The following is a 144,179-nucleotide window of genomic DNA, read 5'->3' as shown; positions in this document are numbered from 1 at the left end:
AGGATACTATTAGATGTGTCTAAGTGTATACCATTACTTGACACTAAGTCCATTAATAAGATTATGCCCCTTCCGTTGGGGAAGATCACACGCTCTTAATTAACTTCCTATAGTCATCCAAAAATGGAAGTCTGTTCTAGTGATCCGCAAACAAGCTCATCCGTTATGGAGGAAGGCACTCAGAGCCAACGCGCAAGCTTGTTTGCATCACTTACAAACCAGTAATGGAGACCATGGGATTTATTTAAAAATCCCTCTCCCACTTAGTTATTTATAAATGAGGAATTTTAACTATGCTAGCCTACTTAAACTTGTAAACTAACATGCACACACAGCACAATATAAAAGCAATAAATAGAAAATTTAATTTTCAACTATTATGGCTTTTATCTCTAATTGTCCTCCGTGTGTTGTCATCCCAAGCTGCTGCCATATTTGGCCACCGCCACCGGGTCTAGCTATCGCATCCATCTTGCTCCTAGTTACGCTGCGCCTCTGGTTCTTAGAAGGTTCCACGCTTTGCAAGATTCGATCCGCGACATAAATAGAATTTTATATTTTTGATCCTATATTCCATAAAAGGAATGTACATGTATCTAGATCAAAAATAAAATCCTAATAAAACTAAATACAGCTCCTGCTGTATTTTAATACAATCATGCACACACATATAAATTGCCCTTGACATGTCCAAGGGTCCAATCACACACATAATTAACTAAAAGTCATAATAGTTGGATCCTGCATCCACAAAGTTAGCACATCCTACTATTATCCTGCCTAAATTATGTATGACATGTGCATAATTAAACTAAATACCAAATACACAGAGGCAAAACCCTAGCTCTGATACCAATTGTTGGTTGCTACTCGGAAAACCTAGAGGTTCCACTGTACAAAAAATTTGTACAAAGGTCTGAACCTTTTCCTAGCTACCATGTGTTCTTTTAAATTAAATTTTGGATCGCCTGCGGAACTTAACACGTTTGATCCAAAACTTAATCTATTTGTTCTTTTAGGTTTTAACTTGGATCTCCTGCGGAACTTAACACGTTCGACCCAAGTCTCCTTAAGTTATTAATTCCATTAAATACTAATTTCCATAAAAGGTTCCCAGTACTGACGTGGCGAGGCACATGGCCTTCTTGGATATGGGAGCAACCACCACCGACTAGACAAAACCTTTAATAGAAAGCTAATATTTAATTTCCTAAAATAACTTTAGGTTAACCAAAGAGAACAATCAAATCACAAGGAAAAGAAAGAAAACAAAAGAACACAACATCGAAAAACATATTCGAAATACTAGATCATAAGCCTCTTGTATTTGGTATTATTTCCATAAATAACTAGCATGATGCGGAAATAAAAATTACTAATTATACCTTGTAGAAAAACCTCTTGATCTTCTACCGTATTCCTCTTCTAACCTCGGACGTTGTGTGGGCAACGATCTACCAAGATGAGAAACCACCAACCACCTTCTTCTCCTCCAAGCAAGGTTCGGCCACAAAGGAAGAACTTTACCAAAGAAGAAAATCAAAATACTAACCAAGCTCCAAGAGATGCTAACTTTCTCTCCTTCTTCTTCTTCTTCTCCAAGTAGTATCCGGCCACCACAAGAACTCCAAGAGAGATGAAGTATTCGGCCACCACAAGAGGAAGAGAGGGAGAGGGTAATGGCCGGCCACAACACCAAGGAAAAAGGGAGAGAAAACAATAGAGGTTGTGTCCCATGAAGGCACCCTCACCCCTTCTTTTATATTCCTTGGCCTAAGCAAATTAGGAAATTTAATTACAATAAATTTTCCTTAATTTTCTTGACTTGATTTAATTGACAGAAATAAAATAAAATTTCCCAAATCAATTTCAAGTGGCCGGCCACATCATTGGAAAACAAAAGAGGACAAGTTTTAATCAACAATTAAAACTTCCTAATTTGTTTCCGGAAATTTTAAAAAATAAAATTTCTCTTTAAAATCTCTTCATGGTTAATAAAAGGAAATATCTATAATTTTAATTTTATTAACATGTGAATAATTTTAAAGAGAAAATAAAACATCTCTCCAATCTACAAATAAGGAAAGAGATCTAATCTCTTTCTTTAATCTTTTGTAAATCTTTTACAAGAGAGATATTTTAATTCTAATTCTCTTTAAATTATATCTTCCATATTATAATAAAAATTAAAATTAAATTTCTTTTTTAATTTATTTTGGCCGGCCCTACTAGCTTGGGTTCAAGCTAGTTGCTTAAGCCGGCCCTAGCTTGGTTCCCAAGCTAGCTTGGCCGGCCCCCTTTAGGTGGGTATAGAAGGTGGGTATATGTGGGTATAGTACTCTATAAATAAGAGGCTACGATAGGGACCGAGAGGAGGAATTGGTTTTGGTCTCTCGATAAAATTAAGCATCCCGTGTTCGCCCCGAACACACAACTTAATTTTATCAATGATAATTCATTCCACTAGTTATCTATCATTGAACTACCGCACGAATCCCAAATTACATTTTTTGGCTCCTTCTTATTATGAGTGTGTTAGTCTCCGTGTTTAAGATATCGAATGTCCACTAATTAAGTGAGTTCGACAACTCATTTAATTAATATCTAAGTCCAAGAGTAGTACCACTCAACCTTATTGTCATGTCGGACTAAGTCCACCTGCAGGGTTTAACATGACAATCTTTATGAGCTCCTCTTGAGGACATTATCAACATAGTATCTCTAGGACACAGTTTTCTTCTATAATCAACAACACACACTATAAGTAATACCATTTCCCAACTTATCGGGTTTGTTGATTCAACGAACTAAATCTCACCCATTGATAAATTAAAGAAATAAATATCAAATATATGTGCTTGTTATTATATTAGGATTAAGAGCACACACTTCCATAATAACTGAGGTCTTTGTTCCTTTATAAAGTCAGTATAAAAGAAACGACCTCAAATGGTCCTACTCAATACACTCTGAGTGTACTAGTGTAATTATATAGTCAAGATAAACTAATACCTAATTACACTACGACCTTCTAATGGTTTGTTCCTTTTCCATTTTGGTCGTGAGCTACTGTTTATAATTTATAAGGTACTGATAACATCATCTTCTGTATGTGACACCACATACTATGTTATCTACAATATAAATTAAATGAACAACTACAAACAAATGTAGACAATTAGACCAAATGTGATTCTTTATTCATAATAAATGTTTACAAAGCTTAGGCTTTCAGTATACATTCCAACATATATAACGAATTATGCAGAGGGATGTGAGTGATGTAGATGGGATCTATCCCTCCTATATGACGGGAGAGACATCGGTATTCTTGATAGAGTGAGACCACGAAGTGCATGACCATGCCCAAATGAGTCAATATGAGATATTGAGCTCATTTGATTTAGTGAGTCTACTTGGAGTTCAAGATTTAGATTGATTAGAGGATGACACGGTCTATGCCTCATATTGATCAATCTAGATGTCTAGGATAGAAGGACACTTGTCATATATTGTGAGGAGTCACAATTAGTAGTCACAAAGTGATGTTGGATCTCAACATTCTTGTAACTTGGGTAGTAATGATGTATTGCTAGATACCGCTCATTACTTATGTTTCTAAATGAGTTTAGGGGCATTACCAACGTTACAAGAACCTATTGGATCACACACAAAGAACAAGTGGATGGAGATTAGGTTCATATGATGAACCAAGAGGATTAGATTCATTTGATGAATCAAATTGGATTAAGAGTAATCCTAATTGGGCTAATTGAGTTGGACTCAAGTTGATTCATGTATTCAATGAGTCTAATTTAGATTATGACTCATTGAATCAATTTAATTAAATGAATTAGATTCATTATATTAAATTGACTTGAATTAAATGGTTGGATTAGATCAACCATGAGAGAGATTAAGTCAAGTTTGACTTGACTTGAGAGGAAGATGAAGAGTCAAGTTTGACTTGACTTTATGTCACCTCATTGGTGAGTTGGCATTAAGTAGACCAATGATGATGCTCCACACCATCATGGTTACTTAAGTGAAGTGCCACCTCATGGGAGTTACCAAGAGTTGTGACTCTTGGTATCCCATGGAGGTTACAAACCACTTAATTAGATGAAAAGAGTTTCATTTTGCAAGTGTAACTCTCATTCAAGTGATCTTCCTCCTCCTAAGCTCTCTTCTTGCTCCTTCTCTTCTCTTGGTCGTGGGTTTCAAGCAAGGGAGAAGAAAAGAAAGTGAATCTAATCCAAGAAGAAAGGTTAATGAAAGTCACATAGAGATTTTAGAGGAGTGTGTTCTCTTCTTTTCCTTTCTTCTTCTTCCAATCCTACCCGAGAGCCCTAGAGAGTACTAGCACACTTGTGGTGTTCTCTTCTCCATCCTTGTGTGTTAGAGAACACATCTTGTTCGTGTGGATACTTCTAGAGGATTGTCTACGTTGACAATCACGAGATCCGGCGTACCTTGGACGAGCGGGATTCGCGAAGGGCACGCATCGAAGGTATAAAATGTTTTTCCTTTGTAGATCTACTGTAGATCATAGTTTGAAACTCGTACTCGTATTTTCGAAAGTTTTCTTAGCACGGATCCAATGGCTAGGGGGTTTCGGGGTTTCCGCGACGCGAAAAAGCGGTTTTCGCGGTCCGAAAAATCCAACAGCCTTGATATGCATCATGCATGCAAATCAGCTTGCAGCCTGCCTTGAAGTCCACCATCTAATCGATGCGTGACAAAGGGTAGAAGTCCTTCGGGCAGACTTTGTTCAAATCTCAGAAGTCAATGTAGACCCGCTATTTGTTACCCAGCTTAGAGACCAATACCACATTAGCAAACTAGCTCGGGAATTGTACTTCTCGGATATGCCCCACCTCTAACAACTTTTTCACCTCTGCTCGGATAATCTGATTTTGTTTTGAGCTGAAATCTCTTTTCTTCTGCTTGAGTGGCTGAGCATCTGATCGGACATGCAATTCATGCTGCGCTATTGTTGGTGAGATACCCTGGGAGCTCATGAGTTGTCCATGTGAACACATCATGATTTTGCCTTAGACAGGTAACCAGTTCAACCTTCTTTTCTATGTTGAGATCAGCCGCAATAAAGGTAGTGGCTTCCGGTCAGCTGGGGTGCACTTGAACCTTCTCTTTTTCTTCATAGAACAGGGAGAGAGGCTCCTTCAGAATTGTATTGACCTCGAGCTGTTGGGCCTTTCGAGCAGCTCGCGACTCAGTTTTCACCATTTTCACATAGCAACGACGAGTTGCAAGTTGGTCGCCCTTAACTTTACCGACCAAGTTATCCACAGGAAACTTGATCTTTTGATAGAACATGGAGACGACCGCTCGGAACTCGTTCAACGTCGCGGCTCAATATGACATTATAAGCGGACGGAGTATCCACTATAATGAAATTCATCGTCCTTGTCCTCTTGAGCGACTCTTCCCCAAGTGATATTGCCAACCAAGCCTGACCGATTGACAACACCTCGTTACCCATGAAGTTATATAGTGGAGTTGTCATGAGTTGAAGTTCACTCCGATCGATCTAAAGCTGATCAAACGTCTTCTTGAATATAATATTCACCGAATTGCCTGTATTAACAAAAGTGCGGTGAATATTATAATTAAAAATTATCGCCCTGATGATCAACGTGTCATCGTGAGGGACTTTTACTCCATCCAAATCTTAGGAACTAAAGCTAATTTCTCGTACCTATGCTTTTTCTTTACTGCACTCGACTGCATGGATTTCTAACTACTTGGCATGTGATTTCTGAGCCCAATTGAAATCACTATCGGTCCGGTTGAGCTTCCTGCGATCATACCGATGTCGCCCCGAGTGGCATTGCTATGATTCTCTTCTTCCTTAGTTGACGGGTGTGACCGTTTGGCAGATACCCGGGCAGACCTTTGATAATCTCTTCCCTGGGGTTGTAGTTGGTGTTGTTCAATCACTGGCATGCCGTCTTCTTTTGTCCACCTGATCAACCATGATGGTGATCAGGAAATGGAGATCGACGGCGGAATCTTAGAGGAGTCAGTTGACATGGCTTTGGTTTGAGATGATAGCAATCTCTCGTATTGTGAGTTGTCAAGCGATGATAAGAGTAGAAAATCAGAGTCCATTATCCGGGCTCGATAAATTTCGGCCGCTCTGCCTCCATATGCTGGATTGTATGGGCTTGGGGCTCCATCCATTGTTGCATTACGCCCACTCGGGGCCCCAACCATTATTGCATTACGTTCACTTGGGGCCCCTTTAGCAGTTGGCGAGTGTGGGCCGCTTGGCCCTCCGATACAACCGCCAGCTCGAGAATCACTTCATTCTTTCGACTGGGTCTCCTCGACGTTGATGTACTTAGTAGTCCATCCGAGCAGATTATCGATGTCTCTCAGGGGCTTCCGGATGAGTGAGTGAAGAAGTCGTCATCTATAAGTCCTTGGGAAAAGGAACTTACCAAGATTTCCAGGCTGGTCGACAGGACGTCCATGATCACTTATTTGAATCTCTTAATGTAGGCCTGCATTACTTCTTTGGGTCCTTATTTGACCTCAAACAAGTTCATGTTTGTCTTTTGGTAGCGGTGGCTACTAGCGAAATGCTAAAGGCAAGCCGTTCGGAAGTCTTTGAAGTTGTAGATTGATCTGATCGACAGCCATTTGAACCACTTTTACGCTGATTCGGAGAGCATGGTAAGGATTACTCAGCACTTGATTCCGTCGATGTACTGATGAAGTACGACCATATTATCAAACTTGATTAGATGGTCTTCGGGTCAGTTGACACCCCGTATACTCTATGATCATCAGAGGCCTATAGTGAGGTGACAATTGATCGTCGAGGATTTCTTGGGAAAATTGTCTATTGATCCACTCGAGTGAGTTGTTGAGTCGGGGTGCTTTGTCTTTCCGTCCATCTCGAACGGGCGTGTTCTCGGAAGATGATCCCTGTGCCCTTTTAGCTCGGCCTTGCTCTTCCGAAGGTGTGCGGAATAACACCTGATGGTATAAGATCGGCACATTTGATGCTTCCTTGAAGGCGCCAATCGATCTATGGTTCAGCTAGATATAATGTACAAGTAATTATAACTAGATGTAATGTACAAATAATTATGAATTGAAATAACTTTAAATCTTAAAAAGATTTCATCCTAAATCCTAAGTTAAAAGCCTATACGATTCGGTAAAATTTTGTTTATTCAATGCCATATGTCATATGAAACAAACAAAAAAAAATTCCACCCCTAGTGATTATTAATTATGTGTTAACTTTTTATTTTTTAAATAATTAAATATTATTCTTATAGTTATAAGAATATTTATATGAAAATAATTTTCCAAATAGGGTCACCCTATTCTAAACAAGACACTTTTCTTTGTGCTAGACCAAACTACCTTTTCATTTTTCAAATAATTTAACTGGATCAAGGGGAAAAAAATGAAAGATCATTATAAAAAAAATGAACAGCAGAATAAAAAAAACAGCAGATCAGTTTTTTATTTGTGATTATATATCATGCGATTTATATTATATTTTCTGAATGGGGCATCCTTCATTTAATAGTAAGCTAGAGAATCAAAAAGACAAATATTAGATAAATTTATAATTTATTATAAGATTAAACAAGATTTCTTTGCCAAATTTGTAAAGATAGGACATGTTTAACTATTAGTCTTTGCTTAAAAGTATTAACTTAATTGTCTATTTTAATGTGCCTCACATGTTTAAGACTACAGTTAGAAAGGAAAATAATGTTCCGTGCAATAATGCAATAGGTAGATCATCCAACCAAGAACGACGGGATCTAAACTTTTAATCTTAGTTGTGATAGGTTGTAAAGATTTTTTCATCTAGTGAAAAACATGCCTAAGAATATTGACTCTATGTACTTCTTAATTTATTCCGATAATTAATAAAAAAAATTTATTAGATTGAATGATTATTTTAGAATTAGTTAATACAAAAAATTAAATATGTTAGCTGAGAAATAAAAAAAAATTGAATCATTAAATTAAATATGTATACTCCAGAATTTATCAAAACAGCACATGTTTTTTTTTTAATTCTCCTCCATCCAACTCATTTTTAGACTTATTATTAGGTATCATTACACTTTTAATATTTTTTTAAAAAAAATTGATATTTATTATTATTATTATTATTATTTTAATATCGTATATTTTAGTTAACATACGACTGTTGTATAGAGTAATTGATCCGATGTGTGCTAACATTTTCAAAGCATGTGTAAGTGTAACTGCGTGAGTAACACCCGGTATGTGATCCGATACCTCGAACGATATGTTTTGTCGGAGAACTCGGTGGCTGCCCATTCACTTCTCCGACACATCCTCAAACCATTCTTAGCCACGGTCACGCTCTCGTCCCCTATCTTCTTCCTCTCCGCCATCGATCTCTTTTCCGCCGCTCCGGTTGGATTCCGCCCTGCACCGGTACGGACCGATTTTCCCTTCTTCTACATCGTCTGTTAGTTTTCCTCTGGAAAAATGAAACTTGGAAAATGGGAATACCGTGTTTTATCGTGCAGCGTTTGGTTGGTTGTTTGCTAGATGATTAGTCTCTTGAACTAATCTCAGATGTTAACTGGGAAATTTGGCCAGGCAAGTCTAAGTTTTTCTTTTTAAAATTCTAAAATTCTTACCCTGGTTTTGCCTAACGAGACATGTTGTACGGATCTCTGATTCCTCAGTTTATTTTTTTTTAATTTTAAATTAGCTTCTGATGCTAAAAATTTTAATGTTTGCTCAATTTCACGCACAAGGACAGCGACCGCTAGATGTTGGATGAACACTTTTTCTTTTTGGTCTCTTTCCACTTCATATTTTAGTCTTATGCATAACTGAGTTGGAAATATGGTGCATAAAGAAAACTGTAACTTCTGGATAATCGTATCCTCCTTGATTAGTTTGCTTGATTAATCACTCATCCGCATACTCTCTACATGGCTATCCTCATGTAATCTAATGCGTTTGCTCTGGACCATTGGCAAAAGTATTGCTGGATGCCGAAAGTATCATATCAGTTGTGTTTTTATTATGCAAGTTAAGAATCCCATTCAAATTAGTCACTTCCTGCGATAACTTTCTAAGGCTGTGTAGACAAATTTCATGAAAAGAATTCTTGACCTCATTCACATCTCATCTCAGATGGATTTTATAAAGAAAATTTCAAGGGCAATTCTATTGGAAGAGGATCGATCATAAAATCATGTTAGGAAAATGACATTCAAATCATGTTATATGCCCCAAATTATTTTAGTTGATAAAATAAGAAAAGTTAATCTTTGAGGAAATCTATTTTATTATTTGCTTTGTCCTTGTTTACTTGCATATTTCCTTCTTGGAAATTTTGTGTCCATCATTGATCAATATGGCGTGTTGTATAATTTATAAATACTTTTTAGATTTTTTTATTGACTATTCAATCTTGTGATGATAATTTTTTTTTTTTTGGAGCATGAATCACATCCTACAGTGAGTCAACGTACATGCGAATCTGCCAAACTGCAATATCTAGGTTTGCATCAGTGTGGTTTTGACTCCATGATTTCCTGCCCTACTTCAGCTTATTTAATTAGAGTTTTCTATATAGTATATTACCATTACCCCTGCCAAAAGCTATTGTGGACTTAACTTTATGTTTAACAAATGTGAGATGGAAGGTATTTTTGGAAATTGAGATTTCTTTAATATTCTTGGTATTTTTCTACTATAGCTGTTGTAAACATGGGTGTAGTTTTATGCTTATGTGTTTTTCTAAGAAATAATTTAAAATTATTGGGCTAAGAATTTTGTGGCCCAGTTTTTGATTTAGCATCCATAGATCAATGAAGAATTTATTAGCTTTTTGTATTATGGTTAGGCTTGATGCTATGGTTTGTGCAATCTGCTACCTAAGAGGTAAAATATTGGAATGGAAGGTTGATAAAATTTTCTGTAGTCAAGTGGTAATTTAAGAGAAAGTCTAGAGATGATCTGAATGATTTTAGTATATATTCTTCACGAAGCTATTTGATTATTCCATTCACATATAGCCCAATTTAACCTTGTGCCAGCCATTTGTTTCATTTTTTTTTCTTTGGAAGACAGGAAATTGTGTCATATGATGCGATCCAAATACTTAAGCTAAAAGGTGATTTGACTCACTTGTTAAGGTATGAAATTGGGAAGTCTGAATGGACTGAAAGGTAAGCAGCTTTCACTCACTCTCATCATCGTCTTCACAACATTACTTATTTGGAAATGGGAGAGAATTCCACACCAAGATCCTTTTCACCAACAACAGGAGCAGGATTTCTTTCCTCAAGGTTGGTTATATTATTTCATTCGTATGATTTCTCCCACCTTTGTCACTGTTATATTCTTTAGTCTGATGATTTGAGGATGTGACTCATTCTTATTACAGTTGCTAAAGTGAAATATGTTCACGAGCATCCATTAGCAGAGGAAGACTTTCCAGATTCAGACACCTCTGTTCATCAGACTAGTGAAACAGTGGTTCAAGCTCTTAGTGATAATCCAGTAGGTTTGACAACATCAAGTAAAGAAACAGAAGAAAACAAGGGTTTTGAGTTGCAGACTGTAAAAATAAAAAGTAAGTGTTTTACTCTTTAAGATCCTTCATATTGTACTATTTCTCTCCTGTGTAATCCTGTTTCTGTTTTTTTTTGGATGAGTTTATTCTTCATATTGAAAGTTTACCTTCATCATGGAATATGGGATATTTTTTAGCATATGATGAATGATGCAATAGAATAGAAATTCATTTATCATGCTTGTCATGTTTGACTCACATTTGGAAATCATCTTCTAAAGTGCTATTATATATTGTTTCTCTAAGCATGCAACTTTGCCAAGGGAAAATGGGTGGCAGACGAGGGCAGACCTTTATATTCTGGATTTGAATGTAAGCAATGGCTCTCTGAAAGTTGGTCATGCAGATTAACCCAGCGTGAAGATTTCTCCTATGAGAAATTCAGATGGAAACCAGAAGGTTGTGATATGCCAGGGTTTGAGGGCTCCAGCTTCTTGAGGAGGTGCTATTTATTTATTTATTTTGTTATGATCAATTATCTTTGCTACTGATTGATTGTCATAGCTCTGGGCACTGGCTTATCTTATTATGTTGATACAGAGAAATCAACTCTTTTATCTTCTTACGGGTTGAATGTCCGCCCAGGATGCAGGACAAAACAATTGCACTTGTAGGAGATTCATTGGGAAGACAACAATTTCAGTCACTAATGTGTATGGTCACTGGTGGTAAAGAAAGACCAGATGTCGAAGATGTTGGGCTACAGTATGGTTTTACCATGAGCCCGGGTGATAAACGGCCTAATGGATGGGCTTACTGGTTCCCAAGCACTAACACAACCATCTTGTACTATTGGTCTGCGACGCTCTGTGATATTGAACCTCTAAATGTGTCAAACCCAGCTACTAGTTACGCGATGCACCTTGATCGGCCAACATTATTTTTAAGGCAAAATCTCCATAAATTTGACGTTCTGATACTGAACACCGGCCACCACTGGAACAGAGGGAAGCTTAGAGCTAATAGGTGGGAAATGTTTGTTAATGGATCACCTAACACTGATAGAAAACTTGCAGCCATGGGCAGTGCCAAAGACTTTGCTGTTCATAGTGTCATCAAGTGGTTAGATAGCCAGTTACAACACCTTCCAAGACTGAAAGCATTTTATAGATCAATTTCTCCCAGGCATTTTTTCAATGGAGAGTGGAATTCTGGTGGTACTTGTGATAATATTAGGCCTCTCGCTGGAGGGAGCACGGTATCGCAGAATGCTGCTAATAATGTTGCTGCCTTAAGCCCAGTCACCGGCACAAGGGTTGTGCTTTTGGATATCACTGGGTTATCCCAACTGAGGGATGAAAGCCATATATCCAAGTACAGTAGTAAAGGCACACCAGGTATTCAAGATTGTTTGCACTGGTGCCTGCCAGGTATACCTGATACATGGAATGAGGTCCTGGCTGCACAGCTTTAGGCTTTCTTTTATCGTCTGATGAAATTATTCATTTCATTCTTTCTCCTGCCCTTGAAGTTTTACATTGACATTGCGAAGGTAGAGAACTAGAGACAGAAAGAGGTGGGTTTTAAAGTACGACGTTTTGCTCCCATTTTAAATTTACCCTTGCCGGATGATGATCAACACGTAGATTTTCGATGAGGAGGATGTCATGTAAAGCTGGTTTCACTATCAAAACCGTGACTGTTGATTTGCATTTGATGTTATAGATTGTACGATGCCATTAAGATTGATGTATTAGTTCCTGCTGGTGAGCATTTATTCCCTATGTGTAAGCTTGGATTCATGATTAGTTGGTTATTCTAGCAAGCAAAAACACATCATGATTAAGATGTGAAAAAAAAATGTGAACTAATGTAATTTTGTTAGATCACATCAAAACTTTGCTAATGTAAACTTGAGCCAACCTACTTAAGTCAACCATCATCAAAATGACTAATTTTGTTGGAAATTTGTCATCGAACTCTTCTTAATCAGTAAACCATAAAACATGAAAAGATAACAAAATGAGAATACATCTTAACAGGAAAACTATAGAAGCAATCATATAACTTCTACACGTATGAACAAATATCTGTACACTGCATCATAATTTTTGTAACAATAAATTGACATGCTAACAGCAATGCCTTTGTATATTCTCTCCTATCGCTGCCAGGCTCACCAGCTTAAGTCGTAAATGAGCAGGAAAATCACTGACAGCGAATTATATAAAATATAAAATCAGGGACATTAAAAAAAAAACTCTAGAGAGATACTTCAACTATCCTTTGCCGGGTTATGTGATCCAGTAATGGAACTAAGATTGTTGTACATAGCCGAACACGAGTAAGAGAAATCTGACATAACTCGAAAGAGATCTGGTAGGTGTGTTTTTAGAGTCGCCAGAGACTTGTCCCTCACCATCTTGCATTGCTTTCTATAGGCTTCTTCTGCACCCTTCAGCTTGATATCTGCATTTTCTACAGCAAGCCTCCTCTCAGTGATATTATCCTGCTCATATGTGCCCTCTTTTCTGTCACCATTGCTTGCTCCAGTGGCCTCTGCCATCTTCTGCATGTACTTTAGATTCCATTCCTCAAATTCTCGTTTTCTTCGCTCATGATCCCGCCGGGCATCATCCCACTTCAACTTCAAGTTTAGCTCTTCAATTTGACACAGAACAACTGCATGCAACGATGCTGAGAAGCTACCTATGGCAATCTTAGCACGGTTCAGTGGAAGATTCTCTAACTGGTCTTGCCAATCATGTAGCAGGACCTTGATAGGGGGGTCAGGTTGCCTCCGTGGATAACTTGTCTCCTTCCCACTGTTCTCAAGTGGGATAATGTTCAAATTCAACCAACTGTTCAGGAATTTGATATAGTCTTTCTGATGATCGATGAGTTTTTGTAACTGTAAATCCCATTCTCCTACTATATTTCTAAGCTCAACAGTTCGTTTATGATGTTGTTGACTCGTCTCCCTCAGAGGAAGTTGAATGTCAATGGTTCTGATGTCCTTTATCAATTTAAGCTGGCTGCGATGATGCGAGCACATTTTCTCCCACATCCTAGCCATTCTGATCAAATGGAAACAAGGAAGGTCAGAAATAAGAAACTAATTTTAAGATGAACTCACATTAATGAAATTCATCAAGTTTTTGTATAAATCTGTCTGTGACTAGATTGCAATGCCTTTTACAAGTAGATAACTTCTCAGAACATGCTTTAAACCAACAACTATGAAATACTCAAATTAAGGTGCACGGAAATTATCAACATGAAGTTTGTTATTATGTTTGGATGCACAATGGCACTCAAAAATATTTTAACACACATGGTGTTACTTAGGAATCATCAAAATTGGTGAACTACATAACAGTTAACCAGATTTCGGGAATGCTAGCTAATAAAAAATTCAAGTTACAATTGAAACCATATCACTAGCAATTTTTTCTAATAGCACCATTTCTAGAACAAGAAGGATAGAAGACCAAGGCAATTTCTAAAAATCCAAAAACATGAGAATAACGAGGATTTGGAAGCCCTAATTATGATCAGTGTTTTCTGCAGATTGTTGACCTGCTGATTTTATGACAAATCATCATTTAGTCTATCTCAAGACTCAAGGTGCTGTTTGTCTTACAGTCTAATGCAAACTATTAGTCATCCATATATTTGCAGCAGCTGAAGACAATAAAATCACAAAAGAAGTAAGCATAGACTAGTGTAATTGAATGATATGGACTTTAAGTAGTCAACAGTTAGTTTGCAGGTAGGTAGCCCTCAAAATTACATGGCCAGGGCCTCAAAATCCCAACTTATTGTGTCAAGTGTACTCAACTAGTTGACAGCATGAATAAAATCGAATCTGGTAGCGAAGCATATAAAATTCAGCATGGATGGGTCATCATAGAGACGAAGTATATAAAAGCACATATCCCAAGGCAGACAAATCAAACATAAAAAGTAGAACACTCATTTCAGCATCATTCCTTGCTGTTATGGGTCATCCCACCATATCAGAAGTGAAAAAAAGGGACATGCATGCTTAAAGTATGTACGTGTAGTTACAGCTATCTACCAGTGAGACAATAAGTAACAACTTACCCATTAACAAGTTCCACTAGCTTGATATATAGGTGATCATCACGAAGATGATTAATTTCTGAAACTGTTGCATCCATTGACTGCATATCAACTATATATCTTGTTTGCAAATGGCTTACAGCTGACTTGGTTCTTCCCAATGTTGTTGAGTTAATGCCACGTTTCTCTAGCTTGTTCAGCATAACCAACTTTTTCTTATACTCAATTTTCATAAATTCACCAGCCTGTATAGAGACTAAAATGTATTATGATAGTTGACAATTGATGAAACTAAAAGGCAGTTCAACTATATATGTACATTGTATGAAAAAGTTTTCTTGTATCAGTTAGATATGTGAATAAGCAAGGATTTGCAGATCATTTCATAAAAGCAGATTAGCAAGCAAACAAAGTTCTACAAGCAGACAACTAAAACCTAGGAGAAGCTCTGTAGAGAATAAAAGCAAACATGTAATAAAAAACTTTAAAAAAAACTAAAATGCAGCAAAATGACAACTGGCCCAAAGATCATCTTAGATAGCCTGAAGACCAATGGAAATTATTCCCATACTGGATTTTAATTAGCAATACACCAACTGCACCTACCAACAAATGCATATCTAGCAATTAGCATAGATCAAAGTGTGGTCGTAAATCTTGTCTCGTGACGATGGGCATAGGTAGAAGGAACTAGACGACACTATGAAAATTACATGCTCCATTTGTATTGCTCAATACCAACCATGTATCGCCAGTATTATCCAATACAAGTTTGTCTCAACCTATCAAACAAAATCTACCTGAAAATGGGTGACAAGAGAGAATCAAACAAAGATCTACCTGAAAATGGGTGACAAGAGAGAATCAATCAAAGACATGGAATAGCAAACTGAGGATGGGTTCGTGACAAAGGGCCAACCATGGGATGCACACGGAGGTTTTGCATGAGCATTTTGATTACTACATGGACAATGGAGTTTGATTGTGCTATGGCAATCCACAATGGAAGCAAATAGAGGTGAAGCTAATAATAAGTCAGCTCAACCCAAATGCAAGCCAAATTGAAACTAAAACCCACTTCAATTCCACACATCCGGATATAATTAGTAAACAGATACAACTTTAATTGTATTTCCACTCGTTAAGACCCATAACTAGGTCTGCAAAGATCTGACATCGAGGCAGTACCTTCCTGAGTTGATATCGAACCCCACATCAAATAATTGAAGACTCCATAGGATATAAAGCTTTATTTCCAAGTCACCCAGAATAGAGGGTAAATGGCCAAAAACGATTATTTGAATGAAATAACCAGATATCCTCATGTGTGCCCACGTGACTAAGCTCTTTATCCATGACTTAGCTCTTTATTATGTTTCACCATGACTTGCTTACCATGTTTCACATCTTAATTCTTTTTTTACCCATTACAACAACAATTCAACATTTAGTATCCTATAAATTCAATAGTATCTTATTTTTTAATCATGCACAATGATGTTCTAAGTATAAACAAGCTAGAAGCACCCTCCATTACATAAATACAACTAATACAATCCACAAGGTTATTTCCAAACACAGAAAAAAAGAATATTAGCTTATTTTCCTTAGAAACCTAAGGGATGACACAAAAATTATATACCAAACATCAAAGATTGTCATATTAGAAGTTTCTTAAATAGTTTCGGGAGTATGAAATTGCATATTCACCAATGTCAACAAGAGACATGAAAAAATTCATTACAATAGGAACAAAAAACTTCAGCAACAAGTTTTACCAATTTATAATTTAAGAAATTAAAAAGGCCTAAACAAAGCATACTCTTTTAATATTTAGATCTAAACAATAAATGATCTTTCCATGTGCTTAAGAGTTAAGAGAGGTCTGTAATTAGCTTCAACAGAGAAATACTCGTGTGCAGCTAGCTATGCAGTTTGCCAGGCATTAGCAGCCAATAAACTCCAAATAAAAAATATAAATTTTAAGTTGGCATTAAAAATATGTAAGAAACTTACTCTAACTTCATCATAAAGCTTTTTCTCCCACGCAAGCATCTTGTCCAGAATGGTTGCATGTGTTTCCAATTCATCACTAACAAAGTCATCTTGTGCACTTTCTGCTTGAGAAATGCCCTTAAATGAACGGTTCCATGTAATAACTCGCATGAGTATTGCTGAATGATCGATGTGTCCTGAAAATAGCAGGAGTACAAATTCTCAATGTAATTATATTCATCATTCTTGCTTACTGTTAAAAGAAAAGTAAAGAATTGCATATCTTTTGAGCTGTATTAATTACAATACAGATATCTCTTCATATAGAGGTTATAAATAATTTCAAATAACCAGGGAATAAGTTTTATTATCTATATATATATAAGGAGCTCCCAACTTCTCATTTAATTTATTCTCAATTTTAATGAAATTCTTGGGAGTTCTCTTTCTGTGTGAGAGTTCTAAATGTTTTTGTTGGATAGTCATCTCTGACCTATATCAGGCTAATTTGCTAAGATGCGAAGCATAGTCATTCAAATGCATAGGGAAAAAGTTCCATCCTTTACTTTGATAGTAGAAGTATTGTCAATCACCAATCGTAGTAGGTCATTAAGCAGAATTCATTTGCCCCTAGAAAAAAAACAAGAGAAAACAGCATCTACCATACAGATTGCAACAATTAGAAATAGAAAATCTCAAATAATCTACGATTTGCTTACCTCTATTGTCAGCAAAATTAGAATGGTAATGCAGACGAGGTGTCTCAAGCATCTTTGTGACTTCATGAGCACTCTCGGACGCCCTCAGGAAATGGTCATCCAATTCAATCAAAATCTGAAGCAGATTTACACTAGTTGGCATGGTTCTGCTCTTCTTGGCTTCAGTTGCTCCAGCGGATGCAACAGGCTGTTGCTCCACAGCAGCGCTATGCTTAATGACCTTCTTGACCGATTTGGATGGTGACGGAGGTTGCTCGTTCACCAGTTTTGTGGGCGTGAGCGGTGTTTCCTGGTGATGAACTTCATCAGATCTAGGTGGCGGCGTCGTCTTAACCTTTACCGTTTTGTCCTGCTCCACCTTTCTTTTTTGGGGCCAAGTGGTCTCATCTTCAGGTTGGCTAAGGGTGGGCGACATCATATTCTCGTCCACACTGAAGAAAAAGTCCCACGTCCCGGAGGTCTCAGGAGGTGGGCGGGCTTCCTGAGACCGAGGATGGAATTGAGGATGAAGGCGAGGCGGCGGAGAAGGGGACGAGCTCCCGGTAGTTGAACGATCATCATCAGCGCGCTCGCCTTCGTCCTCTTCGTCAATCGCGGCATCCGTCGGAATTTTGCTATGCAGCTTCTTTTTGGATTTAGGTACCTTAACGTCGGCAGGCATACTGGCGGCTCTCTGCAGAGAGGCAGCGGCGACGGAGGAGTCAGCCGGAGGAGGAGGCGGGGGCGGAGGGAGGGTCTCCACGGGCGCCTTTATTCCGACGGCTGAGGCAGAGGATGAGTAGGCGGCGCCGGTGGCAAAATTGTGGGAGTGGGATGGAGCTACGTCGTTGAGCTCGCTCTTACCGAAATCGGAGAGAGCGGCCCCGGTGTTCTTGAGGGTGACGGTGTAGGCGGCTTGCGCAGCGGCGAAGGCGTTGCGGGAAGCGACCGCATCGCGCAGGTAGTGCTTGCGATTCTTGCATCGCATGACGGAATCCTCGTTCTCGATCGCCGATTGCGTGCAACCCATTGCCGGCGCTGCGACGCTGGGTCGACGCGGAGGGTAGACTAGGAAAGAGGTTTTCTTTTCTTGTTCTTCTTCGTTTTTGGTGGGTTATTAGGAGTAAATTGGATCAGAACAGAGATGATGACGATTATTTGTTTACCAAATCAAAAATTATTACGATTGCGGTAGTTTTTGGTCTTCGTGTTGGTTGGCTGTGGCCCACACCTGAAAGTAACGTTTAGGTTCGGATCCTCTGCATTTGTTATAACAGATTGGTGTATGCTCCATGCTTAGGAAGAGTGGGCCCGATTGTGTGGACGGCTGGATGTGAGAATTTAACAATCATTTTGGGATGCCCTATGCAGATGATCTCGACAAGGACCACGCGAGACTCGATCATATATAGAAAAAAATAATAAATTATCCACGTCGAACACGTGCAACGGAAAAGCAAACAATTGGGGATGCCCTAACTTCTTTTCTAAGGAATGATGCATGGCACGGCAGACTTTTCGATTACTAAACCTATTTGAGTCTATCAAGGCGTAATAGACGGAATTACTCTCTGAATATTCCATTCATGTATTCTTCAAATTGTATTAAAAGCATGAAGAATTGAGGTGGGCTAAATTCTTAGCAGAAGAGGAGAACGCAGACGACAGATTGTACACTGATTTAGAACACTCTGATACAGATTCTGGATTAGAGGATTTCGTCATCAAGAGCAGAGCTTCGAAATTTCCGAGCACGTTGGCACTTAGAGCAAGAGCAGCCTGAGCTTCTGGTCAAATTGGTGTTCCTTGCTGTTCAAAGGGAAAAGGAATATGTTAAGGAACTTGGTATTAGCTTGTATCTCCGTTTTTTTTTTCAATGGTACGTGTTTTTGTTTGAGACCACGATACGGTGACTCGGTGAGTCAATGAAAGAGCAACTGTCATGGAGAAGATTCTAACAACGTGACACAACAATGAGGGGATTGTACGGAGATCCTACATATACTCAATAAAATGAGTTAAAATAAATAATGAGGTTAGATTCGGCATGACCACTGACAGAGCTAACTCGAGTGATCTACTCGGGTTGTGGGCTACGCCGACGCCGTCACCCAAGCTGCTCTCTCCTTCTCTTGCATTTTCTTTCTTTCTCTCAAGATAAATTTAAGTTTTTTTTTTTTATTGACTGTCATTGGCTACTCGGGCTACAACCCAAGTAGCTTAGAACGTGGCTCCGCCCTTGGGCATGACTACTCTGACGTTCAAATAATTAGCCCAAGGATTAAAAAAAGATAAAAATAATGGAGTAGTCGTCAAAAGGTCCAAATTGTTGTATGTGCATATCTATATTTGTAGGAGCGGATGTCCTTTTATAGAGCTATAGTTATACATTCTTGTTCTTCACATGCTTCGAGATGAACACTTACGTTGTCACGTCTTCCGAATTAAATGACTACGTTACCCACATCTCCTAGGATAAGCAGTTACGTTGTCCATTTTCTTCGAGAGGTAACGACTATGTTATCTAGGTAGCAACTCAACGAGCCATGTAAAAAGTAAATCCTGAATAAGTTCAAGGAGTCGAGTGACTGAGCTGGAGAAGTCACGTGACCCAAGCCAAAGGAGTCCAGCAACTAAGTTGAAAGAGTCGAACGACTGAACTAGAGGAGTTGAGAGTTGAAGTCGAACTGCCGAGAGAATCATGTGACCGAGTTGAGGGAGTCCGGTGGACGGGCCCAAGGAGCTAGTCGGGTATATCAATTTGTCTAAGGTTAACCTTCTACTCCTTTTAACGTACAACTGAACAACTTTACTTGATTATTGACTATGAGCTTTGATTTTTTGTTTCATACAGTTATGTAAAGACTTCCACTATCCGTCATGTATCTAATTTTAGTGATTCTGGATTACTTTTTTTTCTTCCTATTGTGAAGATACCTTCTTAATTTTTTGATTGAGAAAAAACTGTAATGTTTTCTTATAATTTTTTTTTTGTGCATTCATTTTCATATGAAAAACTTGAACTTTATTCTTTTCTCAAAATGCTATTGAAGTACCAGGATATTGTCAAGCCTCAGGCTAGTTTATGTATAATGTATTACATCAATATAGTATTCATGTAATGGCGTTGGAGTTGGATACAATCTTAAAGTTAGAAGCATTTTTGTTTTTACTATTTAAACCTAAATTATGCATAACTATTGTAAAAGAAATGGTTTTTTTATAATAAAAAAATTATGTAAAATAAATACAGCATGAACAGTTTGGCTGGAGCATGGGGAAAAAAACAAACATAAACTGTTTTTGAATCAAGCTATCCTGGTTTGCGTGTAATACTGCAGGTAGGTAGTAACGGTGATGGCGATGACGAGGTATCTATCGCACATCGGCCCAGGCCCCCGGCAGGCCGGTACTGCGCCATGCTTGAGCAGCCGCAACCCGAAATCGACGAGGAAGAAAACCTCTAGCTATTGCCTTCGTGCCCGGCGTATCGTATCTGCTATCAGAAAATTCAGATTATGTAGGTCATCATTTGACCACAGTTTATGTTGCTTTTCAGTATCAGCGATCGCAAAAGCATGATTTCAGCACCAAAAAACTACTTGCCAAAGGCTCCAGTAAACATCGATCAGCAAGCAACTGGCACTAGCTGACCTGGTCTGCGATTTCAAGTTTTGTTGTCCGTTACATAGTTGGATTTGAGCCGACAACTATAGTAGTGGTTTAAAATGTAAATAACTGAAATCTTGATTGTAATATGCAATCTCTATGGGTGTAATTGTATAGTTACAATAAGGCTAATCCGCTAAATGCAAATGCTTGCTTGGTGATTACCTAGAGGCGAGTGCATCCCGCGGGCATTGAGCGTCTCTGCGAACGCATCGATTTCTTCTTTCGGCTTCCTGCGATTGCCTGCGCGAATCTTGTTGTTCCCAGCGCAATTTCGGCTTTTGCGGTGCCTTCTGTGCGACTCCGTCTTAATAAAAGCCAGCATTTGTTTACACGAGTGAATCAATATAAATCAAATGATATATTCTGAAACTCTCAATATTATTTATAATAAAATTTATTTTCTCTTTCACCTATTCTCCATTCATCTCTATCCAACAGCTTCATCGTCCGAATCCGAATGAGTGCCTACCTTCGCGGCAAGAACAGATTTTGGATTCTACAGGTTGTCCTTCTTTCTCTCGATTTCTGGTTGCTGCCAGATTCCCTTTACTGCCCATTTCTTTTTGTTTCCCTGCCGCTAGGTGTATCTCAACTTCATAACCTTGGTTCTTTAGTGCTTGGGTTTGCTTCCTTCGTGTTTCGTCTTCAAGCTACTGCATCTTGGTTTCAGTTTCTTCAGGCTGTTGATTTCGTTGATTTCTTATACGAATTTAAAATCTTTGTGATTGCATTGTTAGTTAGGGTTGCCTTTAAATCAATAACGATGTCACAATCATCGACGAAATCTTTCCACACATGAGAATAACTGTTTCACAATCATGAGAATATTCTCGCTATATTAGGACGGAATATTTCAGTGGAGTTCATAGTGCCATCAATCAGTTAGTTGATGGGTCAACAATGGTTGAATTTACATGCTGTACATCATTGAACATCAGTGACGAAATCCTTGTGTACACCATTCCACACAAAATAAGCATGAAATCTTTGAAGAGTTCTTTGATAATCTTCATAAAAGATGGCATGAATGCAGCAATTATGTTGCTTTGCAAGCAAGAATTCTCAGCCATCACATCTGCTTTTATTGTTTTTTATATGTCCAGGTCCTCTTTGAGGACCCTAATTTCTAATGTTGAGAAATTATATTGATAGAAAGGAAAGTACTTAACAAGGCAAGAAACTAACACACTGATCATGGTATGCCATCTTGATTAATTAATGTCAAAATTACGGTTAATGCAGCGATATAGGGAGGCCCAACTGTCACAGGGTCAATGGCCAAGATGGAGGTGTGGTCAACGCTAGAGTGTCAAAGGGCCGAATGGAGGACGATTGTAACGGTTGGTCGGGACAATTATTGCCCAATCGGCGGGATACATGTTCGAACGGGCCAACCATCTAACTCGGGTACTATAGTAAGACAGTCAGACGCTCAGTATGGAGCAACAGAATGCTAAGGAGACCGGAGAGTTTGTCCAAATGGGAGGGGTACGCTACTAGACTCAGTCACCGCAGGGAAGAACAGTTGAGGTTAGCAAAGCGGAAGTGTCCCGGCCAAGCGGCTATCCCGCTCGGCCAAGCGAGACCATGGTTGTATCCCTCGATATCCTTCTGGGAGATAATATTGCTGACACCATACATGGACAACAGATATATCGTACGGCTGAAGCTTCTACTATCTTGTCAGGGATATGCATGCCCTATTAAGATATGGTGTTAGAGGTACTTTTCTGACAGGTCCCTTCATAGGATATATTGGAGAATGTGCTCATGCCTCGAGGAGCGTGCACGTCGCCCACCAGGACTCTATATAAAGGGGGTCCATCATCGGCGGAGATACGCGTTATTCATTGTCTGCGCTAGGGTTACTGTTGTTCCACTTTCTTCCACTATTCTGGTGATTAACTTGAGCGTCGGAGCGCCAACACTGAGGATTCCTTCCTTAGCTTGGCACTGATGTTACTTGTTTTGCAGAGCGGAGCGAGGTCTATAGCCGTTAGCCAAGCCACCACATCCCAGCTTTCCACCTTCCCATTTTTGGACAGGATCATTTTGGCGCCGTCTGTGGGAACGTTGTTGGTTGCTACTCGGAAAACCTAATGGTTCCACTGTACAAAAAATTTGTACAAAGGTCTGAACCTTTTCATAACTACCATGTGTTCTTTTAAATTAAACTCGGATCGCCTGCGGAACTTAACACGTTTGATCCTAAGTTTAATTTATTTGTTCTTTTAGGTTTAGACTTGGATCTCTTGCGGAACTTAACGCTTTCGATCCAAATCACCTAGGTTATTAATTCTATTAAATATTAATTTCCAAAATTAGCTTCCAGTACTGACGTGGCGAGGTACATGACCTTCTTGGATATGGGAGCAACCACCACCGACTAGACAAAGCCTTTTAAGGAAAGCTAATATTTAATTTCCTTAAATAACTTTAGGTCAACCGAAAAGAACAATCAAATCACAAGGAAAAAGAAAAACAAAAGAACACAACATCGAAAATAAATTCGAAATACTAGAATCGCATGCCTCTTGTATTTGGTATTTTTACAAAGAAATAAAACTAGCATGATGCGGAAAAACATTACTAGTTATACCTTTCTTTTGAAGACAAAGACCTCTTGATCTTCTACCGTATTCCTCTTCTAACCTCGGACGTTGTGTGGGCAACGATCTTCCGAACGTTGTGTGGGCAACGATCTTCCGAGATGAGAACCACCTTTCCACCTTCCTTCTTTCTTCTAGATTTCGGCCACAATAAATTTCTTCAAGGATGAAGAATTTCGGCCACCACCAATGCTCCAAGGGATGCTAGAGACGAGGCTTGCTTTCTCTTCTTCTTCTCCTTCCTTGATCCGGCCATAAACAAGAGCTCCACCAAGAAGATAGGTTTCGGCCAACAAGAGGAGAGGAGAGAAATAGGGTCGGCCACCAAAACCAAAGAAGAGAGGGAGGAAAAGAATAGAGGTTGTTCACCCATGAAGGCTCCTCCACCTCCTCTTTTATAATATTTGGTCTTGGCAAATAAGGAAATTTTAATAAAAACTTCCTTAATTCTTTTGCCATGATAAGGAAAAATTTATTTAATTAAAAATAATTTTTCTTCTCATTATTATAATGGCCGGCCAAACCAAATCTCCAAGCAAATAAAAATTTTAAACACAAATTAAAACTTCCTTATTTGCTTCCGGAAATTTTATAAAAAATTTCTCCAATAATTTTTATCCCTTCATGATTGGTTAAAAGGAAATTAAATCTTTCTTTAAACATGTGGATAATTTCCGGAAAGTTATCTCTAAAAATTAAAATCTCCTTTCAATCTACAAATAAGGAAAGATATCAAATCTTTTCTTAATCTTTTGTAGAAACTAATAAAAGAGAATTATTAATTTTTTAAACTTTTAAATCATGAACATGGTTAAAAGGAAAGTTTTTACCAAAATTAAAATCAACCTTTTAATCTACAAATAAGGAAAGAGATTTAGCTCTTCTCTTAATCTTTTGTAGAATCTTATAAAAGGAAAGATTTAAATTTTTAAACTCTCTTTTAAATCATGTTATCCACATAAAAAAAATTAAAAATAAAAATCCTTTTATTTTAATTTGGGTCGGCCACACCAAACTTGAACCCAAGCTAGGGCCGGCCACCTTGAAGCACCCATGAAATTTTCCTGGATAGATGCTTACGAGATCAGTTTAGATAGCTGCACCTATCTTAGTATTACTTTCTAGTGTAGATGGATTTGTACTCTACACAGATGTATCGTATCTTAGAGTCATTGCAGTTTCGATGTAGCATGAGCAGAGTAGTCTCGTGCCAGTAGTTAGAATTCTCGTATAACGAGAATTAGATTCTTTATCTCTATGGGAGATTGGGTGTGTTTTCGAGTTACTTCTTATCCGGGAGGAGTTACTGCAGGAAACACCTTGATATGGATTTGTGATACATCTGGGTGGCACCCGATGTATAGAGATTGGAGCATTCTGATTGGCGGAATGACAGGAAGAAAGACATCGCGGATTTTGTAGCTTGATGTCTATTATGTCAGTAAATGGAGGCGGAACATCAGAGATTAGTAGGATTGCCTCCGTTGACTTGGATACTGGAGTGGAGTGGGAGCATGTTATGACGGATTTTGTTGTGGGATTATCCAGTACTTGGAGAGGATACTTTGGATTGGGTAATCATTATTGGGCGACGACTTGCTCCCTAGCTATCGATTTGTAGGACAGTTTCTTTTGGATTGAGTAGCAGGATTATACTCTAGAGGGATTTCCAGACTGTTGATGTATCTCTGAGTATTGTTTTGGATGGAGATCAGTGATTTCATGTCATGGTTTTGATTGTGGTTACAGCTGACTTTGGATTAGGAGTTTCACTTTAGAATAGATTTTCATCTCAGACTGATGGATAGTTTGAGTATCCTATACAGATGTTGGAGGATTTGATGAGAGTGGATTTTGGATTTCAGAGGTAGTTGATTTTTCCATAGTTGGGTAGATTGCAGAGTGGGTGTAGCAAAAGTAGGGTGAGCTCATAACCTACAGAGTCATTCTTTACGGTTGGAGAGTTATTCATATTACTTGGATGAGTGGTATATGAGTATATTGATTGGTGGTTACCTTAGATGAGGATCCCTGAGTTGACCAGTAAATTTGGGGACCAAATTTTTATTAGTGGGGGAGAATGTAAGATATCGCAAAATAAATAATAAATGTTATTGGACGAAAAATCTTATTGGATTTTTCAGGAATTTTTAGAGATTTTTTGGGATTTAAACGGAGTCTGTTTGACCCGTTTTGAGGGGATGAATTCGGGGTATAGTAAAAGCCTGTTTGAAACACCATTTAAGTAGGAGTTGATTAAGGATTTATAAGGTTTAATCAACTTAAACCTAGGTTTTTATTTTTCTTTATTTTCTCCCCCGATTCATTTCCTTCCCCGACAACTCCTCTGCCCGAAAATTTCCCTCTCCGGCGATTTCTCACCTCACCGACGTCGAGCTCGTGATCGCCGACCATCTTCCTTCTTCCTTCGAGTGAGGCTAGGGCAACGACTCCTTTGGCTGTGTGAGAGGAATTGACGCTCTCCATCTTGCGATCCTCTGGTCTTTCTCTCTCGCCCGCGGACCACCCAACGCCGATGGCTTCCCTAGCGATCTCGGCTTCGTCGTGACACCAGGGGGAAAGCGTCGCCAGGGTTAGTGATGTTCCAATGAGGTATTTCTATTGGATGCATTAGTATGTTGCTAAATTTGGTTTCTAAAGGATGGTAGGGTTTGTGCTTGCTTAGATTTATGAGTGGTGTGATATAGATTGGATGAATTATTGTGGTTGGATTAATTGAGGTGGAAGAACTATGTGGATTTAATTCATTTATGTATTTTGGAGATTAGGTTGCATTTTGATGATGAATTGGTTAATTTGTTGTGGTTGTGGTGATTGGTTGATGTAGATTGTTATGTGATCATTTTTAGGATCATTGGATGGATTAAGAGAGTGTGGATTATGTTGGAATCTAGATGGAGTGTGATTAAGGATTGTTTGGAAGATTAATCAGAGATCAGATTGGAGTGGAGTTATCCTGATTGGGTGGGGATTTTATTTAGCTATTTTAATTCATGTAAATTTAGCTAAATAAAATATATATATTGATTGATGCAGGACCTTGATATGGGACGATTATCACGACGTGAGATGTATTTTGGGCACGATCGACAGATAAAGGCGGGTATTTCTTCCTTTGCCTCTATGTATTTTCTTTGAGCTTAGTGCATGGTTGTTGTTTGACGGATTAGGTTGCTTTACCTTATATCGTGTTCGTTTGTTGCTTTCCTGCTTGATACCGATGCTTGACCCTTGTGATGCTCTATTTAATTCTTATACAGTCTACACTTTGGATTATCGATACTCTGGGGTATTTGTGTACATGTAGAGTATGTATGGTAGGGGTTACTTCGTTGGTGGTATTCATATGAGGCTTGTCCATTCATATGTCGTGTATACTTCTGTCTGGTGGGATGATTGGAGTTGTGTTGATTGTATGTCTATGGTTTATACCCATATTTGATGTGTTTTTACTGGAGGATACATGTTGATTGTACACGTGGGGTTGTGTAGGTGTGTCTGTTGGGGTTATTGGAGATTTTCGGTTGACTATGCATGTGTAGTGATATACATATGTTTGGTGGGATATATGGAGGTATCATGACGATTATACTCATGTTGGAGGTATTTATGAGGTTTGGGGTTGATGCATGGATGATGATTATATATATATATATACCATGTTCATCATTCATTGCATCTGATGACCATTGTCTCCCTTGTGGTGAGAGAGTCGTCAGTTGGTTTGGTTTAGCGCCGCACACTCAGCCACTCATGGGTAGTGGTAGCTGGAGTAGTTGCCGCTCGTCCTGTCGTGCCACCCGGTCATGAGGTTTAGTGAGATCCGGCGTTGTGAGCAGTCAGGGACCCTGATGCTATTTAGCTAGATAGCTATTAGCGGACTGTCCGCCTCGACCACTATATAGTGGGCTGGAGGGTAGTACAGTCGTCACAGACCCAAGCCTCTCGGTCGTGGTGTTCGGAGAGGTGGCGGGGGTGACCATGGAGCATGCATGCACTTTTGCATATGATGCATGGTGCATCTGTGGGTTATATTTGCATACATGCCTACTAGATACTAGTTGCATGTGTTTGTGGTATGTTGCATTTGTTTGCGATATGATTGTTGCATATGGTTGTCATACTGCATACATGTCATTTATCTTACATGTATATGCAGTCGTATTTATATTGCACAGGTGTCACGGGTATATCTGTTGCAGATTCGGTGAGTTTACTGATCATTGTACCATGTATCGATTCCAGATTGAGTATGTATATGTCATTATATTAGTTGTGGTTTGTACAGTTTATATGTCAGGTTATTATGTCAGATATGTTTAGGTGCATTGATTATGATAGTATGATCATGTTCTTTATTCCCTACTGAGACTGTATACTTGTGATCTCCATGTTTATGGACCATGCACTATCTTTTCTATTACCCGCTGAGTTACCTATACTCACCACCGCATGTATACATTTATGTTTTTAGGTAGCTTGTAGATGGTTGGTGTCGCTCGGAGTATCCTGTCTGTCGGGTCCTACGTCACATCCGAAGATTGTGTTGGTTTTCTTTGTATATTCTTTTCTTATTTTTGGCATTGTATTTGTGTATAGCCGTGTGGCTATCTTATGGTTTTGGCATTGTATTTGTGTTTAAGCCGTGTCGGCATGCATTGTATTTATTTGTGTTGTGTGGGCTTTCCTTCGTTTTTCCGCTGTGTTTTGGTACAGCCGTGTGGGCTGTTATATATATAACTGCGTGGTTGTGATTGTTTCATTCCAGCCGTGTGGGCTGTTATTATAACTGCGTGGTTGTGTATATAAATATTCCAGCCGCATGTGGCTGATGTATTTTGCTTGTAGTGATGCTTCAGATTGTCACCGGTACAGGGGAAATGCTGCCGGATTTTTGTCTGGCAGAGACTCCTTTGGGGGCGTGACATCTCACCCATTGATAAATTAAAGAAATAAATATCAAATATATGTGTTTGTTATTATATCAGGATTAAGAGCACACACTTCCATAATAACTGAGGTCTTTGTTCCTTTATAAAGTCAGTATAAAAGAAACGACCTCAAATGGTCCTACTCAATACACTCTAAGTGTACTAGTGTAATTATATAGTTAAGATAAACTAATACCTAATTACACTACGACCTTCCAATGGTTTGTTCCTTTCCATCTTGGTCGTGAGCTACTGTTTATAATTTATAAGGAACCGATAACATGATCTTCTGTGTGTGACACCACACACCATGTTATCTACAATATAAATTAATTGAACAATTACATTTATCATAAATGTAGACATTTGACCAATGTGATTCTTATTTCTAGATAAATGTTTATACCTAAAGCTAGGCTTTTAGTATACATCCTAACAATCTCCCACTTATACTAAAAGACTAAGCTGCTATATCTGCTACCATACATCTGATTCCCAACCCTACAACATGCCCATCAAAATCTCTTGCCTTAAGGGCCTTAGTGAAAAGATCTATAGGTCATCATCTGATGCAATCTAGGCAACAACAACTTCTCCTCGTTTATACGATTCCTCGTATTGGGTGGTACTTGCGCTCTATTGTGTTTACTTGCCTTATAGACTCATGGTTTCTTCGAGTTTGCTACTGCACCATTATTATTACAATAAATTGTAATAATCTTTGGACAAACCAGAAATCATATCTAAGTCTATCTTGAGGTTATTGAGTCAATCAGCTTTTATGACTACCTCAGAGGTTTGCCATATACTCATCTTCTATGGTGGAGTCCAGAAAAACACCTATGCTTATCATTCTTCCATAGTTATGACTTTACCTCCTAAAGTAAACACAAAACCCCGAAGTTGACTAACTATTGTCCCTATCCGATTGGAAGTCAAAATCCGTGCAACCTACAGGGTCCAAATTAACTGTCTTGTAAGCTAGCATATAATCTCTAGTGCCTCTAAGGTACTTCAATATATGCTTTATTGCAGTCCAATGTCCTTGTCCAGGGTTACTTTGATATCTGCTAACTATGCCCTTGGCAAAACAGATTTCTGATCTCGTGCATAACATACATTAGGCTTCCAACAGCCGAAGCATAAAGAACCGCCTTCATTTCCTCTATCTCCTTTGATGTCTACGGAGACATTTCTTTAGATAAAGTTACTCCATGCTAAAAAGGTAAGAAAACTTTTCTTGGAGTGTTGCATGCTTAAAACGAGCAAGGATTTTTCCGATATATGAAGCTTGAGATAAGTAAAATATTCTTTTCTTGCGATCCCTTATTACTTTGATCCCAAGAATATATACATTCTCCCAAGTTCTTCATATCGAATTGTTTGGACAACCATACCCTTACTTCTGACAACATTTTGATATTATTTCCAACTACCAAAAATGTTATCTACGTATAGTACAAGAAATACCACCACGTTTCCATCATACTTTTTGTATACACAAGACTTATCCGTTTACTAAATAAATCCATAGGTCTGGATTATTTTGATAAACTGGATGTTCCAAGACCTTGAAGCTTTGCCTCACTCCATAGACTAATTGAGCTTGTACACAAGATGCTCTTTGCCCTTTGCAATGAACTCTTCTGGTTACTTTATATGGATGTTTTCTTCAAGACTTCCATTAAGGAATGTTGCTTTGACATCCACTTGCCAAATAGATAAAAGAATCCAGATAGACTTAAGCATGGCTACCAGTGAAAAAGTTTCCTTTTTCATCAAGCCTTACTTTGAAAGTTTCTTCCTTCCTGTCTATCCATCTTTTCCTATTGTAGACCTATTTTTACCCAATGGCTTTTACACCATCTGGTGGTTCTACAAGCTTCCAGATTTTATTAGAATACATATATTATAATTCTGTATTCATTGCTCTTTGCCAAGATGCTGCATCTTTATCTTGGAGTGCTTCATCATATGTCCGGGATCAGACTCATGTTCATTTGGGATCAAGTCCAAAAACTCTCCCAAAACATGAATCTTTTAGATTTGCTTGACAACCCTCCCACTACGATGAGCCACTGTCTGTGTATCATTTATGATACGTGTTGCAGTTTCTTGTGATATTTCATCTTGTACAGTTGGTACTAGATTAGACATGTCTTTTATTATTTCCTTAAGAACAAATTTTCTTATGGGCACGTGGTTTATTACATAGTCCTTTTCTAAAAATCAATCATTGATGCTAACAATGACCTTCTGATTTTTAAGACTATAAACCTACTTTCATTTCTCTAGGATAACTTACAAACAAGTGAATTCCTGTCCAACTTATCATTATCTCTCTTCAGCATATGTGCTGGACTATCCGAATCCGAATATGCTTCAAAATAGGCTTATGCCTATTTAGCAATTCTATATGAGTAGAGAGTTCTGACTTTGGAAGGTACTATATTCACTTCCGTTTCCAGAGTATATCCTTAAAATGAATTTGGTAATTTTTCAAATAACTCATCATCAATCTACTTATTTCCATAAGAGTCCTATACCTTCCTTTTTCTACACCATTCTGTAGGGGTGTACCAGGTGCAGTTAGTTGGGATTGAATCCCTACTTTTGATAAGTGACTCCTAAATTCTCCCAAGAGGTACTTGCCACTACGATCTTACCATAGTGACTTGATACTTTTACTTTCACGTTTCTCCGCATCAGCCTTGTACTCTTTGAACTAATCAAAGCACTTAGTCTTGCGGCACATTAAGTAAATGTATTTGTATCTTGAATAGTTGTCTATAAAATAGATGAAATATTCAATACTACCTCTTGTCTGGATAGTCATAGAATCACACAAATCAGAATGAAACAATTCCAACATATCTTTGGCTCTATACCCCTTAGATTTAAAAGCTTCTTTGTTATGTTTTCTTCCAAGTAAGACTCGTAGGTTGGAAAGATTTCCTCTACTAATGAACCCAAAAGTTCATCAGCTACCAATGAATCCTACTTAAGTTAATATAACCTAGCCTTATATGCCAAAGATATAATTGGTTCATTTCTGAAGGTTGCTTTCTCTTAAAGTTAGAAGATGTGTTACTAATTTTCATTTGTTGCATCGTGGGAGTTATTGGATTTATAAATTGTCAACCAACGTACCAGAACAAATAACTTCCCTCTTTTTTCCTTAATAACAACTTTGTTATTAAAAGAGGCAGAATATCAAGTTCTCTGAATAGTTTAGAAACTGAAAACTAGTTCTTTCTAAACTTGGTACGTAAAGACAATTACTTAAAATCCATATTTTATTCTTATTAAAGGATAAACATCTCCCACTGCAACAGCTGCCATTTTTATAGCAGTGCCCATGTGGACGATGTTTTTATTTTCATTTAGTTGTCGGGTTTCCTGGAACCCTGCAATGAATTGCGGACATGATTAATGGCATCTGTATCTATACTCCAGGTTCTGGTAGATAACACCACTAAACATGTTTCAACTAATGAATTAAATACACCTATATTGTTCTTAGTTCTAAAAAGACAGACTACCTTAATGTCCAAGTCCTATTTCCAATCATTACAATTGGGACTACTAAGTCTTTTCTATAGTATAACAACTAGGGAATTGACAAATATTTTAAATCCTAAGAATCACAAAAATATTTGGTCAAGATCAATTCCTTAAAATCCCCATGAATTTTGTATGCCACGATAGTGTGGACGTATACAAAATCAAAGAAGAGATTTTATCCATTAATTTTATTATCTCGTCAACTTTACTTTATAACGAATAAAATTAATAGTTGATCTTTCTTTGATCAAATATTTGGTCAAAACTTTTGAATTTAATATAACATTGATTCCTCAAACAATATTATTTAAATACACCAACACCTCAAACACCGTGAATTTTGCATGCCACGATAGTGTGGACGTATACAAAATTAAACATTTATAAGAGAAGGGGTTTACCCATTAATTATCTTGTCAATAAATCTTTATGACAAATAAAATTACCTCAAACACCGTGAATTTTGTATGTCACGATAGTGTGGACGTATACAAAATCAAATATTTGTAAGAGGAGTTTTTAATTTTATTATCTTGTCAACCTATTTATTTGACAAATTAATAGTTGGTTTTCTTCGGTCACACAAATAATAGCAGTGACTCCGATGGGGAGGATACTATTAGATGTGCCTAAGTGTATACCATTACTTGACACTAAGTCCATTAATAAGATTGTGCCCCTTCCGATGGGGAAGATCACACGCTCTTAATTAACTTCCTATAGTCATCCAAAATGGAAGTTTAATCTAGTGATCTGCAAACAAGCTCATCCGATATGGAGGAAGGCACTTAGAGCCAACGCGCAAGCTTGTTGCATCACTTATAAACCAGTAATGGAGACCGTGGAATTTATTTAAAAATAAATCTCTCTCCCACTTAGTTATTTAAAGTGAGGAATTTTGACTATGCTAGTCTACTTAACATGCATACTAACAAGCACACACAGTCACAGCATAAAAAGCAATAAATAGAAAAACTAATTTTAAACTATTATGGCTTTTATCTATTGGTGTCCTCCGTGTGTCGTCAACCCTAGCTGCTGCCATCTTTGGCCACTGCCACCGGGTCTAGTTGTCGCATCCATCTTGCTCCTTGTTTCGCTGCGCCTCTGGTCCTCAAAAGGTTCCACGCCTTGCAAGATTCAATCCGCGACATAAATAGAATTTTACATTTTTCGATCCTATATTCCTCGAAGGAATGTACATGTAAACTAGATCGAACATAAAATAAAATTTACATCCATTGATCCTATATTCCATAAAAGGAATGTACATGTAACTAGATCAAAAATAAAATCCTAATAAAACTAAATACAGCTCCTGCTGTATTTTATAATACAATCATGCACATACAACAAAATGCCCTTGACATGTCCAAGGGTCCAATCACACACATAATAACTATAAGCCATAATAGTTGGATCCTGCATCCACAAAGTTAGCACATCCTACTATTAACCTGCCTAAATTATGTATGACATGTGCATAATTCAACTAATACCAAATACACAGAGGCAAAACCCTAGCTCTGATACCAATTGTTGGTTTGCTACTCGGAAAACCTAATGGTTCCACTGTACAAAAATTTTATACAAAGGTCTGAACATTTTCCTAGCTACCATGTGTTCTTTTAAATTAAACTCGGATCGTCTGCGGAACTTAACACGTTTGATCCTAAGTTTAATTTATTTGTTCTTTTAGGTTTAGACTTGGATCTCCTGCGGAACTTAACACTTTCGATCCAAATCACCTAGGTTATTAATTCTATTAAATATTAATTTCCAAAATTGGCTTCCAGTACTGACGTGGCGAGGCACATGGCCTTCTTGGATATGGGAGCAACCACCACCGACTAGACAAAGCCTTTTAAGGAAAGCTAATATTTAATTTCCTTAAATAACTTTAGGTCAACCGAAAAGAACAATCAAATCACAAGGAAAAAGAAAAACAAAAGAACACAACATCGAAAATAAATTCGAAATACTAGAATTGCATGCCTCTTGTATTTGGTATTTTTACAAAGAAATAAAACTAGCATGATGCGGAAAAACATTACTAGTTATACCTTTCTTTTGAAGACAAAGACCTCTTGATCTTCTACCGTATTCCTCTTCTAACCTCAGACGTTGTGTGAGCAACAATCTTCCGAGATGAGAACCACCTTTCCACCTTCCTTCTTTCTTCTAGATTTCAGCCACAATAAATTTCTTCAAGGATGAAGAATTTCGGCCACCACCAATGTTCCAAGGGATGCTAGAGACGAGGCTTGCTTTCTCTTCTTCTTCTCCTTCCTTCATCCGACCACAAACAAGAGCTCCACCAAGAAGATAGGTTTCGGCCAACAAGAGGAGAGGAGAGAAATAGGGTCGGCCACCAAAACCAAAGAAGAGAGGGAGGAAAAGAATAGAGGTTGTTCACCCATGAAGGCTCCTCCACCTCCTCTTTTATAATATTTGGTCTTGGCAAATAAAGAAATTTTAATAAAAACTTCCTTAATTCTTTTACCATGATAAGGAAAAATTTATTTAATTAAAAATAATTTTTCTTCTCATTATTATAATGGCCGGCCAAACCAAATCTCCAAGCAAATAAAAATTTTAAACACAAATTAAAACTTCCTTATTTGCTTCCGGAAATTTTATAAAAAATTTCTCCAATAATTTTTATCCCTTCATGATTGGTTAAAAGGAAATTAAATCTTTCTTTAAACATGTGGATAATTTTCGGAAAGTTATCTCTAAAAATTAAAATCTCCTTTCAATCTACAAATAAGGAAAGATATCAAATCTTTTCTTAATCTTTTGTAGAAACTAATAAAAGAGAATTATTAATTTTTTAAACTTTTAAATCATGAACATGGTTAAAAGGAAAGTTTTTACCAAAATTAAAATCAATCTTTTAATCTACAAATAAGGAAAGAGATTTAGCTCTTCTCTTAATCTTTTGTAGAATCTTATAAAAGGAAAGATTTAAATTTTTAAACTCTCTTTTAAATCATGTTATCCACATAAGAAAATTTTAAAAAATAAAAATCCTTTTATTTTAATTTGGGCCGGCCACACCAAGCTTGAACCCATGCTAGGGCCGGCCACCTTGAAGCACCCATGAACCAAACTTTGGTCGGCCCTAGCTTGGTCTCCAATCTAGCTTGGCCGGCCCCTATAGGATGGGTAAGAAGGTGGGTATAAGTGGGTATAGTACTCTATAATTAAGAGGCTACGATAGGGACCGAGAGGAGAAATTGGTTTTAGTCTCCCGATAAAATTAAGCATCCCGTGTTCGCCCCGAACACACAACTTAATTTTATCAATAATAATTCATTCCACTAGAGAACTATTATTGAACTACCGCACCAATCCCAAATTACATTTTGGGCTCCTTCTTATTATGAGTGTGTTAGTCTCCCTGTGTTTAAGATGTCGAATGCCCACTAATTAAGTGAGTTACTGACAACTCATTTAATTAATATCTTAGTCCAAGAGTAGTACCACTCAACCTTATCGTCATGTCGGACTAAGTCCACCTGCAGGGTTTAACATGACAATCCTTATGAGCTCCTCTTGGGGACATTCTCAACCTAGATTACTAGAACACAGTTTCCTTCTATAATCAACAACACACACTATAAGTGATATCATTTCCCAACTTATCGGGCTTATTGATTTATCGAACTAAATCTCACCCATTGATAAATTAATGAAATAAATATCAAATATATGTGCTTGTTATTATATTAGGATTAAGGACACACACCTCCATAATAACTGAGGTCTTTGTTCCTTTATAAAGTCAGTATAAAAGAAACGACTTCAAATGGTCCTACTCAATACACTCTAAATGTACTAGTGTAATTATATAGTTAAGATAAACTAATACCTAATTACACTACGACCTTCCAATGGTTTATTCCTTTCCATCTTGGTCGTGAGCTACTGTTTATAATTTATAAGGAACCGATAACATGATCTTCTGTGTGTGACACCACACACCATGTTATCTACAATATAAATTAATTGAACAATTACATTTATCATAAATGTAGACATTTGACCAATGTGATTCTTATTTCTAGATAAATGTTTATACCAAAAGCTAGGCTTTTAGTATACATCCTAACAAACGTAGCCTGCATTCGAACAAGAAGATGGAGGACACTTGACGATTCACCTGGGTGACGCTGACGCAAGAGGAGCTCAACATGTTGATACAAGCTTGAGAGGCAAAAATAGTGGAGCAACAACAATAACAGACGTTGGCCGAGCGCCAAATGTAGGAGCCAGCAACATCGACCACGGGTCGTCAGGCTGAACTCGGAGATCGAGCGGAACAAATATCTGCCGAGGAAAGAACAAGAAGTTAACCGGCAAGTATGGAGACCCAATGCGCCGATTTACTTCCACCGAGCGTTGTTTAGGACTCCATCAGAGGAACAGGGCCGAGCGAACAAGGACCGGAGGTCTTCTTCGAATGACGCTCCCGTTCGGGACACACGAAAAGGAAAGGCACCCAGGGATGACGATTTGCCTAAGTAGATCATTCAACAATTCTCGCAGGGGATTTTGGACGACCCTCTGTCGAGACACTACTCCCCATTGACGATCGGAGAATACAACGGAACTACCAATCTAGACGACCACTTGGCCAAATTTGACAATGTGGCCACACTTCATGTAAAATACAGCGCCTAAATATAACCTTAAGGGAATTTTCTGAAATTTTTAGAAATTTTCTAAGAATTAATTTAGATGAGTTTAAGAGGGATCAATTATTGGGTCACAAGAAAGCCTATTTAAGCAACCCATTTAAACAAGGAGAAGTTTTATTTTTCTTTTCCTTTTTCCCTTTTCTTTTTCTTCTCTTCGTCGCCGAACCCTAAGCCTTCCCCTCTCCATCGCTGTTTTTGCTCCGAAAGTTGTCCCTGTCAACACAAAACCAAAAAAAGAACAAATATCCAAACAAAAGAGTATATATGATGAGTACATGATAAAAGAGGTGATCATGCAAAGAATATATACGTATAAAGCAAATGAATGTGCGTTAAAACATGCATAAACTATCATAATATTTACACACATCATTACCATATTTGATACGTGTACATAGATCTTCTTATTTGAGCTATTTATTGTTGGTACATGTTTTATGGAGGTAGATATGAACAGGATTTTCATGCTTAGTGTCATGCATCATCTCGCATGATTGTATGCTGGGCGATTGTCAGTTCCATTATTGTTGAGCACATAGCCAGTTACATGGATCTTCATACACAACTACTCATGGGTTAGTGGTTTTTATTCAGGTAGGGTGTGTTGTAGCAGATTGCTCTGTCGGTGCTCCGCTGGTCTGCTCATGGGTAGTGTGACTGCAGCGTGGTAGCAGGACAAGGATCTCTCCTCTGGATTTTCTCGGGGAGATGAGAGCATTGAGCTCCCCCACTTATGATTTGGGGTAGACGGATAGGTGTACTCCGACAACATCCTGTTCACTCAATCACTCATCAGGAGTAGTGATGGTAGAGTGCACAATTGTCATAGCCCTACCCACTCGGTCTCACCATCGTGTGTGAGATGACAAACTGATGTCAGGGGTGACCAGGACATGTCATTTGTATCATATGCATGATTGCATTTATTGCTTATGTTTGCTGTATATTTGGTGGATGCATATGATTGACATGCATACAGGAGATATGATATTTTCAGTCTGACGACCTTATTATTCTGATAGGAGGTCCTGGTGAGTACAGCTTCTCCCATTCCTTTCAATTTTGCATTTTCCATTATTATTTCAGGAGACTGTACGCATAATTGTTACTATTGGTTATTTCTTACTATGTATGTCATCTTGGTATCCGCTGAGTGTTGGACTCACCCCGTTGATTATTGTCATTTTAGGTTGAAGCTGTCAGGAGGTTCTAGTCTCTAGTCCCCACCCTGATTTGCGACGGTTTTTTATCTTGGACTTTTGGTTTCCTTGTTATGTTCCTACATACTTATGATGTGTGGTTGTACTCGAGAATTTTTATATTGAGTTTTAGTCTACTGCCTTTGTTTTCCACTGCGTTGGATTTTGTTGTGGGTTTAAGTTTCTGTTGTATTAGTGGAGTAGGTTTTATTTAAATAAACTGCATGGTTGTGTCAGCCGGAGGCTGAGTTGATATAAACTGTGTGGATTGTTAGTTACTTTTATTGTTATTGTTCTGACCGTGTTGGCTGAGGTTTGTGTGGCCCTGAGGGCTTATAGTAATGTTTCAGATTGTCACCAGTACAGGGGAGATGCTGCTGAAATTTCCTCGGTAGGGACTCCCCCGGGGCGTGACACTTCATCAATACACCGACGGGGTGAAGTATCGGGTCTTCCTCATCATCCTATCTGGATCAGTACAATGGTGGTTCAAGAGATTGTTGAACGAATCAATCCATAGCTTTAAGGACTTCCGAGTGGTGTTCCTACACCACTTCGCCAGTAGCCACCGCCACCGCCACTAGAAGACAAGCGTCAACTTATTCTCCTTGAAGCAAGGGCCTAGGGAAGCATTAAGGGCCTACATACAATGCTTCAACCAGGTGGCCATGGATATCTCAGCGGTCTCCTTAGATGCACTGGTGAACACCTTCATCCAGGGGCTCACTGAGGGGCAGTTCTTCCGATCGCTCATTCAGAAGCCACCAATGGATTTCGACCATTTGCAAAGGAAGGCAATATAATACATAAATGTGGAGGAAGCTCAAACAGCTAGAAGAAGGGAGGTGCCAACCGAACTCATAGCAGCGCCTAAGCGTCATCCGCCAAGTAGCCATCAACCTCCTAAGGGGCCTCGATTAGGGAGAGCACAACCACACCACGAGTCCAGGACGCAGCACATCGTGCAACATGTGGCAGCCATCCGCCCAAAGACTACAAAAGGCAATGTGTGGACGCCATTGTTTTACTCCTTTCACTAGTCAACGACGCACAACACACGGTACTGCTATGACCTGATGCCGATAGCTAGCAGGCCGGCTCCATGGGGATATCGTCGTCAATCACTATATCCTCATCGGCGACACATGCGTCGATCAGCTGGGAGAAGGGAGGAAGAAAGGATGGGGGTTGAACCACACCCTCAACAATCTCAAAAGAGGAACAACCAGAGTCCTACCTGAGCCTCTACTGAGCAGAGCAAACCTTCGGCTCGAGCGGAGGAGAACAGGAGCAATGTCGCTCGGGGAGAAATAGGAATGATCACTGGTGGGCCGACCGACGGTGATTCCAACCGAGCGAGGAAGTCACACGCTCGGCGACTTGAGATCCACGCTGTGGCTGCAACAAGGAGAAAGCTGAAGGACCCGAGATCAGTTTTAGCCCAAAAGACTTAGAAGGAGTGGAGATCTCTCACGATGATGCGCTAATCATTCGAGCGGTAATCGCTAACTATATGATTCATTGAACCTTTGTTGATACAGGGAGCTCAGTGAATATCATATTCAAGAAGACGTTTGATCAGCTGTAAATCAACCGAAGTGAGTTGTTGCTCATGACGACCCCACTCTACGGATTCACAAGCAACGAAGTGTTGTCGATCGGCCAAGCCCACCTGGCCATCTTGCTCGGGGAGGAGCCATTGAAGAGGACAAGGATCATAAACTTTATTGTGGTGGATGCGCCGTCGACCTATAATGTCATATTGGGGCGACCAACACTCAATGAGTTACAAGCGGTGGTGTCCACCTTCTGTCAGAAGATTAAATTTTTGGTGGACAACAAGGTGGGTGAAGTCAAAGGTGACCAATTGGCCACTTGGCGGTGTTATGTCGAGATGGTTAAATTCGAAGCAGGCGCTACTCGGAAGAACCCTCGCTTGGAGGTGCACGCTATCATGGAGAAACCTCCTACGCTGGTCTATGAAGAAAATGAGGAGGTAAGATCCACCCAAGCCGGTCAGAGGCAACTACCTTTGTTGCCGTTAACCTGAAAAGCGAGAAGAAGGTAGAGCTGGTTGCCTGCCTTAGATAAAATCATGATGTGTTCGCCTGGTTGACACACGAGCTCCTTGGTATCTCACAGAGCGTGACTCAACATGAGCTTCATGTCCGACCAGTGAAGCAGAAGACGAGGGACTTTAGCGCGGAGCAAAACTTGATCATCCGTGCAGAGATAGAAAAATTATTGGAGGTCGGTCACATCCAGAAAGTCCAATTCCTGAGCTGGCTCGCTAATGTCGTACTGGTTTCTAAGCCGAGCAACAAGTGGTGAGTCTGCATCGACTTCCGTAATTTTAATAAGGTGTGCCCAAAGGATTTCTATCTGCTGCCCAGGATAGATTAGATGGTGGACTCAATAGCAGGTTGCGAGATGATCTGCATACTTGACGCGTACCAAGGATACCAACAAGTGTTGCTTGCCCGAGAGTATCAAGAAAAGGTCAGTTTCATCACGGCCAATGGAACATATTGCTACAACGTCATGTCATTCGAATTGAAGAATATCGGTTCCACCTACCAAAGGCTGATGAACAAGGTGTTTCAGTAGTAGATCGTCCGTAACATGGAGGTATATGTCGATGACATATTAATAAAATCCTTCTAAGCTGTCGACCTTTGTGCAGACATCGAGGAGACATGTCGAACCTTAAGGGTCTACGAGATAATTAAAGTTGAACCTGAACAAATGCATGTTCGACGCAAAGAGTAGTCGTTTCCTTAGATACATCGTCATCGAATGAGGCATCGAGGCGAATCCGAGAAAAGTGAAGGTGCTACAGGATATGCCCCCGCCCAGTAACTTGAAGGAGGCCCAATGGCTGATTGGACGGATCACCGCGCTATCAAGGTTCATTTCCAAGTCATCTGACCGAAGTCATCCATTATTCAAGGTACTGCGCCGAGCGACAAAATTCTAATGGGATGCAGAATGCGACAAGGCGCTGAAAGAGCTTAAGGTGTATCTCAACTCCTTGCCTGTATTGGTCAAGTCGAGCGCTGGCGAGCCGCTTTGGATCTACCTGTCATCCATCAAGTATGTGGTTGGCTCGACATTGGTAAAGCAGAATGACCATGAATAACAACCCATATATTTTTTAAGTCATATATTGAAAGATGCAGAATCTCGTTACACCTGTCTTGAAAAATTAACATATGCATTGGTGCTAGTTACTCGGAGACTTCGCCCATACTTCCTAGCGCATCCGATTGTCGTGGTGACCAACAGCGCCTTAGGAAGGGTCCTTAATGCAAAGGCGTCTAGGTGACTGATCAAGTGGACAACCAAGCTGAGTGAGTTCGACAATCAATATTAGCCCCAAACGACGATTAAAGCACATCTCTTAGCTGACTTCATCATGAAGTCCAGAATACCGAACTAGATGAAACCTAAAAAATTTATGTCAATGTCTCATCCACTCGACAGGGTAGTGGGATCGGCATTCTGTTGATTTCACCGCGAGAGGACATGATGCAGTTGTTCGTTTGTCTGGATTATCGGGCCACCAATAATGAAACCGAATATAAAGCCTTGATAGCTGGCTTACAAGTAGCTCGACATGTAAGAGCTACAAAAATCCTTATCCACTCGGACTCTCAGTTAATTGCTCAATAACTATCAGGGACGTTTGAAATAGGTAGCTCCCGACTCAAGCTATATGTAGAAACCTTCAACAAGCTGAAGGCAAATTTCTAAGAAGTCATTATACAGAAGATTCTCCGAGCAGACAACCAAGCAGCAAATGAACTGGCTAAGTTAGCTAGTTCATTATCCCCGGTCGTGATAAGTCAACCAATCGAGCAGGTCTCACTTGTGGCACACATCGATCGGATGGAGGGAATCTCCTTTCTGAGCGACTGGAGGTCACCGTTGATTGAATTCCTCCGATCAAGCAACACCCCGACCAATTAAGAAGCAACTCATCTATTGAAAAAGAGGGTAAGACGATTTATGCTAATCAGGGACCAACTTTATAAGCGAGCTTTCTCGAGGCCGCTGCTCAAGTGTGTGGGATCAGAAGACATAGAGCACATCCTCTAAGAAGTATATCAAGGCTCCTGTGGAAGTCATCCAGGCGGTCAATCACTATCCCGGAAGATCCTTCTAGTCGAATATTTTAGCCCATGTTTCAAGAAGATGTCGCTCGGACAGTAGCCACTTGCTTGTCTTGTCAAAAATATCACAATATCTCGCACCGACCGACCGAGGAGATGAAGACATCCATGATGTTTTGCTCGTTCGACCAATGAGCAATGGATATCGTTGGACCGTTTCCAATGACGACTGCTCAGCGAATATTCCTACTCGTCGCAGTGGATTATTTTTCAAAATGGATGGAGGCCGAACCGCTACCGAAGATACCGAATAGATGACCATCAAATTTGTCTAACAGAACATCTCATGCCGGTTCGACATCTCTCGTCGGCTAGTATCGAACAACGGGAGGCAGTTCGTCGGACGGAGGCTCAGGGAGTGGTGTGAAGGCTAATGACATTCAGCAAGCCTTCACCTCAGTGGCTTACCCTCAGAGCAACGGTCAGGTGGAAGTCACCAATCGGGAGATCCTCAAAGGCTTACGGGCTCGGCTCGACCACGCAGGAGGTACCTTGGTCGATGAACTCCCCTGCGCCCTGTGGGCTCTTCGCATGACACCAAAAGAGGCGACTGGTGTTACACCATTCCAACTGGTGTACGGAGGCGAGGCAATGATCGCCATTGAGGTTGGAGTAGAATTCAACCGAGTGTAATTCTATAACGAGGGAAACACCGAGTGGAGACTCATGGAGCTTGATTTGGTGGATGAAGCCCCGGATAAGGCCGCTATCCGGATCAGGGCATACAGGCCACAAATGAAGCAAAACTACAATTGGAGGGTGATCCCAAAGTCCTTCCAAGTTAGCGAATTGGTATGGAAAAGAATAAAGCCAATCGGTGACATCACCAAGCTCGAAGCCCCGTGAGTGGGACCTTCCAAGGTCGTCCAGAAGTTCAGCTCAAGAGCCTACTACTTGTAGGACGAGGAAGGAAGAAAGCTCAAACGACCTTGGAGTGTGAATCATCTCCACCCATATAGGGTTGGGTGAGAGATGCGTGGATAAATCCATATGTATTTGTATAAGTGTATGCCATGTGGATGCAGGAAGAGAATGAATAAAAATCCCAAGTATTCTGGATTCTTGTGCTGATCGGCCAAGTTAAATGTCAAGTGACGACGTTAAACCCTTGTATACGCAAATCAACTGTTGAGCGGCGATATTAAACTCTTGTCTACGCAAATCAACCATCGAGTGGCGACGTTAAATCCTTATCTATGCAAATCAATCGTGGAGCGGTGATGTTAAACCCTCGTCTACGCAAATCAACCATCCAGTGGCGATGTTAAACCCTTGTCTGCGTAAACCAATGGTTGAGCAGCGACCTTAAACCCAAGTCTTCACCAACAACCGAGCGACGACTATAAACCCAAGTCTACAACTATTAACGACTGATATGTCACTCTAAAACTAAATCTATGACAAACGAAGAGGAACAATGAATATATAAGTTGAGAATAAGGCTGATTAGGAAACGTGCTGCTCAAAGAAACAACAGTTTTCACTAAAGTAAAGTTGTTCGGCAGCTTTGGAGTGATCGTTCGGGCAAGATAGTGCCTGGTTACATCGACGATCGAACGAACATGGAACCACACTTAGAAATTTCTCACAAAACGTAAGTGGTTTGTAGTCCCACTCGAGCTGAAAGACGATGCATGAACAGATGCGACAACCAAGAAAGCAAGGGAATGCCAAGCGATGACGCGTGGCGATTCTTGAATAGAAATATTCAAATGAACAAAGGTACGTCGAACGGACGATCTTGCATTTCCATTTAGAAAATGTTTATAAGATATCAAGGGATAGCACAAAAAGAGGCAAACTTTGCAAGAGGCGGGTTCACTTGATGTAGTTTAGCACATCATTGGGCAGTGACTCGGTCAGCTTGTCCCGACTGATGACCTTGTTGGTCAGAATGGTAGGGATATGGTTGCTGCCCTTTAGCTGGTCGAGCACCCCATTGATGATGAGGTTGAAAAGGCGGAGGGCCCAGTCGGTGAGCCGGTCATTGAAAGGGTCCGAGAGGAGGTAGTCCCGCTTCATAAGCTCGAATCGGCTTGACTTAACACCTTGATAAACCTCCAAAGATGTTCAGGAGGCCTCTAGTTCGGCTTTCATGGAAGCCAGTGCGGCATCCTTAGCGTCTAGCTCTTCCTGCACCGCTGCCTTCTTCGTCGATCGACTATCCCGCTCATCCTATAGTGTTGCCTCTACCTCCTTCAGACTCTGAGCCAGGACCCGAGCTTATTTGTTCTTAAGCTCTAAATCCTCGATGGTTCGGAGCTTCCTGGTGTTGGTCGAATGGATCTTCGATTCGAAGGAGCTGGCCTACTTATTGAGCTGCACCAGTTGCAAAGCTTGCTCTGCGCTTTTGCCCCTCTCTGGCTCTAGCAGTTCGGAGCTCTTTTGCAGATTGGCCTTGAGTTGTGCCACTTTGGTAGTCAGCTGATCCAAGAGCACCTGGGGAGCCGGTAACTGGCCGCTCAGATCTCGCAGCTGCTAAACTTCGTGCTCCAAAGATGCGAGCCTTTGACACGTGGTCAGACTCTCTACCCAATATTACAATGACTAGGGAATGGTAAGAGCTGAGTGGATAAAAACAAGTAAACACAAAGGTAAGATACATACCCCAGTGGACATCTGGGTATGACTATTCGTGTGGGCGCGTGCATCAACCCATATTTGTGTGAGCGACCCTTGGATCCTTATCTAGTGCTCAGGGGTGCGGCATGTGACGTCGTCCGTGTAGGATCGAAAAGAATTTAGATATCTTCACAATAGCATGATATTGTCCACTTTGGGCCTAAGCCCTCATGGTTTTGCTCTTGGGCTCTACCCAAAAGGCCTCATGCCAATGGAGATATCTTTTCTCTTATAAACTCATGATCTTTCTCATGTGTTTCCAATATGAGACTATGTTTGCAACCTTGCAACCCCAACAATCCCCCCTCAAACAAAGGACCATAGGCTTCCCAAGTCCAATCCTCGACCCACCAGGTCTTCCTGCCCCTCGGTCCACCCGACCTACTAGAACTTCCTTGCCTAGTCGCAACTAGGACTTCCTGCCTGGTGTCTGGTCCTCTTGATTATAACATCGGAGCCCCCACTTTCTTTGTTCGAGGTCAATATTGTACCCACATGGCTCAATCAGACCATAGCTCTTGTGCACGGTCGACGGTTAAACCTTCTAGTAGTCCGGGCTCTGATACCAATTGTAGGATCAAAAAGAATTTATTTATCTCCACAATAGCATGATATTGTTTACTTTGGACCTAAGCCCTCATGGTTTTGTTCTTGGGCTCTACCCAAAAGGCCTCATGCCAATGGAGATATCTTTTCTCTTATAAACCCATGATCTTTCCCATGTGTTTCCAATATGGGACTATATTTGTAACCTTGCAACCCGAACAGTCCGGACCACGCCAATCGTCTGTCGGCAAATGAATGATTGTCGTTATTTGTCTTTAGCCACTCGGACCAGAGGGCTCCGAAGTAGCTCTGCTTGTAGAGTGGGACGTTGGAGTCGGTTGGAGGCGAGACACTTGGGCCGCTGACAATGATTGTGACGGTATAAATGCGATCGACGATGTACAAACGGTCCCCAACGGTAGCCCGAACAATGACAACGTTCGGTCGGATGACACTGAGCTGTGGAGTGTTGTGGCTCCTTGCTCAGGAAGAGCAGGTGTGGATGTTGTTGGTGAAGTTAACACTAACTGTCTAACTTAGGTTTTGATGAATGACAAAATAGGTTAAGTTAGTTTTGTAGTGATCTAACACTTTGATTGAGTGTACAAGAGAAGTCCAGATAGGTCGACGAGCTGACCAGATATTCGGCATGAAGCCCAGCTAGGTCGACGGGCCGACCGGATAGCTGGCACGAAGTCCAGCTAGGTCGGCGGGCTGACCTGATAGCTGGCACGAAGTCCAGACAGGCCGATGGGCTGACCGAATGTCTGGCAGGTAAGTTAAGGGAAGTCACTGGAGGGGAGCGACTTGGTGAGTATGTGTTCCCCGTTCGAGGGAACAGTAGGCGTCGATCCAACTTAGAACCATTCGGAAATCTAAGTTAAGATCGTGACTAGATTCGGTCTCGGAGAGACAGAATCTAATTACTACCCTTTGAAAATAATTGTCCTAACACTTTGTTTTGCAGAGTAGTATAAATTATATTTTACCTCAGACTAACATTTTCTTGCAGGAAAAAGGAGTGCTGGAAAATGATGGATCGGGCACCCGGAAGGGATCCGGGCGCCCGGATGGTTCGAGCGCTCGGAAGGCAAAACTTATCTCGACAGCTTGGAGCGCGTTGATTGGTTGGCCTACGTCACGGTCCGGGCGCCCAGAAGGGATCCGGGCACCCAGAGCACTCCTATATAAGGAGCCTACCTCCAAAGCTGAACAACAACAACTGCTTCCTACGATTGCTCTATTGTGCTCTGCTCCTGCGATGCGACGACGCTTCTCCGACAACTTGCGGCTCAAGTTATTTTTAATTGCTGTCAGTATATTTTCTTTTAAAACGAGTTATTGTACTTTCATTTGTAAACAATTTTCGAACTGCTAGTGAATTGCCCAACGAAAGCACTCAACGAGTGCGGGTCTTGCAGTAGGAGTCGACGAAGGCTCCGAACCAAATAAAACTGGTTCGTGTTAGCATTGTGATTTTTATTTTCCGCTGCATACTCGCTACGAATTTTCGATCGCTATTCACCCCTCCCCCCAGCGACTTCCACGATCCAACAGATGTCTCGGCCCGCTCGGAGGAAGGTCGTGAGACGACTTGTGTTGGAGTCTGCAGGGCAGAAGTTACAGAACGGGAGGATGCTTTCGCCCGACACCTCTTGCGGTGTTGCAAGGGTTCGCCGAAAGTGGTCGATTCATAAGCTATCACGATCGGCAGCATCGAGGGCCGTTCGTGTGTCGCTCGCTGCGTTTATTTGCCTTCGATTAATAACTTCCCCAGTTGTAACAAAGTAACTCTTTTGACCTCGTTTTTTTGTTGTTGTTCATTTATTCTGTTCTTTTAATCTTTTGCTTTTTCTCTCGCTCTCGCTTTGCTCAAGATCACCATTATTAATGAGTTTAATGTCGCTATTAATGCCGAGATGTTATGAAATCACCATTAATTTCATATTAATGTTTCAACGTGTGCAGGTCATGCTCGCACACGAGTCAACCTTGGTTCAGTACAATCAAAGCCATGGATTTGCACCGATCTATGCTCATCCACGCGTGAGAGAGTCTCTCCCCATGCATATATTTACAATATCAACGTATGTGTCATAATTTAAACCAACAATAAAACTAAAAAACTTTTAATATGGGACGAATAACTTATGCATAATAGAATCTCTTCGTCTCCATCTTTTTATTCTATTCATATTTCCAACGCCTACATCACATTTCTTTATGAGCCATGATGGTTTACCTGAATCTAGTATAGCTTCCACTCGATTGAAGGAAGCACAACAGTTAGAGCGGAGGGGAACGAGAGAACAAGACGTGTATATGCACCAAATTATGTCCAAAGCCCTATATTATTCCACCAGTTGTTCAAACCAAGCATTGTCATCAGTTGAGCAGCTGAATTTTTCTGCTGTTCATTCTTCCATGAATAGTGGTACCCTAGGCTTAAACTGGCTTCACGATGAAGGTCGAACATACAGTATTGGTCAACCATTGCTCCGTTGGATGGTGGCCCATGCTTCACTGAAGGGAGCTGTTATAATGTTTTGTCCAACAAGTTGCCAACATGCCCACCATGCAGCAGTAGTAACTCGGAACAACATACCCATGCCAGAAACTTTGTTGGTAGGGCTAACCATGGTACTCAAAATATTTATGGCTATGTGCAACATCAAGCTATCAATCCAAGCAGTCATCAGGCAGCAGCTGTCAACAATCTCTCATGGATGAATTACCCACAACAGAATTCCAGCGTCGCAATCTTTTTGGCGGACCATTGCAGAGGTCTTGGAACAAGTAGCAACCAGTTGAACCCACTGTGACGTATCTCTTCAAACTTGTGAAGAATCTCATGTCGAGCCATGATGGCTTCACAATTCCTAGTCTTGTTTTTAGGATGGCTGGCCTGTTAGCCCACTCGCCGACACTGAATTTTATAATATTTGCAAGAAAAAATTTCATGTTTTTTTTTTAAATTTCAAGTTATTCCAAGACACTGTTGGAAAGGGCAAATATATTTCTTATACAAATAATTTTTGATTACTTGAATGATCTTAATCGTAGTCACTGTTAGACTTTCGTAGGCGTTTACTCTTGCAAGGCCGTCCAACTGATCATGCCGCTTGATTGATTTTTATTTACCTATTTTTCTTGCTACGCAGATCGTGCCTATTGTAACTTTGGAAGGTTGAGACATGAACCAATGCATGCAAAATTTGAGAATAGAAAATATCATATTCTTTTATACAACCTACGTAATCTATTTTACTCTCTATGCCGATGAAAAAATTTCATAGCATTGAATCGGTCATTCCTATGACTAGTTAGGTTTATTATTTTTTTTCTTCTATATTCCTTTTTAGTACGTGTGTTAAAATTTTCTTCATAATCATAGTATCTACAAATTTACTGTTTTTACTTTTTAGTGATTTTTCTCCAAACCAAACCAGATTAACCTTCAATTCTCGGTTTAACTGATGAAACCTGTAGATCCGGTCGAGTCGTTTCACCTTTTGCCTACTGTTCATCTTTGAATGACATAAATGTTTGTGAAGACCAACTTTCGGTTCGCATTCCATAGTAATCAGGCTCGCATTTGTTTTAGCAGGTGGACAAGACAACATCATTATAATATTTGCATAGTAAAATCACGAATATGCATCGTGAATGTTGCATGGGATTATGTGCTACGGCTGCTTTGGCATCCATCAATTAATGTGATTGTCCTTTACTATTGAGACTCCCATTTACATGGGTATAGCTAAATGGTCAGGACCTGATCAACTAGAATACATACATACATGTATATACAGGGACATTTTAGTAATATCAGATATATATATTAATTACATACATACACATATATGTATTATCATTGGAGAATAAAATTTCTAGCTGGTCAAATTCTGACCAACAAGATTTACTGCATTTACATTAGGCAGGAGCATTCCAATTGTAAAATTAAATGTTTACAAAACCATTGCAATTAAACTCACTATTCATTTTTCACTCACTTCTTTTCCTCTAGATTTTCAAAATTTACAGCGTTGACAACGAGAGCAGAGCTTTGCATCAAAACCAAATGTGACCAATACAGAAAAGTTATTACACAACCAATACAAGTACCAAATACTGCAATTAGTTGCATCTATTTCTCATTCATCCAAGAAATTAATTTTACAACAATCTATTTACAAAATACAATGTTCATGTCCCTACCCAATCTCATTATTTTCCAACAATTTACTGGTTAAATACCTCATTCCAACCACTCAGCTTTCTGGTAAAGTTGAAGTGATACAAGCACTTCTCCATTGTATCAATCGCATCGTGGAAATCAGATTTCTTAACAAGAATGATGAGGAAACTTTACATTATAATTTGAAACACAGAATCACAAAATCGAGGAATCTTTTCAGAACATTGGCAGCAAAATGATTTGCTACAACTTTAAAAGCTTAGATACAAAATATGCTCATTATCACTATAATAAAATAAGAAAATGGGGAATAATATACAAACTTAAGTATTGGATGAGGATGTTATCAGCATCAAGTCAAATCATCTTCTCTGCGGCAGCCTCACAAAAAAGCTTTTAGAGCATTGACAGTTTTCTCCGGCCTAAATTTATTCCACAATCAAATTGTTAGAAATGAAGCAAGACAAATAATTAGAAGAAAGAGACCGTAGAATCCCCCTAAACTAATAAGTATTGTATAGAAAATAGTTAAAAGGGAATCTCATTGCCACCCCTTCATGAAAGAGTTAATTAAAAGCACTAATTTATTATATTATTTGTGAGCCTTTGATATCCTAGTTAATAGACCCAACACAGCCACCGTCCATCCAGTCCATATTACTAGGAAAAAATATGAATGATTTACCCCACAGCAATACTAAGATGTGTCATTGCTATCTCAAAAGATGATGAAGCCATGGCAAATTACACTATCAAGTACTGGTCTGCAATTACTTCAATAACACAAAATGCATCATGTTAAAGTACCAGTCCTCCTGTGGCATATGACCAGCTCCTTCTATTTTCATTATCTCTACAGCATCAGGATTTCCCTTTTGAAATTCTTCTGCTTCTGAAAATTTGAGATGCTTGTCTGCCACTCCCCATGCAACCAAAACAGGTTTGTCCCAACTGCCGTTATTTAATTCAGGAATCATTTTTAAATAGGTATAGAAAATAAAGAAACCTTGAATTGCTACTTTGAGTTTACTGTGCTAAATTTGAAAAAATTGTTGCTTTTGGACCAGAAACTATCCATTATTATTGAAATTGACCCTAAAGAAGCCTTAAAAAAAATCTTTCACAAAATACTAAAATGATAAGAGATGTTGCACGATCATGTTTCTGCATAAAAGATGAGCATGTAGCTGGATTATTGGAGTAGTCTAATTGAAGTGTGATGGAGTGATATGAGGGTTGAGCTCATCATGAAATTGCCAATGGTGCATACATACATCCGTGATATGAACGTAGAGGCTACTTCCCAGCCCTGAATTATTTCCAACAGCTGTGGCTTTCCTATCCTGACAATCATATGCCAACCAATCAAGTATTATGGCGATCAGACCTAGAGTCTACTGATCAAGACTTATTTGGTATTTTGTGAACCAAATTGGTCTTCTCATCCAATCTTAGTTAACAATGAAACATGCTATGTGTCATTTGTGTTTGATATGACACTATTTCGACCTGTAAGTATGCTCTAGACTTCTTACCTTACAAAGGAGGGGTAAATAACCTTGTGTGGCAATGCATGCAATGTACATTGTCAGCGATGACATATTTAGATCTCTCTCTGTGCCACCATATACATATTTAATTTTCTTAAACCACAAATCGACCACTTGTCCAAGAATGAGAGACATTGCAGTTGGTGAAGATTGACAAATTCGACAACTATTTTGACTGCTAGAAGATGTAAATCCAAAACTAATTGCATCATAAGAAACTATAATACGCCCTTCTAAACAAATAAACTAAGGAAACTGAAATAAGTAATTAAATAATCAAAATATTAGCATATCTTAAATCAGTGGCCTAGAAGTTTAGAGACATTTCAATGATTATTGTCATAAGAAGACTAAACCATGGTTTTGCAAAATGAGATAGATTTGGAACTCCTTAGCCAGATAGAACAATTGCTCAAAAGCTTGAGAAAAGAATTAATAAAGTTCACCTATTGAATGAAAATCCAGTAACTATCCGACTTAATACATCTGCAAAGTTTGCTTTCCTTGCTGCTTCTAACAATGCTAAGGAGAAAAAGAAAACAAATTTGGTCAAAAGCATTTAAATAATCCAAAAAAGAATTGTCTGGCAATTTACAGATAGGAGTTCTTTTTTTTTAATTGAAAGAACACCTAATTTTGGCAAAACACAGTCTGAGCCTTCAGAATGACTACTTTCAAAACAGAAAACTAATAAAAAGAATTGTTTAGGGTGATATTGAATCATGAAATATCCTATGATAAAAGGCAAACATGGGGCCTGCTGTGGATATCCAAATTTGGATTGATCTTCTTCCAGTAAATCACCTTTATATTATATATTGAACCTAAAATCTCCCTTTGATAGGAGAAACTTTGAGTTTAACAATGTCACCAAACAACTATAGATGTTGATAGTTGCTGTCATTATTTTGATAAAGGGATAATCTGTATAATTGATATCCCTATCAGTACAAATGTAGGTTGGGTCTCTCATGATAGCTATGCTTTCTTTATTCATGATTGCACTCTTTACCCGTTTTTGAGTCTATCCACAGAGCACACAAAGTTAACTTGCACTAATATTTTGTATATGCAAATTTCATTTAGCATATAATCTTCTACATTTTTTGGTAGGATAAAAGCAATATTTGAATATGTGAATAAAAACTCGGATGCTTAAAACTTCACTGAAAAATTAAACATTCAGCAGAGAACAGCAAGATGCTACACCTTCCCCATGGATAATTAGCAATTTTCTTTAGAGTATTTACTTATTGATAACATAGACAAACTCATTCACCTCTTATCTCTGTATTTTTTATTCATCCCCTCGTACTCATATCTGACACCAAATATCAGCACAGACGCTACTAAGTCCACACTCAACAATCTCAGTAATCTATAAATTTTATGATAAAACTGTGTTGAGCACTTAGATCTACTCCTATATTGGACTCTTGTAGCTAAATCCAAGTAACATTTATCACACGTGCTTAAATGAGATACAATAGAACAGACTAAAAATAAGACCTTCATCAGGTGATGGCACAACAAATACTAGAGCCGTAAGTGGACCAAATTTCCCAAGTGTTTGTTTTAATCAGTGTGGTCCAGTTTTTTAAATCACGTTCCTGTCTCCTTCCACAAGATCTATTAGCTTCCAATATTAAATCATCAAACCTAGTCTCAAGAGTTAAGAAAAATACAACTACATACATCTGTTCTTGTTTAATATAACAGAATAATATCTTTATTTTATATTTTCAATTTGCACTATAGCGATCATCAAAAGATTAATAAACCAAGGAAACAATTGCCTTGATCAGCAAATGTGGCTATTGGTACCAATATTGAAACTCCACAAATAGAAAGGAATCACAATGATATGGGTTCCAATCTGCCACACCAAATAAAATTAAATAATTCTCAATTGAGTATGGTAGTGCAATATCATGCTGGGTTAAACCAATAGCAATGATCAGTAAGTATAAGCTATGTTATACAAGAAACTTACTGTTAAAACTATTGTATGCCATTATGGATATCAGACAGATTATCAGCCATAGTTACAACTTTACAATTATAGAATAAATTTTATTAATATCAGACTATGAACCTTCATTAACCTCGTCAGTGGCAGTGTTTCAGCAGATGAATTATAAATGGAAGTTACTATTTTTGTTTGAAAGAATTCAACTAGACAGTTAACAATCTCATAGTGTATCAATTTATGATTTTTTTTTTATAGAAAATTTAGGTACGAATTCTAGTATTATGCTCGGAACTTTGCTGTTCAAGATCTTTCACACTTTATATTCAACTGCTCACTGTTAGCAAAAAACAATAATAGTTAAGGGACATGTGAGTAAATCATGGATACAAACCAAATCCAGGTCCACCACTTGAAAGATACGGCAATCGATACACATCAGCCTTTTCTGACTTCAAGACATATCTGTTAAATTGTCACACAGCAATTCCTCATATATGATGACACAAAGATGATGGTTTAGCACAAGGTACAGACTGTCAATATACAAGAAACTGATACTTGCCAAAGTCAAGTAGAGTACCAAGGGTTGAAGAAATTGTTACAGACTGTTTGAAAGAAGTGTTAAATAAAATAAAAACTTGGTGCAATGCATAATGTACTCTTATGCCTAAATCTTAGGTAAAATTAATTATGTCTAGAGGATATAACTACACGTGTGATATCCCTATTTATGATGTTGAAAAGATACCAATTCTTGCTCGCTGTCAAAACACCATAGGTACCTGCTTCCCACCACTTCACACTCCCATGTCAAATTAGAACTTGCACAAGTCCCTCTACCAGCCTACCTCTGAATGAACTTGATCTCCTTCTAGAATTGTGAGTTCCTCTCCTTGCTACAAACACAATCTCTCTGTTCTAAACTTACATCGCCACACAAAGCTTCCCCTCCACTTCCATTATTCCCCACTTTTCTTTTGTAATTCTCACAACAAACTTTATCCTTTATAATCAACATATTTGTTGCCTCCATAACCTCCATTCCTCCTCCCTCAAGTGACTTGGAAAAGAATAACTAGAGGTATCAATGTGCTTGGGCATGACCCATGCCTGCCTTAGACAAATAAGAGCCAAGTCATGCTTGTGTCAGCACAAACTGACAAAGACTTGGCCAAAGAAATTAACATTAAACTGACCAAGTCATGCTTATTTTTAAATATTCAAATTATTTTAAAATTACAAATAAATTAAAAAACATTAAAATTGATATTTTTTAAATAAAAGTAAAATCTTGTGATTAACAATGTTTTATTTTAAAAAGGACAAAAGAATATGCGGGTTGGACTACGCCCATGAGCCATGCTGGGCCACATCCCTACTTGTCTGAGCACAGTCTGCCCCATGGGTTGCTTCCCCATTAATAACTTTGCATAATCAACTCAGTCAGGCATTTGTGTCCAAAGTAAGAGTTTATAAGACTTTCACCCAACCTAAGTTCCAATGTAAAGTAAATTAATAGGTACTATTGGGCATCCTTCTCCACTAATACTCCTGATTATAAGTTTCCCTCTGGCCTAATTCACCAAACATCAGAAATTTTGGATATATAGAAAGAGAAGGTGCATTAGCAAACTTTTGCACAGTTCAATGCTGGAGACTTTGCCTTTATGGTAGACGAATTTTGTTTTCAACAATAAAAGAAAAAATGACCTATCACTAGCAATATAAGTTTATTGGAATAGTGGAATGATATGGTATCCATATATCCAAACCCAAATAGTTGAATGACATGATATCCTTTATCCTTCAGTATGTAAAATTTGTTAATGCTTCAAAATCAATGTTGAATAACTTGAATTCAAATAAATGCAAAACAACACACATACGGGCTACCAGCTTCAATGAATCGCTCAGCTATAATTGCATTCTGACATGTAAATTCACCATAAAGAGGGATCCTAAAACAATAAATATATAGATAGCGTTAGCCGAAGAAGAGTAGATAGTTAAGATGTTAACAAGTGAAAGTGGATTATGCAAAAAAAATATATATATATTAATTGATCCAAGAAAAAATTGTCTATTACAGTCCCTCCAATGTCACAAGTAGAATCGTAGAAACATATATGAATTAACACAAATACATAAGGAAAAGATGATAGACATGAACAAGGCCACCATCTTGTCTCTTTTTATCAAAGTATAATATGTTTTAGACTTCCTTTTTTGCATTGTTGTTTGCAAAATGATTCCTCTGTCTGCAATTCTGGGTTCAATTTAGAAAATGTTCTACATAGTTCAAATCGCCATCGCTTTCTTGAAGACGGTATGCTTTCATTACTATGAGATAAAAGAGAACCATCTTGACTAAATGGCCTAAAGGTAACAGAACCCAGAGAGTATCATAATGAAAATTGGCCTATCTAAAGGTAAAAAATGGAACAAAGAGCTCTAAAATTCATGAAAAGGATGCAACAACATAACCAAAAGAGAAAAATACATTAAAAAACATCAATTTAAGTCTAACCTTAATTTCTGAAACAATCCAGGTAAAGGAGATGAATTGGCCAATGGACTATTAAGAATCACAAGCTTGGAAATCTTGCTCGAGTTATTCAAAGCCCAAGTCAATCCATATGAACCAACAAGGAATCCCTATGAGCATATAAAAAGATAATGTTTATTAGTGACAAAATATTAGTGATACATGCAACAGCACATAAGAGAAGTCTAGCATTACAAAGTTACTGATATGTGAACCAGATTAAGTTAGATATATTAGTGTCCAAAACAGCATGAAGAAATGCATATTGTGTAAAAATCTAAAAGAATGAACAAAGGTCAAATTTTATCAATATTGCAAGAAAAAAAAAATGTTGACTTTCCTTGGATATATAAACATAAAAATTAGTTAATATGTCTTTATATAACATTTTTTTTGAGTCAGGATGAAAACTTTTGATATTATTTCTTGGTTTCACATTAACCTAGCCATTTCACATTAAAAGAATGAGCATACTACTGTTAGAATAATTAGAATAATGCTATTTTCATGTATATGGCTAGCATGTTATTGTGTTTCAATCAAAACTATTTATTGCTCCACTTCAACCAAGATAGAATGGACTTAAGGGAGTGAATCTCAGTTTTGTATATCAACAATTTTCCATGTTTACAATTTGAAGCCTAGTTTGCATTCTGAAACACAGTAAAAAAATTTAGGTTACCAGCATATGAATATTAAAGAGCCAAGTTAAAAAAGATGTATGCTGCAATCATTTACTTGCTGATGCAAATTTCAATAATTATTATTACTTGATTATTCATAAGAATAAACTTAAAACTTAAGCAGCCCATCATTAAGAAGAATAGTAGGCAGTTAAGTGCAGGAGAAATAATCTGTAGTTTCCTATTCGAACCTGAACAACCAAGAAGAAAGGTGAGCGTATATTGAGTGTGCCAAGAAGCTCATCAAGTACCTTGTGGAATTCATTTTCTGCATTACAGAAACTATACTAAACACAACACTTATATTTAAGCATGTATGAAAAATTAAGCACCAGAAACCTGTATATGAAAATCCATAGCCTGGTTGAGGTTTATCACTGAAACCAAATCCTATCCAATCAGGGGCAAAGCAATGGTAACCAGCATCAGCCATCTGATGAAAAGCAATAGGCAATCAGTAGAATGGAGCCCAGCAGCAAATATAAATTCATACATATTTACAGAAGATATTTCTCATTCTCTTCTTTCTTCTTTTCTATCATTTTTCTTTTGATAATTCATTTAACCGATGCTATGTAAACATGCATGCTCAGATGTGCACAAATTTTCAAAAAGGTATATAAGCTCAAGTGCATGGTTATGCAATGTAAATCCACATGCCAAACTTGCACATGCTATGGGCATGGTTGTGCCCATAGACTGATAGAGAGAAACCTATATTCTGAAACATGAACAACAGTGGAGACACAAGTATTCAAATCAATGGACAAGTAAAAGAAGAATATGGCAGTTTGTGAATTAGGGCATTGGATAGCTATTTTTAATTCCACTGCACTTTATACTTCTATTGGTCACAACTCACAACTGCTGCTATTCAAAAGGTAAGCTATCTCCACTATGCATCTAATCATTCATTTTGTTTCTTTCAAATACTTGACTCCCACCTTCATGAGCTTGCTATCTCTAATGAAGGAAAGTGATTCTAATGGATAAAGAGCTAGGATATGATGAGGATCCCAGTAACCTTCTAGGACTATACAAGTTGTAATGAACTAAAATGACATGCAAAATGGTGCAAGTATGACTGGAAAATGTCTTGAATGAATTAAATAACCCAACAATGAGGTGCCTTCTTGAAAAATTGGTTAAGTTGTTCAGAAGAAGTTCAAAAATAAATGTGCATAGAAGAAGTTTCCAAATGGATAACCACATGGGAATCTCCCCACTTGAAGCCAATTTCCACCATTGGACGCCAATAGATTGTATGAAATGTCAATTCAAGCAGACAATATTTCACTGTAATCAATTTTGATATCGAAGCAGAACCTCTGATAAACCACTCTGGTTTCCTTTTTCTCAAAAGGAATAACATACAACAATAAGTCTCAAATCCAGTTTGAAAAGATGTACGAGGTTCATCTTCCTTACTCATCTTAATCTAGTTGTATCTTGACAACACATCAAGATAGTCATGTTGCCCACTAATTGATCCATCCCAAAGAGTAATTACAACCTTTCATGTACACTTAATTTACAATTGTAAACTCATCGTACATCCTCCATCTTCCATTCAACTTCTACACTATTACTCATTATCTAACTAAGTTGAGAGCTATCTCCCATACTCTACATCAGCAACTTTCCACCAAGGATGACAATTCATGTCATGTTGTACTAATCATGTTAAAAATTAGTGCCATTTGAGTCAATATACAATTATACAAAATAATATAAAACTAATTATATGGATTTAAAAAATAATTTTATATGTTCAAGATTAATTAAGCAGTGACAACAAAAAAATTTAAGCGTTTTCAATTGACATAAGTTGTGTCCTATTATTGAGTCATGCTTAATATTGCCTACTCTACTTATCACCTTCCATTAATATACATTTTTCTATTTTTTGCTAACTCTGATGCTTTTGTTGGACTAGTATATGACTAGAATGTAGGTGCAACCTTTACTTAGTGATATGTTGACCTATTCCTAGAATGTATCCACAGGCCAAACTAACAAGTCTTAATACTCTTTTAACTCCACCAATGTTTGGTTAACCCATAATCCAAGTGTGAGCACAGTTTTACTGTCTTATCCTCCTTTCTAGACATCAATTCCACCTCCGGAGTTCCCCTTATTCCAACCTAAGAGTGAATTTTACATAAGCTCCTCCCGTGCACTTTGGACTTCCTGAATTCAACTTTGGTCTCTTTGAAAACCTATACTTTCTTAATTGTTGCTTATTTTAATAAACTAAGAATTTTGATTGACTCCTACCCACTCCCCTTGGGGTTAGGAGCATCTTGATCATATGATTTTGGATACCATGGTTCTTATTTTATTTAGAATATGTGTGTTCAAATCATATTGCATTCTCACAGCAAGTCAACCAAAAACTTTGACCCTAAAGGTCCTGATGAATGGCTCCTCCCTGGCTAGCCTTACATTAAACAAATCAGTTCCATCCCCAAGTCTGAACAGTACTGCTTGTGAATGCAAACTTAAGATAACATCAGCATCAGAATTAATGAAGGTGAGCTTTTAGCTATAATCCTTAATCAAAAGGCCAACCTCCTTGCAGATGTGAGCAGTTCTAGTTTGCTCATCTCAATCAAAAAATTTAGTAGTAACTACTATTAGAGACAATTTTCCTATTCCAGCAGTTTAATCTATGATGTATTCAAGAACAGAACCATACAGAATAATATAATTGATTAAAAAATTGTGTGGACAGGATAAACTGGTTGCCATTTTGTAAGATCATCAACACAAGTAGAATCATTATTCTTAGGAAGTTAGGCATGAGAAAAAAATATTGAAAAAATATTGCCATAAGCACCACCACCAAACAAACCTGAGACATTACTTCTCGATAGCTAAATGATTGAGTTGGAGCCCCATGGATAAATAAGATTGTTCCACGGGTGTTGGACGATCCTAGTAGCGCAATATCAGTAAGATAAATGTTACAAGGGTAAATGAATTTACTTGAAATTTGAAATGATGTGATAGTGTTTTAAAATGCAATATTAGAAATCAAATAATGTCATAGAAGCAGCAAGTGGATTAACAAAAAACATGAAGTTTCTATTGCAAGTATATAAAACAAAGGTGCCACAGACTACACTACAAACATGTAATGGCAATGTATTGCAGTCTCTTAAATTGGGGATTTCATATCTAAAATTGAGCAGTTCCATTGAAGTTGTTTAAAAATTTCATACGTACCTTGATTACTTAAGATGTAAATATGCTCTTGCAGCACGTTAGAGTTATAGGAGAAATTAGAATGGTTTTTATTCAAATTAGTAGAAGTGAGCACTTTTAAAGAAATTATCCACTTTTCAATAAACTAGGATAAGTGAAGTATATAATAGGCATACTAAAGGTGATTTCTTTTAAAAATAATTAAAGTAGGTGTATCCATTGATGACCTAAAATATAAAGGGCGCCCTTTTGACTTTTAGCCATTAAATCAATTAAAAATAAGAATAAAAAAATATAAAAAATAAGATTAGTCTCTTTATTCTTTTAATTAAAAAAAATCCCACCATACTATGACGACATTATACCACAACGTTAAAGATATGTGCAAACTATCCATGACAAATCCTGACTTAGGTGGGACTCACGGGTAAAGACCTTGTCAAGCAATAGACTCCAAGGTTGAGGGAACTGACTTTATCAACAGGCACGGGCTTATCCATAGTACCAATATCAGACTTGAGATACTGACTCAGGGTTACCCAGAGCACAGCACCAGCCTGGATTAGACCCATGTCCCAAGGTTAAAAAGAAATCTGAATGAGAAATGAGATTTTGAACTGTTTGTGAGCTCTCGACACAATAAATCAAGATATATAATCCATGAGCAAAAGCAGCATACCAGTTTCTCTAACAAACCATCGAAATTTTCCAGATTTGACATAAGATCCATATTCTTTCCCCTTGTCTTCTATTCTCTGGTTAACAAAATGCAAAATACATTATTGAATAATCTGTAAATAAAAATAACAGCTTACTCACATATGACAAAAGGGTGTATCCTATATATATATAAATATAGATATATGTGCACACAAAAGCTAATATGAGAAGGGAATAAAGACAAGCCTCAGTAGCATTAAACTATAAAACAAGTATATGTCAACGTCATGCGTCTATCATTTGTTATAAACTGAAGCAGCAACTCAGCAACAAGAAATTGCTTATGCACTAACATCAACATGTGCTGTAAAGCCCATAAACCAATGTAAACGCTATATAAAAGACTATGCAACTCTTCTATTGATTATAGCTCAATTCTGAACTTTTCACATAACACCTGTAAATAGGGCACTCATCCATGAAGAACCTTGTCTGATATATAATCTCCCTTTCTTAGCCTCGTCAGCACTAAGCAGTACTAGTATACAACCTTCGTAAATGTTATAGTTTGTGAGCTGATAAAAAACCCAACCTTACAACGATGGAAAAAGAATAACGAAAAAAAAAAACAGATCATTCGCCTCGTTGATTCACGTTTTTAGCGACAAATTCAATAGTAAGGAGGTGGGTGAGACGAGATTACAGTACATAAAGCATCTGGCCGACGTTTCCATCCTCAGCAGGAGATTCTGGCAACTGGATGGCACTACGGCTCGACGGGTTGTCTGTCACGAATCCGAAAGGATTGAAAGAGGGCTTATCCTCAGCGTCCCCAGCCGTGCCCTTGCTCTTCTCTCCAATTCCGTCACTACCGCAGACAACCTCCATTATTCTTCTCCGGGGAAGCGACAAACTCGTGTTTCCTCCGCGACGGAGTCCGAGATGAGAAAGCGAAGAGGAGCAAAGAGAGGCGGAAAAGAGAGAAGCAGAAGCCATGCCCCTTCTCTCGACTCCAGTTGAGGCCGTAACAAATCAATTTGAAAACGGAGAAATAGAGGCTCACACATCACCAGACGGATGCTTGAATCTCGATCGCTGGAAAGGATTGTGGCTCGGGAGAAGCAACGGCTGCTTTGCAAATCTGCGGCCAGAAACCAATTTCAGCACGAAGGCATGGTAAAATAGTGTTTTGGCTGGTTTCTGAAATAGGCAAAATTTTAAACAAGTGCAGTGCAATTAAAGATGGGCAAAAATAAAAAGATGACACCGTCCCCGTTAACCACTCAGTATCAGTATCAGTCTCAGTATCAAGTAGGGATGATAATGGATTAAATTAATTTATTTATTAGGATAAAAAAAATTTCGATTCTACTAGATCAAATAATATAATAACAGGACCTATATCCAATCTTATATCTGACGATTATTATGTATCAGATATTCGACGGATTATCAGATATTTGAATATCGGATTCTATATCCAATGAAATATAAAATATAAATATAAAATAATAAAATAATAAAATAATAAAATATTTTAAAATGATAATAAACATTATTCATTACACGTTGTAGCAGTTAATCGTCAGTAGCTGCTACAATATGTAGCAGTTTATCGACAGTAACTACTACAATGTGTAGCAATTTATCGACAGTAATTGCTATAAGTAGGGATGATCGCGGATCGGATTGATTCGATTATTGGGATAAAAATTTTCCGACCCTACTAGATCGGACAATGCAACATCAAGACCCTACATCCGGTCCTATATCCAGCGGATTTTTATTTTTCGATTTGAATCGAATCGATATAAACGGATTGATCGATTTGACGGATTGACTGCTCACCCTTAGTCTCAAGGGAATGGTGTCATCTGTCAAGGGGCCTTTTAGTGCCCTTATATTTGCTGGAAGGAGGTAAATTACTGGACATTTGCCGACGGGCACGGGGCGGCGATACTCATGGTATTTTTATTTGGGACGTATTTTATTTGATAATTTTCTAGATGTGAAATATCATTTGTCATTTTTTATTAACATTGAAAACGCATAGTAATATTTTACAATTTAATGAATCTTCCACAATTAGATGGTTAAGAGATTATGCGTGGTTAAACTTTTCACAACTTATTAATGGATATAAGCCTTTTGATAAGAATAGTTTATCCGTATAAACTTAATGTTTTTATTTGGACATCTTGTTTGGGCTTGTGAATTTATTTGTTTGGGAAATCCATGGTTTTAAATTTTTGAAGTGGATAATGAAAGAATTGATTGAAACCATAGTATAGGCTAATGAACATAGTTGGGGGCGTTCGTCCTAATACCACGGTCTTTTATAAGGAGAGATCAAACACTCAACATGAGAGATACTTAGCAAGATATTTTATACCATTGAGAATTAACCCTTAGATCTAATGAAACAATCATCCATATAGATATCAACTGTGCCAACATATAAGGTATGCATTTAGGATTTATTATCAATAGATAAATTTTAATCATATTAAACATAATAGATCGATAACAAACACACCGCCCCGTGAGAGCCACAAAAAGGTATAGTTCTCAAATTATCTCAAGCTCCCTATTTAAGAAGGCCGCAAAATAAACCTTATAATTTATTCCCTTTTAGAATTCATGAAACTGCCCTGATTAAGACTGAATAAATCCTATAATTTAACTCCTTTTAAGTACATGAAACTATCTTGAAAGGACTGCTCGACCAAGATTAAATAAACCTATGTAATTTATCCCTTTCTAAAATGTAAGACCGCCGGCCGTTAAGGGAACGATTTCAGCTTTACCACCACAGACAACAAATACGCCACACAAAAATTGTACCATCTCAACCGTTGTAAATTGTGGTTCTGCTCCAAAATGTCATAACAATCATTGCTCAATAATGTATTCAAAACAAATAAAAAAATTCAAACAAATCACAGTCAACACTAGAAATGCACCAAGATACTTATACATGTGGCAAAAGGCGAAATCGCTCGCCACCAAGATACTTATACATGACCATAAGAAGGAAGGGGAGTTCAGTAAGGGTTTCATCGACTCACCCTGTCATCCAGGTCGGCTTCTCAGTCAGTCAGGCTCTGTTCTGTTCCTCATTTTGTTGCTCACTAGGGAAATCTTCACAGCCAGACACCCCTTATCCCTTGAATCTCTTGCACGCATTTTCTATTTTCTTCGCCGGGAAACCGTTATTTCACTCCACCGTTCTCATTTTAATATTCCCAGACGGATTCAACAATGCTGACCATGGTGCTACAGCAAAGGGTTCGTAGTAATAACTCCGGCGGGGGAAGGACATCAAAGAGCCCCACTAGGTCAAGCCCAATAATGGGAAAAACATCTATAACATTAAATTGTATATTGAACAAAAATAAGAAATTTCTTTTATTGTAACAATTATTTGACATGTATAACGACCCAACCTACAGCCACTTCTATAACTTAATCCACGGGTACTTCAACCTCCATTTTCAAACCCGCTTTGGAGAGAATCTGGAACAAATAGAGCATGATTAGGAAATGAAAACAATAACAACCTGATTAAATTATCCACCAAAAGACAGCAAGTTGACTCTGTTTATATGTCCAGAGGCCTTATCCAAAAGCAAAACGCTAGACAAAAGTCATATCAAATGAGATTTTTGGACTAATTCTTGAACTTGGAGAACTATGAAAATATAACTAGTGATTATCTACATCAACTTTGATGAATATAACAAGTATACCGGTCCATTATTCTGTTGTCCAAAATAACTAATAATCAGCATTACATGTCCACATCAGGAAGGACTGTAGATTAGCACAGAAGGATGATTCTAAATTTGTAAATGAGCAATATGCTTGTAAACAAGTTCAATAGTTAATAAAAACTTATTTATGTTCATTCAATAGTTTACTATACAATAATGAGATATTAACATAGTCAAGACGAATGAACAAGAAATTGGTATGAGAATGCAGGATTTTTTTTTTTTATCTATTATACGATAATGAGATATTAGATACCATAGTTTCAATAAATATTAAGAGAAAATAAATTGAGATGATATGAACATATTCAGATTATATAATTAGATTAGTTGAATCCATTGAAAATGAAGGCATAAGAAAATAAATTGAGATGATATGAACATATTCAGATTATATAATTAGATTAGTTGAATTCATTGAAAATGAAGGCATAGGGGTTAGAAATATTAGAATTGTAAAGAAATAAAGAAAGAGCATCATAATCTGTAGATAATACGTACAGACAGCTAATGTCAATATGATGGCTTAATGGCAGATACAATCTTTCAGTCATCAGTTAAAGAACACAGAAACACAGATATATTTCAGTTGTCGAAAAACATAGAAGCTCATGAGTAAAGAATTAGACTAGTACCTTCATGAAGTCCTCAAAATAAAGTGTTGATTCTCTTGAGTATCCAGCCTCCTCCAAAACCTGACCTAAAACTTTCTGCAAAAAGTAAGCAAGAATACAAGGAGTTAGATAGTTCTCGAAGCATTCTCCATTTTCAAAATATGTACCTGTTTATTGTGAAATCACATATGACATATATATTGTGATACAAGGTTCAATAGTTCAGTTCCTCAACAATGGCTTAACCTCAGCTACACAATTGAAAATGAGTAATTTTGAATTAGAGGAAAGCAATAACTGCAGCTTCACATATGACAATCCAGTGTATTCAGTTTTCCATTCATACTTAATGCCACCTTCATTTTTAGCAGAATAATAAAGTTAAATGCCATACTTTGCAACAATTTTTAAAATACATAAATAGAGCAAATCTATTTTCATTGATGAAATACTCGGCTAAACGACAGGAACAAAACAAATAATGAAATCACTGTACGTCCACATTAAGACATGAATAATTAGGCAACAAATATAATGACTTTACCCTGTGAGTTTGGTTTCATTCCATGATACACTGTGATTGTATTTAAATTTTTCCTTGGTGATTTGATTCTCCAATATTATAGTTAAAATTCCATCTATCCAGGCACTCTTATGCTGTGAAAGGAAACTTATATCCTTTAACACCTCTCAATTGTGACAGATGTCATGTCCCTTAATAGATGTTGAAAAAGAAACTGAATAAAATATAACACCAAAAGAGTACAAAATGCTTTAGCAAATAATTATGCTGATACCTTTGGCTGCTGCAAGGACTACAAGGAGATGTAGCCAATTCTATTTATAATATTAGTAACATGAAGAGATTATTATGTATATTCTTAAGAAACTTAAATAAAAAGATGTACATGGTACAAACAAAAATATCAAGTTTTTACAGCATCCACTACATACAGTATCCACTATATGGAACTTATCCCAAAAGCAAACTAAGTATTCACTGATATTTCTCTAGACCCAAGATTAATCAAAATGATAATGTCTCTATCTAAATTTTCCTGTCTTCTGCCATCTCTCTTGAGACAATTTTTTGCAAATTACAATGAGCAGTTTGGCATCAAGATCAGTGAAGTTCAACTATCAAGTTGACATGCATATGTGGATTGATAGGAACGCATCAAACCGGTCAGATAATTAGAATAAGAAGGTTGATATAACAATGCAGGTCCATAGCGTGCCTTAAAAAAAAAAAAAATCTCATTGTCTTTATAAGTATTCTGTTGTCCAACTTTTGTATTAAGTTGAGGGAGACTTTTTAAGTCATTGAATAGCTAAAGCCCATAGACTGAAAACATGAACCACGAGTTCCCAAAGGCTTGCTTGACGATTTTTAAAAAAAGGAAAAAAAGACAAAAAGAAAAGGGTTAAAAGGGTGCTTCAGAAATATTTGAGGTCATAGCTTTTGAACATTCTGACCATGTTGGAATTATAATTTCGGTTGTTTGCACCCAATTTTTGGCATCACATTGCCCAAAATGGAGATCTTATCTCTTTCAAGTCTTCTCAGTCTATTACACATAAACTGTTATCACATTGCTCCCAATTTTGCTTATGTATGTTCTATTCTCCTTGTCTTTTATAAAATCTAATAAATCATAATCAGATCTCTATATCAGAAAGGTCCAAGTGATCAAATAAAGCTTTTCTCCTTTGCCACCTTATAGATCACTCATATAATTGAGGCTCCCAGATTCTATTAACTCAAGCAACAAGTGAGCTTTCTATCAATTGTACTTGATATATATTTGGATCTGACATTGATTTATATCCCTCTTAATAAAAACAAATCCCATTGGCTATTTCAAATCACCCAATATTAGTCATCATAAGAAGACAGTTTCTTTTGCCCAATCCATTTTTCAATTGCTGGGCATTCTTATATAATTTTTTTCCTTTTTCTTTGATTATAAGTTTAAAAGTTGCGTAGTGTTCCATAAGAATTATGGATCAATGCAATTGTTGTTCCTATGATTCAACTCGCCAGGGATATTAATAAGTATGATTCATGCCTTGTAGTTTTCAAAAGAAGAAATAATAGTTGTGAACTAGTATCAGAATTTAGAAATCATGAGGCTTATCTTCGATGAAAATCAAAAAGGAAAAAAAAAAACTGAGATAGTTGTCTTGCAAGGTCGTCCATGCATTGTGGATGGTGAGAAAGACAAGAATTTTTTATGTGAACAAATAAATGTATGCTTTATAGAGGATGGTGATGATGAGATGGCTAGGCTCACAAGGGAACACAGTCACACAAATACCATTTGAACTTGAGAATTGGGATTCCAATCTCATCAAGAAAAGGTGCCAGCAACTCCTTTTTAAGATGCCAATACGGGCAGTGACCTACCACATTCAAGATGGAAGCCTGCATGCATCTAGTCATAAATTTTTTATAGTTATAATAGACAAGCAAAAACACCATCAACATCCAGCACATTGTCAAAGTGATTTTAAATAACTCATTAGTAAATAATTTCAAATAATTCATTAGTAAATAATTTCAAATAATTCATTAGTAAATAATTTCAAATCTTATAGCAGTCCTGTTAAGAAACAAGCTTATAAGCTCTTATAGCTAGGGTTTCTTATGCAGAGGATTTGCAGATGACAATTAACTTATTTGCAATTTACTGAATGAATAAATAACCGCAATAGAAACTCAAACAGACACAAATTGATTAACTAACATTCCTGGAAACCCAATATGATATATTGAAAGGCAAATCAAAGCAGACAACAAGAGGGAGACTGCGATTTGAATTAGAGGTAACCTCTCTCTGTTCCTCTGACATGAATGAACCCGTCAAGTCTCGGAGCACCTCCAGCAAATCCTTGAAAGTGACTCTCCCCTTACCATCAGCATCATACACCTTAAAAATGACTGCGCAGCAACAAAATTCAACAAGAAGAAACCATTCAATGGAAAGACCCAAATACAGAATGACTGGACGAACTACTCACATTCAATTTTCTGCTGAGTAGTAGCTTGCGGGCTAAACGCGGACAAGAAGGCAACGAAGTCCTTGAAATTCAACCCATCAACCATCTTAAGCAGCCTCTGCACAAGAAAAATGAAGAGCAAAAAAGGGTAAAATTGCGAGAATAAACGGTAGAGAAATCCAAAGAGTAAGAAAACGATGAAAATGGCGGACTTGTGAGAGGGGATTGAGGGAGAACTCGGGAATGGAGAGGAACTCGTCGGAGGAGATGAAGCCCTTGGCAGTGCGATCGAGCTGGCAGAAGCGACTGTAGAGGGCGACGATCTCCTGCTGCGAAACTGAAAGCAGGAACACATCAAGAAAGAACAACCACCGTTGCTGGGTACGAACGAAAATCAGAGACAGTACAGAGATAGTTGCAGTGGTCTTGGACTTCCTCGATGTCGTATTGGGTGAGCATGGCAGATGCGTTCCCCATCGCGAAAGAATCGCCTTTCTTCGCTCCACTCTTGCTCCTTCGGTCCCAGCACGAGGTTTAGATTAAAGAATGAAATGGAATGGATCGATGGCGGTGGATCAATCAGGGGCGACGTTGTTCATGAAGTCCTCCTTCGGAGATCACGAAGGAGGGAAGTTCAACGAGGAGGGAAGTTGATTGAAGGTTCGAGACGAGGTCACGAGGGGGAGAGAACGAGAAACCAAGTTGTCTTATCAGGACAAGCGCCTGATAGACCCTGCTACTGGGCCTGGGCCGTTGAATTTGATCAAACTAGTCCATCACAGAGCCGCCTTGCCCGCTGAGATAGACAACGTGGTTGCGACGTGGGAGAAGCAGGTTCCTGGATCGTGATGGATTAGGGAAAGTCCTATTTGCCCAATGTTATTATGTTGATGGTTAGGACAATCAGTTCGTCAACATGCCCAAATTTGGTAATCGACCTGCCGAACAAGATCCAATGCTGCAGTTTAGAGAAATTTACGAAGATTGACTCACTAATTCCATCCACTCTAACAAGGTCAACGAAACTGGAAGTGCAGCAGAAACGTGAAGGGGAAACGGTCAATTCTCCTATATTGATGACGAACCTGTTGGAGACAACCTGCTCCGCTTCTGCTCTCTTGACGGTTTCGCGATGGGTCAGTCGATCCGAAGATTCCATGTAACAACCCTTTTGTTCATTCTTTTTCATCTTTTTTTTTTAAGATTTAGTTTTGTTCTTAATTGACGTGGGCAGGCATCGAAGATTGTCTTGTTCGCAGTGCTAGCAGCGTCGTTTATAGGCAACGCAGGATGCCGCCCCAACCACCGCCGGAAGGGCGGCGACGGCTGGAGGTTGGTGGAGGAAGTGATCGACTACACGAGTTCGGGGGCGGGCGGGTGCCGTGCCCATGTCGCAAGCCTGACGGACTTCGGTGGGGTCGGAGACGGCGTGACGTCTAACACGGCCGCGTTCGCGGCGGCTGTATCCAGCCTCAGCCAGGTTGCCTGCCAAGGCGGTGCGATGCTGGTGGTGCCGGCTGGGCGGTGGCTGACAGGGCCTTTTAATCTCACCAGTCACTTCACCCTCTTCCTCCACCGCGACGCCATCATCCTCGCCACCCAGGTTTGGTCAACCGCCCCTCCTCTCTTTACTTTTCTTCTTGTTTTTTTCATTAATCTGCGGTCATTCACGTGTTGTCTGTCCACTTGCGCTGCCCGTATAAATGCTTTGTGCTCTAGTGGTGTCCCTTTGCATCGAGAGTCGAGGCCGTTCGCTTTAGAGGCTGTTTTAATTAGCTTCGTTGGTATTTTAATTAAAAGTTAGATTCGCCATCAGTGGACCTATCTTAGATTTATTAGCTTTGGACTTATCTGAAATGAAATGTTAGACCAATGGACTGTTGGATTGAGATGTCATTTGTCAAAGGTAATTCCGATAAAGCTCTCCGTAATTTGTTTAATTTAAATTTCTCTCCATTTGTAAAATTTAACAAGACTTTTGGTATCTGTCCTTTTGCTTCAGGGTTGCATAATACCAATACGCTTAAAGAATAAGAGTCCCTGTAAATTTTGATAAATTTTTATGAGCATCTTTATTACTGCAAAAAATACTATTTCTTATCGAGAAGCTGTGTCAGCCACCGAACCCATAAAAACCCCTTCTATTGGATTTGCTAAACCCAATGATTTTCAAGGCATAACGCCTGGAATCGCTACCATTATTAAGCAAAACAATACTAAAATCCATTTACTTACCCAAATAGCTGAAACCTTAAGGGAAATCCAGCAGGAGATTCGAAAACAAAACACTCCTCACACTCCTCTCCCACAAGACTTAATTTCTAAACTCCAAAACCTATCTCTTGGTCCTTCTAAACCAAGGGAAAAGCCAGGAAAATTAAGGGTGTTCAAAGATCCATATAAAATTCTAAAACAGGAGCAGAAAAAATTAAAAGGCACATGATTGCCACCAGAATTGAACAACAAGTAGCTACTACACCTCTATTCGAAGATCAAATAAGAAGCTACAGAAGGAATCAGCGACGCCTCTATAACACTCAGCAAGCAGCAAGATGGATTGGGCGTCAACTTACTGGTGGAGGAACCACAAGATATACCCTTGAACAACAACTGGAACCAGAAGCCCAGTTACAACTTTCAATGTAAGAGCGAGCATCCATAGTACCTGCAGAGGTACTATATCATTCCAGAAGAGATGACGCACATCATCGGGTTTATGTGCACAGATCAGAAGAAGCAATACTAGTAACAGATAATCACCAGGTTGATAGAAACTTCATTCAAGAAGAAAGCTTTGCTCATTTACAAAGAGGCCGCATGCAATACATCCACCTGGGGGTGCTCCAGGTACGTATTCAAATCTTACACAGGCAATATGAAGGAACTATGGCGTTGGTAGTCTTTAGAGATAACCGATGGCAAGGAGACCAAGTTATCCTAGCAACAATGGAAGTAGATCTGACACGAGGAAGTCAAATGATCTATGTGATCCCAGAAGTTATGATGACTATTGGGAATTTCTACAGAAACATTCAGATTTCCATCCTTACAAGAGGATATGAAGCCTGGCAAAATAGCGAAGCTAATTTATTAATTACCAGAGGTATGGTAGGAAGATTTTCTAACACACCTAATGTTGGATTTGCCTATGAAGTGCAGGGAGTTGTGGACTATTTAACTTCTCATGGTGTAAATGCTCTCCCTGGACGAAGATTGTCAACAAAAAGTTTACAAGGGTTAAATTGGGTAATAAACCCAACTCAAATTTCAATACCTATGCAACCCGCGGAGGTAAATAGTCAAACCATGATGGACGGAAGAATTTCACTACGCTTCAACAACTATACTGCTGCTCCAACACCGGAACAACCAAAATATAATGACAAAGATAAAGAGATACTAGCAGTTTTGATAGAAACAAAACCAGGAGTCTATGTCTATTATGATGGGGAAGCTGACGATTATAAGGAGCAAAAATCAAAATATAAAATAGGAAGATGGGATACTCTCGGCCAACCTAGTGGAAAATTTGACTACTATGTCAATTATGATATCCCAGAAATTCCTTCTTTTCCGGAAATCCCTCCTACTGGATGGGATGATGAAGTTGGTGAAACAAATGACTCACAAAAGGAAGGATCTATAGCCGCAAGTGAAAGGTATTCATCAACAACCGAACCACATATTCTCATAAATAAAATTACTCCAAATGCAGTTACACCTTCAAGGCAATCGGAGGGAGCAGGACTAGACATCTCAGCAAGTCATGCAGCAGTCATAGAGCCTTATGGCCAAGATTTAATCCACACCGGCCTACGAATTGAAATCCCATACGGATATTATGGGAGATTGGCATCAAGATCAGGCCTGGCTTGGAAAACTGGAATTGAAGTTGGGGCTGGAGTCATTGACTCTGATTACAGAGGAGAAGTTCAGGTACTTCTATTCAATCGAACTAATCTCCCGATTTATATTTCTTGTTGGTGCGGTTAGCACTAACGATTTAACCCAGGTTTTGATGAATGACAAAATAGGTTAAGTTAGTTATGTTGTTGTCTGACACTTTGATCAAGTGTGCAGGAAAAGTCCAGACAGGTCGACGGGCTGACCGGATGTCTGGCACGAAGTCCAGCTAGGTCGACGGGCTGACCGGATAGCTGGCGAGAAGTCCAAGCGGGTCGACGGGCTGACCGGACGCTTGGCGAGAAGTCCAGCTAGGTAGACGGGCTGACCGGATAGCTGGCGAGAAGTCCAAGCGGGTCGACGGGCTGACCGGACGCTTGGCGAGAAGTCCAGACAGGTCGACGGGCTGACCGGACGTCTGGCAGGTAAGTGAGGTAAGTCACTGGAGGGGAGTGACTGCGAGGACGCGTTCCCGGGAAGGGAACATTAGGCGTCGATCCGGCTTAGATCCATTTCGGATATCTAAGTCGAGATCGTGATCTAATTCATACTCCTTATAGCTAATTCATACTCACTTTGCTTATGCTAACAATCTGTGTTACAGGGTAAATTTGCCTCCGGACTAACGTTTGTCTTGCAGGACGGATTCTGCGGGAAAACAGGTCCGGGCGCGGAAGGGATCCAGCGCCCGGGAGGGAAATTTCATCCTGATTGCGCGTCGCCACGTGGAGCTCGCTGGTTGGACTTGCCACGTCTCACCAGGGCGCCCGGAAGGAATCCAGGGCGCCCCGAGCTTTATATAAAAGAAGGGTCAGAGGGGAGCTTCAGTACAACAACGGAAAAAGAAAAGTCTTCCACTACTCTGCGCTTCTGCGACGCCAACAAAGCTCCGACACTACGCTCCTTTCTTTTCCTTTCTTGTCGGTACTTGTTTTCATTTTTCATTAGCATTCACTGTACAGTCCTTTTGTAATTATATTCGAATTGCTAGTGATTGCCCAACGAAAGTGGTCAAGGACCACGGGCCTTCGAGTAGGAGTCGTCACAGGCTCCGAACGAAGTAAAAAACAATTGTGTCTATTTTACTTTTCCGCTGCGCCTATACTCTTGTTTTTCGAATCGATATTCACCCCCCCCCCCCCTCTATCGAATCTAACGGTCCTACAAGTGGTATCAGAGCAGGTACCGCTCTGATTTGGTGCAACCACCAATCAGACAAAGAGGGGGTTTTTTTAAAGAAAAATTATATATCATTCGTTTTTAAAATAAAACCTTACGCCTTTCGTTTTTTCCCTCCAAAATTGGTTTTGAAAAATACATCGTCATCTTTTCACTATTATTTAGTATCGACAAAATATTACATTTTCAAAAATTTGAGATAATATTTTAATAATATTTTATTATTTAAAAAAAAAAATTTGTAGTGAAACATTATTTTTTTCCAGCACTGCTAATCCAAGACCAAGTCTTGGGATTTTGTCTTTGTTTCATGTTGTGCAAGAACAATGTCTTTTCAAGAAGGATGGAACCCCAATGAACCACCACCGTATGATGAAGATTTCAACTACTGGAGGCGAAGAATGGAATGCTTCTTAGGAAGCGTAGATATCGATTATATGCTAATATTGAAAAAACCTTCTCAGAACTCGGAGCTGAATAAAAACGTAAGTAAAATTATTTATAATATTTTACCTAACAATATTATATGCAGACTAGAAAAATACAAGAATGCATATGAGCTATGGACCCAGTTGATCAAACTTCATGAGACGCCAATGGAGCTAGAAGATCAAGTTAAAGTCGAATCCGGACTCGAGTCAGATCCAACGGAGAAGCCTGCTGAATTAGGGGTTGCGCTCAAGGTTAGTAATAATTACCAAAACACCCTTGCTAGTAGTGGTTTAAAATATGTGCATGTTAATTTGGATATGTCTGAAAGTATATGTGAAAATAGTATACATGACAATACTTGCGAAAATACCCCTAGGATATTTTCTGATAAAATAAATATAATTAATTTAGAAAATACAGAAAATCTAAAAATAATCAATAAATCTAAAAATTCGAATTTAAACCTAAACAAATTTGAAAATTCGAACAAAAAGGATGACAAGGTCAATATTAATCTAGACATAATTAATAAATTATTTAATAATCTAGACAATATCAATCTGGAAAATTCTATCCAAATCCAAGATAATTTAATTAACAAAAAATTAAATTTTAATGATAAGACTTATTTAATAAATTCCACTAATTATATCAACTTAAAAGGTAAAGAAAATATAAGGATAAAATCAAACACTTTGATAAAGTCAAAACAAAAGTTAACAAACTTAAAATTAAATGTTAAAGATAACATATTAAACAAAAATAATCTAGAAAATTTAAAATTAACAATTAATAAAAAGTTAAAAGATAAACCTTTAAAGAAATATAATTCAAACAATTTAATTAACTCAAAAATAAATAAAAACCTAAACTTTAAAAATAAGCTATTAAAGAAAGATAATTCAATTAACCCAATAAAATTGAAAGAAAATTTAAATGTTAAATATACTCTTTTAAAGAAAGATAATTTGACCCATTTAATTAATTCAAAATTAAAAACTTAAATTTAAATTACAAATTAAACATTAAAACTTAACTAAAACCAACTCTAATTATACAAAAATCTTAAATTAAAGACCAATGATTTAGGGGGAGGCTCCAGAATAGCTGGCACCTCCAAAACTAACTTACCCGACAGGGTAACCCAAACAAACTAACCCGGCAGGGTAATTAGGATTAGTTAAAAAGAGACCAAGTTTAATCATGGTACTGGTGAAGTTTTTGGATGATAGTACGTTAGGGAAGCTTGGGCATCGCATGTCTAGAAAGATATGGCTTCGATCTGGTGCATTTGGCCAAGTGGAACTGACCGAAGCTACCCTTAAATGGATCCTAACTAGTTAGACTAAGGTTTAATACTAAGCTCCGTGGATAGGACTATTCGGAAAACCTCGAAAGGTTGGCTACTTCTAATGACGTCCAAGTGACTCACCAAGCTTAGAAGTTTATCCGAAGAATGCCTATTTGTTGAGACCAAAGCTAAACCTGAATCTAACAAAAGTTAAACCAAACTCTGTAATTAAATCTAATTCATCTCACAAAATTATAGGATTCCCTGATAGATAATCAAGATCGGGTGAGATGAATAAGGATCAAATTAATTTTCAAATTAAATTAAAATTAATTAAAATTAAATTTCAAATTGAAATTCAATTTCAAATTTCAAATTGAATTTCAAATTAAAATTAAATTTCAAATTTCAAATTAAATTAAAATTAATTAAAATTAAATTTTGAATTTCAAATTAAAATTAAATTTTGAATTAAATAAAAATTAAATTTCGAATTAAAACTAAATTAATTTTAAAAAATATATATATATTAAATTAACTTTAAAAAATTATTTAAAACAAAAATTAACTTTAAAAAAAAAAATTAAATTTAACTTTAAAAATTTTATATTTAACTTAAAAATTTTATTCTAAACTTAAAAATTATTTTAAAATTATTTCCAAATTTTTTAAAAAATTATTTTAAAAACTCTTTTAAAAATCATTTTAAAAACTTTAAAAAAAAATTATTTTAAAACATTTTAAAAATTATTTTAAAAACTATTTTAAAAATCATTTTAAAAACTTTAAAAAATTATTTTAAAAATTCTTTCAAAAAAAAACTATTTTAAAAATCATTTTAAAAACTTTAAAAAATTCTTTTAAAATATTTTAAAATTTATTTTAAAAACTATTTTAAAAATCATTTTAAAACTTTAAAAAATTCTTTTAAAACATTTTATAAATTATTTTAAAAAACTATTTGAAAAATCATTTTAAAAACTTTTAAAAATTCTTTTAAAAAATTATTTTAAAACATTTCAAAAATTATTTTTTAAAAAAAAAACTCTTTTAAAAATCATTTTAAAAACTTTAATTTTTTTTTAAAATTATTTTAAATAACTCTTTTAAAAATCATTTTAAAAACTTTAAAAAATTCTTTTAAAACATTTTATAAATTATTTTAAATAACTCTTTTAAAAATCATTTTAAAAACTTTAAAAAATTCTTTTAAAAATTCTTTTAAAACATTTTAAAAATTATTTTAAAAACTATTTTAAAAATTATTTTAAAAACTATTTTAAAAATCATTTTAAAAAACTTTTAAAAATTCTTTTAAAAAAAAAACTATTTTAAAAATCATTTTAAAAACTTTTAAAAATTCTTTTAAAAAAAAACTATTTTAAAAATCATTTTAAAAACTTTAAAAAAATTCTTTTAAAAATTATTTTAAAACATTTTAAAAATTATTTTAAAAACTAGTTTAAAAATTATGTATCATTTTGAAAAATTCTTCTTATTTTTTCACTATAATAAAATTCTTTTAACTTAAAAAAAAATAGTAATAATGATAAATTATTTCTATAGACTATTTTCACTTTAAAAATTATTATTTTGACTTTAAACTCATTTTTAATCTTAAACATCATTTTAACCTTAAAATTATTTTTTAATTTAACCTAACTGAAAATTAAAACTTAAAAATTTAACTTAAACTTAAAACTTAAAGCTAAATTAATCATTGATATTAATTTTAATCTAAAATCAAAACTGAATTGAACGTATATTAATTGTCATTAAATTCCTGTTAGAAATTCCTTAAAAATAATAATTATTATAATTCTTTTAAATTCATTTAAAACTTAGACACCTAACTTAAAAACTTAAATTCCGTTAACTTCAACTTTAAACTTAATTATGTAATTAATAAGTAGAACTTAACTATTTAAGTTTAACTTTATTTGAGAACTAAGCTTGATTTGATTAGAACCTAGGTTTAACCTTAGTAAAAATATTAAAATTACTCTAAGTCATTTTTCTTAATCAACCTTTAAAATATTAATTATTTTTATTAAAACATAATTAAAGTTTGACTTAAATTGAACCTTACTTAACCTTGTTTAATAACGAGTTTAACTTCAAATTACCACCAACTTTAAACTAAGTCAATCCAACTTAAAAGGAAGTAAATGAAAAGTTAAATTATAACTAACACCTTCATCAATTAATACAAAATTTAGATTATAGCAAAATTTAATTAATAAATTATTAATATTGATCAATTATTTTAATTTATTTCAACTTAATCTAACATTAATTACGGTTAGTCAAATTTAAATGAACAATTTTATAAAGATAATTTTACAATCGTCTAAAACACCTAGGTACAAAAATATGTTACGGTTGTAAAATTTTATAAATTAAAGGAGTATCAAATTAAGGGGGAGGTTTATTTTTTAATTATCTCCTGAAGTGTTATTTTTTAATCTTCTCTTTAAAATCTCTCTAGAAAATTCTACCTCAATTTAAAAAAAAAATAAATATATATCTACTTTGAATATTTTTAGCAAATATTTTCAAATTGTATGTCAGGTTCAGGGGGAGGAATTAATTAAAAATTTCCCTTTATATAAAATATTTTAAATTTTGTTTGAAAAATGTTTTCTTAAAAAATTTCTTAAACCTACTTTTGAAAACTAACTCTTATAAAACTAAGTTGTTTTTAAGAATTGGGTTTTACTTTTTATTGAAAATTGATTTTGAAAATTAGATTTAACTTAGTTTTGAAAATTGTGGAAATTAGATTTTTCAAAACTTAAGTTTACAAACTAAGCTTCTCAAAATCATTTTCCTTAATTTTGAAAATCAAAGTTTAAAAATCAATTTTCAAAACCAACTTGCTTAAAATTGTGAAAAATTTTTAAATCAACTCAAAATTGTTTCTTTTAAATCACAAACTTTTTATCCTTTTTACTTAGTTTTTGAAAACTCAACTTTTCAAGTATTTTAAACCATGGTTTTGAAACTAGTACTTTTGAACTTTAAAATTTTGATTTTTGAAAATTAAATTTAATTATTTTACTTTATCAAAATTAGTTCTACCAGTTAAATCATTGTCAAAACTTAAATTAAAGTATTTAAGTTAGATTTTTCAAACTTAAATCATTGTCAAAACTTAAGTTTTAAATTAAATCGTTTACAAACTTAGTGTTGAAAAATAAATCAGTCTTTGGAAAAATAAAATTTTCAAACTTAGTTCTGGAATTTTGATTTTTGAAAACTTATGTTTGAAAATGAAACTATCTAAACTTAGCTAGCATTCTAAAAGCTAAAAGCTAATGCTTTAAACAAATTTCCAAAAGCTTAAACTCCCCCAGATTAACTTGACATTTTTTTGTCTGAAGTCTATAATTACTTAATCCATGCTTATTTTTGATGAATGCCAAAGGGGGAGGGTTAGGTGGTTAAGTTAGGTTAAGTTAGCTGAACCTAACTGAAAATTCAAACTAACTTAAACCACATAAATGCATGGTTCTTGCATATGTTTTCACTAACTTAACCAAGTTGTTATTCCATCAAAAAGGGGGAGATTGTTGGTGCGGTTAGCACTAACGATTTAACCCAGGTTTTGATGAATGACAAAATAGGTTAAGTTAGTTATGTTGTTGTCTGACACTTTGATCAAGTGTGCAGGAAAAGTCCAGACAGGTCGACGGGCTGACCGGATGTCTGGCACGAAGTCCAGCTAGGTCGACGGGCTGACCGGATAGCTGGCGAGAAGTCCAAGCGGGTCGACGGGCTGACCGGACGCTTGGCGAGAAGTCCAGCTAGGTCGACGGGCTGACCGGATAGCTGGCGAGAAGTCCAAGCGGGTCGACGGGCTGACCGGACGCTTGGCGAGAAGTCCAGACGGGTCGACGGGCTGACCGGACGTCTGGCAGGTAAGTGAGGTAAGTCACTGGAGGGGAGTGACTGCGAGGACGCGTTCCCGGGAAGGGAACATTAGGCGTCGATCCGGCTTAGATCCATTTCGGATATCTAAGTCGAGATCGTGACTAGATTCCGGTCTCGGAAAGACGGAATCTAAGTCATACTTTGCTTATCTATAAAACTGTGCTAACAATCTTGCAGGGTAAATTTGCCTCCGGACTAACGCTTGTCTTGCAGGACGGATTCTGCGGGAAAACAGGGTCCGAGCGCCAGGAAGGGTACGGTCCGGGCGCCGGGAGGGAAATTTCATCCCGATCTGCCGCCACGTGGAGCTCGGTTGGACTTGCCACGCTCACTGTGGCGCCTTAAGGAATCCAGGCGCCCGAGCTTTATATAAAAGAAGGGTCAGAGGGGAGCTTCAACACAACAACGGAAAACCAATTGTCTCCACTGCTCTGCGCTTCTGCGACGCCAACAAAGCTCCGACACTACGCTCCTTTCTTTTCCTTTCTTGTCGGTACTTGTTTTCATTTTTCATTAGCATTCACTGTACAGTCCTTTTGTAATTATATTCGAATTGCTAGTGATTGCCCAACGAAAGTGGTCAAGGACCACGGGCCTTCGAGTAGGAGTCGTCACAGGCTCCGAACGAAGTAAAAAACAATTGTGTCTATTTTACTTTTCCGCTGCGCCTATACTCTTGTTTTTCGAATCGATATTCCCCCCCCCCCCCCCCCCCTCTATCGAATCTAACGGTCCTATATTTCTAAGCAGCAGAAGGTAGCACAGTTAATACTTGAAAAAATAGCCATCCCGGAGGTTTATGAAGTTCCTCATCTTAGTCACACAGAAAAAGGAAACAAAGGGTTCGGATCAACTGAAGCCCAAAGTCAGCCACCTTTAATCCCAGAAAAGGACCAAGCTCTTACTTCACAAGATCCATGGTATTTTACTTCACAAGATATATTTGCCCTCTTAATGCCCAAAGAAACAACAACAGTCCTTATTCAAGATGATTCATTCCAAAATAATTTTGAGCAAGACCATGCAGTGGATACAAGCCCAGGGGCCGCTGTACCACGGTCCATGGACCCTACTCTTAATTATCAAGATCTTGATGATTCTTATTTGGACTATATACAATATTTATCCACTCTCAGTGAGCAGCAACCACCACAATGGGATAATTATCCTGATTCTGAAGATCACTGGACCAACCCATTTGCAAGCGAAGGTGGTGGGAGGCAAGAGGCATTTATTCAACTAAACCCTCAGGAATGCGACAAATTCATAGAACTAGTCGCTGCAAATGTAGAAATGGAGTATCCTTGTTTAAGAAGGCTAGTGGAAGAAGTATCACCAGCCACAGAGCAAATTTATTCTACTAGCACTGTGATATCCCCATATCGCCCTCCTACAGATACAGCTATGGGTCCCCCAGGATACCCCCCAGCTGATGACTTAACAAGAAATCCTCCGGCTTTTCAGCCTATTTATGAGCAACAACCACCAAAAGTTAAATTCAAGGGAGGAATGAATAATGAGTTATGGACGTTCCCCTCTGCACAGCAGCAAAGTGGTGCATTATTTGTAATTCTGGAACAACTAAATCTTTTTGATGATGCTTTCTCAAGATGGGAGTCTATAACAAAAAACTTTGTGGCATCACAATCATTTTCAGATGCAAAAGGAGAAGGTTGAATTTATCAAGAACCTCTTGGGTGAAATAGAAAAAATTACGTGGATCCAATGGCGAATGACATATGCAACAGAATATGATGCTTTGATAACAATTAGTGAAGGCCGAGAAGGAACTCAGAATGTGTTATCCCAGATGAGAAGAGTATTTTCAGTAGAAGACTCAACCCAAGGATCTACCGAAATACAAAATTCTACCTATAGGGATCTTGAAAAACTCTCCTATGACAATGTGAAGAATATAATTCAATACATCAATGATTACATGAGATTAGCTGCAAAAACAGGACGGTTATATGCAGGACCAGAATTATCAGAAAAATTCTGGCTTAAGATGCCTGGAGATCTTGGAAACAGGATTAAAGCAGCTTTTGAAGCAAAACACCCTGGCCTTACGGTAGGAGTGCTACCCAGAGTCATTTTTGCTCACAAGTTCATAGAACAAGAATGTAAGGATGCAGCATTTAAAAGATCATTAAAAGACCTTACGTTCTGTAGCCAGATTCCTATCCCAGGCTATTATTAGAAATCCGGAACAAGGAAGATGTGTGTGCGACAATCCAGAACCTATAAAGGTAAACCTCACAGCTCTCATGCAAGAATTGAAAAAAGAAAGCATTTATTAAGAAACAAAAAATGTAAATGCTACTTGTGCGGACAAGAAGGGCACTTCGCAAGAGATTGCCCTAATGAAAAAAGGAATGTAAAAAGAGTAGCAATATTTGAGCAGCTGGATCTTCCAGAAGATTGTGATATACTCTCAGTACAAGAAGGAGAAGCTCAGAGTGACGCTATTTTTAGCCTATCTAAAGGAGAAGATAGTATATATGAGGTACATCAATCCCTTCAAACTCTTCAAATAAACTCCATATATATGCTTGGCCTAGAGGATGGGGGTTATCGACAACAGATTCGGTTATCAGAAGAACAATCAAATTGCTTACATCAATGGAAGCACAACGAAAGGATATTTGCCCCTCAATCGCATATGTGCACATGTTGCAAACGAGCAACTCTACAAAGAGCAAGGATACATTGTCCTGAGTGTCTTCTTACAGTATGCAACCTTTGCGGGCCATACTACTTCAATAAAGAGGTACCAATTACTCCCGCTCCTGCTACACCATTTAACCCTAATAACCTTATATATGAGCAACGAAACTATATTATATGGTGTGAAGAAGAAATAAAAAGGTTGCAGGAAGAAGTCAAATACTACAAGTCCCAACTGGAAGCAATACATTTGGAACAGAAACTGCAGAAGGATTTCCATGACCTAGAAGAAGAAGAAGAAGAAGAAACAGCCAACATGTTAATAGAAGAAGTAGTAGCTTCTAATCCAAGCCCCAGGTTGGTAAAAAACATGTTATATAACCTAACGGTTGAAATGGACATTCCAGGGATTTCAAAATTCAAATTGAAAGCAATATTGGACACTAAAGCTACAACTTGCTGCGTGGATCAACGATCAGTCCCTAAGGAGTCTCTGGAACAAAATACATTTATAGTAAGCTTCAGTGGAGTTAATTCCCAACAAATGGCAAAAATGAAGATGAAAAGTGGCCGAATGATTATCGGTGATAATATTTTCAGAATCCCTTATACTTATAGCTTTCCAATGACTTTGGGTAATAATATACAATTTATCATCGGGTGTAATTTCATAAGAGCCATGCACGGAGGACTTAGAATTGAAGAAAATACGGTAACGTTTTACAAAAATCTTGCAACCATTAATACGTTACCCTCTGTGAATACAGCTATTGAAGAATTAGAGTTGGATGAGGAAGAATATATCCAAATAAAGGAAATGGTTCACATCTCAGTTGGGGTAAGAAACCAATCCTTTGAGCAAAAATTTAGTCATCTTCTACAAAAATTAAAGGATCAAGGGATAATTGGGGAGAACCCCTTGTAACACTGGCAGAAGAATCAGATTGTGTGTCAACAGGATATTAAAAATCCAGAATTTATTATAGAAGACCGTCCATTGAAGCACTTAACCCCTATACAAAAGGAAGCCTTCACAAAGCATGTTAAAACCCTACTGGATCTGGGGATAATTCGACCCAGTAAGAGCCGACACCGAACGATCGCCATAATCGTGAATTCTGGTACAACTATTGACCCTATTACAAAGGAAGAAAAGAAAGGAAAGGAAAGACTGGTATTCAATTACAAACGCCTTAATGACATCACGCATAAAGATCAATACAGTCTACCAGGTATCAATACCATCTTAAAGAAGGTCAGCAACAGTTGTATCTTCTCTAAATTTGACTTAAAAAGTGGTTTCCACCAAGTTGCCATGCATCCCGATTCAATTGAATGGACTGCATTTTGGGTCCCTGATGGTTTATACGAATGGCTGGTCATGCCTTTCGGACTCAAAAACGCACCAGCAGTTTTTCAAAGAAAGATGGACGCATGCTTTAGAGGTACAGAAGATTTCATTGCTGTTTATATAGATGACATCCTAGTATTTTCTCCAGATGAAAAGAGTCATGAACAACATCTTCAAAGGATGCTGAGTATTTGCCAGAAGAATGGATTAATCTTAAGCCCTACGAAGATGAAAATTGTAGTCCCTGAAATTGAGTTCTTAGGGGCTATTATTGGAAATTACAAAATTAAACTTCAACCCCATGTAATTACAAAGATTGCGGACTTCAATGATAATGAACTCAAGACAACCAAAGGGATGAGATCATGGCTAGGACTCCTAAATTATGCCAGAAATTACATACCCAACTTAGGTAAACTACTTGGGCCTTTATATGCTAAGACGTCCCCAAATGGAGAAAGAAAATTAAATCAGCAGGACTGGGATTTGATTCATCAACTTAAGACCAAGGTACGACAGTTACCAGACCTTGAAATACCTCCACCAGAATGTTATATGATTCTAGAAGTAGACGGATGCATGGATGGTTGGGGCGGAATTTGCAAATGGAAAAAGAAAAAATTTGACCCTGTCTCTTCAGAAAAGATTTGTGCTTATTCTAGTGGCAAGTTAAATCCACCGAAATCCATAATCGATGCTGAGTTATATGCTGTTATGAACACTATGGAGGCACTAAAAATCTATTTCCTGGATAAAGCTGAACTTCTGATTAGAACAGACTGCCAGGCAATTATAAGTTTTTTTGGGAAAACGGCAAATCATAAACCCTCTAGGGTTCGATGGATTTCCTTTACTGACTACATTACGGGAGTTGGACCAACGGTGCAATTCGAACATATAGACGGAAAAAATAATTCAGGTAGTTGATTCTCTATCTCGTCTAATTCATGTGTTAATATTTTCAGAATGGCCGGAGCAGCACCTAGACCAACTCACTTTACTGGTACCAGCTATAAAGGAAGTCCAGAACCAGCCACATCCGCAAGCTCAGGAGTTGCTGAACAAGATGGTTCAAACCCTCTTGATTTCGCTGAGCAATACCAAAGAAAGGTTAACACAAGACATGAGAAACCAATCCCACAAGAAGAATTCCACCAAATCACAGAAGATCTACACACTATTGAGCAAAGAGCTGCCATCCGAGCCGTTAATGCGATGCAGCAGCTCAGGATTATCCATTCCCTCAAAAAGCAAGAATGCAATAAGTGCCGAGAAAAGGATAATTGGTGGAACGACTGGTACCCTGCATTAGAACAATGCGACAAACAACTTTCACATGCTGCATATCTCCTTCAGGATTGTGTAACCAGAATGGGCAACTTTAAAGTGTAAGCATGGTGGACCCAAAGATTCACGCTGCTCTGTATAAAGTAGTGTTGTCCTGTCAAATAATGTTCTATTTTTCTAAAGTAGATGCTCCACTAATAGTGTTGTCCTGTCAAAGTAGTGTTGTCCTGTCAAATAATGTTCTACTTTTCTAAAGTAGATGCTCTACTAACTGTAAAATGAGTCTGTACTAAAAATTCCTTCTTATCAGCAAACGTGACAATGGAGCCCAAGGCGCACCCGACGTTTGTTATAAGACTTGGAATTGAACCTCTTGCAAGACAATTGAGCATCCACTCAAGTCTTACCTGAGGTAGCTTGTAAGCTTGTAAGGTGCATAAACTTATCAATTTCCACTTCCACTTCGCCACTCTTGACTATACAAATTAATTATGGAGTGGGATGAAGGAAGTTGGAAAGGATGGGTCGTGATATTAACTATTTCATTTTCAATCTGCCTTTTCCTAGAGTTAGGTAGATGTTTCTTTCTAACATTTCATTGCTATTTTAATTTCTAAAAGAAATGGATGGCCACATATTTTCTCTTCATATTACCACCTTCATCTTGAGATTGACAGAGTTCTGTACAGAGAATCTATCAATTCAATCATTAATTTTAAGTAATTTCCCTTCTGCAAAGCCTGGTTAGCTGTTATGATTTTTCAAATACAGTTTTGAACCTCCCAAGTTCCATGCACGTTTAATCTGCTAAATCAAATAAACACTTCACTCTTTTGTACTAAAGGGAAGGAATGGATGGAAATCAAGGGATCGATATTGATTGACTTTACGGGATTGGGATTCATGCGGAATGGGTGGAAATGAAGGGATAAGGTTTTCCTCTTTTAAAAAACTTTACTGGACATGGAATTTGAACTCAGAGCAGTATGATTTCTCAGGATATCTGCGCATGGCCGATCATCGATCCCTTGCCGTCCTATGGAAGAGGGAGAGACTTACCTGGTGGCAGATACAGCAATCTCATCACCGGATATAACTTAACTGATGTGGTAATCACAGGTAAGAGTTTTATCATAATATCTAATCGTATACGCAGTATTATTGCAATGCAATCTGTAATAGATCTCCATTTGGATGTATATCAAACTGCTCTGGTTTTGATGCTTTAATTGCTTGGTCAACACCAGGGGACAATGGGACTATCAATGGACAGGGTCAAACCTGGTGGGACAAGTTCCAAAGCAAAGAACTCAATTTTACTCGTGGATACCTCATCGAGATCATGTACTCCAGTCAAATCCTGATATCCAACGTCACGTTGATCGACTCTCCCTCATGGAATCTCCATCCAGTTTATAGCAGGTCAGAGATCATTCTTTATCCCTTATTTTTTCACTTTCTTTTTTTGTTGTTGTCCTTTTGTTTTAGTTCAGGATTAAACAAGCGCAAAACAAATTTGCTATTGTGCAGTGATGTTGTTGTGTCCGCCGTCACAATTCTTGCACCGGTCTACTCACCAAATACAGATGGAATAAATCCAGGTATTTTATAAAAACAATACTGTAACATTGTGTAGAATTTATTTTAAAGTCGATATTGGTCTCCCGCTTGGCAGACTCCTGTTCCAATGTCCGCATCGAAGACTGCTACATCGTCTCCGGCGACGATTGCATCGCCATCAAGAGCGGCTGGGACGAGTACGGCATCAAATTCAACATGCCAAGCCAACACATTCTGATCCGAAGGCTCACCTGCATCTCCCCGACCAGCGCCGTCATCGCCCTCGGCAGCGAGATGTCCGGCGGCATCCATGACGTGCGAGCTGAGGACATCACGGCCATCGACTCCGAATCCGGCGTCCGCATCAAGACGGCCGTCGGAAGAGGCGGCTACGTGAGGGACATATTCGTGAGGAGGATGAACCTGCACACCATGAAGTGGGTCTTCTGGATGACCGGCAGATACAGGCAGCACCCGGACGAAGGGTACGACCCTGGCGCCGTTCCCGTGGTGGAGGGTATCAGCTATAGCGACGTGGTGGCGGAGAACGTGACGATGGCGGCCAAGTTGCAGGGCATTCCGGGCGCACCCTTCACTGGGATATGCATCTCGAACGTGACGGTGGAGGTGATTAGGTCGAAAAATCCGATATGGGACTGCACCGACGTGGAGGGTGTGTCCGCTAGCGTGAGTCCACCACCTTGCGCTCAGCTTCAGTTGAAGCGAGGTGAGCCGGAGTCGTGCCCGTTTCCGGAGGATGCTTTAGCTGTTGATTCTGTTGCACTGGAGCAGTGCTCTTATCGGAGAATCAATCCGTGAGGTGGATTAATTGTCATATGAACATTGATTCCGTCTTGCAATCATAAGGGCACCTATAACGAGATGTTAAAGAGATATTATAATATTTATTTAGTATCCTTATTTTTTTTAACAGTAAAAATTTTAATATTATTTTTTAAAAAACAGTATTTTTTTTAAAAGTAATATTTATAATAATAATAATATTTTAAATATTTTAAAATATATTTATTTAATATGATATAATTTTAAGATTGATTAAATGGATGATGGAATCCATAAATAATGAGTGTTAATGTTAAAAAGAATGTGTTTGAAAGAGATATATTATTATAATGAGTATGTGACAGCGAAACCAGAAGGTAATGTGCAAGTGGGGTGAGTTTACATGGGTTGCAGGGATTTACGCCTCGCCAGTCTCGAGATTCAACCCCAAGATCTTATGTGGCAATCAACCTACCACTTGCCAACTCAGCTAAACTCATGCGGCTGGAAAAAGGGTCAATGAGTTTGTATAGATGTCAGTTAAAGTCCTTGATAGGGCAGATAACAGAATAGCTAGTTTAGTAGGGTTCTTCACTTTCTATCAGCCCTGTCGATCAAACAAGTTCCCTGTAGGCTTCACTCCCAGAATGGATCGATCTCACTCAGGACTCAACTCCCTTCACTCTCAATCGATCATGCTGATTGGACAAGTTCTTTATGGGCCCCATTCTCGGTGCGGATCAGTCTCACTTAGGGCTCAGCTCCACTCATTCTCAATCGGCCCTGTCTATCGAGCAGGTTCTCTATGGGTCTCACTCCCGACGTTGACCGATCTCGCTCGAGGCTCAGCTCCCCTCACTCCCGATCGGCCCTGCCGATTGGACAGGTTCTCTTTGGGCCCCACACCCAAAGCAAACCAAATTATGGGGGACTTAGCTCCCCTCACTCCCGATCGGCCTTGTCAATCAAAAAGGCTATCTAAGAGCTCATTCCTGGTTTGAACTAGATTCGGTTGGGACTCTATCCCCACTCTCCCAACCGGTTATGCCGATTGGACGAGCCCTAAAAGAGTCAATGTTGACTTGCCAGACCACCCATCAAACTCTGCTTCCTTTGAGAATATTACTACGACCCTGTTAGATCACATACATAAATGGGTTCCCTAAGAAACTCATCTTCTAACTAGCAGCACAAGAGGACTCTCGGCCTAAAAGTCTAGTTACTGTCATTAATACAACACGTGGGTTTGTTAGAGAATCATATCTATGTGTAGATACTTACGAGATACGTCTGCTTTATACCGATGTGATTGATGGGCATGGTATAAGCTTGATGATGAGACAGATTGATGAATTGCATGATAATGCTTCATTATTGCGGAGGTTGTGAGGGCATTATAAAAGAGAGTTCTTCTACACAGGTATACGCGCACACACACTTACGCATCTCCTTCTACTTGCTACTGCTTGCTTTGCTCCACCATCATTTTTTGGCTTGATCGTCCGTGTAGCTGTGCCAAGGACTCCCTTGGCCCACTTACTGATAATTTCCTTCTTTTCTTAGGAGTTCTTGTTGCCAATCAACCAACACGCCACATCACCGGCGATCCACCCTCATTACTTCCAGACATGATCAAATTTGGTGCCGTCTGTGGGAACCTCTCTGCTTGATCTAGATCGTGAAGATGGATGACACCAAAAAACTAATTGTAGCTTTGTCACAAGAAGATTTCAACTTGCTTGTAATGGCGAAAGCACAAGCACTTGTGCAAAAGTAGCAAGCAACAAATCTTGCCCCATTAAAAACATCCACTACATCTGTAACATCATCCGAAGGACCACCTGTCGCTGAGCGAGAATCCAAGTCCAAACAACCAATGGAGTTCCCCTAGGCATTTGTTCAAATGCTCGCCGAAGGCTACTTAGGAGCCAAGCGGTCCCAGGGATCTTCAACTAGAAATTCACCTCCTAAGGATATGAAACGAGGCAAATCCCCAACTGGTGCTAGCTCGCCCGAGTGGCTGGAAACGCTCTTCTCACAAGAAATCTTAGAAGATAAACTACCCAAACACTTTTGGCCTTTGTCGATCGAAGAATATGGAGGCTTTACCGATCCCGAGAATTATCTCAGCAAGTTTGAGAATGTCGTCCTGCTACATCAATGCACTAATGGCGTCAAGTGCCGAGTGTTCCTAACAACTCTCTCCGGTCGCTCGGCGCAAATGTGGTTCGACCAGCTCCTTGTCAGTTCGATCACTAGCTTTAAGGATTTCAAGAAGGCTTTCCTCCAACACTTTGCTAGTAGTTGAAAGTATCCCAACACCAACTTAAGTTTATTTGCCCTCAAGCATAGAGCAAAAGAGTTCTTAAAGGCTTATATAAAGAGATTTGACCGAGTGGCTATGGATGCCCCCTCTGCCACATCTAACATTCTGGTGAGTACTTTCTCACTAGGGCTTTTGGATGAGGATTTCTTTCACTCTTTGGCGAGAAAACCCTCGAAAGACTTCAACAGTTTGCTAGGCTGGGCGGTCAAATACATTAACGTGGAGAAAACTCAAGCAGCCCGTAAGAAGGAAATATCTATCTTAGTCCCTCCTTTCCAATCCGAGTGGAAGGCTCCTTTAGCTCCTTTGCCACACAACGAGCATCGATAAGCTCTTACGTCCCTGGTTCAATCAGCTCTGGCTCAACGAGGAAGAGTTGTGCAATGTGTGGAGGTAGCTCGAACATCATTTGTCGAGCTACGCCGGTGGATCCCTACTTTCTATACTTACCATCGAATAAGGATGCACAACACCTAAGAGTGCCAACAGTACGCTTGGGATAGTCGTCGAGCGGCCAAGCAAGGACATCCACCCTCCCCAAATTGCCCCACAATTGCTTAGGCCGCCAGCGCTAGGCTCCAGTGTAGCCAGTCTACCGACCAATAGGTCAGCTAGCGTACTGCCACCTTCCGGTAATCTTTCTGCCCGTATGAGGGAAGAGCAATATGTTGACCAAACAGGAGGAAAATCAAAGTAACGCAGTAGTAAGAAGAGTGTTGGTGCAGAAAGTATCAGATGATTGAACTTGAGTTTTGATAATGACAAAGAGTTCTAAGTTAAGGGTTATTATTGTTCTAACAAATTGAACTAAGTATGCAGAAAAGTTCTAAGTGAATTTATGCAAAGGAAAGTCCTAGTTGAGGCTAGGCAGGTAGAAAGTCTTAGTTGCAGTTAGACAACGAAGTCTTGGTCCAGGGGACTGGGCAAAGTCTTGACGGGTCGAGGACATTGGGTGAAATTCTAGAGTCGAGGATGCTAGGTGAAAATTCTAGAGGTCATGGACACTAGGTGGAAGACTAGACGGGTCAAAATCAGACGTCTAGCGAGTAGTCCTGGTGTCTCGGACATTGACCAAAAGTCCAGACGGTCTAGAGGACCGGTCTGACAAAAGTTAATTTCTCCTGAGAATAACAGGTGAGGGCATGTTCCCCATTGAGGGAACAGTAGGTGTCAGTTCGACATAGGGTTTCTGAAAAATCTGAAAGTTAGAACCAGACAGTCCAAAGACTGTCAAAATAATATATTTTGATTGTTATTCTAACTTTGTGTTGTAGGAAAACTAACAATTTATAGGTTAGGATTTTACCTTGTTCGGTAGCTCGAACATCTGGATCAGTCGATCAAACCCCATAGATCAGATAAGCTCTCAATGAAGTTTCGACCAAGGGATCGATCAACCGAACCTCGAGTTCAGTTGATCAAACAATAGATAAACATCACTTGATTAGACCGGGTTGATCAGACCAGATAAGCCGGGGAGCATCGAAGGTTCGGTCGATAGAATGACTTGATTGGTTAACCGAGCGAAGACTTTTATTTGAAGAGGCAACATCTAGACAGAAGCTGGGTGGATTGAGAAGGATCAGTCGATTGATCAGGGAGGATCGGTCGACCGATCAATGTCGAGTTTGTTGGACCCTTGGTGGCTGGCAAGAGGGGAGGGGTGAATTGCCTTGCAAAAACAAACTCAACCCTTTCTTAACTTATAACTTAATAAAGAACACTTGTAATAAAAAACTAAGAGACTAATTATAGAGACAGAAATATAAGGAGACTTACTTGGTTTGCAATCAGAAGATTGTTAATCTAAGGAAAATGAAGCACACTTTATGACGATCTCCTTCGGGCGGAGTAACCTCTTACAACGTTAACAACTCACAAATAGAAGTAGAACAGAAAGAAATGAATTACAAGTTGTTGTCTGAACTACTGAAATCAGAACTCTATTTATAGCATTGTTCTGGGCGCTTGGAAGGATTCCGAGCGCCTGGAGTGGGATAGAATTTTATCCCTGACGCGTCGGTCAACGTACACGTCGATTCTGATAAGAGTTGAGTTCTGGGCACTCAGAATGGCTCCGGGCGCCCGAATCCACAAAAGTCAACATAGTTGACTTTTTCAGTCCAGGTCGTCTGCTCCGGTTCTGCTCACCTCGGTCTGGGTCTTCCACTCCGGTTCCGTTCGCTTGGGTGATCTGGGGCATTCGGAATAGTGTTTACCCGAACCCAATTTCTGGCCTTCTCCTCAAGCAGCCTTCCTCCCCGACTTCTCGTCCATCGAACATGACGTACGTTCTTCTTATCCACCTGTGTACTCTTCCACGGCACCTTGTCCCTCGGACGCACCGAGCCTATCGACTCTCTCTCCCGTGCTATTCTTCTCGCTAGCCGCGTCTTCCGCTCGACTTCCTGTGCTCCTAAACTCCTGCACACTTAGACACAGGGATTAAACCAAACAGGACCTAACTTAACTTCTTTGATCACATCTAAATAACCTTGGGGTTCCAACAATCTCCCCATTTTTGATGTGAGCAACCCAAATTAAGTTAGGGTAAACAAATATAAAGTAAAAAATAAATAATTTTGTAAATAAGTGCAAAAAGGATTTTATAATTTGAAATTTGGATAATACCTCTCCCTAGACTTAATAGTCCCTTCTCTTCCTTTAATCACATTAAAAAATAGGGTATCACAACAGGTCTAAGGGTAATTCTGATGTTTGTGTAGAAAAATTTCAAGCAGAATTTTTTTTCTAAGTTTAAAGATAGAATTTTTGTGCACTGTATAAAATAACTTAAAAAATTAAGTTAAATAGAAAACAATAAGTTTTAACAAAAACAATTTAAAATTTGAAAAAAGTTTTTAAGTGAAGTTAAAAATTTTCAAGCAGAAAAATTTTTCTAAGTTTAAAGATAGATTTTTTGTGCATCGTATAAAATAACCTAAAAGAAAAAAATCAGTTTTAACAAAAATAATTTAAATGAAATTTGCAACTAAAGACAAATTTCTAAGTGACATTCGAAAAAAAATTCAAATTTTTTTTAACACATATTAAACCTTTGACAAATATTGAAAGCATTGAATTTAATTAACTATTTCATGCTTATCACTTTGTCAATTAAATATTTAATTCAGAAATTAGTTTCTAGGCTGTGGCGAGACACTAGGCCTTCTTGGTTATTGGATCATCAACCACTTCTAGACAAAGCCTTTTAATAAATTCAAATATTTAATCTTCTATATGAAAGCTCTAAGTCTAATTTCACTTTTTAATTTAAATAACTTTTTGGAACCCAATATAGGTTCTTTCTTACAGGGTTAATCAGATATTTTATAGGGATATAAGATTTTATAACTTTTTTGATATGATCTTTGTGAAATCTATAGTACCAGTTTAATCCTCTATAGTTTCTAAAAACAGAAATATTTGAACATGCAGAATTTTTTAAGTTTTATATTTTTTCTTTTAATTTAACATTTTCAAGTTTTACTTTTTCAAAATCTTCTATCAGGCATGATTTTGCTAAAATTCTTTTTTATTTCTAAGTTTTCAATTTTTAGTTTATCATTTTTATTTTTTAACTTGTACATAGATTTTGCTATAGACTTAATACCAAAATAGAGTTGATCAGGAGGCAAGAGGCATACCTCACTTACCATATCAGACTTGTACATAGAAATTTTTAATTTCTAAGTTTTCCCCCTGCTTCGCTGCATTCATCTGAAGTCGCTCCCCCTTCATCGATGCTGGCTTCTGAGGTGATTTGCTCTTCATGGCTTGCTATCAGTGCTAGCCCGACATATTCTTTTATTTCTGATTCTGATGATGAGCTGTCGTCCCAAGTAGCAGTTAGAGTCTTGTGCTTGTTTTTCTTGGGCATCTTGCCTTTTTCCTTTTTGAGTTCTGGGCAGTCCTCTTTTAAGTGTCCTTCCTTTTGACACTAGTAGCATCGAACCCTTATTATATTTCTTGAATTTTTCCTGTTCTGCATTTCTTTAAATTTATTAGATCTAAAGAATTTTCTAAAATTCCTTACCATGTAAGCTTCTTGATCTTCTTCTGAGTCTGACTCAGGTGCATCCTTCTTGGTTGCATTTAGTACCACAATCTGGCTTGATTCTTTTATTGTACCTGCACATTTGGTTTCATGTAATTCTAAAGTAGAAAAGAGTTTCTCTAGGGTACTTACCTCCAGGTCCTTTGAGATGTAGTAGACGTCGATTATCGAGGTCCATTTTGGAGTCCTGGGAAAGACATTGAGTGCGTAGCGAATCGAGTTCCGGTTGGTTACCGTTTCATAGAGGTTTTCGATTCTGGTGATTAGTTCTTTGACCTTCGTGTGTAGATCGACTACCTTCTCACTTTTTTCCAGACGGATATTCGTCAGTTTGTTCCACGTATGTCTCGTCTTGTAAGTTTGGTTTCGGATGTGCCTTCATGGAGTTCCAGGAATTTTTCCCAGAGTTCTTTAGCCGATGAGTATCTCCCGATATGGTTGACTTCTTGAGGTGGTAGCACGCTCAGCAATGTTGGTGCAATATTCTCCAGGTCAAGGTTGACCGTGTTGACTGAGCTTGAATTGAGTCAAGCTCGAGTTTTGATGTTGAGGTTTCAATGTTTGACAATACATGTAGTCGATACATGAAGATTGCAGGTGCAATTGTTCATGTGTGAAGGAGAGTCAAGTAGGTCAAGATTGACTGGATACTTGACTAGAAATCCTAGTAAGTGAAGCTAGGTGAAAGTCCTGGTGAGTGAAGCAGGCAGATGGAAAGACCTAGTAGGTGAAGCTAGGTAGAAGGAAATCCTGGTGAGTGAAGCCAAGTGAAAGACCTAGTGAGTGAAGCTAGGCAGAAGGAAATCCTGGTGAGTGAAGCCAGGTGAAAGACATAGTGAGAAAAGCTAGGCAGAAGGAAGTCCTGGTAAGTGAAGCCAGGCACGAGAAAATCCAGATGGATCAAGGCTGATCGGACATCTGGTGTTGGAAAGACCAAGTAGGTCAAAGGGATTGACCGGATACTTGGCACGAGGAGGAAAGTCCAAGTAGGTCAAAGAGATTGACTGGATACTTGGCACAAGGAGAAAAGTCCAAGTGGGTCAAAGGGATTGACCGGACACTTGGTGAGGGAGTCCTAGCAGGTCAAGAGTGACCGGATGCTAGGCACGATGAACCAACAGGTCATGGTTGACCAGATGTTGGTTTAGGAGGCTTTAGACTTGATTTTAGGAGAAAATCATGAGCTGGATCAATCAGTCGATCGATTGGCTCATGCCCAATCGATCGACCGATCGATTGGGCGAGTCTTCGCGACAAGCCTCCTCCCAATCGATCAGTGGATCGATTGGGACGAGTGCGCAATCGCACAGAACAGCGCTGGATCGATCAGTCGATCGATCTAGAGCCCCCAATCGATCAGTGGATCGATTGGGAAGTGCGATGTCGCACGATAAGCCTTGGATCGATCAGCCGATCGATCCAAGCAATTCCTGAGAGCACAGAGGCGCTCTGGATCGATCAGCCGATCGATCCAAAGCCTCCCCAATCGATTGGGAGCAATTCAATCGATTGGGATCCGACCGTTGGCGTCGTATTTAGCTGCTGGCGAGCTGTTCTCTCGTAAAAACTTCCACGACTTCGATTCTTCTCTTCAACGATCTTCACAGCAACTCCACAAAGTTCTCACCACCAGATCTTGAGGGTTCTTGGAGGCATTTCTAGGTCAAGAGGCGGATCTACAGAGGAAGAAAAAAATCTAGGGTTAGGGTTTTCTTGTGCAAACTTGTAAGCTTTTGCTTGTATTTTGTTCTCTTTCCCCTTCTTCTTGTAGTGTGAACTTATAGGGCTTCTCCGCCTTTGGTAGTTACCATAAAGGAGTGTTATTCATAGTGGAGGGTGTGTGAGTGCGTGGATCGTTGGATTAGTCACCTCTTGTGAGGTGGATACCAAGTAAATCCTTTATGTTAGCGTTGTATGTTTTGTTTCTTGTATTTCCGCTGCACATCTTTGAAGAAACAAGCAACGAAGAGTACGACGAGCGCACCGAGCTATTCACCCCCCCCCTCTAGCTACATAATCGGTCCCAACAAAGTGGTATCAGAGCAAGGTTGCTCTTCACCGGAATCATCGCCGGAAAGGGAAAAAGCTAGAGGGTGAAGAAGTTGAAGCAATTCTACAAGTCGAAGACTTCATCACAAGATGCTCAACTTCAAATGGAATTCCAAGACAGTCTTGGATTTGATACAAGGGTGCCTCCATCATTCATTTCAACAAGCTTCGATCTTTGGAAATCAAAGATCGAGAATTTCTTGATGATGGAGATAGAGCAATGGTTTGCTCTAATGGAAGGCTTCGAAGCTCTAAGAAATTCAAAGGGCAAGATCCTCAAGAAAAGCAAATGGAGCCATGAATAAATCCAAAGATGTGAGGCCAATGACAAAGTGACCAAGTTATTGGTCAACATATTGCCGAGCAACATCTTGGAGGAAATTGGAGAATTTGAAGATGCCCAAGAGCTATGGAGCAAATTATCATTGCTTCATGAAGAACCCTCCACTGTACCAAGTCAAGATAAATCCAAAGAGGACGACTCATTGGAGCAAGACCAAGAGGAGGAAGACTTCGAGGTTGAGAGATGCTCAATTTCAGAAGAAGAAGTCCAAGAAGCTTCATCTTCAAAGGAATTCAATGAAAAGGGCAAAGAGGGAGCATATTCTTTATTTCACATACAAGATGAAGATGAAGAAGTCTCCACCTCTAGGATCGAGGGGGAGCAACCTTTAGAGACACCGGATCAAGAAGAAGGAGAAGTCTCCACATCCGGGTCAAGAGGAGAAGAGGATAAAGAAGCTTCCACCTCCACAAGTCAAGCAAAATCAATGGGAGGAAAATCATCATCGGATCAAGAGGAAGCCTCTACCTCCGGAACAAAAGGAGAAGATGTCATCCCTACACATGAAGGTATAAATGCTTCAATTAAGAATAAAAATCATATTATATGTTTTGAGTGTAGGGAACATGGGCACTACAAGAGCAAGTGCCCCAAATTGGCTAAGAAGAAGGGTCAAGTGTCACTAAAGGGCAAGGTGAAGCCCAAGGAGACCGCCCCCACAACAAAGAAGAGCAAGGAGCACATTGTGTGCTTCTCTTGCAATCAAAAAGGATATTACTGGAGCTAATGTCCTAAGGGGAAGAAAGCGGTCAAGGCTCAAGAAGGAAGCACGAGTCAAGGGGGAGCTTCCAAGGTAAACGTAAGGTATCATTTATTAAGCCTACCCCTTTAAATAATGGGAAAAAGCATGCTAATTCCAACTTTTATCATTTTAATGCTATTTACCATAAAAATAGGGAGCATGGTAGTATTAAAGAAAAACATATGGCTCTCCATACTAAGACTACCACATCTAGGGTTAGGAAGGTAGGTAAAAGTCTAGGTAAAAATACTAAGGACCATAGTTATAGGCCTAGGAACAAAAATGCTCAAGGGCTTAGTGAAAAATCTAAGATTGAGAAATTATGGAAGGAAAATCAAGTCTTGAGGTCAAGACTTGACAAAATGGAAAGGACCCTTAGAAAGATCATAAATAATACACAAGGGTCCAAGAGTCAAAGCCTAGGTTTAGGACAACAAAGGTCATCCAAGGGTCATAGGGGTTTGGGATACAAACCTAACACCAAAAGGGATGTGCCTTCTTATCATATGGTTTCATACAATTATGGAACCAACCCTAGGTCTAGTGGTCAAGTCAAGAATACTAGGAAGGTTATTCCTAAGAGTATTTTTGCAACAACAAAAGTGACTAAGACTTTTAAGAAATCCAACAAAGTCACTAAAAAGGTCACAAGGGAAGCAATCCCTAGGGTTGACCTAGAAAAGGTGACCAAGGCTTCTAAGAAGCCAAACAAAGTCACTAGGAAGGTATCTAGGGAGGTTATCCCTAGTGAATACCTAGAGCATCCAAGGAGCACCAATAGGTTTTGGGTTCCTAGGAGCATTTTCTCTACCTATAAATGGGTTAGAGAGTGTCAACTCTAATTGAAAGGGTAGTTAATCCAATCATGATGAAGTTGACACTCGAAGAGTATTTTCAAGGTTATTGTTAATCTTTGAAAATGATAAGGATAAATGGCTTACTCTTGGAAAGAGTAAGATGTACCATAATGCGAGAAGTTTGATCTTAAAATCAATTTGGCACATTTGGAAAAATCATAAGAACTACCAAGTTGGGATTATGGTATGTTCTTAGGAAATTAAAGGTAATTTATGCCGTAACTTAGCTGATTACTCCTTGAAGGAGTAAATTGTGCCAAAAATTTAAGGAATATGCTTAAATTAAATTGGCACAAATTAGGAAAAGCAAAAGAAATGTCCAAAATTGGGGTTTGACATTTTCTTGGGACACCTTGGGAAATGTAGGGTTTAAATTCTAAGTGAGCTAAGGATTAATGATACTTAGATAGATAATCTAGGTATTTTATTTATGTTAAATTGCCATGCTTTGTTTGCTCATCATATGTCATGACATCATATTTATTTAGTTATATTTGCATTCATATTTTATTATGAAAATTACAAAAATACCATGTCATGTCATGTCATACATACATCATGTAGTTATAGGAAATTTTCTTTTGAAAATTATTTCTTTTTGATGTATGTCATACCATTATCATGCATTAATTTATTTTATGCAAACTAAGGACAAATGACATTTATTAATAAGTAACATCCTTAGTGGATGTTTACAACTCAAAATGCCTAGATAAATATGCATGATCCCTAGATTAGGGCAAAACGAAAGTTTACATCTCACTAAAGAACTATAAGGTGACTTGTATGTGTTGTAGTACACATTAGATACAAGTGAGATGTTAGAATGATGAACAAAACTCAAGATGTTGATTTAGTGCATTCTTTTGAGTTTTAGATTCATCAAAACACATAGTTATGTGTTTTCCAATCATTGGAAAAACTAATGTACAAATCATGTGCATTGAGCCCAAGGAACATGGTTGGATATTGGTTTTGAAAATCATTTTAAAATGTTTTTGGAAAACCTTGATGAAGACTATCTTTTGATAGTAATCATCATTGAATAGTTGAGCACAAACTTGAAGAAAACACTAAAGTTTTTACAAGTTTTCAAGTTTGTGTCAATCTTGGAAAATATGAAGTATTTTCTTAGAAAACTATTTTTCCATGATACTTTATGCCCTAAATAATGTCTACAATGATTTTTATGATTTTTAAAATTTTGTAGATTTTTCTAGGGGTTTCTGAAATTGACTGAAATGGAATTTTAGCTTTTTCAGAGCTTCAATCGATCACCTGATTGATTGAAGGGTCTCAATCGATCGGGCGATCGATTGAGAGTAAGCTTCTCGCGAACAGAAGCTTTCTGGATCGATTTACCGATCGATCCAACCCTCCTGAATCGATCAGTGGATCGATTCAAACAGGTTCAATCGATTGGGACCCAACTCCAATCGATTGGGACTGCTGATTTTGGCTGATAAAGTCTGATTTCAGTATTTTGGACCATCTTTAGTCTAGGCAACCATTCCTTACCCCTCAAAATATATTTGCATACATTTAGGGAGAGTTTTCATGATGAAAATAAGGATGGATTGGTTAAGGAAGACTAAGTAGAGGTTTAGGTTGAGGTTTGGTTTCAATATTGAATTTTTGAACCTCAAAACTTCTAAAAATTGAGTTTCCTAAAGATATAAGGATTCCAAGTCATTGTTGGTGCAATGACGGAAGTTACGTGCATGTCTTTAGGGGGAGTTACTCTTTAAGGACATGAAAATATAATTTTCATAAACCTTGGAAGGTGGTTAACCTTCTGTCGTGAAAATGCTCAAGGTTGGGTATTTGACTACAATTGAGAGTGGATATCTTCATTGTTCAAGTGGTTTTCACACAACAAGTGGTATTCACACAACAAGTGGAATCGTGTGTGAATACAACAAGTGAATATACCAAGTGGTATATGCTCAAGGATGAGCATTGAGAATAATGAAGAGTATGAGACCTTCGTTAGTGTGTTGTGAGCAACGAGTGAAGTTGTGAACAATGAAGGGTAACTCTTCAGGAGGAGAGTTCGTTTTTGATAAGTGCCTAAAGATGGGAGATGTTTGTGATGTGTGCCAATAGGGGGAGAATGAAGGGTTTAAGTTAGGCCTTCATTATCTAAGAGGGAGTTCACCCTCTCAGGGGGAGAATGTAGGGTTTAACTTACGTCTTCATTAACTAGTGGCACAAAGAAGGTTGAGGCTATGAGATTAGCCTAACTTAAAGAAGGTATTGTCAAACATCAAAAAGGGGGAGATTGTTGGTGTAATATTCCCCAGGTCAAGGTTGACTATGTTGACTGAGCTTGAATTGAGTCAAGCTCGAGTCTTGATGTTGAGGTTTCGATGTTTGACAATACATGTAGTCGATACATGAAGATTGCAGGTGCAATTGTTCATGTGTGAAGGAGAGTCAAGTAGGTCAAAATTGACTGGATACTTGACTGGAAATTCTAGTGAGTGAAGCTAGGTGAAAGTCCTGGTGAGTGAAGCCAGGCAGATGGAAAGACCTAGTGGGTCAAGCTAGGCAGAAGGAAATCCTGGTGAGTGAAGCCAGGTGAAAGACCTAGTGAGTGAAGCTAGGCAGAAGGAAATCCTGGTGAGTGAAGCTAGGTGAAAGACCTAGTGAGTGAAGCTAGGCAGAAGGAAATCCTGGTGAGTGAAGCCAGGTGAAAGACCTAGTGAGAAAAGCTAGACAGAAGGAAGTCCTGGTGAGTGAAGCCAGGCACGAGGAAATCCAGATGGATCAAGGCTGATCGGACATCTGGTGTTAGAAAGACCAAGTAGGTCAAAGGGATTGACCGGATACTTGGCATGAGGAGGAAAGTCCAAGTAGGTCAAAGGGATTGACTGGATACTTGGCACAAGGAGAAAAGTCCAAGTGGGTCAAAGGGATTGACCGGACACTTGGTGAGGGAGTCCTAGCAGGTCAAGGGTGATCGGATGCTAGGCACGATGAACCAACAGGTCATGGTTGACCAGATGTTGGTTTAGGAGGCTTTAGACTTGATTTTGGGAGAAAATCATGAGCTGGATCAATCAGCCGATCGATTGGCTCATGCCCAATCGATCGACCGATCAATTGGGCGAGTCTTCGCGACAAGCCTCCTCCCAATCAATCAGTGGATCGATTGGGAGGAGTGCGCGATCGCACAGAACAGCGCTGGATCGATCAGTCGATCGATCCAGAGCCCCCAATCGATCAGTGGATCGATTGGGAAGTGCGATTTCGAACGATAAGCCTTGGATCGATCAGCCGATCGATCCAAGCAATTCCTGAGAGCACAGAGGCGCTCTGGATCGATCAGCCGATCGATCTAAAGCCTCCCCAATCGATTGGGAGCAATCCAATCGATTGGGATCCGACCGTTGGCGTCGTATTTAGTTGCTGGCGAGCTGTTCTCTCGTAAGAACTTCCACGGCTTCGATTCTTCTCTTCAGCGATCTTCACAGCAACTCCACAAAGTTCTCACCGCCAGATCTTGAGGGTTCTTGGAGGCATTTCCAGGTCAAGAGGCGGATCTACAGCGGAAGAAGAAATCTAGGGTTAGGGTTTTCTTGTGCAAACTTGTAAGCTTTTGCTTGTATTTTGTTCCCTTTCCCTTTCTTCTTGTAGTGTGAACTTGTAGGACTTCTCCGCCTTTGGTAGTTACCATAAAGAAGTGTTATTCATAGTGGAGGGTGTGTGAGTGCGTGGATCGTTGGATTAGTCACCTCTTGTGAGGTGGATACCAAGTAAATCCTTTGTGTTAGCGTTGTATGTTTTGTTTCTTGTATTTCCGCTGCACATCTTTGAAGAAACAAGCAACGAAGAGCACAATGAGTGCACCGAGCTATTCACCCCCCTCTAGCTATATAATCGGACCCAACAAGCAAGTGATGTTCCGCTCGGTTATTTACTACGGAATCATTTTGTTCTTTCTTCGTCCAAAGACTCTCTTCCTTCTCCTCTCCGTTTTGATTCGTAGGAGCTAAAAAACCATACTTGATTATTAAACGAATCTCAAAGTCAATTTTTAGAAATACCTCCTGATCCTGTCCGAATCGCCGAACCAAAGGACGCTAAGCACGTGACGCTCTCCTAGTCGATGACGCAGGCCTCCGAAGCTCCGGCGATCCTGCACAGAAGTCGGGCCGGGTAGGGGTTCCCGGCGGCGACCCTCCGACGCTCAAGTCAGGTAAGTAGTGGAAAAAGGAGCTCCCAAGCTTGTCCCAAAAATTGCGTACCTCCGGCAAAGGAAGAGGCTCTTTATATAGAGCGATGAAAGAACTAATGCACGTCCCCCGGGGGGCATATGTGTCCGCAGCCCATACCTCGGTATGTACCTGTCAGAGAGCTTACCTGACACCATACTACTACAGTTCAATCATGTCTTCGATGGGACAACAGAATACCTTGTTGTCAGACTTAGAGTATGGACTGGCCATAGGACTTGTCGGCTGTCAGAAGATGTTCCTATCCTTCACTCACCGCCCGGCCAGGACGTCCGTCCGGCCGACCGACGCGAAGAGCGTCGTCCGTATGGCCCTAATTCCCCGCGCCAGCCGGCCGGCGCGCCCATTATGTCCTGCCTTCTCCTAGGCCTTCCACTCGGTCATTATTTACTGTTTCATTGAGCGTCGGAACCCTGACTCCTGTCAGGGCGTCTTTCCCTATCAAACGTTTACGGGCAGGCCGATCGGCCTGCCCTTTTTCCATGCGTCCGGTCGGCTCACCCTTCTTCGACGGACCACCTGGCCCTTTGACCTCCACGTGGCATTGACCCCTCGTTAGGGGGTCCCGGGCTCTTACCACCGGATCACTTGCCTCCCCCTCGAGTCTAGTCGAAGGAGGCGAAGTCCGACTGACTGGACTGCCGATCTGACTGAGCAATGATGGCTGCATTGGGCCGATCGGCCAGGCGTAAGGATGCTCATCCGTCCGGCGGTATCTTGTCCATGCCTTGTGTTCTCTTGGAATCCATGCCCTATGCTCTCCCTTACTACCCATCACGTGCGCTGCGCACGGTAAGGGGAGCTCATTAAATGCGGCCAATATCCTGCTGACACGCGGCGATCGTGCGTTTGTCAGCGTATGGCGGTGGCGTCACTTCCGATGGGACAGCCGCCGTTTGAAATGAACGGCTGGATGATGGCCTCGTTATCAACGACCTGGATCGGACGGTGGAGGTTGCTCCCGGGCGGCGATATAAGGCTCACGACTTCATTTCCGCTGCATTGTCGGTTCCTCCTCCTCTGGCGCTCCTCTGCCCATTTTTTTCTCCGGCGACCTCGCCCCTCAACTTTTCGGCAACTCCAGGCCCCCGTCGATCATCTTTCTTGCTCGTAAGACCCTCTTTCTCATTCCCAACGTTTTCTTCTCGTTGTTAATCATTTCCTTCATTCGATTTTCCTCCATTCCTTGCTTGAACCTTCCCCCTTTGTCCCGCATTCCTGTCTTTCGATCATGACTAGTACTTCGCAGTCAACTGACGGTGCTCCGGGTCTATGGTACTCGACCATGGAAAGTCGTTTTGACGAGGAGGAGCGTTGCGTCTCTCTCGGACTTACGACATTCCTTCTGACCACCAAATAGTATTAGCCACGCCAGCCGATCGACCTCATGAACCGCCGATCGGCACAGTTCTTTTTTTCCGAGACCAATTTCTGGCCGGACTACGCTTCCCACCCCATGAATTTTTCCTGCAAGTCTGCAATTACTTCCGCATTCCGCTCGGCCAGGTAGTTCCCAACTCTATTAGGCTGCTGAGCGGAGTAATAGTTTTGTTCAAACTGAACGGCATCCCCTTAGACCCAAAAATCTTCCACTACTTTTACTATCCCAAGCAGGCCGAGTGGGGAACTTTTGTTTTTCAATCTAGGATAGGTTTCGTCCTCTTCGATGGCATGCCGAGCTCCAACAAACATTGGAAGGAGCACTTTTTCTATATACGTTTTCCCGAGCGGCCAACTTTTCGTACCAAGTGGCAGACGGCGATGCCAGAGCAGCCGGAACTCGGCAAATTCAGAGGCGACTCGGCCTACCTTCATGCAGCCGAATGGCTAGTTGGCCAGCGCTATCATATTGACAAGCTACTCCTCCCGGGAGTAATGCACATATTCGGCTTGTCCACTACCACAGCCGACCTGCCCTGCAGCATGAGTAAGTTCCCTTATCTTCCCGTTTGTTTTGTTCTAACTGATTTATTTTTTGCTTCTGCAGCTGAAGTCATGTGGTGCGCCAAAGCTACCAAGAAGCTCAAATTGAAGGCCGCTCAGATCGAGGCGGTGACAAACAAGGAGGCCGCCGAACGGGGCCTTTCTCCAACTGATCCGGCCGGTGAAGAAGGCGAGGGGACACCAACTGTCCCTGAAGCCTCAGACGCCCCTGCCTCTCACGATGAGGCCGCGGGCGACATAGAACCTCCTACCGAAGCCGAGGTGGAGGGTCGTTCGGCCGATGACGTGCCGCTACGCACTCGGAAGCGCCGACGCCCGGAATCTGCGTCTGCCTCCACTCCACTTGATGAGCCACAACCCGACCGGGGCGCGGATGCTCCGATGTTGTCCGGGACGATTTCCCTCGAGAATACTCCGACCCCACATGGCTCTCCGAGGGCCAGCTCTGAGGTGCCGCCATCCAGCCCTTCTAGAACTCTGCGCCGTATCAGGCGTTTGGGCGACCTTCCCTCCTCGTCCACCGGTAAGGCCGATGCCTCTCAGAGCGAGCCGAGCGGCTCGAATTTAATTAAGACCGTTCTGTGCCTCCCCTCAGAGAAATACATGGCTGCTACTGATCGGCCAGTGGTCCCCGAGCAGCAGATCACCTTGACGGGCCACCTTGCAAAAGCTTGGGAGGACGCTCAGCGTCGCATAAAAGGGATGACTCCAGGGCAGCTCGGCGACAACAACCTCCAACAGGCCACCGGGGTATGCTCTTCTTCTTTATTTGTGTAGTTGAATTAAGTTTTTAACTTATTCACCTTTGCCCGTAGAACTGGGTGGAGCATATTGCCATTAGCAATCGGTTGGCCGAGCTGGAGGACGAACTGAGAAAACTTAAAGCCTCCGGGGACAACCAACAATCGACGGCCGCTCTGGTCACTGGAAGCCGAGCGGAAAAGGGCTTCCGATCTGGCGAGCAAGGTCGTTCGGCTTGAGGCGATGATCAAGCAACGAGATAAGGAGATCAAGACGGCGACCACCCGGAAGCTCCAGGCCATTGAGGATATGGACCGGATGAAAGTCGAGATCCGAGGGCTGGAGCAACGCATCAAGGATCTGGATGCTCTGCTGGCTACCGAGAAGGAGAGCCGCTCGGCCGATCTCCAAAGATTTGATGGAGACTTGAAGGATCTCCAAGCCGCCAGCGACGAGGCCCACGCCGCGCTCAAAGAATATCAAGAGGGGGAGTCGGCTCGCTCCGAAGAAGGGAGGAAGGCGTTCCTCCGCTCGGAAGACTTTGGAGAGAAGTTTACCGACAAGATATCCCTCACTTTCGAGGAGGCGATCAAGGCGGCGGTGGGCTATCTGAAGACCAAAGGCCACCTGCCTGCCGAGCTGACCATCCCCCCCGAGGACCTCGCGAGCGTGATGGACTCCATCCCCGACGCTCTTTTTGATTTTGATGTGTGAGGGGCGTTTTCATGAACTTTTTTGTATTCCCGCCGTTCGGCCCAACTTATCTCTGTAATGACTTGTTTAGTGTTCTTTATATCCTTTCCACTCGGCACAACGGTTCTGTCTGGCTCAATTCGATCGTCTTAATGACATCTATCATGCGACCGCGCAGCGGCTAGGCTTTCGAACATAACCGCTCGGCATTTACATGCTAATATCCCTAACTTTCACTGACCAACTTTTTCTTTGTGCCTTACCCAAAAGGGGTTTTCCGTACATTTTTGATGAGCGAGCCGCTCAGCCGTATAACCATGCTATCGTTGATTGTATCATGTGACTGGCTATCCGCTCGGGCGTTTATAGACGCCGGCTCGTCTCTCGATATTTAACGTCGGAGCTCGACGGTCTTCCGCTCGGACGTTTATAGACGTCGGCTCGTCTCTCGATATTTAACGTCGGAGCTCGACGGTCTTCCGTTCGGACGTTTATAGACACCGGCTCGTCTCTCGATATTTAATGTCGGAGCTCGACGGTCTTCCGCTCGGACGTTTATAAACGCCGGCTCGTCTCTCGATATTTAACGTCGGAGCTCGACGGTCTTCCGCTCGGACGTTTATAGACGTCGGCTCGTCTCTCGATATTTAACGTCGGAGATCGACGGCCTTCCGCTCGGACGTTTATAGCCCGGCTCGTCTCGATATTTAACGTCGGAGCTTGGCGGTCTTCCGCCGGACGTTTATAGACGCCGCTCGTCTCTCGATATTTAACGTCCGGAGCTCGGCGGTCTTCCGCTGGACGTTTATAGACGCCGGCTCGTCTCTCGATATTTAACGTCGAGCTCGGCGGTCTTCCGCTTGGACGTTTATAGACGCCGGCTCGTCTCGATATTTAACGCCGGAGCTCGACGGTCTTCCGCTCGGACGGTTTATAGCCCGGCTCGTCTCGATATTTAACGTCGGAGCTCGACGGTCTTCCGCTCGGACGTTTATAGACGCCGGCTCGTCTCTCGATATTTAACGTCGGAGCTCGACGGTCTTCCGCTCGGACGTTTATAGACGCCGGCTCGTCTCTCGATATTTAACGTCGGAGCTCGACGGTCTTCTGCTCGGACGTTTATAGACGCCGGCTCGTCTCTCGATATTTAACGTCGGAGCTCGACGACCTATTTAAGGCTAACTTTAACACCGCTGCTCGGCAAACCCATTGGCCATAACGTACTCCCGGCCGAATGGCTCGGGGTCTTCTTCGTCGAGCGCTTGGCTCGGATACTATATATTAGGGAGATAGGCCGCTCGACGAACCCATTGGCCATCCTTTGAATTAATTTTGCTTCCTGCATTACAAGGACATAGGCGACCGAGATGTATATAAATTTACATTTAGCGCACCTTTCACCCAGCTCGGATAACGTACTCCCTGCCGAACGGCTCGGGGTCTTCTTCGTCGAGCGCTTGGCTCGAATAACATACTCCCGGCCGAACGGCTCGAGGTCTTCTTTGTCGAGCGCTTGGCTCGGATACTATACCTCCGGCCGAACGGCTCGGAGTCTTGGTTATCGAGCGCTTGGCTCGAACATTATACCTCCGGCCGAACGGCTCGGGGCCTTCTTCGTCGAGCATTTAGCTCCGATGATATACGACCGGCCGATCGACACGGGCCTTCTTTCGGAAAATTACGATGAATTCTATGCCCGAAAGAAACTATATCTGAAAGACTAACCTGCCGATCAGCATAAGATCTAACTCAATTTCTCAACTCCCGAATACCCGTGGAGTGAGGTGGATACAGTGTACTCGTCGAAATTTATCAAGGCCAGGAGGATGGCGAAACTCCCCGGTCGGTCCGCCTTGGCCGCTCGGCCCACCAGAGGTGGAGGCGGCCTGCTGCGTTATCCTTTTACTTGAGCCTTCTGCTCCCGTTGCTCCACGAGCATTTGTCATCGAGCGCTTGGCTCGGATACTATACCTCCAGCCGAGCGGCTCGAGGCCTTCTTCATCGAGCGCTTGGCTCAGATATTATACCTCCGGCCGAATGGCTCGGGGCCTTCGTCATCTCGGATCTTATACACCATGAAGATAGGCCGCTCGGCCGATAACGCCAATTGCGCACATTATAACATTTTGCCTTCTACATTTCAAATATACAACCAAACGGAAAATATACAGCACATATCCTACTGGTGCACCTTTCACCCTGCCCCGGATAGGCTGGAGATAATTTGCGCTTCATGGTGGATCCAAGTGTCAATCCATCTTCATCTGCTCGGCAGCTCGTCCACCCAACCCCCTCGTATGCGGTCGATCCATCGCCTGAAATCAAACTCCCGCTCTTGAGGTTCCAGAAGGAGGGGCTTGCTATAAGTTGAATTCGGGAGATGAAGTATCTTCTTTTGAGGGAAATGGGACTGTGGCAATCGGTGCTTCCGCCCGGGAGAAGCGTCCGCTCGGAGGGCCTTGCCTTTTCTGTTGTCCCGTATTGGTATTTCATCTGACGAAGATCCCCGATTGCGATTCACTGCTACAGCATCAGGAGGCGTCCGGAATAGGGCCCGACGGAATAGAACGGTAGCCGGTGGTGTTTTCGCTCGACCACCAGACGCTGACGTTGCTTGCTTCTCCGGCTGCTCGGCCGTTGCTTTCTGTTTTTGCTCCACAAGCTTGGCGGCCCTTATCTCGATCAGAGCGTCGAGTTCCTCCGTCGAAAGCGTCACCGCGTGTTGTCATCCAGCCTCGTCCATTGTTTCCGTTCGGATGCAGGAGCGTTCCCACAGACGGCGCCAAATTGATCCTGTCCGAATCGCCGAACCAAAGGACGCTGGGCACGTGGCGCTCTCCTAGTCGATGACGCAGGCCTCCGAAGCTCCGGCGATCCTGCACAAAAGTCGGGCCGGGTAGGGGTTCCCGACGGCGACCCTCCGACGCTCAAGTCAGGTAAGTAGTGGAAAAAGGAGCTCCCAAGCTTGTCCCAAAAATTGCGTACCTCCGGCAAAGGAAGAGGCTCTTTATATAGAGCGATGAAAGAACTAATGCACGTCCCCCGGGGCGCATACGTGTCCGCAGCCCATACCTCGGTATGTACCTGTCAGAGAGCTTACCTGACACCATACTACTACAGTTCAATCATGTCTTCGATGGGACAACAGAATACCTTGTTGTCAGACTTAGAGTATGGACTGGCCATAGGACTTGTCGGCTGTCAGAAGATGTTCCTATCCTTCACTCACCGCCCGACCAGGACGTCCGTCCGGCCGACCGGCGCGAAGAGCGTCGTCCGAATGGCCCTAATTCCCCGCGCCAGCCGGCCGGCGCGCCCATTATGTCCTGCCTTCTCCTAGGCCTTTCGCTCGGTCATTATTTACTGTTTCATTGAGCGTCGGAACCCTGACTCCTGTCAGGGCGTCTTTCCCTATCAAACGTTTACGGGCAGGCCGATCGGCCTGCCCTTTTTCCATGCGTCCGGTCGGCTCACCCTTCTTCGACGGACCACTTGGCCCTTTGACATCCACGTGGCATTGACCCCTCGTTAGGGGGTCCCGGGCTCTTACCACCGGATCACCTCCATTCGGCGTTTCCAGTGTGTGAAGTCTCCCTTAAATTTTAGTGGAATGATGTTTGGTCCGGCCATTAGTTTCTTTTTTTCGGTTGGCGGTTAGTTCTTCTGAAGCGTTCTTGCTCTGATACCACTTGTTGGACCCTTAGTGGCCGGTAAAAGGGGAGGGGTGAATTGTCTTGCAAAAACAAGTTAAAACGTCCCAGAATTGATTTTTTTTTAAAAAAAAAAAAGGAAAAAAGTTTGGAAGGCTTAAATTTGGACCTAAAGATATCAAAATTTTATGAAACAAGTTTCTATGTGTTCGTATCATTCTCCTGATCATAAAAATATCTCCGCCCATAATTTTGACCTAATGTTTTGAGTGTGGTGATTTTTTAACCTGAATTAGGTCAAATTCAGATTAAAAATTCCCAACACTCAATATATTACATTAAAATTATAGATGAGGACATTTTTACGATTAGGAGAATGATACAAACACATGGAAACTTATTTCACGAAATTTCGATGTCTCTAGGTCCATATTTAAGCCTTCTTATTTTTTAACCAGAATTTGATCTAATTCAGGTTAAAAAATAACCACACTCAAAATATTAGGTTAAAACCATAGATGAGGATATTTTTACAATAACGATACAAACACATAGAAATTTGTTTCATGAAATTTCGATGTCTATAGGTTCATATTTAAGTTTTTTGATATATATATATTTTTAAAATTTCCAGTTCTGGGACTGGATTCGTCCCAGATTTAGGGGCGAATCCAAGATTCATCCTAGATTCTGATACGAATTTGACAACGAAAATATATTTTGTTGGAAATTTAAAATGAAAATATTTTATTATAAATTTCGTTACTAATTTGGATTTATTTTTATTTTTTATTGTTTATTATGATTTTAAGATGAAAAATATTCGCCTTGAATTTTCATCTCTAAATCATTAATTTTTTTAATATCAATCTATCATTAGATATTAATTTCTTATTTACTTTAAAAATTAATTTAAAATAATTTACTCATGAAATAAATATTTTATCCTATTTAATTTATTGATCACCAAAAAAACTAATTTTTCAACGCTGAGTCCCAACATTCTTCAAAGTGGATTAGCATCCCGTGTTGCACTGGTCACATCTATATAACTTCACAACCTTTTCAGTTTTTGTCATTTATATCTATGCACTTCAAACATTTTAAGAATTCATATACACACACGTATTGCAGTTTCTTAGTAATTAATTAAGGGGAAACATAATCACCAACTAGAAGATACAAGAACTTTAACTTCTAAAGGGAGATAATAAGCCACGAATTGATTTATATCCTTTCTTCTTCTTCTTCTTCTCTTGTTCACAGATTCAATGACCTTTAAATCCGTCCCTTAAAAAAATAAAAGCAAAAGATCAGTGAAACAAAATTAAGCACGTAGTGTTGATTAGGCAGAAAAGATGAGTTACAGACTTACGATTGACTTCTTGCAGTGAAGAATTGCGTCGTAGATTGAGATGTCGGCGTTGGCACGACACCACTGCATATTTGAGGAATAAATACTGGAAGCACTACTGCTACTCCTGGCGGAATCCTTCGCCGACGTCGTCGACGAGGGGACCAGGAAGCTCAAGCACTTCCGCGCCGTCTTCTTCGCGGCTCTCATGCAATCCCCAAACAAGCACCGCAACTTCCAGCTGGTCGAGTTGCGCGAGTAGTCTTGTTTTGCTGGGGGAATTGTTGTCCTGGCGACTAGTGACTCGGAGGATCTCATGTTCATCATCTGCTGTCGTTAGATGGTTAGCGCGAGGCGTGGTGGGCATGCCATTGAGAAGCTATTTGAGATTGCGTACACGGTGAGACAGGAAGAAATAGCAGTTAGGAGAGGAACGAAGGAAAGTAATTAGAAATCGACATGAGAAATAAGGAACAAGAACCATCACATCCGAACAAACTAGAATGAAGGGGCCAACTCGCATGAAGCCGCCTAGCTCTTACAATCTGCACGATTTGACAGATTTAGTTCCAACCGTTCAAATTACGAATGGCTGAGACTGAATCTGGTTCGAGGGGTTGACGTGAAATCGCGTGAAGCCCCTCGATCTTTTTGTGAATAACACAATCTGGGTGATCGAAGACCATGGCTTGTTGGCCTCAAGTCTAGTTTTTGTCAATAGTTTGATCCTAGCATGTTGACCTGATGTGAAATTATATTTGATCTGGTGGTAAGTAACGGGGGCCCACAGAGGAAGGGATCAATGACACGGAAGAGTCAAAGGTCCGGCCGAGCTGGGAGGAAGTCAAAAGTTCGGCCGAGCTGGGAGGAATCCCTTGGCCGATCGGCCTGAGCAGACCCCGGGCCGGCACGAAGACAACTCGACCTTGGGTCGAGCTTTCGACGCTCACAAGTTCCTTTATAAGGGAACCACTATGTTAAGTAGCTGGGATGCTAGACCGAACGGCAGAACAACTAACCGGTGTCCCACCCGAGTATATGACCGATCAACCGGCTCACCCGGTCCGAGGTACGAGTATACCCGGGCGCCCGGGAGGCCGAGCGATTAGCCCGACCAGCCCGGTTAAAGGCAAAGGGCTTAGAAGATGACAAAAGGGGCAGCTAGTGATATCATTTTCGAGACGTCTGCCGCCGACAAGCAGCATGGTCGGCGGCCGGGCCGTACCAAGGATCGTACGGAGGAAGTTTTCGCTGACATGACAGAGATATGTTCGGACAATTGCGGCATGGCGTCAGACAATGCTTTTCTGACACAGCCATCCCAAGGTATGCTTTGAGGAACGCACACACCTCGGGAAGCGTGCACGCGCCTCTTCGGGGTCCTATATAGAGACCCCCGGACTTCGACGGAGGTATGATTTTTCTCCTTGTCTACTGTAGCCACAGTATCTATTCTGCCTCGTCTTGCAATCGCCTGACTTGAGCGTCGGAGGGTCGTCGCCGGGAACCCCTTCCCGGCCCGACTTTGTTGCAGGTTCATCAGAGGCTACGACGTTGCGAAGATCATCGGGGAGCAGCAAAGAGCGCCACGTCCCCAGTTTCCATCAACTCTGTGCGCGGACAGAATCAAATTGGCGCCGTCTAAGGGAACGCACCTGAATCCGAGCCGAGAAGATGGAAGAAGCTGGACGCCAACTCATGGTACCGCTCTCTCCCGAGGAGCTCGAAACACTCATTCAAGCGCGAGCCACAAAGATGGTTGAGCAACAGCAGAAGGCCCAAGCAGAAAGGATAGCGCAACAGGCCGCCTCGGTCTCTGGAGGCCGAGCGGCCATGGAGGGCCGACCGAAGCAATATTCTACATGGGCTCAGAACAAAGGGCAGACTGGCACACTGGGAGATGCGTCGGCCGCCCCCATTCCGTTTCATCGAGCACTGTTCCAGACCCCGTCGGAGCTGGCCCTAGCCAACCAAGGATCGTCCGATGAAGCGCCCGTGTGAGACGCCAGAAAGGGGAAAGCACCGCGTACAGAGTCATCTCCCGAGCGGGTCAATCGCCAGTTCTCTGAGGCGATTTTACAACTCCCGAAGCATTACGCTCCAATATCAATTGGGGAATATAATGGCGTAACTGACCCGAACGACTATCTCGGTAAGTTCGATAACGCTGCCACTCTTCACCAATACACCGACGGAGTTAAATGCATGTTTTTCCTTACTATGTTGTCCGGTTCGACGCAACGCTGGTTCCGGAGGTTGCCGGACGGATCAATTAAGAGCTTTAGAGATTTCCGAACGGCCTTCCTCCACCATTTCACAAGAAGCAGGCGCTACCAGAAGACCAGCGTCAATCTGTTCGCCATCAAACAAGGCTTAAAGGAGCCACTCCGAGCCTACATCCAGCGTTTCAACCAAGTGGCCATGGACATCCTAACGGTCACTTCAGAAACTATGATGAACGTGTTCACACAGGGGCTTGTAGACGGTGATTTCTGTTGGAACCCCAAGGTGTTTTGATGTGATCAAACAAGCTAAGTTAGGTCCTGCGTTTGTTTAACCCTTGTATCTAAGTGTGCAGGAGCTTAGGAACACAGGAAGTCGAGCGGAAGACGCGGCTAACGAGAAGGACGGCACGGGGAGAGAGCCGACGGGCTCGGTGCGTCTGAGGGACGAGGTACACCGGTGGACGAGAAGAACGTGCGCGGCGTTCGAGGGACGAGAAACCGGGAAGGAAGGCTGCTCGAGGAGAAGGCCGGAACATGGGTTCGGGTGAGCCCTATTCCGGAAGGCCGAGATCACCCAAGCAAACGGAGCCGGAGCAAACAGACCCGGACCGAGATGAGCTGGATCGAGACGAGTTGAACCGGAGTCGAAAAGTCAACCTATGTTGACCTTAAGGCTCCGGGCGCCCGAAACCATTTCGGGCGCTCGGAACCGACCGGGGCGCCCGGAACCCTTCCGGGCGCCCGGAACCCTTCCGGGCGCCCGGAATCGACTTTTCAACAGAATCGAGTTTTGACTCGATCCGACCGTTGGGGGATAAAATTTATCCCCCCCAGGGCGCCCGGAACCCTTCCAAGCGCCCGGACCAAGACTATAAATATATCCTTGGTCCAGAAGCAATGACCAATTAAGAACAACTACTTGTAATCCAGTGCTTTCATTTGTGTTATTTCTTTCTGTGCTTTCAACGCTGTAAGAGGCTACTCCGCCCAGAGGAGAATCAATTAGTGCGCCTTCTTTGCCTTGGATTAGCAATCCTCTGATTGCAAACCAAGTAATTCCTCTGTGTCTACTTTCTGTTTTAATTAGTCTCTGCCTTTTTAATTACAAGTTCTTTTAAGTTAGTTGAATACCCGAGAAGGGTTTTTGGTTTTATTTTGTAGGGCAATTCACCCCTCCCCTCTTGCCGGCCTCCAAAGGGACCTACAATTTCTTCCGCTCGCTCATCAGAAAGCCTCCTCGCGACTACAACCATATGTTGCACAAGGCTAATGAATACATCAACGTAGAGGAAGCTCAGGCGGCCAGAAGGAAGGAAGCACCATCTGAACCACCGACCTCAACTGAGCGGAAGCCTCCCACTAGCTACCATCTGCCTAGAGGACCTCGGGCGGAAGCAGCCCGACCTCATCAGCAAGCAAGGCCGCCCGCCGTTCAACAAGTAGCGCCCGAACGGCCTAACCCAAAAGGGAAGATATGGACTCCCATGTTTTGTTCGCTCCATCAGTCAGCAACCCACAACACACGCAATTGTCGGAGCCTCCCCCCAATCGCTCATCCTACGCCGAGGAGTTATCGTCGCCGATCACCTTCGTCGGACCGGCGACACCGACACCAAAACCCCAGTCGGCGTGTACAGAGGGAATCCCCTGAGCGACAACGTCATCAGCAGCCCAGGACTCAACCTCGGGCATCGCACGAGCGCCCCAGGCATTCCGCTCGGGAGGAAGAGAATAGAAGCAACGCGTCCCGGGGAGAAATCAACATCATCTCTGGTGGACCAACCGGAGGTGACTCCAACAGGGCAAGGAAAGCGCATGCGAGGCAACTCACGATCCATGCGGTTGGCTGCAGTCAGGAACGGGCGAACGGGCCCGAGATCAGCTTTGGGCCTAGGGACCTCAAGGGAGTCGAAGTCCCGCATGATGACGCCCTCATCATCTGAGCGGTAATAACTAACTACACTATTTACCATATTTTTATTGATACAGGCAGCTCGGTCAACATAATCTTCCAGAAGGCCTTTGACCAATTGCAAATCGACCGAGCCGAGTTACTGCCGATGACAACTCCCCTCTACGGGTTCACCGGTAATGAAGTTTTGCCAGTCGGACAGGTCCGACTGGCTATCTCGTTGGGAGAGGAGCCGCTCAGAAGAACACGGACTACTAACTTTAGCGTAGTCAACGCTCCCTCCACGTACAATGTGATCTTGGGGCGACCAGCTCTCAACGAGTTCCGAGCGGTCGTCTCCACCTTTTGCCAAAAGGTCAAATTCCCCGTAGAAGATCGGGTTGGAGAAGTCTGCGGAGACCAACTAGCAGCCCCGCGATGTTATGTGGAGATGGTCCGAGCTGAAGCAAATGCTGCTCGGAAGGCACCATGCGTCGAGGTAAATGCTATATCCAAAAAGCCACCTTCTCTAATTTATGAAGAAAAGGAGAAAGTAAAGATCCACTCTGTCCGACCGGATGCCACTACGTTCATCGCATCCGACCTGGAGCCGAGCCAGAAGGAGAAGTTGATTAGATGTCTCCAGCAAAACTATGACGTCTTCGCTTGGTCGACCCACGAGCTGCCAGGGGTCTCGCCGAGCGTAGTGCAGCACGAACTTCACGTCCGCCCGGATGCTCGGTCGGTGAAGCAGAGGAAGAGAGACTTCAGCGCCGAACAAAATGTCATCATCCGCGCTGAAGTTGAGAAGCTTCTGGAGGCCGGCCTGTGCAATTCCCGAGCCGGCTCGCCAATGTGGTGCTGGTCTCCAAGCCAGGCAACAAATGGAGAGTCTGCATCGATTTTCGAGATCTAAATAAGGCATGCCCGAAGGATTTTTACCCTCTACCCCGGATCAACCAACTAGTAGACTCTACTGTTGGATGCGAGCTGATATGCATGTTGGATGCATATCAGGGCTACCACCAAGTGCCACTCGCCCGAGAAGATCAGGACAAAGTGAGCTTCGTTACGGCGGACGACACTTACTATTACAACGTGATGCCGTTCGGACTAAAAAACGCTGGAGCCACATACCATCGCCTAATGAACAAAGTGTTCCGGGAGCAGATCGGGCGCAACCTGGAAGTCTACGTGGATGATATACTAATCAAGTCACTCCGAGCGGCAGATCTTTGTACGGACATAGAGGAAACCTTCCGTACGCTAAGGAGGTATGGAGTCAAGCTGAACCCCCAAAAATGTTTGTTTGGAGCAAAAGGAGGGCGCTTCTTGGGATACATCGTGACTGAGCGGGGCATAGAGGCGAACCCTAGTAAGGTGAAAACATTGCAAGACATGCCGCCTCCCAGGAATCTACGGGAAGTGCAACGCCTCACCTGTCGGATAACGACATTGTCGAGATTCATCTCTAAGACAACCGACCGGAGCTTGCCATTTTTTAAGATCTTGCGCCGAGCCACAAAGTTCCAATGGGACGAGGAGTGAGATCAGGCGTTCGAGGAGATGAAGATGTACCTGAATTCTTTACCTGTGCTGGCTTAGCCGAACGTAGGTGAGCCACTCCGTATATACCTGTCCTCCACCGAGCATGTTGTCTGCTCGGCGTTGGTGAAAGGAAGCGGAGAAGAGCAGCCCGTGTATTTTCTGAGCCACATTTTAAAAGATGCCGAGTCTCGCTACACTGGCCTCGAGAAACTTGCGTTCGCTTTAGTCCTCGCCGCTCAGAGACTCCGCCCTTATTTATTGGCACATACGATCATCGTTATGACGAATAGCCCGTTGGGAAGAGTGCTCCTGAATCCAGAGGCGTCCGGGCGGCTCATCAAATGGACAACGGAGCTCAGTGAGTTTGATATCTAGTATCAAGCCCGCTCGGCAATTAAGGCGCAGTCCTTGGCAGATTTTGTAACTGAGGTACACAATCCTGAGCCCGAAGCTTCGTGGAAAGTATTTGTGGACGGATCATCCACTCGGCTTGGTAGCGGAATCGGTATTTTGCTGCTATCTCCTTAAGAAGAGCGGATGCATCTATCCATCCGTCTGGATTACCGGACAACAAATAATGAGACAGAATATGAAGCCCTCATAGTCGGCCTACAGGTCGCGCGGCATGTGGGAGCCAGCCGGGTGATACTATATTCTGACTCCCAATTGGCCGCTCAGCAACTCTCGGGGTCCTTCGAGATAAACAACGCAAGGCTCCGGCTCTACGCAGAGGCATTTGAAAAGCTCAGAACTAAATTCATCGAGATTGTCATACAGAAGATCCCCCGAACCGAGAACCAGTCAGTAGACGAATTAGCCAAGCTCGCTAGCTCAATATCGTCGATCGTCATCCAACAGCCAATTGAGCATGTGTCCTTGGTGGCGCACATCGACCAGATGAAAGGCCTCACATTCCCGAGTGATTGGAGAACAACCATAATAGAATTTTTGCGTTCGGAAGCCACGCCGTCCGATCGGGAGGAAGCCCAACTATTGAGGAAAAGAGTCGGCCGATTCACACTCATTGAGGACCAGCTTTACAAAAAGGCGTTCTCCTGCCCGCTGCTGAAGTGTGTCAGCTCGGAAGATGCAGAATATATTCTCCAAGAAGTACATCAAGGATCTTGCGGAGGTCATCCGGGCGGGCGATCGTCAGCTAGGAAGATCCTGCTGGCCGGATACTTCTGGCCAACTCTACAGGAAGACGCCGCTCGGACCATCGCCACCTGCCTTTCCTGTCATAAGTTCCACAGTTTCTCCCATAGGCCAACGGAGAGGATGAAAGCGTCTACTGTGTCCTGCCCATTCGACCAGTGGGGTATGGATATAGTGGGGCCTTTCCCTATGGCGACCGGGCAGCGGAGATTTTTATTAGTGGTGGTCGACTATTTCTCCAAGTGGGTCAAAGCCAAACCATTGGCCAAAATAACCGAGCAGATGGTCAAGAAGTTCATCTGGCAGCATATAATTTGTCGGTTCGGCATTCCTCGTCGGCTCATTTCAGATAACGGGCGATAGTTCATTGGTCAACAGCAAGGAGAATGGTGCAAGTGATACGACATCGAACAACACTTCACTTCCGTGGTGTATCCTCAGAGCAATGGTCAAGCCGAAGTAGCCAATCGGGAGATCCTGCGAATGCTTCCGGCTCGGCTCGATCACATGGGGGAAGCTGGGTGGACGAGTTGCCCGGCGTGCTATGGGCCATTCTCACAACCCCAAAGGAGGGAACGGGGGTCACACCGTTCCACTTGGTGTACGGGGGCGAGGCAGTCGTCCCAGTCGAAGTCGGAGTCGAGTCCGATCGGATCCAGAACTACGATGGGGATAATGCCGAGCGGAGACAGCTGAAGCTGGACCTACGGGACGAGGCGCGAGCTAAAGCAGTCGTCCGGCTGATGGCGTACCGACAAAGAATGAAGCAATATTACAACAGGCGTGTAATTCCCAGAGCATTCCAGGTCGGTGACCTAATATGGAAGAAGGTGAAGCCAGTCGGCGATGTGAGCAAGAAGGAAGCTCCCTGGGCGGGGCCCTTCAGAGTCGTCGAAAAGCTCCGATCGGGTGCATACTACCTGGAAGATGAGGAGGGACGGCGGTTAGAACGACCACCTCCAGCTGTACCGAGTGGGGTAAAAGGTGCGCCAGTGTAATTTATTTCATGTATGCTCCGTTCGTCTGTATCCTTTGGCTGCAGGAGTAAAAATTAAAAAAGACAAAGGATATAAGCATTTGGTACCGAATGGCAAAACTCCCCGAAGACCGTTGAGCGGCGACATTAAACTCTAGAGTCGGACCGGCGACTATAAACCCCCCTGCTTGAAGACCGTCGAGCGGCGACGTTAAACTATAGAGTCGGACCGGCGATTATAAACCCCCGGCTTGAAGACCGTCGAGCGGCGACGTTAAACTCTAGAGTCGGACCGGCGACTATAAACCCCCCGGCTTGAAGACCGTCGAGCGGCGACGTTACACTCTAGAGTCGGACCGGCGACTATAAACCCCCCAGCTTGAAGACCGTCGAGCGGCGACGTTAAACTCTAAAGTCGGTCCGGCGACATAAACCCCCCGGCTTGAAGACCGTCGAGCGGCGACGTTAAACTCTAGAGTCGAACCGACAACTATAAACCCCCCGGCTTGAAGACCGTTGAGCAGCGACGTTAAACTCTAGAGTCGGACCGACAACTATAAACCCCCCGGCTTGAAGATTGTCGAGCGGCGACGTTAAACTCTAGAGTCGGACCGACGACTATAAACCCCCCGGCTTGAAGACCGTCGAGCGGCGATGTTAAACTCTAGAGTCGGACCGGCGACTATAAACCCCCCGACTTGAAGACCATCAAGAGGCGACGTTAAATCCCTGAGTCGGACCGGCGACTATAAACCCCCCGGCCCGAAGACCGTCGAGCGGCGACGTTAAATCACTGAGTCGGACCGGCGACTATAAACACACCGGCCCGAAGACCGTCTAGCGGTGACGTTAAATCCCTGAGTCGGACAGGCGACTATAAACACACCGGCCCGAAGACCGTCGAGCGGCGACGTTAAACTCTAGAGTCGGACCGGCGACTATAAATCCCCCGGCTTGAAGACCGTCGAACGACGATGTTAAACTCTAGAGTTGGACCGGCGATTATAAATCCACCGGCTTGAAGACCGTCGAACGACGATGTTAAACTCTAGAGTCGGACCGGTGAATATAAACCCCCCGGCTTGAAGACCGTCGGACCGGCGACTATAAACACACCGGCCCGAAGACCGTCGAGCGGCGACGTTAAATCCCTGAGTCGGACCGGCGACTATAAACACACCGGCCCGAAGACCGTCGAGCGGCGACGTTAAATCCCTGAGTCGAACCGGCAACTATAAACACACCGGCCCGAAGACCGTCGAGCGGCGACGTTAAATCCCTGAGTCGGACCGGCGACTATAAACACATCGGCCCGAAGACCGTCGAGCGGCGACGTTAAATCCCTGAGTCGGACCGGCGACTATAAACACACCGGCTCGAAGACCGTCGAGCGGCGACGTTAAATCCCTGAGTCGGACCGGCGACTATAAACACACCGGCTCGAAGACCGTCGAGCGGCGACGTTAAATCCCTGAGTCGGACCGGCGACTATAAACACACCGGCCCGAAGACCGTCGAGCGGCGACGTTAAATCCCTGAGTCGGACCGGCGACTATAAACACACCGGCCCGAAGACCGTCGAGCGGCGACGTTAAATCCCTGAGTCGGACCGGCGACTATAAACACACCGGCTCGAAGACCGTCGAGCGGCGACGTTAAATCCCTGAGTCGGACCGGCGACTATAAACACACCGGCCCGAAGACCGTCGAGCGGCGACGTTAAATCTCTGAGTCGGACCGGCGACTATAAACACACCGGCCTGAATACCGTCAAGCGGTGACGTTAAATCCCTGAGTCGGACCGGCAACTATTAACTCCCCGACCCAAGGACTACTGAATATCACTTGGGAGCTAGAGATACGTGCGGAGAAGTAACATTAGCAGAGACGAAATTCTATATTAACACAACGTACAAAAATAACACAGTCAGGTAGCTTGAAAGTCAGATTAAAGCGGATAATGGTGACTCACAGAACGGCGAGCATATAGATACAGTTCAAAACATAAAAATAAAGATAAGCTGAAAACGCTCCTCACTCCAGGGCTTCAAAAATGGGCTCGGGGATGATTTCTAGCAGACCGGTAAAGTCTTTAGGAGGGATGGAGGCCGTCTCCGGAAGTTGGCCCTTAGCCTTCAGATAAACCGTTGCCGCCCGGATGGCTTCCTCAAAGGCTAAAACTAGCGATCGCTAAACTTCTCGCCAAATTCGTCTGAGCGGAGATAGTTTTGTTTCATCGCCTCAAAGCGGCCTGATTCACCGTCTTGATATTCCTTTAGCGCAGCTCGGGAAGCGTCAAGAGCATCTTGGAGATCTTTCTTATCTCCTTGAAGTTTAGCTTCAAAGGCCGATCGACCCTCCTGCTCAGCAGATAGTAGATCGGCCAACTCGTTGACCCGCTGCTCTAGCGCTCGGGTCTGCACATTCTTTGCCTCTAATTCGGAGACGACCCTATTTTTTCTATTGGTCGCCAGCTTCATCTCCTGATCGTGAGATTTGACCTGGGCTTCAAGCCCAGCTACCCTGGTCTCCAGGCTAGAGGACTTGTGCCGCTCGGCCGCTAGTAATTTCTCTGATTTGTTCAGCTCGGCTCGAAGCGTGGCATATGAGGGCCCCTGAGTTGGCGCCCCTCCGGAAAGTTGAAGCTTTTTCAAATCTTACTCCAGTGCAGCCAGGCGGTTGCTGACCGCGATGTTCTTTACCCAATTCTGCGCATAGAGGAAATAATATCACGACCCAAGTCAAATAGTCATGTAGTGTGTTAAGAAGCATACCCTGGTAGCTTGCTGCAAGTGGCTGTCGCTGAGCTGACCGAGAGTCATCAAGGCGACGCGGGCCCTCGCATCCTCCCATATCTTGGCGAGCGGTCCGCGGATAGTAATCTGATGCTCATGGGCGACTGACCGATCAACCGCCAGAAGAAATTCTTCTGTTGGGAGGTGGAGGACGACCTTAACCACTCGACGGTCGCTCAGATCAGATTGAGCTAAGAATGCGCGCCCGGATGACTCGCCGAGCTGGGTGGATATTATACCAGAACGCCTAAGCCGAAGGGGAGCTCGTGGCTGGGAACTGATGAGCGGCGCTCCGAGGGAAGCCACCGGCAGATCAAGCTGGGAAGGAGTTCGATCCGAAGATATGGCCTCGACTGGAGCAGGGGCCAGGGCGATTGCTACAGAAGGGGCGCCGGTCGGCTCAGTCATTAGCTCCACAGATGTAGCTGACTTGGTGTGGAGATCCGTCCGGCGCCGTTTGCATATTATTAGTGGGGAGTCCTCGGTCGAGTGCCCCGCTTCTTCTGATTCTGGTTGTCCGGCAGACGAGATAGCATCACCGACCGGTGCAGTTGCAGGGATCCGAACGACCGACTCTCCAACCGCATGAGAAGCTTCTTCGCTCTCGCCCTCGTGTGAGCCGACCGGGGCGATGCCCAGATCGGCCATCTCCTTCGCGGCGGGCGCCTCCACCTCGGCATCTTTCAACTTCATCCGATCAGCAACCTTGGCGCGCCACATGATGTCGACTGCATAAAAGAAGAAAAAATCAGTTAGACCAAAAGGAAGGGGGATGAGGAAAATGCTTACCTATGCTGCTCAGAAGTCTCGTTCTGATCAGGCTCAGTCCAAATATATATAGCACCCCCTCGTGGAGCAGCTTGTTGATGTTAAATCTTTGCCCGACTAGCAAGTTGGCTGCGTGAAGGTAATCTGGCTGGCTCTTATATTTACCGAGGTCCGGCGGGCTCGACATAGTAGTCTGCCATTTGGTACGGAAGGACGGCCGCTCGGGAAAACGAAAATAGAAATAGTTTTCCTTCCAATGTTTGTTCGAGGTCGGCATCTTGTCAAAGAACACAAGACCGATCCGCGACTGGAAGAGAAAAGTACCCCACTCGGACTGTTTGGGATAGTAGAAGTAGTGGAAGGTCTTAGGGACTAAGGGGGATGCCGTGCAGCCTAAAGAGGATAACCACCTCGCACAGCAACCTAAAGGAGTTAGGGACGAGTTGGCCGAGCGGGAAGCGGAAATAGTTGCACACCTCAAAGATGAATGGATGATTGGGAAAGCGCAGCCCGACCACGAACTGGTCTCGAAAAAAGCAAGCAGTGCCGGTGAGAGGGTCGTATGGCCGATCGAAGGGTGTGACTAATATTAGTTCGTGGTCGGATGGAAGTTCAAAGGTTCGGGTGAGGCTCAGCGCATCCTGCTTATCGAACCGGCTCTCCGTGGTGGTATACCAGAGGCTGGGGGCGAGGTCGAATGGGCGAGAAGAACTAGCCATTATCAGGACAATGACCAACACAGAGGAATTCTAAGTTTAACAAGCAGAATGGCCGGAACAGTGTCCAAAGGGGCACGAATACAGCGAGAAGGGCGAAGAAAAACACAAAAGAACTGAAAGGAAAAGGGCGAAGGGGCCTTACAAGAGATAGGACCAAAGGAGGAGACGACGGATCACCGGCAAGCAAAGCGACGAGTTCGCCGGAACGCTGAACAAAAGGAAGCGGACGTCTTCAGGTGCACACGCGATATCGCGAAGCGGCTGGGGAAGAGGAGATGTCCTTATAAACGTTGGGCTCGAGCGACCGGAGCCGTCCGATCCAGGTCACGGATCCGAGGAGGGGATCTGACCGTTGAATTCGAAAAGCCAAAGGTCACATCAGATCTGACGGCTCGAGTGAACGGTGACGGATGCGCGACCACGTGGCGCTCGCTCACGGGTCGCATTTAATGGGCACCATCATGTGGGCATGGCCGCGTGCTCAGCTTTAATGGAGGCGATTTACACAAATGCCAAGGAGTTTTCTAGGGATAATCAGCGCGACTGCTGCCAGAGTGACGGGACAACGACTGGCGAATAAAACTTTCCAAGTACCAACCGGTGACGTGCCGATCGGCGTCACCCATGTGTGTAGCCCCCGATCGGATAAACACTAGCATCAACGGCCGAGTGGCAGACACGGCTCCAAGTCAACGGTCCAGTCAGTCGGACTCGCCGCCTCCTTCGACTAGACTTGAAGGGAAGACATGTAATCCGGTGGTAAGTAACGGGGGCCCACAGAGGAAGGGGTTAATGGCACGGGAGAGTCAAAGGTCCGGCCGAGCTGGGAGGAAGCCAAAGGTTCGGCCGAGTAGGGAGGAATCCCTTGGCCGACCGGCCTGGGTAGACCCCGGGCCGGCACGAAGATAGCTCGACCTTGGGTCGAGCTTCCGACGCTCACAAGTTCCTTTATAAGGGAACCACTATGCCGAGTAGCTGGGATGCTAGGCCGAACGACAGAACAACTAGCCGGTGCCCCATCCGAGTATATGACCGATCGACCAGTTCACCCGGTCCGAGGTACGAGTATACCTGGGAGCCCGGGAGGCCGAGCGATTAGCCCGACCAGCTCGGTTAAAGACAAAGGGCTTAGAAGAGGACAAAAGGGGCAGCTAGTGATATCATTTTCGAGACGTCTGCCGCCGACAAGCAGCATGGTCGGCGGCCGGGCCGCACTAAGGATCGTACGGAGGAAGTTTCCCTTAATATGACAAAGATATGTTCGGACAATTACGGCATGACGTCAGACAATGCTTTTCTGACACAACCATCCCAAGGTATGCTTTGAGGAACGTGTACGTCTCGGGAAACGTACACGCGCCTCTTCGGGGTCCTATATAGAGACCCCCAGACTTCGACGGAGGTATGATTTTTCTCCTTGTCTACTGTAGCCACAGTGTCTATTTTGCCTCGTCTTGCAATCGCCTGACTTGAGCGTCGGAGGGTCGTCGCCGGGAACCCCTTCCCGACCCGATTTTATTGTAGGTTCATCGGAGGCTACGACATTGCGAAGATCATCGGGGAGCAGCAGAGAGCGCCACGTCCCCAATTTTCATCGACTCAGTGCACGGACAGGATCAATATTAATGAAACCAAGTGACTTGATCAAACTAATTAAACGAAGACTAACGTTTAATGGAACTTACTGAAAATAATGTTACACAAAAATTAACTAGGAAAAGCTCCAATTAATTGAACGTCTCCAATTTAAGTAATGGATTTCAAGAACTATAATCCATAATTTAAAATCCTTCCAATTAGCAGGAGCCAATACTCATACCTCATCCTTGTCAATGGGATCCATATAGTTGAGAACTTGATCAGATGCTTTGACAAACATGCAGTCGATCTAATTTTTGGTTCTGTATTGTTAATAATAATTCTGTAGATCATATCATGTCTATCTTCCGTCGCTGTTGACCAATTGGGAGAACACGGCGCTCGCCGACGAATCCAATGTCACCATTCTCCTCGAACTCCAGTTCTCTTCCTCACCAGTCTCCTTCACAACACCCGCCGCATCAACCTCCCGCATCGCCGGCACATCAATTCGCGACTCCACGGCGCCGCTGTCCTCGTGCGGTTCCCTCTTCAGCTCCGTCACATGAAGCTGCAGCGCGTATTCCAAGTTCCACAGCACGTCGGCGAACGGCGGCCTGTCCACGCCGTAGTCAGCTAGACACCTCTCCGCCGTCTCCCCGAACTTCCTTAGTGAGTTTCTGTTGATCTTCCCCACCAACCTTTGGTCTATGATCTTCTCCAGCTGGCCCCTCCTCTGCCAGTCCAGCGCCCACTCCGCCAGGTTAATCTGCTCATGCGACACGCTCCTGTCTATCACCGGCCGCGCGCAGAGCACCTCGAACAGCATCACGCCGAAGGAGTAGACGTCGGATTTGTCAGTCAGCTGCTGCGTCTTGAAGTACTCAGGGTCGAAGTAGCCGAAGGTTCCCTTCACCCCTGTGGTCACGTGGGTCTCGCCCATGGAAGGCCCCAACCTCGAGAGGCCGAAATCGGATACCTTCGCCAAGTTGATTTTGTCGAGCAAGATGTTGGTGGACTTGATGTCGCGGTGGATGATGGTGTCGCTGTAGCCGGTGTGGAGGTAGTGCAGCCCGCGGGCAGCCCCGATGCAGATCTCCAACCTCTGCTTCCAGGAAAGGGACGGCTTGTCGTCGGATCCTCCGTACAGATAGTTCCGGAGCGGACCCTTCTCCATGTACTCGTACACCAAGATCCTCTCTGATTGCTCCTCGCAGTAGCCGATGAGCGAGACGAGATGGCGGTGGCGGATCTTGGACAGCACGAGGATCTCCGCCTGGAACTCCGGGTACCCCTGATTCGACCCGGGCATGGCCCGCTTCACCGCCACCTTGGTGCCGTCGCCGAGGACGCCCTTGTAGACCTTCCCGAAGCCGCCGTTCCCCACCACGAAGCTCTCGTCGAAGTCGTTGGTGGCGGCCTTGATGTCGAGCAGCGGGATGCTGAGATCGAAGTTCACTCTGGGGGACGCCGTCGGCGCTGCTGAGGTCGAGTTGCTGGAGAGATCCACGAAGTTTCCCCGCCGCGCCGTTCCCTGGCGGTACGGCGACGACGTCTCGTTCGATAGCAGCGACAGAGACTTCGATCCGTGACGACGCTTGCGAGCCCAAAGGATCAGGCCGAAGACGAGGAGGCTCAGGAGGACGGCGCCGCCGGCCGACGCAGAGGCAAAAGCCGCGACGGTCGTGCTTCGTCTGTTGGTGGTATCGCCGGAATTGACGATCGCATTGCTGAATTTGAAGATTTCGAGACCGTTAAGAAAGGCGTTAGCGTCCGATGGCTGGGTTTTTAACGACCTGCCAATGCTAATGTTAATCCACACCGAGGGAGGCCGCACCTCCACCGTTAATTCCTTATAAAAGGGCACGAGAAAGTCATGATCAGTGCCATCTCCTGAGAGTATCTCCTGAGACTGGTCGGCAACGTAAAGGACGAAGGTGATACTGCTCTGTGAGATGAAGTCGCAGAAATGTGCACGAACCAGATAATTGTAGCTCGTCTCCACCCGAAATTTCCAAGTAACGTTGAAGTTGAAATCTGGATTGCCAGTCCGCATTTCATCTGGGATATTCATGGTTCGAGCCGTGGAGTAAACAAACTTCGGAGCGACAACGTTCGTCACATCTGACTTTTCGTAGTCGATAGCGCTGATGTCGGTGCCGTTCAAAAAAGCCGTGTTGCTGTTCGAGATGTTGGCATCATCAGGGATCCATGTCCGCCACATGGTGTCGTTGGCCGGAGTAACCTTGGTGCCGCCCACGTTGATCCTGTAGACCGTCTCCATAGTCTGATTCGATAAATTTGAAGTGGTAGAGCTATCGAAGAGATAGGCGGGGGCGGTTAAGACCTCGACGACGTTGACGAAAGCGAAGGAAGGAGAAACGGGGAGGAAGTTGAGTTCAAGCGCTGAGGAGGCGGCAGAGTCGACCCAGAGGAAGTACTCCTTGATGACGGGGGTGGCGGAGGAAGCGACGGAGAAGTTCTTGAGGAGGTGGAGGAGCTGGACGGTGACGTCGAAGCGAGCGGCGGAGAGGTCACGGGCGTCGGCTGAGAAGGGAAGGAAGTGGAGACGGATGACGTGGACGCCGGTGGAATTTAGAGGGAAGGTGTAGGAGACGGGGCCAGTGAAGACGCGGGCAGTGGAGTAGATGGACGGTCGGAGGTTGCTGGAGGAGGGGTTGGAGAGTGACAAGGAATCGGCTTTGCTGGAGAGGTATTCGGAATCGGTAACGAAAACGCGGGAGGGGCTGTCATCGGTGGTTATGTCGGATTGGCCGCCGCAGTTGAGAAAGTATTGGGGGGCGAAGTCCGAGGAGGCGGAAAGGAGGAGGGACGCGATGAGGAGGTGGTGGAGGAAGAGATGATCCATTTCGGCGGTGTGTTGTCGCCGGAAAGCTATCTGTGTTCAGCAAAGCATTAGAAGAGGGCGGAGATACGAAGAAGAGGGCGGCGATTTGTCAGACGCGTGGAAATTTTGACTGGGTTCAGTGGAAGCAACGGTGGCCGTGGGACGAGTAGTGTGGAAAATGCACATCGCCGGTCCCAGCAAAAGGATACTTTTCCCGTCCGTGACAAATGATTTGGGTGACGCGCACAATCGCATCTTCAATAAAAAATTACAAAAAACTACAGAAAAAAACAATACAGAAATCACCGACCCTCGATGACTCTCAGATGCTCGAGTACTGCTGAACCAATCGCATTATCTTGTTTATACGTTTCTGCGTGACATACATTGACCAAAGTCAATGACGAAATCTAGTTGGAGGCCATTACCTTGATGTCATGACGCCTTCGTTGTTCGTCCAGAAGAAATTTCTATGACAAACATAATTTTTGGGGAATTATTTTTTCCTATAATTATGAGCCTATCAGAGTTTTTCTTTGAAAAAAAAATCAGGCAATTACTTTTTTTTTGTTGATACACTGATTAATTTTAAAAATGAAGGATCCGACCTTTAAAAATTTTTTTTCACATAAATCGAAAAGCATTTAAAGAAGACATCACGTGGCTACACTTCTGCCTCGGGTAATCATGCAATTGTTTGATCAATATATAATTGAGATGTTGTTCAATTATTTTAGATAATTTTACTGAGTTGTTGACTGTGGGGGTCTGATAACTTAAGTTGGACCGCGTCGAGTTTGATACAGGATGCACAGTTGGAGAAAGACTAGATAGAAGAATATCAGACTTCGAGTAGGAGCATCCTACAAAACATCGTACTAGATCATCGGTAGGTATACAATCTGATTGGGCTATAGGTTATGGCGTTCCTCAGATTTTTACACCCACGCCAATCATCATTTTCAGGCTTGATAGCAATGCTTAATTTTTTAATGGACGTATATTTTTTAGAATTTTTTTTATCATCCTCCAGTGATTTAACGGTTGATTATAAATAAACTTTATAATTTATCTCCTTTCATGTAATCTAAAAACGGACAATCAAAAATATTTGAGATAAGTATAATTACTTTTTGCTATAATTTTCAAGTTTGATATTCATGATGTAACAGTATTGTATGGTGATATTAGTCCTCTCGGACTGACACAAATAGTTATATAGAGATGTTGTCATAAATAACTTTGGATCGATTCTCAAAGTGTATACAATACCCTGTTGTTTATCTCACCCATCCCTACATGTGTTAGTATTACTAGGTGAAGTCTTTTGTGATTTATCCATTGGAGAAAGTGTGTAGTCATCTTGGAGAGGTCGCCAAGGTATGATTTTACCTTTTGCTGTGGATTGTATGGTGATATTCATTTGTGTTGTAGAAGTTGAGCGGGGATGCTAAAGGTAGCAATGATCTATATGATGTTTGGAAATTATAATGTTGATCTAAGTGTATCCAACTCTTCGAACCAACTAATCTTGGAGACGATTGATCCGGTCTTATAAAAGTTTCCAACTAGCCATTAGTAAATCCGGGAAGCGCTCACATCATGCACTCAATGTCGGATGTTCATTGTCCATAATCCCACTATAGGCAAATACTTTCTGGGCAAGATTCGAACTATGATACTCTTATTTGTCATCAAAGTATTTTACCATTGCACATTGACCCGAGAGTTATATTATTGTACTCCTTTTTTTTTTTTTGATAATTCTAATATTCATCTCTTATGATCCAACTAATCCAAGAGACGACTTGTCCAACCCCACGATTGTTTTTTATCGATTATCAGGATAAATCAAGAATCACAGATAGGCCATTGTGGATGATCTAACGTCACAAGTAATTCAAACTCTTTAGGTGTCATGTGTCATAGGTAAGAATCGAACCCTCATTGTCTAGGGATCCCACCATAGCTCGCGAGGGGGTTGTAATCTTTATATATATATATATATATATATATATATATATAAGTGTGCAATTGGACCTTGATTGTTTACGAAATGCACCTTGCCTCTTACCATCACATCAAGCCGGGGGTGGAGATGTTGTAAATTTTTTTTATCTTCGATATGAAGAAAGAGAATTATTTATAGAGTTGAAGCATAAACGAATATATGAAAAACATTAATTAGATTAATTAATCTTTTCTAATTTTGCAACAATATGACAATCACTAAAAGGAAAATATTATTTAGCGATCGAAATTTCAATCACTATTCGGTCGCTAATTGTATTTAGCAATCAAACATTTTGATCGCAAGATTTTTTGTCACTGCTAAAACCCATGATATTTTTCATATATTTTTAATTTAGGATTTTGATTGTATTCCTAACAATCATCTCCTTGAACAAAGAACCTGTTAGGATATGTCTGATACGGGTGCGTACTAGAACACATGTCGTAAACATGCGTAGTGGAAAATCAAATAATAATAATTCTTACTTATTACATCACACACACTATATGCATACAAGGATACAACATGCCAATCATGATCGCATAATTAAAATTTTATGGGAAGTAAATTTACGCTAAGTATACCTTACGGATGACTTGTAACTAGAAGAACATAACCGTAGTGACGTTGTCGAACCTCACCTCTATTCGTATCCATGCCGAGCTCCTCAAGATAACTCCTTGAGTATAATCCTCTCTCCTAATTACATCTATATATAATCCTCTTTAATGAGTTGGATTAGAAAGCCCAACTCTACCATAAGAGATGTAATCCATCTATGATTCCATTATGACAAATATTTCCATATTTATCTTATGTAAGGTCCAACCAAATATTTATCTCTTGATCTAAGAATTCAATTCTTTAACTTATTTTACGTCTTTTAGAGACTCGCTAGTGCGTGTGACCCAACAAGTTCCCGGTTCATCTTGTTCATCCATAATTAACTACTTAATTATAGAACGATCATGAGTGACACCTAGTAATACATCATGATTTCCAATTAGCTAGAAAATCATAATTGATCTTGGAACTAATTCTCAACCCTTCAGCAGCTACAGTAAGTCGTGCCTTGTTTCTTTCAGTCGTCTTATACCCACTTGGTTCAGGATATGGTCTATGTGCCTGTCCCCACTAGACTGACTACGTCACACCTAGCCCAAGTAATACTTCTTTGTTCTACGGATTCAAATTACTCGTATATGTGTCTAAGAGTCTCGCACTCTTAACATGTGATGCTTTAGCTAAAGACTTTGAGTAATAATCCTAACGAGTGGTCATAGGATATGCATCTCCTCGCAAGGAGCGGTGAATCCTCTGTATGCTATCCAAACATCTTCGGGCATTTCAACTTATACCCAATCATCCCGGGTCCACACCTAAATTTGGTGCTTACTTAAGATGTCAAAGTATAAGTTTTCATGACTAAGATGACTTGTATACCTACAGACATATCCATATATATATAGATAATCATATGAAGTCTTACAGTGAATCACTCCAATGAACTAGTTATCATAACTAGTATTCACGTTTAACTCTCGACATCCCAATGTCTTCTGCCAGTGAGAAAATAGCTGCTTAACTAACCAAGGAGTATAATCCGTGCTAGTTTTACAGAATTGGTGATGTCCAAATGCATCAATTTGACGATTAGGAAAATTCTAATACGTTCATAATTACACATGTATAGATAATCACTAGTTATGATCCAATCACAATTTCTCTCATGATATGAATTATATTGCGGACATTCAGTAAATGAGTTTAAGATAAAATATATAATATGTACTCAAATAGTGAATATATATTTAGTAAAAATCATAAGACGATTGCCTTAGAACATCCCTCAAAATCTAACACTCTCACTTAGCCTAATGCAAATCTCCACGATATCCTATGTAGGATCAATGACGTGCTAGAGGGGGGGGGGGGGGGGGAATAGCACTCGTGGCTTTTTCACTCATTTCGAAAAACACAGAATAACGTAGCAGAATAAAGAACAAGTAAAACAAAAGCAATACTGACATAATTTCTTTTACTTAGTTCGGAGCTTGTGACGTCTCCTACTCTAAGGCCCGCAATCATTGATCGCTTTCATTGGATAATCACTATAAATCTGAAAAGACTTTAAAAATATGCAAGTACAAGTATTAACAAAAACAAAGTGTACCGACAACAAATGATTAGTAGTTCATTGATTGTCAGAGCAGCAGTTAGGCGTAGTTGAGTTGTTCTAGAGCAGTGCACACGTAAGAAGATCGTTCTGAATGTGTTGTTTGAAGCTACTAGTCGACCCTCCTTTTATAGCCAGCCAGACCTGATCTAGATCCACTGATCTCAAGATTAGTCTTTGACTCGACGTTGATCGGTCGACCGATCTAGGTATTTGGTCGATCGAACCCTCTGAACCTGCCCATCTTCTCATCCACATGCTTCTGCTCGAATAAGAGTCTTCATTTAGTCGATTGATCCCATCGTTCAATCGACCGATCCCACCTCGCTGGCCTATTTGATCCGTTCCACCCGGCCCAACCACGTTGATGCCTATCCATCAATCAATCGACTGAACCCCAGGTTCGGTCGATCGATCCTTCGGTCGAACCCCATCAGCTGGCTTAGAAATCTACTCTGCTTGCTTGGAGGTTCTATCAACCAATCCCCGGTTCAGTTAACCGATCAAGGCCGAAACTAACCCTGAACAATTATTAGTTTCCCTGCAAAATAGAGTTAGACAAATAGTAAATAATAGTAAAGCAATATATGAGTTTTGACAGCCTTCGGACTGTCCAGTTCTGAATTTTAGATTTCCCCAGAAACCCTAGGTCAAACCGACACTTACTGTTCCCTCTTCAGGGAACACATCCTCACCTATTCCTCTCAGGAGAGTTTACCTTTTGTTAAACCGGTCCTCCAGACCATTTGAACTTTTGCTTAACACCCGAGACTTCAGGTCTTTATGCTGGACGTGCTCTCCACGATCTGTCCAGACTTTCACCTTGTCCACGACCATCACGATTTTCACCTAGAGTCCCCAATTCTAGAATTTTGCCCAAAGTTCATGACCCCTCAAGATTTTCCACCTAGGATTATCACTCCACAGGACCTATGGTTACCTCCCCCTAGGGTTTTCCATAACCTAGGGTTACCACCCCCTAGGACCTAGGGTTACCTCCCCCTAGGGTTTTCCACCTATCTAGTATCCACTAGGACTTTTGCCTAAGAACATTTAGGACTTTTCTGCAGGTTCAATCACACTTGTTAGAAAACAAGACAACTTAACTTTGAACCCTTTGCCATTATCAAAACATAGGTTCGATCATCTTATGCTCACTACACCAACAGTCTCCCCATTCTTACATTTACCACTCTATTGACTTCTTGACCCGATCTTCCATCGACTGCTAACTAACCCAAGACTGCTCTAATGTCATGACTCGATCCCTCCATTCTTTATTTTCTTGTCTTAATGCTAGCACTTCAGTATATAAAGAACTAGGATGACTCCTAAGCCTAAGAGTCATTATACGATCATATACAACTTTTGTCTGAAAGCCAAGGCCATAGGGGGAATTCTTTTTTCCTTTCACCGACAACCTCATAATATATATCATTATAACATCATATGATAGAGTTTGTAACTTCTCTCCCTCTATAGCAGGCTGAGACGACTATGCAACTTGATCAGTCATATCATCCTATGCATATCTAATATATAATTAATAAAGCTAGTCATTGTTAAATGTGAGCGGTAATAAAGTTTATATTCTTTCGTTTATGACCTTTGATCGAGCATCGACAAAAATATTATCCTTTTTTTAGGTGAGTATTGTGAAATACCTCCCAACAAGTGGGAGATCTCTGTAAATTATTTATCTACAAACATATTTTTTTAAAAAAAGATAAAATAAATGTTGGGGTTGCAAGTTTGCAAACATAGTCCCATATTGGAAACACATGGGAAAGATCATGAGTTTATAAGAGAAAAAGATATCTCCATTGGCATGATATTGTCCACTTTGGGCCTAAGCCCTCATGGTTTTGCTCTTGGGCTCTACCCAAAAGGCCTCATGCCAATGGAGATATCTTTTTCTCTTATAAACTCATGATCTTTCCCATGTGTTTCCAATATGGGACTATGTTTGCAAACTTGCAACCCCAACAATCCCCCCCTCAAACAAAGGACCATAGGCTTCCCACGTTCGATCCTCGACCCACCAGGTCTTCTTGCCCCTCGGTCCACCCGACCTACTAGGACTTCCTTGCTTAGTCGCAACTAGGACTTTCTGCCTGGTGTCTGGTCCTCTTGATCCGAACATAGGAGCCCCCACTTTCTTTGTTCGAGGTCAATATTGTACCCACACGGCTCAATCAGACCATAGCTCTTGTGCACAGTCGGCGGTTAAACCTTCTGGCAGTCCGGGCTCTGATACCAATTGTAGGATCAAAAAGAATTTAGATATCTCCACAATGACATGATATTGTCCACTTTGGGCCTAAGCCCTCATGGTTTTGCTCTTGGGCTCTACCCAAAAGGCCTCATGCCAATGGAGATATCTTTTTCTCTTATAAACTCATGATCTTTCCCATGTGTTTCCAATATGGGACTATGTCTCCACAATCGCTCTTCGCCGGATTAACACCCGAGGGAGCACGAGCTAGAGAATGGATCTATTCGGAGAAGATGTCACGATTCCACCTTTCTACGATCGCGACGACTTCGCGTTTTGGAAGGTAAGAATGAAATATTTTCTTATGACTAATCTTGAGAATTGGAGGTGTGTGCAAGTAGGTTTCACTCCTCCGGAGGATGAAGAAGGAAAACCTCTCAAGAAGAAGGGGTGGACGAAGGAGCAAATCCACCAATCAACCATCAACGATGAGGTAACGAAAATCATTGAATTTTCTTTACCTAATGATGTTTTGTGTAGGATAGGTGGATATAACGATGCCAAGGAGTTGTGGAATAACTTGGCAAAGCTCCATGAGGAGAACTCCACTTCAAGTCATGAAGAGGAGTCAAGTGAGCCAAGGAGCTCATTTCATGGAGGAATGGACTTAGAAGTTGAGGGTCACCCAACATCTAAGGAAGAAGAGGAGGAGAGTTCTTCTTCAAGAATGGAGCAAGAGGAAGAAGCTTCTACCTCCGGAAGGGATGAAGATGAGGGCATTCATCCACCCTCAAACCTAGGTAACTCAAGCATTTTAATTTCTAGCAAATTACACATAATGTGCTTTGAGTGTAGGGAGTATGGACATTACAAGAGTAAATGTCCAAAGAGAGTTAGAAAGACTCCACCGGCGCCAAAGGTCAAGGAAGCCGGAGTCCCAATACGCAAGGGCAAGGAGCACGTGGTGTGCTTCCAATGCAAGCGAAGGGGACATTATCGGAGCCAATGTCCGAGAGGGAGGCAACCTCACAAGGGCAAGAGACTGGGCACATCGATAGGGGGAGCTAAGGCAAACCCTAAGGTAACCTCTAAGGTTCATTTTTGCAATTCTAATAAAATGCATGCTAGGAATTTTATTGCACTTGTCGATAATAACAAGCATGATAACCTTAGGAATCAATACATGTGCTTAGGAGCTAAACATGTGAGTCTAGATAAGGATAATTCTAGAAAGGCTAACCCTAGGATCAACCCATCTAAGGCTAAGGATAACCTAAGTAGGAATCCTAAATCAACTAGACATATGCCTAGGAATACCTCAAGGAAGAGTGATAAATCAAAAATTGAGGTATTAGAGAAGGAGAATCAAGTCTTGAAGTCAAGACTTGATACTTTAGAAAAGGCTCTTAAAAACATGGAGAAGTCATCTCTAGGGTTTAAGAGTCAAAAACCCAAGTCCAAGGACAAGAAAGGTTTGGGTCACAAACCTAAGTCCCAAGTGGTCAAGCCCACTTATCATAGTGTTCCATTCGATTATGGAACAAAACCTAGGGCTAGGAAGACCACCACCAAGGTCACAAGGGGAGTCACCCCTAGAGTTGATCTTGATGAGTCCCAAATGACCAAGGCTTCAAAGCCTAAGAGGGTCATTAGGAGGGTTGCTAGGGAAGTCATCCCTAGTGAATATTTAGTGAACCCAATGAGCTCAAGTAGGTATTGGGTTCCTAGGAGCATTTTCTCTACCCCATAGATGGGTTAGAGAGTGTCAACTCCAATAAGAAGGGTAGTTAACCCAACTTTGAGGAAATTGACACTCAAGGAGCATTTTCAAGGTTTTGATAACCTTTGAAAATGAAAAAGAATTATTATTTACTCCTTAAAGAGTAAATTGTGCCATATTTGAAAAATATCGATTTCAATCTTATTTGGCACAATTTAAGAAAACCTAGAGAAATACCATAATTGGGATTTTGGTTTTCTCTAAGGGATATATGGGCAATCTAGGGTTAGATTCTAAGTTAGCTAAGGCTAAGGATACTTAGATAGGGAATTTAGGCATTTTATTTGTGCTAACTTCCCATGATTGGTTGCCATATGCCATGCCATGACATCATACTTATTTTATTATCATTTGAAATGTCATGATAATGCTTAGGTTATCTATATGTCATGTGTTAGTTTCGTTTCAAACTTTATGCCATGACATCATGACATTGGCACATGTTTTCATTTATGTTATTTATTTATGCCATGTCATCATCTCTTGCATTAAGAATCAATGAAATTGATTTAAGGATAAAAACACATTTTGGTATTGAGATCAAAGTGTAGTTTAGAAAATGCATGAGAACTTAGCCTAAGTTGACCTTAACCCACATCTCACATCAAATTGACTTGAATGTGGTTTGATACACCTTAGATGTGTGTGAGATATTAGGATCATGAGTTAGGATCAAGGTGCATAGTTTTTGTACCTAGATGAGCCTAATTCAAGAAAAGGAGGATCATAGGGAAAGCTTGTGTACAAGTCATGTACATATAGCCCTAAGATTGTGGTCCTAAATTAAAGGGTTTGAAATCATTTCAAAATTGTTTTGAAAAACCTTGATGAAGCTTTCCTAGTGATAGCATTCATCATTGAACATTGTGATACAAAGTTGACTTAACTTTGAATTATTTCAAAGTTTTTGAATTTTGTATCAAGATTTGAAAATGGAAGTTATTCTCATAGAAAACTATTTTTCCATGATAGTATATGTTATGAGGAATGTATCCTCAAAATTTCACATTTTTTCGAATTTTTTGGAATTTTTTAGGAGTTTCAGAATTTCCGGGAAGGGAAATCAGAAATCTTTGATTTCAGAGTGTGGATCGGTCACCGGACCGATCCAGGGAAGTTCTGATCGGTCTGGTGACCGATCCAGTGCGATCGGTGAAGCGTGGATCGGTCCGGGGACCGATCCTGGGGACCGATCAGTGCGTGCCAGTTTCTGATTTTTCAGCTGTTGGTCTGAAATTTCAGCTGGAAGTTGGGTTTTGTGGATTTCTAAGGTTTGGAACTCTTAAAGACATTGTTGGTGCAATGGTCAAGGGGGAGTTGACCTCTAGGGGGAGTCTTACCTAATTGTCAAGAGGAGTTGACTTTTAGGGGGAGTTTGTACTCCTTAAGACTCTTGAGGATTAGTGATATGGGATTATCACTAAGTTGATTGTTGAGTTTAGTATCAAGGGGGGAAATTAAGAGTTTCAATGAAAGGTATGGGACTTTCATTAGGAAGAAACTCTTGACCTTGATACTCTCCGTTGTCTTTTTGATGTGTGTCAAAAAGGGGAGAGTATTCATTGGAGAATTATTGGAGAACCCAAGTTAGGTTATCGGGTTAACCTAAGCTAGGGAAAGAATGTCAAGGAATGTTCAAGGAAGAACATTGGAATTTTTTTTGATGTGTGTCAAAAAGGGGGAGAATTATTGGAGAACCCAAGTTAGGTTATCGGGTTAACCTAAGGGGAGAATGTCCAGAGAATGTTCAAGGAAAGAACATTGGACATTGGAAGATGGTTGGAAAACCTAAGTTAGGTTATCGGGTTAACCTAACTTGATTATGGTTTTGTCAAACATCAAAAAGGGGGAGATTGTTGGTGCAACCTTAGGTCAAGGTTGACCTGGTTGACCCGACTCGAGTTGACGTGACTCGAGTTGTATTTTGATGTTTGACTTGGGAAGATTGTCGGTGCAACCTTAGGTCAAGGTTGACCTAGTTGTGTTGCATGTTGATGTTTGACACTCGTGAGAGAGTTCTATTCTTGATGTGGGACAAGAATAGATGTTTGGGAGATTATTGGTGCAACCGCAGGTCAAGGTTGACCTGATTGACCTGATTCGGGAAAAGTCCAAGTATGGAGACTTGGCACGGAAAAGTCCAAGCAGGGAGCTTGGCTAAGGGAAAGTTCAAGTATGGAGACTTGGCACGGAAAAGTCCAAGCAGGGGGCGTGGCACGCGAAAAGTCCAAGTATGGAGACTTGGCACTGGAAAAGTCCAAGTATGGAGACTTGGCATGGAAAAGTCCAAGCAGGGAGTTTGGCACGGAAAAGTCCAAGTGATGGAGACTTGGAATGGGAGAAATCCAAGTAGGAAGCTAGGTGAAGGTGAAAGTCACGGTAAGTGAAGCCGGGCAGTTGGAAAATCACGTGAGTGAAGCGGTGAAAATCCTAGTGAGTGAAGCTAGGTGAATGAGAAAGTCCTAACTGGGATGTTAGGGTGTGAAATCTGGTGAGTGAAGGGTGGAAAGTCTGGTGAGTGAAGCAAGGAAAATCCAGATGGATCAAGGGTGATCGGACATCCGGTGTTGAGAAGTCCAAGTGAGTGAAGCTTGGCATATGGAGTCGGAGAGGGCTCGGTGGCTCGTTCTCCGAACTTGGTTAGAGAGGGCACTCTAAACCTAGGAGTTGGATCGGTCTGCAGACCGATCCGATCCAGGGTGTTTCTGATCGGTCCGGTGACCGATCAGATTCCACCGAGCATCTTGTGGAGTTCCTGATCGGTCCACGACCGATCGTGCAACGATCGAAGCGAAGAAGAAGCTCTGATCGGTCCGAGGACCGATCAGGTGTATCTGATCGGTCTCCACGACCGATCGGGACGATCACTGACCGATCAGGATGTTCCTGATCTGGGGACCGATCAGGACAGAGCTTGATCGGTCCACCGATCGATGACGATCCACCTCTTCCCGATCGGTGCGCGATCAGGGTTCTAGCCGTTGCGACGCAACGCCTAGTTTCTTCGCTGTCTTCTTCGCAGGTATAAAGGGGTCGAGGGCTGCTGCTGCATTTCAACTTCTTCCTCTTCTCTTCTGCTACAGAGCTGCTGTTCTGGTGCTTGAGCTTTGTTGAGCTCTTCTTCGCAAGCTTCGCGTGAGCTTCTCGACTAGGATATCCTGCTGTTGTAGGTGTTCTGAGGAGCTGCTGCTTCAACGAAATCCAGTCGGCGAGGAGGCAAGAAAACCTGTGTTTTTACATTCATTGTTCTTGTCTTCTTGTATTTCTTGTTGTATTCCTTTCTTGCTGTTGCAAGAATATTGTGGCGAGGTTTCTCCACCCACAAGGAGTATATTGTATTAGCCGGTTTTCCGGGGACTCATCCACCGACGGATTGATAGGCTTCGTCCACCTTACGGACACGCCGAGGAGTAGGAGTTTCATCTCCGAACCTCGTTACATCCTTGTGTTAAGGTTTGGTATTCTTCCTTTCGTTTCTATTTGTATTTTCCGCTGCGCTAACAAATTGTAGGAAGAAACGAGCGATTTGGGGCGGCTATTCACACCCCCCCCTCTCTAGCCGAGTACGAAGGATCCTAACAATAAATTCATTAATAATTAACAAAAACTATATAATTTTATTGTAAAATCACTAAGTCTATTGCATGCTCTACAATAGATCATAATCCAGCTATATACTTTGTAAATCTCGTGCTTGAGCCAGCGATCTTAATATTTCTATTATTTTGAGCTGTCAATGAACTTTGTTGTCATTTTCTATAGCCTAAATGTTTTTCCATGTATCTCAAATCTCAACTGGTACATGGAATGACCTTGTTCCCTTCCTTCTCTACTTGTATAATAAGTCATTGTATAGTTTTTGGCAATAATTGTTTCATGTTTATTTAAATTTTACTCTGTGTCCTAGCTCCTAAATATATTTTTTTGTAACAATATTAAGAAAAATAGTATAAAATAATATTAAATTATACATTATCAATAATATTTAAATTACTTACAAAATAAAAATCTTTATGATCTTAGTCAACATATCTCCATGTAGAACCAAAAGTGCATTAACATTCTTATGAACTCATTATTATTTCACCTGAAAAGGTGCTTTTTTTGTTAAAATTTATAATAATTATTAAATCAAGATATCTTTCCACTGCATGGTAATAAAAATTAGACTTTGTCATGCAATGTGAACATACTAACTTACCAGTTGAGCTCTATCCTAATAACATTGAGTAAGCTAGAAAATTACTAATAGTCTATAGTAAAGTATCATGCGAAGTGTTGTGTCAATCCGCAAGTGAACGGAATGTTATCAAGTAATAAAAATATCAATCCTCAACGATTGTTGTTGAATACTAGCTGAAATCGTGAAGCAAGTTATCTAGATGACTGAGGTGTTGGTTGAAATCACGAATGACAGAGAGAAAGAGAGTGAGAGATAATTGAGAGGGAGTGATGAACACGAGAGAGTGAGCTGAATTGGGTAGGCAATTCTAGGACTTCGAATTCACTGTGATGCTTGTTAATGTCCTAAGAATTAATTGTCTTCCTATCTCTATGTATGTTCTTATATAGGTGCATCAATCCTAAGACTAAACCAGGATGTCTACCCGAATTCAATGTCTCTTCATAAGAAGACCCCTAGTGTTTGATCAAAGACTTCATACAGTTCTTATTATCTCTACATGTGCATTTATGAACATATTAGAATTTTTCTAGTCATCGAATTAGTGCATTCGAACATTATCAATTCTGTAAGACTAGCACGGGTTATACTCCTTGGTTTGGCCAAGTAGCTATTTCTCAATAACTTGAGATATTAGGATGTCGTGAGTTAAACGTGGACGTTAGTTATGGTAACTAGTTCATTGGAGTGACTTGTTATGAAACTTCATATAGCTCTCTACATATATGAATATGTCTGTGAAGTTCCTATTGTAGATCGAGTGCAAGTTTCTTTCGACTTGAGGTTTACAAGTTATATTGGTTATGGATACTTATACTTCGACATCTTAAGCAAACATCTCTTGGAGGTGTGGGCCCGTAATGATTGAGAATAAGTTGAAGTATTCGAAGGTATTTGGATAGCCAACAGAGGATTCACCACTCTTTATAAGTAGACGTATATCATATGGCCACTCTTTAGGATTATTACTCAAACTCTTTGGCTAAAGCATCACATATTAAGAGCATGAGACTTTTGTACACATGTACAAGTAATTTGAATCATAGAATGAGGAAGTATTACTTGAGCTAGGTGTGACATAGTCAGTCTAGTGGAGGCAGACATATAGACTATGTCCTGAACCAAGTAGGTATAAGATGAGTGAAAGAAATGATGCACGACTGACTATAACTATTGAAAGGTTTAGAATTAATTCTAAGATCAACTGTGATTTTTTGATTAATTGGATATTATGATATACTACTAGGTGTCACTTATGATCATTTTATAATTAAGTAGTTATTTATGGACGGCTAAGATAAGTCAGAAACCTATTGGGTTATATGCACTATGAGTCTCTAAAAGACGTAAAACAAGTTAGAGAATAAAATTATCAGATTAAGAGATAAATGTTTGGTTGGATCATACATATGACAAATATGAAAATATTTGTCAGAACGAAAGTGCGGATGAGCCACGTCTCTTATGAAAGAGTTGAACCCTATTTGATTTAGTCATGAACCAAGTTGGTTTAGCCATGAACCAATTTGATTTAGTTGTGAACCAAACAAGGGGTTAATGTCCTAATTTTTTGTTAAGGAATAATGGGTTGGATTTGGACTTTCTAATCCAACTCATTAAAGAGGACTATATATTGATATGATTAAAAGAGAATTAATACACAATTTATTATTAGTTTGTTTAAGTTTTGGAAACCTAAACCTAATACCTCTCTCCCTCTCCCTCTCTCTTGCCGCCAACCACAACAAGAGGGTCTCCTCTTGTTGTCGTGAGCCACCCAAAGGAAGAAGATCTTCCTTTTACTTCTTCTTCCTCTTCTTAATCCTTCTTCTTCGCTTGTGGCTAGTATCTTCTAAAGGTAAAGCTTGTTCTCTTGGAGTTGTCTTGAAGAGCTCAGTGTGGATACAAATAGAGGTAAGGTTCGATAACCTCGTCAAAGGTTGATGCCCTTCTCATTATAGGTCATCCGTAAGGTATACCTAGAATAATTGTTCTTCAATTTTATTTTATTTTATGATCTTGTCTGTGCACTTGTATCTTACATGCATGTGATGTGTGTAACCTAATAAATTAGTTTATTTATCGTTGTCTTCCGTTGTGCATATTTACGAAGCGTGTTTTTAGCACACACCGCATCAGACATATCCCAATGGTGGTATCAGAGCCCGATCATACTTCGACATAATCATAAAATTATTTTACGATTCATAATTAGTGTTGTAATTAATTTTTAGGATTTTTCTAGAATTATTAATAATTTTATATTTTTAGAAATTTTCTAAATTGTTAGAAAATTCTACTTTTGGAAAGTTTTTGAAATAAATTTAGAAAATTAAATTTAGAAATATTCTATTAATTTAGAAATGATCATTTCTAGAATTTTTTAAAATTTTAATAAATATTCTATTTTTAGAAAATTTATTAATTTATTAAGTAATACCAAATTTAGAAAGATTTTAAAATTTTTTAAAGATTCATTTTGAGATAGTCTGAATTAAATTATAGAAATTATCTTTTCTAGAATTTTTAGATTTATTAAAATATTCTAATTTTAAAAATTTTCCTAAATTATTGGAAAATTAATTTGAAATTTTATTTCTAAAATAATTAAAGATTCTTAACTAATAAATGAGATATGTTAATTTAATTTAGAAATTTATTTCTAATTTAATTAGATAAATCTTGATTTATTAAAATCATATTTATAACATTTTTTCCAAAATAGAATTATAATATATTTTTATTTCTAAAATAGAATTATAACATATTTAAATTTATACCACATTCATGCCATATTGTATGTCATGTAGATGCATTAATTATGACATAATTAAGATTTTGTCATATATGCGATGTGATTAGATCTTGTCGTATGTTTGATGTGTCATGCTATGTCATGTGTGCAATTTGTCATGTCATCATCTATGTCATACGTGTGATATGTCATGTCATCATTTATGTCATGTGTATAATGTCATGTAGATAGAATATTTGCATGATGTAGATGAGACCAAACACCTTACACAATATTAAAACCTACACCTTCCGTTAATATAGTAAGAACCAAAGTTTAAGTTCTTGTTTGAGTTATTGGCCAAAGTCAAGCTCAATTTGAAATTATATATGTTCAGAGTATGGAGATGCAATCTCATAATTAACAGGTTGGTTTTAAACTTGAAGCATTGATTTGTTGTGTCAAAGTCATGATCAATGTGGGTAAAGTTGGGTGATATGCATTTAATGTATATTTGTCAATGTGTTAACAATCCAATGTTTATGTGAAATTTAATTAGTTGCTAGCATAATGTGATAGTTACATATAAGTGATATGCAATCATTAAACTTGTTACCTATGGCTATAGCTAAGAATGACTTGTTGACCAAAGTTAAGATTGTTCTTATCTATGATGGATATCAACTCACTTGAAGAAAATCTACTATATCCCAAATTTAAAATAAGGGTATTTGAATTTGATAAATAAGTGAGTTTTTATTATATGTAAATTGTTTACATAAATAAAATCATGTATCTAATACATTCTCATTTTTATATTTTTAGGTTAATCATTTAATTATGACTTCTGTTAATTTGCGTTCAATTTTGGATTCGAACAAACTGACTAGGCCAAACTTTTTGAACTAGTTTCGAAGTGTGAGAATTGCTCTCAAAGCTAAGAAGCTAGCTTATGTCCTTAATGAGCCTCTTCCCGTAAGTCTTGATGCCGATGTAAATACATACCAATTGTTAGCCCATCATAAATATAAGGATGATTCTATAGTTATAAGTTGTATCATGCTAGTCGCTATGACTCCTAAACAATAGAAACAGTATGAGCATTTGGATGCTTATGATATTGTCTATCATCTTTGTGAGCTGTTTGATGAGTAAGCTAGATTTGAAAGATTCGAGGTCTCTAAGCTTCTCTTTTACTCAAAGATGCAAGAGGGTTCATCTGCAGTACAATTTGTACTAAAGATGAACGACTATATAGAGCGCTTAGCATCATTCGATTTTATGATGGATCATGAGTTAAGTATTGACTTAATTCTACATAATTTATCAAAAAGTCATTCATAATTTATGATAAACTATTGGATGAATAATTTAGAATCGATCATTCCCGAGATGATTAATATGTTCAAAACTATGGAGTCTTCTGTTAAAGGTAAACAAAAAACTATGATGTTAATAGACTCCTCTAGGAAAGGTTCTAAGAGGAAGCTAAAACATCAGGCTAAGAGGAAGAGCAAAAAGGCCAAGACAGTAGAACTAGTACAAAAGGGCACATGCCATCATTGTGGTAAGATGGGACTTTAATGAAAAAACTAGAAGATTTATCTTGAGTCCGTGAAGAAGAATAAGACATCTGATGCCCCATCCTCTTCAGGTATTTCCATTATTGATTGTCATGCTATTTCTTCAGACACTTGGATATTGGATACTAGTGTAGCTCACATATATGTAATGATATATAGGAGCTAAGGAATAGTAGGAGACTCATCGCAAAGGGAGAATCAAGTCTACAAATTGTAAATAGAGCAAAGGTTACTGCGGTCTCCATTGGAGCATATTTATTAAAACTTCCTAGTGGACTTGTCTTAGAACTAAATAATTGTTATTTTGTTCCTGCATTAATAAAGAATATTATTTCTATATTTTTACTTAAATAGAAAAGATTTCCATTTGACTTTGAGTAACAATTATTGTCATATAACTTTGAATGTCGTTCTTTATGGCACTGGAACTTTATGTAATGCCATCTATGTGTTAGATATATTTGGTGACATATTCAATATAAAAATGAGTAATAAATGCACTCGAATAGATAATCAATTAACCTCTTACTCGTGGCATTGTTGCCTTGGTCATATAAGCAAGAAATGCATGTCCAAATTGTAAAAGATTGCAGTTCTCGAATCATTTGAATTAGATACATTTGATACCTGCGATTCATGTTTAAAAGGCAATATGATAAATTTACCTTTTCTGGAAAGGGTAAACGAATTGATGAGTTACTTGGGCTCATACATATTGATATATGTGGACCAATGTCAACTCATGCACTAGGACATTATAGCTACTTCATTACTTTAATTGATGATTACTCTCGTTATGAGCATGTGTATCTAATGAAATACAAGCCTAAAACTTTTGAAAAGTTTCAAGAATTCAAAAATAAAGTAGAGAAACAACTTGGTAAAAATATTAAGATACTTCGATCCGATCGAGGTGGTGAGTATTTAAGTTAAGAGTTTCAAGATTATCTAAGGGACAATGATATATTATCTCAATGGACTCCACCTTATATGCCACAACATAATGGTATATCAGAAATGCGTAATCGAACCCTATTAGACATAGTTAGGTCAATGATGGATCGTGCAAATCTTTCCAAAATCTTTTAAGGTTATGCACTCATGATAGCTGTTTACTTGTTAAATAGAGTCCCGATAAAGACAATCTCAACTACTCCATATGAGGCATGAGACCCCTCATATCTTATTTGAAGATATGAGGATGTACTGCTTATGTGAAGAGAACTGTATCAGACAAATTGGATGTTAAGTCTGATAAGTATTTATTTATTGGATACCTTAAGGAAACTAAGGGTTACCAATTTTATCACTCATTGGAACAAAAGGTGTCTTGCAGGAAGCAAGTGGGAGTATAGTTAAACTTGATGAAGTTCAAGAGACTCCAATAGACACTAATGAGATGCCTAGTTAAGAACTACAATCGATTATGATACAACCTCCTCTTAGATCAGGTAGAACATGTAATATTCCTGAGAGATATGGATATTTTGTAAGATAATCGAATGACATGTTACTCATTGAGGATGAAGAGCCTACCGTTTACGAAAAAACTCTAAATAGTTCAGGGAAGGACAAGTGACTTATAGCCATGAAGTTAGAAATGGATTATATGTACGAAAACCAAGTTTGGAATTTAGTGGACCCACCTGAAGGCATTATTCCTATAGGGTGTAAGTGGATTTTCAAGAAAAATAACTAACATGGATGGTAGTGTAATTACCTACAAGGCAAGGTTGGTGGCGAAAGACTATCGTTAAAGGCAAGACATTAACTATAACGAAACCTTCTCACCTGTACCCATGCTTAAATTCATTCAGATACTCCAAGTCATATCAACTCATCATGATTATAAGATATGACAAATGAATGTAAAAATAGCTTTCCTTAAAGGAAACCTGCTCAAAGACCAGTATATGATACAACTCGAAGGTTTCATATTTGTTAACAAGAATAAAGTATGCAAGCTTCAAAGGTCCATTTATAGACTAAAGCAAACATCTAAGAGTTGGAATATCCATTTTGATGAGGTG

The 144,179-nt window shown here is 40.7% G+C and overlaps 7 protein-coding genes across 17 annotated transcripts; 2 read left to right on the top strand and 5 right to left on the bottom strand.

Moving 5' to 3' along the window:
* Window positions 1-8,278: 8,278 nt before the first annotated feature.
* Window positions 8,279-12,345, top strand: LOC122052928 (protein trichome birefringence-like 14). Of its 8 annotated transcripts, XM_042614679.1 has the most exons (8): window positions 8,279-8,460; window positions 8,556-8,628; window positions 9,503-9,544; window positions 9,890-9,927; window positions 10,182-10,334; window positions 10,433-10,621; window positions 10,868-11,063; window positions 11,207-12,345. In XM_042614679.1, the coding sequence occupies exons 3-8, from the start codon at window positions 9,516-9,518 to the stop codon at window positions 12,033-12,035; spliced, it is 1,434 nt and encodes a 477-aa protein (XP_042470613.1). In that variant the 5' UTR covers window positions 8,279-8,460; window positions 8,556-8,628; window positions 9,503-9,515; the 3' UTR covers window positions 12,036-12,345. The 8 variants fall into 8 exon arrangements, with proteins under 8 accessions (XP_042470613.1, XP_042470618.1, XP_042470617.1 ...); XM_042614684.1 differs by lacking the exon at window positions 9,890-9,927 and having other exon boundaries at window positions 8,280-8,460; XM_042614683.1 differs by lacking the exons at window positions 9,503-9,544; window positions 9,890-9,927 and having other exon boundaries at window positions 8,280-8,460.
* Window positions 12,346-12,590: 245 nt separating this feature from the next.
* LOC122052927 (protein ROLLING AND ERECT LEAF 2-like) lies at window positions 12,591-18,476 on the bottom strand. Its single transcript, XM_042614676.1, has 4 exons — window positions 17,362-18,476; window positions 16,664-16,839; window positions 14,669-14,892; window positions 12,591-13,638 (listed from the first exon to the last, which is right to left on the bottom strand). Exons 1-4 carry the CDS (start codon window positions 18,368-18,370, stop codon window positions 12,837-12,839), a joined length of 2,211 nt encoding a protein of 736 aa, XP_042470610.1. The 5' UTR covers window positions 18,371-18,476; the 3' UTR covers window positions 12,591-12,836.
* A 31,296-nt stretch (window positions 18,477-49,772) lies between these two features.
* Window positions 49,773-61,371, bottom strand: LOC122052926 (cis-3-alkyl-4-alkyloxetan-2-one decarboxylase-like). Of its 2 annotated transcripts, XM_042614674.1 has the most exons (11): window positions 60,903-61,371; window positions 60,214-60,289; window positions 59,182-59,264; window positions 56,667-56,760; window positions 56,519-56,595; window positions 55,627-55,754; window positions 54,986-55,057; window positions 53,491-53,561; window positions 51,574-51,649; window positions 50,385-50,528; window positions 49,773-49,999 (listed from the first exon to the last, which is right to left on the bottom strand). In XM_042614674.1, the coding sequence occupies exons 1-11, from the start codon at window positions 61,188-61,190 to the stop codon at window positions 49,960-49,962; spliced, it is 1,149 nt and encodes a 382-aa protein (XP_042470608.1). In that variant the 5' UTR covers window positions 61,191-61,371; the 3' UTR covers window positions 49,773-49,959. The 2 variants fall into 2 exon arrangements, with proteins under 2 accessions (XP_042470608.1, XP_042470609.1); XM_042614675.1 differs by lacking the exon at window positions 59,182-59,264 and having other exon boundaries at window positions 60,903-61,043.
* A 1,767-nt stretch (window positions 61,372-63,138) lies between these two features.
* LOC122052925 (calcineurin subunit B-like) lies at window positions 63,139-68,256 on the bottom strand. Its single transcript, XM_042614673.1, has 6 exons — window positions 67,989-68,256; window positions 67,794-67,918; window positions 67,603-67,699; window positions 67,413-67,522; window positions 64,603-64,677; window positions 63,139-63,710 (listed from the first exon to the last, which is right to left on the bottom strand). Exons 1-6 carry the CDS (start codon window positions 68,056-68,058, stop codon window positions 63,660-63,662), a joined length of 528 nt encoding a protein of 175 aa, XP_042470607.1. The 5' UTR covers window positions 68,059-68,256; the 3' UTR covers window positions 63,139-63,659.
* A 115-nt stretch (window positions 68,257-68,371) lies between these two features.
* LOC122052924 (probable polygalacturonase) lies at window positions 68,372-86,115 on the top strand. 3 transcript variants are annotated; one of them, XM_042614669.1, is made up of 6 exons: window positions 68,372-68,717; window positions 68,816-69,184; window positions 84,623-84,743; window positions 84,872-85,046; window positions 85,155-85,225; window positions 85,300-86,115. In XM_042614669.1, exons 1-6 carry the CDS (start codon window positions 68,466-68,468, stop codon window positions 86,001-86,003), a joined length of 1,692 nt encoding a protein of 563 aa, XP_042470603.1. In that variant the 5' UTR covers window positions 68,372-68,465; the 3' UTR covers window positions 86,004-86,115. The 3 variants fall into 3 exon arrangements, with proteins under 3 accessions (XP_042470603.1, XP_042470605.1, XP_042470604.1); XM_042614671.1 differs by having other exon boundaries at window positions 68,382-68,740; window positions 68,825-69,184; XM_042614670.1 differs by having other exon boundaries at window positions 68,382-68,740.
* A 22,751-nt stretch (window positions 86,116-108,866) lies between these two features.
* LOC122054169 lies at window positions 108,867-109,855 on the bottom strand. The gene is made up of 2 exons (XM_042615980.1): window positions 108,983-109,855; window positions 108,867-108,897 (listed from the first exon to the last, which is right to left on the bottom strand). The coding sequence occupies exons 1-2, from the start codon at window positions 109,286-109,288 to the stop codon at window positions 108,886-108,888; spliced, it is 318 nt and encodes a 105-aa protein (XP_042471914.1). The 5' UTR covers window positions 109,289-109,855; the 3' UTR covers window positions 108,867-108,885.
* A 12,836-nt stretch (window positions 109,856-122,691) lies between these two features.
* LOC122052923 (probable receptor-like protein kinase At5g24010) lies at window positions 122,692-125,646 on the bottom strand. Its single transcript, XM_042614668.1, has one exon. It carries the CDS (start codon window positions 125,483-125,485, stop codon window positions 122,978-122,980), a length of 2,508 nt encoding a protein of 835 aa, XP_042470602.1. The 5' UTR covers window positions 125,486-125,646; the 3' UTR covers window positions 122,692-122,977.
* Window positions 125,647-144,179: the final 18,533 nt, after the last annotated feature.

Source organism: Zingiber officinale, chromosome 3A (assembly GCF_018446385.1).
Source record: "Zingiber officinale cultivar Zhangliang chromosome 3A, Zo_v1.1, whole genome shotgun sequence".
Classification (NCBI taxonomy): Eukaryota; Viridiplantae; Streptophyta; class Magnoliopsida; order Zingiberales; family Zingiberaceae; genus Zingiber; species Zingiber officinale.
The sequence above is the reverse complement of the archived record's forward strand: the minus strand, read 5'-3'. Positions and strand labels throughout refer to the sequence as shown.

What these genes read in the sequence shown, in the direction of transcription:
- LOC122052928 (XM_042614677.1), top strand. Translation starts at nt 9,460, where the DNA reads ATGATAATTTTTTTTTTTTTGGAGCATGAATCACATCCTACAGTGAGT. An exon ending in GCAGGATTTCTTTCCTCAAG is followed by an intron (nt 10,335 to 10,432) that starts GTTGGTTATATT and finishes TTCTTATTACAG; the next exon opens with TTGCTAAAGTGAAATATGTT. An exon ending in GCAGACTGTAAAAATAAAAA is followed by an intron (nt 10,622 to 10,867) that starts GTAAGTGTTTTA and finishes TGTTTCTCTAAG; the next exon opens with CATGCAACTTTGCCAAGGGA.
- LOC122052927 (XM_042614676.1), bottom strand. Translation starts at nt 18,370, where the DNA reads ATGGGTTGCACGCAATCGGCGATCGAGAACGAGGATTCCGTCATGCGA. An exon ending in TAATTTTGCTGACAATAGAG is followed by an intron (nt 16,840 to 17,361) that starts GTAAGCAAATCG and finishes TGCTATTTTCAG; the next exon opens with GACACATCGATCATTCAGCA. An exon ending in CTAGTGGAACTTGTTAATGG is followed by an intron (nt 13,639 to 14,668) that starts GTAAGTTGTTAC and finishes CCATTTGATCAG; the next exon opens with AATGGCTAGGATGTGGGAGA.
- LOC122052926 (XM_042614674.1), bottom strand. Translation starts at nt 61,190, where the DNA reads ATGGCTTCTGCTTCTCTCTTTTCCGCCTCTCTTTGCTCCTCTTCGCTT. An exon ending in ATGGTTTGTTAGAGAAACTG is followed by an intron (nt 59,265 to 60,213) that starts GTATGCTGCTTT and finishes TTGCGCTACTAG; the next exon opens with GATCGTCCAACACCCGTGGA. An exon ending in ACTGGATTTTCATTCAATAG is followed by an intron (nt 50,529 to 51,573) that starts GTGAACTTTATT and finishes AAATAACGGCAG; the next exon opens with TTGGGACAAACCTGTTTTGG.
- LOC122052925 (XM_042614673.1), bottom strand. Translation starts at nt 68,058, where the DNA reads ATGGGGAACGCATCTGCCATGCTCACCCAATACGACATCGAGGAAGTC. An exon ending in CCCTCAATCCCCTCTCACAA is followed by an intron (nt 67,700 to 67,793) that starts GTCCGCCATTTT and finishes TTTCTTGTGCAG; the next exon opens with AGGCTGCTTAAGATGGTTGA. An exon ending in TACTCAGCAGAAAATTGAAT is followed by an intron (nt 67,523 to 67,602) that starts GTGAGTAGTTCG and finishes GTTGCTGCGCAG; the next exon opens with TCATTTTTAAGGTGTATGAT.
- LOC122052924 (XM_042614669.1), top strand. Translation starts at nt 68,466, where the DNA reads ATGTTGATGGTTAGGACAATCAGTTCGTCAACATGCCCAAATTTGGTA. An exon ending in CCATCATCCTCGCCACCCAG is followed by an intron (nt 69,185 to 84,622) that starts GTTTGGTCAACC and finishes ATGATTTCTCAG; the next exon opens with GATATCTGCGCATGGCCGAT. An exon ending in TACAGATGGAATAAATCCAG is followed by an intron (nt 85,226 to 85,299) that starts GTATTTTATAAA and finishes CCCGCTTGGCAG; the next exon opens with ACTCCTGTTCCAATGTCCGC.
- LOC122054169 (XM_042615980.1), bottom strand. Translation starts at nt 109,288, where the DNA reads ATGATGAACATGAGATCCTCCGAGTCACTAGTCGCCAGGACAACAATT.
- LOC122052923 (XM_042614668.1), bottom strand. Translation starts at nt 125,485, where the DNA reads ATGGATCATCTCTTCCTCCACCACCTCCTCATCGCGTCCCTCCTCCTT.